The sequence below is a fragment of the Apodemus sylvaticus genome, chromosome 5 (assembly GCF_947179515.1).
Source record: "Apodemus sylvaticus chromosome 5, mApoSyl1.1, whole genome shotgun sequence".
Classification (NCBI taxonomy): Eukaryota; Metazoa; Chordata; class Mammalia; order Rodentia; family Muridae; genus Apodemus; species Apodemus sylvaticus.
The window spans coordinates 74474680-74617680 of record NC_067476.1 but is presented as its reverse complement, the minus strand read 5'-3'; the positions used below and the strand labels follow the sequence as shown (position 1 = coordinate 74617680).

At 50.8% G+C, this 143001-nt stretch overlaps 1 protein-coding gene and 1 long non-coding RNA gene across 6 annotated transcripts; one reads left to right on the top strand and one right to left on the bottom strand.

Moving 5' to 3' along the window:
* The first annotated feature begins 65256 nt into the window (after positions 1-65256).
* Positions 65257-140129, top strand: Prdm11 (PR/SET domain 11). Of its 5 annotated transcripts, none has more exons than XM_052183041.1 (8): positions 65257-65713; positions 95478-95602; positions 95947-96050; positions 96500-96762; positions 112532-112599; positions 124900-125087; positions 129752-130363; positions 131414-140129. In XM_052183041.1, exons 1-8 carry the CDS (start codon positions 65525-65527, stop codon positions 133576-133578), a joined length of 3714 nt encoding a protein of 1237 aa, XP_052039001.1. In that variant the 5' UTR covers positions 65257-65524; the 3' UTR covers positions 133579-140129. The 5 variants fall into 5 exon arrangements, with proteins under 5 accessions (XP_052039001.1, XP_052039004.1, XP_052039005.1 ...); XM_052183042.1 differs by lacking the exon at positions 65257-65713 and adding an exon at positions 94338-94474; XM_052183043.1 differs by lacking the exon at positions 65257-65713 and adding an exon at positions 94527-94894.
* LOC127685644 (uncharacterized) lies at positions 75946-79384 on the bottom strand. Its single transcript, XR_007977898.1, has 2 exons — positions 78775-79384; positions 75946-76669 (listed from the first exon to the last, which is right to left on the bottom strand). It is a non-coding gene; the product is annotated as an uncharacterized LOC127685644 (long non-coding RNA).
* Positions 140130-143001: the final 2872 nt, after the last annotated feature.

Here is a 143001-nt window from a genome sequence, read left to right as displayed (position 1 = left end):
ATTTACTCTCTCCTCCTGCCTCTATGTGTATCTCCTTTATTTGTTTGTGTTTTTCACGAGTGTGCCTTATATGTGCATGGGGCGGGGGCACGGAGGTCAGTGTCTATTGTCCTCCCTGGTCACACTCTAACTTCTCACTGAACCTGGAACGCTACCTTCCGCTCAAGAGTGGGAGCTCAACTGAGCTTGACCCAGGTCCAGAACCGTGTGTTGAAGATGGGGCTGAGGCTGAGGGGACAGGGACAGAAGCAGCTTCCAAGCAGAGGCCTGGGAAGCCAGAAGAGGCAGTTATTCCAGGCTCCACCCACCAGCGAGGTTTCCTCCTGGGCAGAAACTCTTCACACATTCCTGGGTCATAACTGTGACTGGAGGTAGCCAGGCAGGTGTTGGGCAAGGCAGATTGTTGCTGTGTGAATACAGTCCAAATTCTTGTGGAAAATGGAAAAGGTAGTCAGTCCACTGGGAGTCACCCTGGCTGGGGCTGGGGCTGAAGCTGAGGCTGAGGCTGGGGCTGGGGCTGGGGCTGGGGCTGGGGCTGGGGCTGGGGCTGGGGCTGGGGCTGGGGCTGGGGCTGGGCCCAGGGGCTGGGGCTGGGGCTTGGGCTGAGGCTGAGGCTGGAGGGTGCCCTAGCAGGTGAGAACAACCTGGCTTAGCATCCTCTTGGTTTACCTCCTGCCAGCATTGAGATGATCCTCTTAACCTGAAATCAAATCCTTCCCTCTGCAATTTAATTCCTATCTGTGATTTTCCTGTCATACCCAAAGTCTTCCTCACAATGTTCAAGGCACCAAACGTCCCTATCATTTCCTGATTCTGCTGGTCAACCCTCTCTCTCAAATTGGTCTCTTCTCTGGCACAGCAGCCTCGCCAGCACCTCAGGGCCTTTGCATGTGCTAGCTAGCTGTTCTGGGAGTAGTCTTTCCTCACATTCCTCCCAGGAACACATCTTGACATACACCCTTGCTGGGCTTCTTTCCAAACAGCATCCTGCCTCTCTCCGGCCCCCAGCCCCTTCCTGTCTCCAGTGACCTGCTGCTACCTGTTGGCCTCCAGCAACGCTGTCCTGATAGGCTTTGTGACCACAATCACGAGCCTCCTACAGCCACTGAGCCCTTGAAATGTGGCCAGTGTGACACCGAACCTGGCTTTTAGCTTATCCTTCGTCGTATAGGTTTGACATATGAACCTCTATATGTAGCTGCAGTTTCTTATGGGGATAATGCAGGAGTCATAGTTTCTTCCCCAAAGGATGCCACTGTTGCTAGGAATTGCTAGAGAAAAGATTCCACTGTGTACGTGGCTATACCACACAGCTGACAGAGTTTTCTGGCACACACACACAGTAAGCCCTAAAAAAAGACTCATGATGAGGGAACTATTACCACACAATTATAGCCATATCACCCTTCATCTTTCTCAGCAAGTTCCTGTTGAAGCTCCCTCGGGCCCACTGGCACTCTGCTTCCTGGTGCCCAGCAGCAGGGACTTGGGCTGGGGAACCTGGCCCTGTGACATGAGCAGAAGAGGTGACAGAGGAGCCAAAGCTGCAGCCTTGATGGGGACAACAGGATCCCAGGGCCCTTGAGCCCCAGGCTGAGCATCCCAGAGTGTTCTGTGGTGATAAATGGAGCAAAGATAAGGAAAATCCAGGAGCCTGCAGGCCACTAGGGTTTAAACAAGAATGTTTCCTGGTTCCGTGAGCTTGCCTTGGGAAAATGAGGTGCAAGGAAGTTCAACAGGAGGCTTGGTGGGAAGCAGTAACTGCTTCCTGGTGCTGGTCAGAGACAGTGAGCAGGAGGCCATCGGCAGGTTCCTTATCTCGAAAGGCAGAAGGTAAGAAGAGGCCTCGAGGCAGCCGCTTCAGCAAACAGCAAACAGAGCAAACCAGGATGCCAGGTCAAAGATGAATTCCAAGTGGGCTGTAGTTTCTCAGCTAGTGTACCGAGGCCAGGACACACCTATTTTTTAAGTGGCTAGTGGAGCTGATAGGGGTGAGAATGGAATATTTGCCTGGCATACACAGACCCTGGCTTTAATCCTTAGCACTCTGTGAGCTGGAGACCCTGGCACGAGACTATAATTACAGCTCTTGAGATAGAGGCAGGGGAATCCAGAGCTGAAGGGCGTCCTTAGCTACACTGGGAATCTGAGGTCAGCCGGGGTTACATGAGATGTTCTCTCAAAACAAACAAATCAGCAAAATGTGACCATTGTGTCTGAAACATAAAGATGTCTAGCCAGTGGGTTCACAGTGTCAATCAGACTCAAGCAGCCATGACAACTCCGGTCAGGCCAGTCGCCATCCAGAATCTCTCACATTAGGTCCTTTACTTCTTGATGGAGTTCAAGCCGCCTTCCACATTTCCCAGAATCCTGCTGCTCCAGCGGTCACCCAGACTCTGGCTTCCATACCTCCACCCTAACCATGCCTCAGGCTGGAGCACATCTCCTTAACGGCAGCCTCGGCAGCAAGCTCAGTCTCCTGAGAGGCAGTTCCTTTACACTGTCAGGACTTCCCCATCATATACAGACTTCATCAAAGTCTGTGTTGTCATCATTATGCAGAGTCCAGCCCCACCCTGGCAGGTGTTGTGCAAGCTGTATGAATGATCGAGAGTTATCCCGGAAGAGGCCATGCTGGAAGCACCCTGCAGTCACCCTGCAGCCTGTTGGTCTGCCCGTGGACAGCCTGAGCTTGCGGGCAGGACAGGAGCCCACTGGCATGGCGCAGAGGCCTGGAGGCTAGCAGCAGGATCCTAGGGTGACCCCAGCAGCTCGCTTTGGGCAATGCCCTCCTGTTCACCTAACACCTTAGTGTCTCTTCCTTCCTGACCCCCACCCTACCCAGCAGACTGCTGCTGTGTGTAACCATGGCAGCCATGCTACCTCAGATGGCCTAGGATGGGGCAGGCAGGAGGTGAAAGCAAGAGACAAGCAGTCACCAAGGGCAAGCAGCACCCGGCCAAACAGTTCCCGCTAACTCCTACAGCATAGCGCAGCAGCTGGGGAAGGGTGGGGGTGTCAGCTGGCAGGTGTAGCGCCACCAGAATGTGTCTCTGGCACCTAAGCAGGACCAGATTTCACCCAGCATCCTGGGCGGTTGGCAACACATGTGAAGAGGAACCAGGAGGTGGGATTTTAGTGCATCTTGTGGAACAGGATGGAGACTGAGGAGGGAAGGGAAGGAGGCAGGCCGGGAGCAGCGGTGATCTGGGGAAGAGCTCTCTATGGCCCTTCCCCTGGTCACCTGGTGCTCCCACTTCCCAGAAATCCATTCTTCCACCGCCATGCGCCACCGAGAGCGAGCACCAGCCTGGACTCCTTTAGCGGCTATTTGACTCCACTCTCAAGTTCCCAGTCACAGCCTGGACCACTCTCTGACTGCAGAGCCTGCCAAGCAGTCACCCAGAGTCCTGAGCCTTTGATTGGGATCCCTGAGAAAGAGAGGGGCCCTCCCAACGTGGGAAAGAAAGCCTGGTGAACAGATTCTGTTTTAAGAAAAGACCAGAGCCAGGACCGAGCTGAGTGGGGTGACTCACATCCGGAATACTGGCACTTGGGAGGCTAAGGCAGGAGTGTGGTTACAAGTTCAAGCCCAGCCTGGGCTACTTAATGAACTCCATACTTGCTGGGTTTGTCTATCTCAAACTAGAACAAGGAGGTGGGGGGAGGGGGGAGAAGGAGGAGGAGAGGAGATAGACAACAACGGAAAGACCAGAACAGACTAAAGAAAGCAGAACTGGGTGTGTGCACCCATCTGGTAGTCCCAGCACTCAAGAGGCAGAAGCAGGTGGGGTCCCGGAGTTCAAGGCCAGCCTCACCTATTATATAGTGAGTTTGAGGGCAGAATGGGCTATGAGACCTTGTTTCAAATCAAAACAAAAGGGGGAAGAAGGCAGGACAAGAAAGATGGCGAAGAAAAGAATGGGCCCAAGTGATGTGGGCTGAGTTTCTGGACCCACAGCACCTAGAGCTGGGATGCTGGATAACATGAACTAAGACACAAAGAACTGATCAATCCCCTTTAGTCCCACTCAGTCGTACAAGCCTGGTGCAAGCCCTCAGGCCGTATGACGTGTCCCACTATAGGCTGCTAAGGCAGCATCTTTATTCAAGAAAGATACCCCCACCCCCAGACTGCCATTCACCTCTCCCTCTACCCTGTGATTAGAACTGATGCTTCAGAACACCTCAGAATGGAGCAGACCGGCTCCCTCTGCTACCCACTGTAGCTACTAGATTTTGTATGTATTTAACCTCCATTTTTGTATGTATTTAACCTCTCTTTGGTTTACCTGCACCCAGGACAGGCTGGAAGGCCTTCCCCTATGATGTCAGGATCATTTCTACCCCAATCCACCAGGTGCCAGCGCCAGGTGGAGTGTGCTTCCGGTCCAGAGGAATTTCCAGCTGCTGAGCAGCTGGCAGCTTTGCTAACCTACAGTGAGCTTTCTCCACCTTTCTCTGCGGTGGCTCATGGGGAACTAGGAAGGATAAAGTAGGTTCATCCCTTAGTCATCCCTGTGGCTTCCATTTCAGCCCCCTCCTTTCCCTCAGGAAACTGTTACCTTCAGGCAAATTGCCTGTCTGAGCTCTTCTACGCTGTGATAAAGCCACTCACTGTGAAATCTGCCACTTTAAGCTTCCGTGAGTGTCCGGCTCCGTGGCAGTAAGTGCCCTCGCTTCGCTCTGCGGTACACAGCGCCATCCGTCTCCAGAGCGCTTGTCTTCTCACAAAGCACAAACTCAGTCCATTGACAATCCTCTCTTCTTCTCCCTTAGTGCCAGACCCTTCCGCCTTCCAGTCTCTGTCCCCACGCACTTGACTGCCCACGTTCCTCACAGAAGAGGAGCCCCTCCCACAGCGTTTCTCTCTGTGACTGGCTGATTTCACATAAAGTATCCTCAAGACCTCAGGTTTATTGGTATCATCCCACATATTGCAATTTCAAGGATGAGTAGTATTCCACTGCCTGCATTCTACTTTATCTTCCATGGAAAGGCTGGAGCTGACTGCCACAGCAACTTGAGCAACAAGTACCCGGGCCTGTGCAACCCAAGCCTGAGGTGTTTTACAGTGAGACGGAGGGTAAGTCCATATTAGCCCAGTATCTAAGTATTCTGCCCCATTCCCAAACAACTGCCCACCAGGGAAAAGAAAGGGAAGGACAGGGATGGGAAGATGGTTCAGTGGCTAAAGTGATTGCTGTATTGAGGACTGGAGTTTGCACTCCTAGGACCCGTACAAACACTGGGTAGGATGGAGGTCTGCGTGTGATTCCAGCCATCAAAGGTGAAAACAAGATCCCCAGAGTAAGCTGGCAAGGGAAATTAACCATACCACAGAGCTCCGAGTCCGACTGAGAGACCTGGTCTCCCTGAATCAGGTAGATGTGCCATCAAGGATGATTCCTGGCATTTACCTCAAGCCTCTGCATGCGCATGCGTCTGTTGGGGGGTTGGGTCTAATGCTTTGGCTCAGTTCTACTCCCAAAATCACACAGGAATCTATGTGCCCAGACCCTGAGGGTCTCTGTCCCCAGCTGGTTTTTGATTGGTCAATAAAGTTACTAACAGCCAATGGCTGGGCAGAGAGACAGAGCGAGACTTTTAGATTTCCTGGACAAGGAATGAAGGGAAGAAGAAGGAGCAGAATCGTCAGGATGGGAAAGCAGAGGAATGGGATTTAAGAGCTGCAGGAGAGAAAGCATCCAGCCATGTAAGAGTCAGGAAAGTTGGCCCCACTGGGGACACTTAGCAGAGATGAAATTCAGATTTAGCGAGTATTAACTCAGGGGAGTGTGTTAGCCACGTGGAGGTTCAGGAGTGGCCCAGCCATTGAGCTAGCTAAGGCATCAAAATATACAGTGTGTGTGTGTGTTTTCATTCTCAAATCCAGAGAACTCTGGCAGGTGTCCAGAAGCTCAATTACCCACTGGAAGCTCAGAGCAATTTAACCGATTACTGCTATATGCACCCACCCACAACATGCAAACATACATGTACAGTACCATAGGAACATGTGTGCCCCCTTGCACATACATATGCAGAAACATGCACACACATATGCAGAAATATGTCCACATATATGCACATATACACACACAGAAACATACAGAAACATACACAGAGAGAGAGAGAGAGAGAGAGAGAGAGAGAGAGAAGGCAATGGTAGGAGGGCAGGCCTAGCCTCTGTGCTGCTAAGTCCTGCTTGCTTCTCCATGGAGATCAGTCCACCACCTGCTGAAAGCTGATCTGGGAGCCCACACATAGGTCCCCAACTGTCCTCCTCACTGCCCTGCCCGAGTGATACTCACAGGGGGAATGACAAGGTGAGGACAGGCAGAAAGTGACCTAGGTGATAAGGGGAAATTGCACCTTCCGGGGATCTGCAGTGTCACCTCTGCAGGGAATGAAATTAAACACCTGCTTCATTTCTGGAAGCAGCTTCCTGGGCCTGAGGTTGCAGGGGATAGAGAGGTGGCTTGGGGATCCCTGTGTTCTATGTCCTGCCTCCTGGGACTCCAGGCTCTCTGGCAGGTATGGGAATGAAGGAACAGGCTGGGCACCGGACTGGGCACTGGGCTGGGCAAAGGGGGGGAGGGAGTTTTTCCACCACCAATCTCTTTGTTTGTGGGGAGAGCTTCTTAAATGGGCAGAGGTGAGCTCAGCAGGTGCAGACATCTGCAAGCTTCTGCAAACCCAAGGACCACCCCCAACACTCACGCCCTCCTCAGAAGCATTCTAAAGCACCCCACTCCTGGAACCCGGCTGGCTTGAGCGGCTGCTAGGACTGGGGGCTGTGAATATTTCTACCAACAGTGAGGGGCAGGAAAGACATGACTCAGCTCTCCCAGGCTATCCTCAGAGTTGAGCATCCTCCTGCTGCAGGAACTGGGCTGTGTCCACCTCCCCACAACTACCTCAGTCCACTGACCCAGTCTATACCTAAGTGACCTGCATAGACTGATGCTTCCCTTCCCCCACTTCCCATCCCTCAGCATCAGTTTCTCTCCCTAACAGGGAGAACAGGTCATTGTTTCTCTACCTAAACTGGAACCCACAGAAGCCCCACCCCAACTCCATCCCTGCACACCTGTGTCCTTTGCCACCCTTTACAGCGAAGGCCTTGGAGGACAGCCAGGCTGTGTGAGAGCAGCCCCGTTCTAACTCCACTCTCATCAAGTTTATCATTTTTACCCCACCCAAAGCACCTTGTAGGGGCCCCTCCTCCTTCCCATCCTCTTCCTCGTCTCCCTCCTCCTCCTCTCCCTTCCCCTCTTCATCCTCCTCCTCTCCCTCCTCCTTCCTCTCCTCCTACCCCTCATTCCTGTTTTCCTCCCAGCCTTCAATTGCCATCATGGGCTTCTAACACCTTCTATAGCAGCCTCAGGGCCCTGCAGTTCCTCTCTGTCTACTCCTTAACGCTTTTGACCATTGGCACACAGCAGCCTAGGCTGAGCTCTAGGTCATTGTTGAGCCCTGGTGTGCAGGTCCATCCACCCCTATATGGGCCTCTGCAGCCCCTCTCCTCTCACTATCCCAGTCCCCACCCCACTGTGTTCTCTCTCAGTACCTTCCTAATCTACCCACCTCTCCTTCCAGGGTCATCCTTGCATGCTTCCCTTTGCCCGAAAACACTATATACACCAGCTCAGGCACACGCCTTCTTATTTAGTTAGGGTTTTCATTGCTGTGCACAGACACTATGACCAAGAACTCTTCTTATAAAGACATTTAATTGGGGCTGGATTATAGGTTCAGAGGTTCAGTCTATTATCATCAAGTTGGGAGCACTGAAGCATCCAGGCAGGCATGATGCAGGCAGAGCTGAGAGTTCTTTATCTTCATCTAGAGGCTGCTGGGAAAATACTGGCTCCCAGGCAGCTAGGATGAGAGTCTTAAAGCCCACACCCACAGTGACACACCTGCTCCAACAGGGCCACACCTCCTAATAGAGCCACTCCCTGGGCCGAGCATATACAAACTATCACACCTAGGCTTGGGATCAATCTCTGTGCATTGTCATTGTCCCTTACCCAACTCTCTCTTATCCCCAGAAGGAGTGCCCTGCTTCCCACAAAAGCATCCTTGAGACTGTCTGTTTAGCTCTACTTTGGCCTCCTGACTTGAATACCAATCTCCTCCTGGTAAGAGGATACCCACACCCTCCACCTTCACCCCCAGGGCACAGCTTCTGGTTTGTGAGAGCTCTGGTCAGACATTGAATTGGAGCATGAAGCCCAGAGACTGGCGACTGAGGACTGCTGCCTCCACCACCTCCTCTGTCACCTGTGCACAGTGAGAGGAAGCAGACATCCAGGAGACCTGGCTGTGACCAACCACAGATCCACTCACTTGGACAGGCCCTGCTCTGTGACCAGTGGATGCCCCCTACGATAAGACCCCATACTGCAAAGAAAATCAGTGGCCAGGACAGAGCCATTGGGGCTCTAGTTAGTGATTCAAACTTTTTTCCTTTTGCTGCAAGGATCTGGGACAACTGTGAGCCGGTCAAAGGAAATTGCTTCACTGGGTTCTAGAAGGTTCTGTCGTTAGAACTCCAGCCCATGCCCTGTGGCTTTGCTGACGGCCACCTGAAGACCAGACATTCCTCTTGCTCTTTCCACCCCACAGAGATGAACCCAGAGAGGGCTCACTTCCCTGGGTGGCCATGAAGGACAGTTCCCACAGGGCCACTCACACCTTCATTGCCACCCAATCCACGTCCCGTGCCTCCACATGCCTCCTTCCACCCAGCCCACTTAATTGAAGCCAATTATTTTCTACAAAGGGACAGAGAGAGATACGTCTTTGTTCATGTCTTTGTCCCAGCTGAACAGGAACCGCCGTCTTTGTTTCCAGAGGTGCTCATTAGAGAGCAGCTGAGATGAGTCTGTGGTGTGAGACAGTGCAGGACTGTCACCATGGTGTGTCCAGAGTCAGCTTTTAGAGACTCTGTGTCATGACCTGGAGGTGAGCATAGAGCTTTTGACATGGGACAGAGTGCCTGGGACATTAGCAAGCTGTGAGGTATGTATGTGTGTGTGTATATGTATATGCATATGTATATGTATATGTATATGTTTAGTTTGTATTCTCTGTGGCCTGGTGGGGCAGGGGTTCACCCCAAACCAAGAGATTCTAGTGAGCCTTGGCCTCCAAAGCTGTGAGGCACACACACACACACACACACACACACACACACAAAGTAGGTAGCTGGCATCTTGGGAAAGCCACAGTGCCCTGGTTTATATGTCAGTGGCAAAAATGGGGTGTGTAGGTTGATATCTGAAGGATATTTGTAACACAGTATCTGTACTTGGTAAGTGCTAATAACTACTGTATTTCACTGTCAACATGAAAATACAGTGTTGTTCGCCCTGAGGACAGCAGATAAGGGTTTGAACCTGGCCTTGCCCTGTCCAGGCTGGGTTGCCTCTCGGAATCTCCTTCCTCACTATAGAGCAGTATCAGGCTGGGTTCAAAGGCTTGCTTGGGAGAGGAGCTGAAACAGGCCTATATGAGCTGTGCTGGAGGCAGCTAGGTAGGGACTGGACTAGGCAAGATCCCGCATCCATATTCATCTCCCAGAGAAGACTGCAGCCCTGCTTCCAAAGCAGGTAACTGGGCAATGCTCACATTCTTGGGGCTTCAGTCTCTGTTGTAGAAGCTGGTGCTTTGAGGACCCCCCCCCACTCCCTCCCCGACTCCATTTGTAGACCAGGCTGGCCTCAAACTCACAGAAATCCTTTGGGATTAAAGGAGTGCACTACCACACCTGGCCTAACAGCCACCATTTTTTATCATGCAGCTGTTCCTGCTTGCAAGAGACCATTACTAGCAGGCCTGTTGACTGCATGTTCCCTCAGAGAGGAAGGCTATTGGGAAGGGTCATTGGACCCTCTTCTGAGAGTCAGGCTCCCTCCTGTACCTCCAAGCCATGGGTATATAATTCTGTCCTAATGTCATGTGGTTTTAGGGCCTTCGGAAGGAGCTGGAAGGGTGGGAAGTTGATGGATAGGTAGAAAGAACCCCAACTATGTAACCATGGGGAAGCCATTGTCCATGTTGGGTGAAGATGTACCTACCATGCAGCTGTTTCGGGATCTTCCATGCTCCTACAAACAACCCATCACCCATAGTCTGTAAGCCCAACAAACCGACTGGGTCCCCAGGTTGAACTCTGAAGAAACTGTGATTTGGTTTGTCTTTGGAGTCTTATAAGGAGAGGGTGCAGTCACTTACATCTCTCCATGGAACAAATCCTCTAACTAGTCCTTCATCTGGAAGATGGGAACAGGGTTGAAATCCACAGTAAGAAAACATCCAGAGCTGGACCCAGACATGTTTATAAATGCTTGGTATGGTTTCCAGACTACCCACCCTGTGCTGACTTAGCAGACAAATGATAAGCCTTGAATCTTCTGGGTGCATTTCAGATACAGAGACATTGTGTTCCCCAGGAGGCACCAGAGCTTGTCCCGGGATAGTACAATGCAAAAGGTGCAGCTATAGGAGGCCAGCCTGCTTCCTCGTTCCAGGAGACAGGATCTGCTCAACCAGTGAGTCTTCTCCACACCATCACTGATCCAGTCAGCAGACCATTTCCGGCCTGGCCCATCAGAGAAAAAGAGTGTATCCACACTGAAATAAGAGGAAGAAATCAAGGCAGGCTTTCTGCAGGGAGCGGCATTAAGCCTTTAAAGATGGGCCCCCTCATAAGTAGAAAGGAACAGAGGGAAAGGGGAAGGCAGGGGACACGGTGCAAACAGCACAGGGGACCGGAGAGTGGAGCATGCTCACAGGTTAGTTTGCAGTCTCTGTGGCCTGGTAGGGTGAATTAACAGTGGGGCAGGGGTTCACCCCAAGCCAAGAGATTCTAGTGAGCCTTGGCCTCCAAAGCCTTAAATAGAATTGGCTTAGAAGGAACTTTTCCAGCCGCCTCCCTGCTCAGTGTCAGCTGTCACCAAGGGTCCCAGCGTGGGAGCTGGGCTGTTTCCTTATCAGGGCCTTCCCTATAGCCCAAGCCCCCATGGGACTCCAAGTAGCCTTCTCGGCTTCTCCTTACTAGATGCTAGGAGGACCCTTCCCCAGTCTTGACAGCTGATCATGTCCAGACATGTCCAAATGTCCATCTAGAATGCTAAAATCATCCCCAGAACAGAGCTGGCACCCTAGGGCTTCCTGGACTTAGAAAATAGTGTGCAGAATGGCTCCCTCACCTGCTCTGCCGCCTCCCCCTCTACTCTGCACAGCTCCACACAGAAGCAGCTGAGCTTGTACCCTGAGCGCTCTTCTGCTACAAATGGTCTGTAATTGCCTCACTGCAGTGCCCCCTGCTGAGACCGCCAAGCTCTCTCCCACCCCCACCCCCCAGCTTCCAAACATCCTCTTCCGAAGCTCTGTAGAACACACGCATTGTGGGACCTGTGGCACCAATTTTGATAATGATGATAAATATGGTGATTTTCCAAAGGGTCAGCAGGCCCTGGGCAGAGAGGCAACTTTAGCTGTTAAACTCTGATATGTCATTTCTGTCGCTGTGCCGGGGGAACAAAGCTTTCCTTCTTTTTCTGTCATAAAGGCAGCAAAATTACAAGAAATTTAGGAAGACAAGGGGTTGAGCGCCACCATGTCACTGGCTCTAATGCTTCAGCAAGAAACTTGATGTTTATTCATATGTCGTCCGGAGCCTCATCCTGCACAGCTCTGATTGCATTCCTGCATATTTGACTGGGCACAGACAGATTCTCCAGTAATTGCAGACACAAGGCATGCATATGTGGTATTCTGCCCAACATTTTTATTTAAGATTCATATAATAATACCTCTGTATGTCATTAGACAAGCCAGCGCTACAGTGTTGACACAAAGGGCATCCCAGGCTAACAGGATCATCAGGAGGTATGAGCCCCTTGCTAATCTGGGGCCTTAGAGACATAGGGTGGCGTCCCATACAAAAGCAAGTTTTCCATGAGATCAGATCCTTGGGTGGAGCTTGAAACTCTGCTATGCCCTACTGAGAGGATGTTGTTGCTCTAAAAGAAGGCTCCAGGGGCAGAAAAGGTATAATTTCCCTTGACCATGTCCTTTAGAAAGCTATGCAGGATATTTTAGGTGTGTGCTTCAGAATTTAAGAACATAAAGTTTTCTGAGAAGGAGTTGTGCTTTTCTGTTGTTTATATCTTTGTTTTCTTCAAGGCTGGGCCCCTGCTGCTGCACAGACCCGGGCTATCAGGGCATCCTGATGGGAGTCTGGCCTGGTGGTGCACACCTGTCCTCGCAGCTACACAGGAGGCTGAAGAAGGAGGATCAAAAGTTCAAAGCCATCCTGTACTGCAGAGTGAGTTCAGAGTAATCATGGGCTAGGACTCTAGCTCAGTGGCAGAGTGCTTGCCCAGCGTGAGCAAGGGCCCTAGTTCAATCTCTAGTCACACACACATGCAGGTGCACACACACTCACTCCTGATAAAAAAACACCCCTCTCCAGCCACGAGTAGGAACTGTAAAAGGGTGTGTGGACACACCACCCTGGAAGCAGGCAGAGCACCTGTGTAGGGGAGGCTCAGTGCTAGGTACAGACGGACGCCCTCTTCAGGCCGACTAAAATAGAGCAGATGGCTAATGCTCTTATTTTACTGGGGCATTCTCACCAGATCTCCTCCAACTCCTGCAGACCTCTCCTGCATACTCCTCCTCCAGACCTCTCCTCCTGTAGATTCCTCCTCCTGCAGACTCCTCCTCCTGTAGACTCCTCCTGTAGATCCCTCCTCCTACAGACTCCTCCTCCTGCAGACTCCTCCTCCTGCAGACTCCTCCTCCTGCAGACTCCTCCTCCTGCAGACTCCTCCTCCTGCAGACTCCTCCTCCTGCAGACTCCTCCTCCTACAGACTCCTCCTCCTACAGACTCCTCCTCCTACAGACTCCTCCTCCTACAGACTCCCTCGTCCTATAGACCCTCCTCCTACAAACTCCTCCTATAGACCCCTCCTCCAGCAGATTCCTCCTCCTGGAGACCCCTCCTCCTACAGACTCCTCCTTCTGGAGACTCCTCTACTTGAAGACTCCTCTTCCTCCTGCAGACTCCTCCTTTCAAGGGGTCAAAGAAGTCATTTTCAACATTCAGGCCACAGGCTGCACAAATCTGTCAGCCAGCCTGGACTGAATTTGTTTGGTGTCAGATGCTGAGACCACAGAGCCCACAGGTGAGAGAAGCCAACACCTTCAAGCCCTTGGAGAGGTCACCACCTAAGAAAAGTGCAGCTAAGTAAGCCATAAGGCATCCCACATGCACCACGATGTGCCCAGACCAGGAATGTGGCCTTCTTAGGACCCTGTCTCCCCACAGCAGGCCAGGGCACATACGCCTTCCTGTTTCCTGCTCTTTCTCTATAAGCATGCATCCTCTGCCAGGCATCCTTTCTGAAGGATATTTAGCGTCCTATTTTCTGCATGTTTCTGCTTCGGGCTGATGATTTCCCTGTGTAAAGTAGTCACTGAGTGTCCGGGCCAGGCTTACATTTTGGTGTTGCTGGCGACGAGTTCACTGTTAACAATGTGATTTCACAAAAGCGCTGCTATATGAAAGTGTTCACAAAACAGGCTACACACAGAGACAGGGAACAGTGAGCAGGGCTCACAGGCACCTATTGCACTGTAGCACCTGTAGGTCAGTATAGGACAAGTCATGTGTAACAGAGCTGAACGAATCTGGGCTAGATGTAAGGTGTGCTTTGGCCAGGACAATTCAGTAGACGAGAACTGTGCTGGGGCTGGGGAGTCGGTTCAGTGGACAGAGCGTTTGTCATGTAACCCAAGGATCGGAATTTGACTATCCATCGTTCGGGTGAAACCCAGGTGGCTATGTGGCCCACTTGTCATCTCAGGATTCAGAAGGCAGAGGCAGAGGATCCTAGGACAAGCTGGCCAGCAAGGCAAGCCAAACTGGAGAGCCCCAGGTTCAGTTGGAGACTGTCTCAGTAAACGAAGCAGAGAGAGATGGAGGAAGACACCAAATGTCAACATTGGGTCTCCTTGCCCACGTACAACAACACAGGTGTGAACACATACATACCACATACACATGCAACAAACATAAAAAAGAAGAAAGTTTGCCTCATCCGAGTTCCTGTTCTTTCTTTTGAGCTCTGCTAGCTATCATGTAGGTAGCTGGAGTTACCCATGTGAATAGCCAGAGCTAACCCAGTACAACATAAAAGACTATAAGGGGCATCTGGCAATCATAGCCAAGTCATCTCTGCCACACTAGAGAATATCACCTGTGAGTGGCCAGCCAGTCCACTGACTGCCCACCACTGAGCAAGCCCTGCAAAACTCAAGGTAAACTCCAAAGCAGCTGAACTGCCTGGCCAGACAACAGACTTACGAGTTGACATTCTTTGCTTTAGTGACTATGTTTGGGGATGCTTGTTATACAGCAGAAGCTAGCTGATACATTGAAATTTTATAGCTGTGAGTCGGGCCAATGTCTGCCAGGTTTGATTCCTAAATTGAGGCTCTTAGCAATTGTGTGCTCTCATTCCCTTCTTGACTACAGTGACACCCAGAGCTCTGAGCTGAGATGTGAAGAACTAGGCTTAATGATGAGGGAAACGTCACCTCCCCTGCCAGCAGTATGAATGGCTGTCCCATGCTGCGTACCTTCAAACGGACCACCATCTGAGCTGTCAGTGCCAGGATGAAACATTCATGATGGAGCTTGGCAGTGCCTTCCTCATTAGTGCTAATGGCCTTCTTGCGTCTGTCTGAGGTCCCTGGGAGGATCTGCATGGCTCCTTCTCACGAGGATCTTTCTCATTCCCCCGAGCCCCGCTCACCAGCAAGTCAGATATGCTACCTGTCCATCAACCAGATCATTAGATTTGCTCTGGGGATGATGCTGCGAGCCACCCCGATGACATCACCATGGGCACAGGCCCACCACCCTGATGACATCACTATGGGCACAGGCCCACCTCCCCGATGACATCACCATGGGCACATGCCCACCACCCTGATGACATCACCATGGGCACATGCCCACCTTGCACTCCGCAGTGTCTGCCCACAGCCCTCCCTGCATCCCTCTGAGCCAAGTGGGTGGGAGACACACCAGGCTGAGAAAGGCCAGCCATGGTGACTCTCACCTCTCCACAAATGAACCCCACTCAAAGAAGTTAGCTTGCCCACTGCCACCTAGAGATCTCACTGAGGACACAGGCCGACTCTCTTGTAGTTCTCCATGTGGCCGGGTCTGGTGTAGGCTCTGTGGGACACTTTTCTTCCCAGCTGTGACAGAATGCCTGACACAAACATCTTAAAAGAGGAAGGACTTCTTTTGGCTCACAGTTTCAAAGGGTTTGCCCACCATTCGCCTGGCCTCATGACCTAGAGCAGGACACCTTGGTAGTGGGAGTGTGGGGCTGTGATGGTTCTTCCTCGTTGTCAACCTGACTATTTCTGGCATAAACTACAATCTGGAAATGGAAGGCACACCTGTGCTCAAGGCCTTGAGCCTGAAAGACACAGGCTTTTGATCAGGGTCTGGAGGTACAGCGGCCATGAAGAGCTTAGGCCCAAGCAGAGGTGGTGCATACCTTTAATCCCAGGAGACAGAGGCAAGCAGATCTGAGTCTAAGGCCCCCTGAGACAGAGCAAATTCTAAGTAAAGAACAGCTTTACTTAGTGTGGTGGCCACACCGTTAGTCCGGGAAACACTTTCTACTGGAGGCCTACATAAGGACTATGGAAGAAGGAAGGCTTCCTTCTTCTCCACCCGCTTGCACTTACTTGCCAGCACATCTGTCGGAACCTGTTCCTCAGGATTCCAGCTTGTACAGAAGACCAGCTGAAACGCCCAGCCTTGTGCATGGACTGAGCAACTACTAGACTCTTGGATTTCCCACTTACAGCTGCCCATTGTTGGGTCATTTGAACTTCAGACTCTAAGTTACTCCAATAATTTCCCTTAATATATAGAGACATTCCAGAAGTCCTGTGACTCTAGAGAACCCCGACTGACACAGAAGTAGAGGTGACTTTACACTGCTTTGTAGAGAGAAGTAGAACAAACCAGGAAGGGGCCAGAGACAAAACATTCTCCGGGACCTGTCCCCAAAGACTCACATTCTCAAGCTAGGCCCTACCTCCCAGAGTCTGCACACTCTCCCCAGGAGTGCCACCAACTAGCACCACGCCTTCCACCTCTGACCCTGTGGAGGACATTCTGTGCACACACAGTCCTCACTAACCGTAGTCCTGCCAGTGGCCAGGCCTGTAGTCGTGAAGCTTGAGGCCATAGTTTCCTTGTTGACTGTTGGGGACACTTATAGTACCTTGAAGCAGCCTACCACATGACCATTTCCACATGCTGGTCACACAGCTTTGTGGCTTGTTCACCTACTTCTGCAGAATGAAAAGAAAGCTATCTTAAAAAAAAAACAAACAAACTTCTAAAAATCGCATTTGCCTACTGCATGTGGATAAGTGTATGTGTGTGCGTGCATGTATGTGAACATGTGCACACGTCTGTGTGTGTGTGTGTGTATGCATGTGTATGCCATAGAACATGCAGATGTCAGAGGACAACTCGCAGGAGTCAGTTTTCTTCCTTCTCTTCTCCTCACCCCCCCACATGTCCACACCCTTCACCCCTCCCATTCAGCAAAACGTTCGTTAGTGCAGGCAACAGAACACATGGAGTCCCAGGGAAACACAGAGTAGAGGCAGGAAGAAGAAAAGATGCTCTTTCAAGGTCCCGTGGAGAAGTAAGGAGGAGGGGCATGTTGTGCCAGAAGGAAGGGGGGTGAGCTCAGAGGGCATCACCTCATTGGCCTTAGCACCGTGTTCTTATGGATGGGCTGAGGTGGCTTTGGAAACCCCAGGGACATATCTGATGGAACATATCTGGTGGAACAATGGGTCTGATTCATATATGACCTCCACAATCCTGGGAGTGAGGGCAGGCAGGCTGGGGTGTCCCTACACCACCTCAGTCTTTCCTGCTTTGGGCCTTGCCATCTGGAAGGCCTATTTTCAAGACAGATAGGCTCCCGACTTACTCAATCTGTTGGCCAGAACTGTTTAACAGTGACTGGGAAACCCTGCTGCTTTTTCTGGCCCCTGCCAAACCCCCATGCCTACTCTCTGCTCAAGTATTTGACCAGATCAGGTGCAGATACAGATCTGTTGTGTCTACTTGAAGAAAAGCCCAGGTTGGACCTGATGAATTTACTGATGGAGGAGATGTAGGGATGAGTACACAGAAAGTTGAAGGTGGCATGTGATGCCCTAACGGGATACAGATAGCCCAGGCTGGACTCAGAAATAGCAAACTCTGAAGGCCTTTAGCTGTATCTTGTGAGGCTTAGAGTGGAGGGATTTGCGGGCAACCCAAAGTATCAGGAAAAAATAAGCAACAAACAAAACCATCAATGTAGTGTCCTACTGGAAGCCACGCTGCAGAAGTCAGGTGACAGACAAGTGGTGCCCTGAGTACAAGCCATTGTGCCTGGAGCACCCGGAGGGGACAGAACCAAGAGAGCTGAAAACAGGCAGCCCTCACTGGAGGAGGGAAAGGTACCATATGGGGAGGGTCAGAAGCTGATCAGCCTGCTACAGCCTGAGCAAGAAGGTCAGAGCAGGCAGGAAGGAAGACGGATCCCAGTCCCAGACGTAGAGAGGTTCTATGCCATGGGAGAGGGTGCAGAAGGGAGAAGGGACAGGAGGAGGGGAAAGGGGGCTGGATATATTCATCCTTTGAAGTCTAGCTCAAGCCTCTGCTGAAAAGTCCTTGGTAACTCCACCAGACAGACAGCACCTTCTCCTCCTGCTGTTCTCATTAACTAACCTTCATGGAATTGAATGTTCTGTCCTCTGGGGAAGGTTCCCGAGACTCAGGAAGTTAAGGAAACTTACTAGACTTGGGAAGATCAGAAAGTTAACAAGATTCACAAGGCCCCTCCTTAAGGTTCTAAATGAAGCAAGTGGGAAGGAAGGCCTCTGCATGGGAGCTGCCATGCATGCGTAGCAAGGTCTGGGGATGCAGCTTTTGTACTTCACGTGCAAGGCTGGACTCTTCCGTGATGCAGGGCTCGCATTTCCTGTAAGAAATCCTAGTGAACTCACTGCTTCACCAGGCTGGTCAGGAATGGATCTATTCTTTGGCCTGTGGTCAGTTCCCTATCTAGAGAGAACTGAAGACTCACACCATAGCTCCTGAAGCCCTTCAGTCAGTGTGTGTGTGGGGGGTGGGGGGCTCTGCCTGACAAGGAGAGTGACAGGGTGCCAGGCAGTGGCTCTGGGCTATTCTGGCCTCTGTTCTTTCTGCTGGCCAAGCTGGACCAGCTAGGCCCCTTTCTGTGTCCCTAGCCTGGGAACATCTCGCTCACTTTTGAGCGCACAGGTGCTCAGCTTAGGTCCCGGGAGAGCTCAGAGTGTGCTGCCCGGCTGGATGACAGGCCTGCGGACCTACAGTCCTAACTGTGCCTCATGAGCCTGGCTCACTGCCACGTATGAGAAGCTCAGAAAGCTCTCACCATCTACCCAAGACCAGAGCGGGGCTCCAGATCTGCCTGCCTGCCTCTCTTCTCCGGACTCTACCTCCCCGCCCCACCCCCCACCCCCAGCCATGCTGACCTGGCTGAAAGTAATCTCAGTTAGGAAGCCCAGCTCTCTGCCTAGCCAGGATGGGAGCAAGCTAGAACTTACAGCTCAGAACCAGTGTGGTCCAGTGGTGTGTGATTCCAGGTTGAGCTCTGATTTCCAAAGCACTTAGAGCAGAGGTGAGAGGATGCTGCCCAGGGTTTGAGCAGGAGGCTGTTGTCCCTATGTTTGTGGTGGGGCTGTGGAGAGCGGGCATCGGGGACAGCATGCAGTCAGCAGTCTGAGGCACGGAAAGACTAATAACACATAATCACAGCGACACCCCATCTGGGGCCAGAGGGTGATTACAGCCCAATTATGCACAGAACAACTAATGACAGCTTGGCTCATAGGATGACAGTCCCCAGTGGGATTCTCAACGCCCTAGGCCCCAGGCCCCAGGCTCAGGACCCTGCCAGTCAAGCTGTGCGCCCCACAGTGGGGCCAGGAGGCTCCATGGCCCGCTGTGCTCTGGGGCCAGAGCCTCTGCAGCTGTGGAAACACTGGGAGCTGATGGTTGGCAGAGACCCAAGCTGGGACCTCATCCACTGCCATGCTCCGCCAAGCAGCCGCTGCAGAGCCAGCCAGCCAGCCAGGCTCCCCGAGCCACAGGACCGCACCTCACACCTAGGCACAGGAGGGGAGGGGGAAAGGACCACCCTGTTTCAAGCACAAAAATACATTAGGAAATTTGTTTGGTCGGTCTCTGAACACGACAACCCTCAGAACAACTTGACCAGTCTCATTTAGAATAGGAGATAGGAGACAAGAGGTTACGTGACATGCCCAAAATCACACAGCTGACAGAGCCAGATTCAAACCCAAGCCTTTCTGAGACCAGTCCTAAATTCTCTTCAGGGTCCCAGATGATTGGTGTTTTTGAAGATTATGGAGTTCCCTGGGGACCTAGAGGGAAACAAGGTCAAAGCGAAGAGCCCAGCCCTTCCTGCAGGTCAGGTCTCAACCAGCTGTGGGGAGGCGTGGGTGCTGTGGCCAGAGCGGCCTCTGGCATCCACACAGGGTGAGAGGAAAGGTGTGGAGTTCTTCTGTTCTTTCCTCCAAGGGGCGGGCCAGACTCTCTGTGAGGAGGAGCAGGGCAGGCGTGGAGAGGCCTGCTCCATCTGTTAGGAGGATGGGCCTTGGGATATCACCTCCAGGACCCTTAGGACTCTGGCTGTTGACAGGTCCATTCTGTCCACCCCTCACCCACTCCAGCCATCTTCCCCACATTGTGAGGCTGGTGTGCTCTTAGGGTCCAGGTGGCTGGTTTGTCTGAGGTCTCAGAGGACATGAAAGATTATGAAGACTCTGGATTCTCCCTGTTGCTGGGGGCAGCTGAGCTGGAGAGAGGGAAGCCATATGCTGAATAGGATTGTCAAAGAACAGCCACCTTTGCTACAGTCTGGACCATTCTGGGAACCCCAAAGGAGCAATCTTCTGCAGGGCCCCAGGCTCAGCCATTCTGCCAGGGAGGAGAGGAGGGAAGAGAGACAAGAGAGGGAAGAGAGACAAGTCACGAAAGCTGAGGAAGGGTTCAGGGGACTGAGCTACTCACTGGGTATATGATTGGGTTGGGATGGAAAATGAAGAAGGTAGGAGGAAGAGAAGTGGGGGCTCTCTGGTTCGGGAAGAGGGCCTTCCTGTCTTCTTTCTTTCTTTCTCTCTTTTTTTATTTATTATTTCTTTTTTAATTCTTTCCTTCCTTCCTTCCTTCCTTCCTTCCTTCCTTCCTTCCTTCCTTCCTTCCTTCCTTTCTTCCTTCCCTCCTTCCTCCCTTCCTTTTTCTTTTGAAACAGAGTTTCCTCTGTGCAGTTCAAGCTGTCCTTCAACTCACTCTGTAGACCAAGCTGGCCTCAAACTCAGAATTCTGCTCGCCTCTGCCGCCTGAATGCTGGGATTAAAGGCATGCGCCACAATGCCTGGCCAGAAGAAGTCATTTTAAAAGGACCTCAAGAGGAGACCCACTCTTCACCAGTCACTGGATGCTGCTTAGATGCATGTCTGCCAGCAGCCAGGGCTACAGAACGCTGTTGGCACAGCGGGCAAAACAAACCGCCTTAGCATTAGGAGAAGGAGCGAAAAGAGCCACCACCACTCTCTAATAACAAGCCATCTCTCCCTGTTCCAAACATCCTACAACAGCCTGCCAGGTCCAACAAGCAATGGGAGTAGTCAGGGGTGTGTCCCAGGCCTGAGCAGGCAGATCATCACCAAGGGCCTGGGAGCTGGGACCCAAGACGCACTTTCCAGAGCTGAGCCAGTAAAATCGGCAATTTCTTCAGGCAAGGAGACCACTGCAGCCAGGCAGTGCTTGTGGTATCTCCAGCCAATAGCTACATTGTTTACACAACGGTGCACAATGTAAAAGCATCCTGTCTCCATTATGCAAATGACCAAATGCTGATTGGAGCAAAAACAGCCACAACCCTCCTAGTTTCCCCTGGGAAGCCTGGGATTATTAGTTTGAAAAGGCTCACCACTGGTGTCTGAAATGTGGGCTTCTTGGCCCCTAACTGGCTATTCTAGAGTGCTGATTCAAAGTAACACACAAGATGGCCTACGGCACCCTGCCTTGAGGTTTCACTCAGCCTTACCCATCAGCAGTTCCACTCTGTTCAAAGAAAAGAGCAAACTGGGTGTGGCAGAGCCAGAAGGATCACTGAAAGTTCAACACCAGCCTGGCCTATAGAGTGAAACTTTGTCTCCAATGCAAAAATTGAAAATGAAAAGGAGGGGGAGGAAGAAGAAAGAGAAAAGGAAGGGTGGAGGAAGGGAAGGAGGCAGGGAGAGGGAGTAGCTCAGTAGCTAAGCGATCGTTTTACGTAATTGTGAGGACTAGAGCTGAGTATCCATATAACAAGTAGGTCTATCCATATAACAAGCAGGTCGCTGAGAGCATGAAAGCCCTAGACTTAGGAAGGAAACCTGCCTCAAAGGAATGCGCAGAGGTGCATAGGGGATGATCAATGACACCTGGCGCCCTCTTCTGGCCTCCATAGGTGCAACACACACATGTGCACATACACTTCCACAGACACCCCACACCCAGACAGATACATTTAACACACCCACAAACAAATAAAGGGGGAAAAAAAGCAAAGGTTGGTAAAGCCTATGGCTTTGAACATGACTTTGGTGTAGGAAGACTCTATGAAGGGTCTTTTAAGAATCTCCTTTAGGACTTTGGATTTTGACTCTTAACCAGATTTGCATGTCCATTTCAGATTGTGGCCATTTTATTAGTGGTTGCCATGTCCCAAAAGATGATGCAAAAATTTGCTTTGAGTTTAAGCAATCAGTTTAAAACAAAAACAAACAAAAAGATGGGTTATCTTAGTTACTATTCTACTGTTGTAAAGAGACACCATGACCAACTTAGAAATGCAACTTAGAAAGCATTTGATTGGGACGTGCTTACAGTTTCAGAGGGCTGGTCCTTGTCAGTCAGGCAGCATGGCGGCACGCAGGCATGGCACTGGAGCAGATGCTGAGAGCTTACATCTGGTCCACACGTTGAAGACACAGAGAGATTGGGCCTGGCATGGGCTTTTGAAACTTCCAAGCCCATCCCTAGTGACCCACCTCCTCCAACAAGGCCACACCTAATCCTTCCTCAACTGTCCACCAAACATTCAGATATGTGAGCCATTTGTAGACAAACCACCACACAGAGTCTCGTGGAGTCCAGGCTGGTCTGCAGCTCAACACGTAGCCCCGGATAACCTTGAACTTCTGATTCTCCTGCCTCTGCCTCCAGAGTGTGTACCCCACTACCACATCTGGCTTATGTGATCCTGAGAGTAGAACTCAGTGCTTCACATCTGCTGGGCAGGAGTTCTACCAACGGAGCTATAGTCCAGGTTGCTGGAGTTCAAGTTATCAAGTAAAACTGCAGCCTTGGTTCTAACTCCAGTTTCAAGTTCACTTACAAATCTTTTTTTGTTTATAGTGAGCAGGTCCCGGGCAACCGCTTGGAGGAGGCCTTGGAAGGAAATGTAGTTCCAGCTACATAATGAATTAAACCTGCCTCCGACAAGGCAGCTGGAGTTCTTCAAGTCAGATGCTTTGAGGCAGGGGAGACTCAGGAGTAGTTTCCAGTTACTGGCATGGTTCTTGGGTTCTGCGGGTCATGACATATCTCTTGTAACCTCAGGACTTTTCTGGGCGTGCATCCAACCTTGGTATAAATGTAAAAGCCTTCTGATATGTCTTTTTGCCTCATTTTTTTAAAAATAAAATTTCCTTCTATGTAGTAAGCGAGCCATCCATGTACAGTAAAACTAACCTCCTCCCAGATACTTGGTTAGTAAGTGTGAGCCTTGTAGGATTTCAGCGGAAACTCACACATCTAAGTTAATTATCCAATTGCGTTTTAAATCAGAATAATTAGGTCTTCCCTGTAATAGGATAAACTATCTCTGCATTACCGGAGAGCACATAATGAAAAAGTTAGATCCTCTCATTTCAACTCCTACACACCCAACTGCACAGAGCTCAGAATTTTCCTAAAGTGAGGATGTGCGCACAGTCCCTAGGGAAACCTTGCACCTGGGAACTAAGGTCGACCAGCTGCCCAAGGAGAAACTGCAAGCTGAGGTGACGTGTTTCAGGCAGCTCAGAACAGTTTGGGTGTGCATTGGTGACCTGAGGAGGTGACCTAGACCCTCTTTAATGGTTTTGACTCTTAAGCTCACAAAGAAAGCATCTCCCCGCAGCAGGCACAGTCCCCCGATGCTGGAGAAGAGCGGGAACCTCCATTCCTTCATGCACCTACCCTGCCCCAGGAACTCTGAGCACTGGAGCCTGTGCTTGCTTTGGTTTTATGTCCCTGGGGATCAACCCCCTATGCTTATACAGTTTAAACCAGAACTCTACGAATGAACTATACGCCCCCAGCCTGAGTTTTCACCTCTTAGTGATTTTTATGTTTTTGAAAGTAGGTCTTTCTATAATGCCTTGGCTGGTCTGGAACTCATGAATGCAAGTGATTTTCCTCTCAGTCCCTCATGTACCAGCTGGTCCTAAGTCTAACTACACAAGGGCTTTGGATGTGAATGGAATCCTGCACTCTCAGGAACCTGCAACTCTTGCAGGCTTTTAGGATCTGCTCTAAGTTCACAAGGCGGCATTTGCTATGGCCAGATGGAGTCAGTGAACTGGAAGGCTCCGTGGAGAAGCAGAAGGCTCTATTAACAAGGAGGCATGGAAGACCATGGACTCCCCTTTCCACCCACCTAGCTTTGCTCTGGTCTGAAAGGGGTCTTTCATATGATTTTTCAAGCAAAGTTTTGTGGGCTCTCAGACAGTTGGGCATCTCAGCTCTTCAGTGTTTTTTAAATTGCCAGGAGTTGGGTATGGTACCACATATCTGTTAACCCAGCCCTTGAGAGGTAGAGTCAGGAAGATCTTGAGTTTGAGGCTAGCTTGAACTACATAGAGAAATCTGGTATAGCCTGGGCTACAAAGAGAGACACTGTCTCAAAAATAAATCGAGACTCAACAATAAAAATGAGGAGGAGGGGGGAAGAGGAGGAGTGGGACCTCAGGTGATGTGGAACTGGAAAGTATTCAGGAAGAAGGACATTTGAATTCCCAGCTAACTTCAGCGGAAAGTAAATCTGTGAATCCTTAAACAATGGTGATTGAGAACAAGTAGAGACTTCTAGAACTGTGTCTGGGGGCAGGGGTACTGTGGTTAGATTGCATTTTCTCCAGTTCAGCCAGGGCAGAGAGGAATCTAAACCTTTCAAGGCCTGGACTTGTTTCCTCTGTTCACCTCCGTGCAGGCCAGTGTCTGCCTGGAGTGGTCTGTGATGGAGACCGGCTCCTTCCAAGGACGATTCCCTGCTGATCCCCACTCCCCTTGTCACCCCACACCCATGCCCAGCTTGTTCATTGCAACAGGCTCGTGAAGCCTCAGATACACACACACACACACACACACACACACACACACACACACACACACACACACAGAAGATGGCTCAGCCAGCCTAGGCCAGTGGCCAAGTCCGTGACAACCTGTGGGCCCAGCACAGCTGAGCACACCCAGGCACGCTCTCCCTGGCAGCCTTCTCCCTCGCCCTTCCACTGCAGGCAAGCCATGTCTGTTTGGAAGGCACGCTCCCAAGGCTCCTCATCATTTGCTCCCACGGTTTCCAGAGAGACTGGCCCATGAGGCTGGCGGCCCTGCCAAGGCAGGGAGACAGAAGGCAGGGGGACTTCCAGCCGGCCTGGTTTTCACTTAAACAGCAGCAGTATGCTTACTCGCTCGCTGAGCGCTCACCGTGGGCTCAGAGTTTCCCAGGCATTTGCTCATTTCATCCCGAGTGGAGCCCTGGGAAAGGAAAGGAACCCTTTCTAAAGAGGAGGAAGCTGAAGCGACAGAGGGGTGAGGTGGCTTGCAAGATCACACAGCCAGCGAGGAGAGCAGTGTGCGGAGGTTGGTGCACAGGAGTCTAGATGCTGTCTTCTTAACTCTCTGGTCCCAACTGGCATCCCCCACACCACCAGTTTGCAGCTCGGCACAGTACAGTTGTGCAGGAGGAGCCCAGGAGCTAAGTGGAATTGAAAAGCTTCAAGCTCCAGGCTCACTTTCATTTATCCTGCCAAGCCTTCCTTTTAATTGAAAAGGATAAAACCAGAAAGAGAACCGATGCTGCCACCTTATAAACAAGGACTTAACATCTCATGAGCACCAGGAACCCAGACTCCTCTCCCCAGGGCCTTCCCTGCCAACCTGCTGCTTCCTGTGTCGGGCTCAGCCAGCGCCATGCCTCCTCACGGTGGGCTGTGGAGCCAACGCATCTGCACGATCTCCTCGGCAGCACGGCCTTGTGCCTGGGATCCCCCCATGGAGTGGAAGGGTCTGGGTGGGCCTGCCCAAACTGCCCGAGGACTCTCACCAGAGGTAGAGGTTCTTCCTTCCCTAGAAGGTTCTCTTCTGCCAGGGACCTTGTTGGAGAAGGTGGCAAAAGCTATGGGGTTGGAGGACAGTAAAAAAAAAAAAAAGGGTGTTTAAGCAGCAGGCTAAGCCACATCTGGACTGCCCTGCATGGAGCTTTGAGGGATTCGAGGTGACTGCCACAGGCTTCACCAGCAAAGAGCCTATCTCGGTCATCAGGTAGCATGGGCAGATGGGGGATAGGCTCAAGAACGGAGCTGGAGCCCAACGGTGGGCGCGCTGTGGGGTGTGGAGTCTCCCCGCCGGAATATCTCGAGCTCCCGCTCTTTGCACTTGGCATTTGATAATCCCAAGTTGTGCCTTTTCTTTCTTCTCCTCCTACTTCATTTTCCAACCTAGCACGGCACAACACTACTCCCCCACATACTCACACACACAGACAGAACACCCACGGGTACCATGAACACCCAGACAATGCATGCTCTCAGACCACACCAGCCTCCAGGCATACAATACTGACTTCCAGTGGCGCTGTGCCCCCCACCCCCTCAGCACACAACCCACTTGCACACACAGACACGGAACTCACATGTCCTGCACCTGCATGGTGCAACCTCTTGAGCATTACTCATAAACCCATGCTTACGGACATACAGGCATCCCGAAGAAGGCGACGGGCAAACCTCTTGCTAATCTCGCTCACCTTGTCCTGAAGGCTGTTTCTTCCCTTCCCTTGTTCTTTACAACCAGTGATGGAACAACTTTTGTATACCTGTAAATTTTTCATTTCCTTTTTTGGAATGAGATCTCATGTAGCCCAAGCCAGACTTGAACCTGATATGTTATCAAAGACGACCTTGAACATCTGATCTTCCAGCTCCACGTGCTAGGAGTTGAGATTACAAGTACGCACCACCACACCTGTTTTATGTAGTGTTGGAATAGAACCTAGGGTTTTATGCATGCCACGCAAACACTGAGCCATATCCCCAGGTCCCCACCTAAGCATGTTGAACAAGTCTCCTGGGCTCCGCTCCACTTATCAAGATGAAGAGGCTGCAGACCTGACAGCACAGGCTCTTAATCTATTAGTGGAACCACAGAAAGTGACGGGCAGTGTCCAGTACTCACAGAACTCACAAACCGTGTCCAGCACCAGTGCTGATGCGCCTAGGGACACAGAGCTTAGTAAAGGTTAGTCTCTCTGGCGTCTAGGAACTTTCAGACATCAGTGGAAAGAGATAGGTGAAGGTGTAAGTATCACCGTTACAAAATGTCAACAGAACAGCGGGGTGTCCTAATGACGGGCCTGAGACAAATTGGGCTGTGCCTGGGAGGGATGGATGTGTCCTTCAGAAAAATAGGGAGCTGGCCAGACAAAACAGCTGGCCAGGCTTGTCCCTGAGCAGGTTCTAGTGTGAGCCCCATGGTCCCCACCTCACCTTTATTTCCCAGGAGAAGGCTGCATACAGGTTGTTATAATGGTGTGCGTTGATAAGGTCTGAGGGAGGAAACAAGCTGAAAAGAAAGTTTGGGGGAAACCGAGGCTCAGAAATAAAAGTCACTGTCTATGACCCCTGCTGACCAGCCCCAGCCTCTAGGGGATGGCAACACATTCCAAGGAATTTCTCGGATAGGGCCAGGCTGCTGCCTCCCAACTAAGAAGGTGTGAGACCCATGGGCAGGAGAAACAGTGTCGTGGCATCATGGCGGTACTTTGAAGTCTAGCTCGGCAGGGCCTCTCCTTCAGGGCTCAGCCAAGGGAATCTGAGCCTTCCCACCCTGCAGCTGCCTGGCAGGCCTTCCCTGGCAAATCCTGGCCTTGCTTGGATTCCACAGGCCCCACCCCAGATCCTTCCCAGGCTACCCCTCCCTCTACCATCAATTAGCTGTCCTCCAGCAAGGAGTGGTGGCTCCCAGTCTCCAAGCTTTTCCTCAATCTGAGTTATTTTCCTAAAAGGAACACCCTCATCCGAAGCAGCAGTGTGAACTTGGTCTCACTACTCACCACTCTGAGCCTCAGTTTCCCTAATGTTCCCAGGAAGATGGGTTCACAGGCCTGTGTGGGTTGAATTATTCTCTCCTGTGCCTCCCTTTCTTTCCCTGAGAAATGGACTACAGGTTGAGACCACGGGGCTCGCACCAGGGGTTGTGGGGATAGACCTGTTCAACTGTACTGTTTGACCAACATCCTGTTTTCTGAAGGGCGTGCCCCTTCCAGTCACATCCCAGTTTGTCTCACACCCCACTGCCCTTGCTGTCTATCCCCAGCTCCCTTAGACGGCATCTGAAGCATTTAAGTCCTAGAGCCCTGACCAACTGAGTGAAAAGCTTCTTCAAAGTCTCTCACCAGGGCTCTGTGGCTGAGGACAACGGGACAGGCCAGGGAGGTATCAGGGATAACACATGCGAACCGCTGACCCAGGGTCTCGCTTCCCAGCTGGTTGCCTTTCCTCAGTCACTGGCGCAGCCTGCAGAGATGCTCTCTGAAGCCCTGGGTTGGGTGGGGCTGAGCTCTTCCTGGCATTGAGGACAGCCCAGAGGCCAGGACCCGAGCTGGGGCAGCAGCCCTGACCTTGTCACTGTTCACCCTCAGAGACCAGAGAGGAGTCTGCTCAGGGTGGCTGGTAGAGGCTTCTTGTAGAAATAAACAGCAAGCAGGTGTGTTAAGCACTACTTTCTCATGGGAACTCTCAGCCTACATTCAGAGTCAGGAGGAGGGGGTCTCAGTAAACCTAGCCTCACAAGGACTGCAACTCCTATTCGCCAGTCTTGTTGCTGACAAAATTACCAAAAATCCTAGCCCACAACTCCCATGACCAGCCTGTAAATATTCATCTCCACACTTGAGCATTAGTATGCACTCATGTGCACACACATGTTCACATATACACATGCTCACACACACATGCTCACATATACACAGACTCACATACACAAATGATCACACTCACACACATATGCTCACATATACACATGCTCACACACATGCTCACACACATGCTCACATATACACACACTCACATATACAAATGATCACATTCACACACATATACTCACATATACACATGCTCACATATGCAAATGATCACACTCACACACATATGCTCACATATACACATGCTCACACACACATGCTTGCATATACACACACTCACATATACCAATGATCACACTCACTCACATATGCTTACATATACACATGATCACACACACATGCTCACATAAATACACACATAATGATCATACACACATGCTCACATATACACATGCTCACATATACACACACATAATGATCAGACACACATAGGCTCACATATACACATGCTCACACACACATGCTCACATATATACACACACACACACACTCACATATACACATGCTCACACACACATGCTCACAATATACACACACTCACATATACAAATGATCACACTACTCTCACACACTCATGCTCACATATACATATGCTCACACACATGCTCACATATATACATGCTCACACACATATGCTCACATATACACATGCTTACACACACTCACACATACGTGCTCTCATATACACATACTTACACAAACATGCTTATACACACATAGAAACACATACACTCACTCATGTACACAGAAGCACACCCACTCACACACATGCTCTCATACATACACACATGCATACAACACACACACACACACACACACACACACACACACTTACTTTGACAATGAAAGTCCAGATAAGCAGAGATCTCAGGAGCTCAGCCTCCCCCAAGACCCCAGCTCCTCTGCCCTGTGGCTGTGGGCCACCTCCCTCCCTGTGGGGTACATCTCTGCTTCCCTCGTGTTACCCAAGAGGAGTGAGCTGTCTGTCTGCGTCTCTGACTCCCTTTGCTTTCCTCTGCCCATCTTCTATTCTCTATCCTTTCTTCTGCTCAGGTCTCCATCCACTTCCCCTGCCCTCAGACTTTGTGCCCCAGCCGAAGAAAAAAACCTTCTTTATAGCAGCAACAAAACAAAACAAAACAAAACAAAACAAAAAAACAAAAAAACAAAAAAACAAAAAACCCAACCAACCAATCAACCAACCAACCAAACAAACAAACAAAAACCCCTGGGCCGACTAAAGCCATAAGGCTGCTCAAGCAACTGAACAAGAAGAAAGTAAAAGTAGCTGCAGGGGAGGCTCCCAGGGGAGAGGAAAAGGCAGGACAGCCAGGCATCCCAGAATGCAGAGGTCAAAGCTGCAGCTTCCTGGCCGAGTGTCTGCCAGGCACAGCCCTCTGGGTTGGCACAGTGACCTGCTTTCTCCTCTAAGCCACTGGAGCCAGTCTCGTGGAGCAGACCCGCCAGGAGCCCTGGAAGTCCGGAGCTCCGGGGGAGCTGTCAAGTACACAGGAGTCTCCCCACGGCAGAGCATAGGGTAAGCGCACCCCACTTCACTAAGGTCGCTGTCACCCACCCTTCGATCTCACCTGAGCTGGGGACACAAAGGTAACATCATGGTAAGCTGTGCAGACGACACGCTGGCGAGCTCACAGCCCTGAGTGATCTACAGAACGGGAGACAACAACCTGAGTCCTTTAAAGAGGACACGTAACAGAGCTTGTGGGTGCTGGCTAGTTTTATGTCAGTTTGACACAAACTTAAGTCATTTTAGATGAAGGAATGTAAACTGAGAAAATGCCCCCCTCCAGACTGATCTGCAGGCAAGATTGTGATGATTTTTCTTGGTTGACAATTGATGTGAGAGAGGGCCCAGTTCACTGTGGGTGGTGCCACCCCAGGGCTGGTTGTTGGTCCCGGATGCTCTGTTAAAAAAGGTGGAGCGATCCTTGAGGAACTAGCCGATAAACAGCATTTCTCCATGGCCTCTGCAACAGCTCCTGCCTTCAGGTTCCTGTCATGACTTCCCTGGGTGAGGGACTACAAGCTGTAAGATGAGATAAAGTCTTTCCTTCCCAAGTTGCTTCTGATTATGGTTTTTATCACAGAAAAGAAACCCAAGTAAGACACTGGGGATCCCAGAAAGTGTCACCAGGAGCTAAAATTCATTCTCAGTTGGAAGTATTTAGGGTGAGTCTGCTTAGAATTGAGCAGAAAAAAAAATATCTCAGGAAACTTTAAGGACTTGGAAGACCTGACCAGTGAGGCTTTGGGAGAAAATATCTATAACTGAGGATCAGAAGCTTAGAGTCTTTACCCAGAGCTGTGGGGAGCCATGGTTGGTGTTATGCAAAAGAAGGGCACCCTTCTGGCGATTTCACTGCCCTTTGGGAGAGTAGGGAAGCTGAGGACAGGGGTAGGAGAGCAGGTTGAGTGCTACTGTGACCTCTAGGGAAAAGGACATGGGCTCAAGGTGGAAGAAGCAGCCGTGGGGACCAAGGAAACCCTGTATAGGGAGATTATTTGGGTTACGGAACCCAACCCAGGCAACCAGGTCCCTCCTCAGCCCAAAGCCCTGGACTGACTCTTGCACAGAAGTGATGGTGGCCTTCTGCCCTCTGATGACAGACAGTGTCTCCCTCCACCAGCACCCTGTCTATAGCTGGGAACCTGCTCTTTGCTGAGTGACTAAACGCTGCCCCCCCCCCCCCCGGTCTTGTTCACCCCCTCCATTCCTTCTGCCTCCTCTGGCCTGCAGCTGGACTCACCTGAGTTCACACCGTCCTGTGTCTTTTATTCTTTGATGACTTCCTTCTAGAATGTTCTCTCCTCATGCTACATATCCAAACCCCACCCAGCCATCAAGTTCAAACGTCCCCTCCTCCCTATTGTCTGCCTGCTTCTCTCTCAGGAAGTCAGAGCACATTGTCAGAGCCTCTCTACTGAAATTCCTGTTTACCTTCTGGATTGTTCTCTTTGCCAGTCCCAGAGCCCTATAAGCAAGTAGGGTCTGTAGAGCAGATATACTAGGGAGAGGCCTGGGCCTGGGGGAGGGTCATGAGAAGACTCCATAGAAGACCAGTGTTGGGGGAGGGGGAGTGAGAGGAGACACCGTGGGCTGCAGCTTGAAGGGGAGGCTCAAAATGCCTCAGCTCCTGCTGATGAGTCATCTCCACCCTCAGCTCCACTCCCTGCCTCAGTGCCCACACATGGCTCTGACTTTGGAGATTGATCTATCCCCTCACATCAAATCTGACATTCACACCAGAAATCCTGCCTTCCTTCTTTCTTCCTAAAACTGTGAGCAACTGCAAGCTCAATCTCACTGTTTCATCCATGCTGAAGAACTGGATGGACAGATGGACACACATGTACGCATGATGCTTGGAGGATGGATGAATAGATGAGTGGGTGGGGAGATGTGTGGGAGGATGGGTAGATAAGTGAATTGATGGATGGGGTAGGCAAGTGAATGGGGATGTCCAGGTGGGTACATGTGTGGATGTGTGGGTGATAGATGGAGAAATAGGTGGACTGATGGAGAGATGAATGAAAGGACTGGTGGATGGGTGGATGGATGAATGGATGGATGGATGGATGGATTGATTGGTGGGTGCATTGATTGATGGGTGCAAGGATGGATAGATGGATAGATGGATGGATGGATATGCAGATTGAGGGTGAACAGGTGGAGAGATGGATTGAAATGGATGACTGTATAGATGGATGGATGGATGGATGGATGGATGGATGGATGGATGGATGGATGGATATGCAGATTGTTGGTGAACAGGCAGAGAGATGAACTGAGATGTCTGGATGACTGAACTGGCAAATTGGTGGGTAGATCAATTGGTGACAGGTGGATGAATGAATAAACAGGTATATAGGTGAATAGATGGGTGGATAGGTAGGTAATAGATGGGAAGTGGGTGGGTGAGTGGATAGATGGATAGATGGATGGGTGGGTGGGTGAGTGGATAGATGGATGGATGGGTGGGTGAGTGGATATATGGATGGATGGGTGGGTGGGTGAGTGGATAGATGGATGGATGGGTGGGTGAGTGGATAGATGGATGGATGGGTGGGTGAGTGGATGGATGGATGGATGGGTGGGTGAGTGGATAGATGGATGGGTGGATGAGTGAGTGGATAGATGGATGGATGGGTGGGTGAGTGGATATATGGATGGATGGGTGGGTGGGTGAGTGGATAGATGGATGGATGGGTGGGTGAGTGGATAGATGGATGGATGGGTGGGTGAGTGGATAGATGGATGGGTCGGTAGGTGAGTGGATAGATGGATGGATGAGTAGGTGAATGGATAGATGGACGGATGGGTGGGTGAGTGGATAGATGGATGGGTGGGTGAGTGAGTGGATAGATGGATGGATGGGTGGGTGAGTGGATGGATGGACGGATGGGTGAGTGGATAGATGGATGGGTGGGTGGGTGAGTGGGTAGATGGATGGATGGGTGGGTGAGTGGATGGATGGATGGATGGGTGGGTGAATGGATGGATGGACGGATGGGTGAGTGGATAGATGGATGGGTGGGTGGGTGAGTGGATAGATGGATGGACGGATGGGTGAGTGGATAGATGGATGGGTGGGTGGGTGAGTGGATAGATGGATGGATGGGTGGGTGAGTGGATGGATGGACGGATGGGTGGGTGAGTGGATGGATGGATGGGTGGGTGAGTGGATGGATGGACGGATGGGTGAGTGTATAGACGGATGGATGGGTGGGTGAGTGGATAGATGGATGGATGGGTGGGTGAGTGGGTAGATGGACGGATGGGTGGGTGGGTGAGTGGATGGATGGATGGATGGGTGGGTGAGTGGATGGATGGACGGATGGGTGAGTGGATAGATGAATGGATGGGTAGGTGAGTGGATAGATGGATGGATGGGTGGGTGAGTGGATGGATGGATGGATGGATGGATGGATGGGTGGGTGGGTGGGTGAGTGAATGGAGGGAAGAATGAAGAAGCAGATGGATAAGATGATGGATGGACAGCTAGGTGGGTAAGTTGATGGATAGATAACTGTAAGCATATGGTGTGACTGACCAAGATAATGACTAAGAGTAACATGTGTTAGAAGCAGCAGTGACAGACCATGAATGACAGAAATCAGGTCCCCAACTTCCAACCACCAAATATTCTGATAGACAAAGATGGTGAGAAGCTTCCAAGCAAGATGGAGCTTGGCTCCTCCTTCAGGAGCACAAGGGAAGGTTTTCTGGAGAAAGTTATCACAACTGCAAGTCAATAGAGATGCGGAACAAGCCTAGTACAGATACAGTTGGGAGGGGAAGTGATTGATAGCTTCAGATGGGAAACAGGAGCCACTGATGGCCCTGGAGCTCCCAACATAAGAGTAGGCAGCAGACAGGCTGGACAGGGGGCAGAGGCTTGGCACTGGAAGACTTGGGCTCCTGCCTCTTCCAAGGTCCAGGCTTGGCTTCAGGGCCAAGAACTTTGAGCAGAGAGAGGATGGGTTCCAATCTCAGGGGACCTTTTAACTGAGTAACAGCTGTGCAAATTTCCTCTGGGAATACAGAAAGATTTTTTTCCCTGACATCTTGTAAATAATGCCTTGCTAAATCCATATGTCACCACAGACATTAAAAGGAATGAGGGGGGGATGGGAGTCTTGAGCCACTTTCCTCAGTTTTAGCAGCACTAAGAAAGTGGCCAGCATGGTAAATTCTTACCTCGACCTGCGTGTTCAGAGTGGTCAAGCTGAGATGCTTCACCTTCCATGCCGTCCAAAAGCCACTCCAGTTTTATTTATAAGCCCAAAGGTTACAGGGCAAGAAATCAAAGCTCATGACTGTCAAACTATTCCCAAGCTTCAGTGAGGGAAAGCAAGCTCAGACTCCTGGGTAAATAGTACATTCTCTAGAAAAGTTCTCAAGTGCTCAAGGGTTTGCTGTGAACCTGAGAAGGGACGGGTGGTTCACATGCTGTATAAATGACAGTGGCGAGCTGCAGCTTAGTAGTCAGGGCTGCATTTTCTGATGTAGCCATAAAAGGAAACAGAGAGAAGGAATCTCTCCACAGAAGGATGATGGTGTGTCTCAGAGTGTGTGCCATGCTGCTGCTCTGAAGGTGACCTGCGCAGCAAGCAGGCATGCACACTGTGCGTGCATTCCTTACGCCAAGGTTAAGGAAAGCCTGGCTTGGAAGATAGGGTTTAATCTAGGAGAATACAGGCTTCTGGTCACCAGAGGAACAAAGACGGGTGTTCCTGCCAGACATGGTAGTACATGCCTGTAATCCCAGTGCTTACGAGGTAGAATCAGGAAGTCTTCTATGAGTTTGAGGCCAGTCTGGTCTACACAGCAAGTGCCAGACCAGGCAGAGCTACATAATGAAACCATGTCTCAAACAAAACAACAATGTCCACAGTGTCTGGCTCGCTCTGGGAATGCTGTCTTGTCACAGAACTCTTTGTGTTCTGTCTCTGTTCACACTGCAACATGCACAGAGTAGAGAGATCCCAGGCTATCAGAGGTCTGGCCTTCCCAGCTCCTCCTGGCCAGCCTGCCCACTTGCAGCTGCTGGCTCTGGATGCTGGGAACCCGAGGGTAGCCCAAGGCAAATATGTTTTATAAAGCCAGCCATTTAAGGAGATTTTGTCCCTAAACAAGTATTCAAAGCCACTGCGTTTGTCCCCAGGGATGGGAGCACTGAGCTAGGGTCAGAGGCACCCAAAAGGAGAGATGGGTAGGGTGTCTATCCAGATCATGGACTCTCAAAGGCCTCATCCCCAGACCCCAAGTCCCACTCACCCAGGCCATCAGGCCTAGGGTTGTTCCTTGTCTTCCTGCCAAGTTATGCAGGAAGAGGGCCAAAGTGGCACCTTGACTGGTCGGCAGGAATGTGACTTCTATTTTTCCTCTCGGGCTTCACTTTGCTATTTTTACTTTTTATTAGGAAAGGAACATACAGAAGAATGCGCCAACACAGGCACATTTTAAAGAATATGTTGATTCCTGAAATAACAGATGAAGGCTTGCACCCTTCCACGCAGCATGAGAAACATCACAAGCACCTTCTAAACCCCTGTGACCTGCCCCAGTCAGTCACAGATCCAGTAATGGAAACAGCCACTCCTGTGGGAAAAGGAAGCTGACAGCACCAGTGTATGGCTGCTACTAGGAGGCGCTGGAGTCCCAGGAGGGCTTATGAACACAGGCTGGAGCTGGATTTTCCAGGCTCAGGCAACCCAAAAAGCCTGTTTTCTACATGCTGTCCTGAGTGGGTGCTCCAGGTTGTTCTGCTGTGGCAGTGAGGATCAGTGTCTTCTGGGAAAGGTCATTCAGTCAGGGGTGGGGGGCTGCAGAATGGCAGGTCTCTGTCTAGTTGGAGGCTGTTTTTCCAGTTGGTCTCATCTTGCTCAGTGTTAGTGGTGTTATTTCTTACAGCTTGCCTGTGATGTCTATGTCAGCTGTGTCTACACTGTGGGACAATATGTTGGGAATCACCACCACCGCCACCACCACATCCCCAGGGCTGTGTCCAGACCATATCTCTGCCATCTCCACCGCCTCTACTCCACAACAACACGGTTGTCCGTGTCTCCACTCCCCCACAGCCTTGTGGGAGGTCACGTGTGCTCTGGGTGCTCCATTGTGGGCGAGCATCTGTGGGTGCAGGGCTGTGGTTGGGGAGCAACAGGAGGCTATTTAAAGAGCGGAGGCCTAGCAGCCCAAGAGCTGAGACGCTGCAGAGTTGAGTTTCAGGGGAGCGGGCTGAGGCCTGCCTGCTAAGCCCTGCAGGAAGTTTTAGCCTGAGCCACCTAGCAGGTGGGGTGACCAGAGACCAAGGGTCTGGGAGCTCAGAGCCAGAGTAGGTCAAGGACAGACAGGAAGACAGCCAGAGGCTGGTCCTCCCGACCATCTCTCCCAGTCAATTTCAGACAATTCTGACAAGGTAATAAACAGTAGATGGTGCTGCACAGGGAGAAGACTCAGTCCATATAAAGACGGGTGGCCGTGAACAAATGGAGCTTGGAAGCCTCAGATCCTTCTCCTCATCTGGGGAGTGCTGGAGTCACAGCTTAGCAGGTGCAGGTGGCAAGAGGTAGATGCTCATCACCCAAAAGGTGTGCCGTGACCTCACCTGACTCCTAACGCTGGACATGAAGTCAGAGAGGCCAAGACCCAGGTGACCTGCAAGCTGTCCTCCATTCAGGGTTCCCAGAGAGTAAGGTCTGGGCTGTGGGGACACTAGAGGATTGCGGGGGTGAGTTGTTCAGGGAAGGAAAGGGAAAGGGCAAAGGAACAAATAATGTTCAGGAAGGGGAGAGGAAGAGGAAGGACCAGGAGGAAGGAGGAGAGGTCAGGGAAGACAGGCCATTTGAAGGATTTGAAAGGCTGGGACAGAGGGACAGAGGGACAGAGGGACAGAGGGACAGAGGGAGGCGTGGAGGGGAGATGAGGAAGAGGGATGAGACGAGGACTGTCCTGCTCAGTGCCGTTTAGGAGACAGTGACCAAGTCGGACCCACCGGAAACCCTGTCCGCGTCTAGCTGACAGTGCGGAGATGGAGGAAATGGAGTGCCAAGGGATGGACACTGGGCAGGGCTCTCCAGACACTGGCATCCCCTGCCCTCACCCTTTGCCACAGTGGGATCACATCAGTGTGCCAGTCTTTCCTCTGGGAACAATAGGGGGTCAACCAAAGCTGGGTCACTGTCTCCTGCCCCAGGAGGAAGCAGCAGTGATGTGCCCCTGACCCAGGCTCTGGGCCAGGATGCTCCTCAACCACCTCCTCTCTCTGTCCCCTCTAGTCCTCCACACTTTCAGGCCCTCTCCCCAGAGCCATCCACATTGGTTCTTTCTGCTCCCTGCCACACACTGATCACACTGGGGGCAGACAGACGGACTGGACAGTGAAAAGACACTAAGGTGTCAGCCCATCTCAGGGTGGGCATGGCTATCTGTCCCTTCTTGCCTCTTCTCTCCTTCCTGATGACTGCCACTCCTGATTTTGGTTAAGTACATGGCTTCTCGGATTAAAAACTACATTTCCCAGCCTCCTTTGCAGCTAAGTATAACCACATGACTAAATACAGCCAACACAGTATAATTACAACTCATGGAGCATATCTCTTCCCATAGGACAGGCTTGATAGCTGCAGCTGGGGCAGCCACCTTGGGTCATGAGGTTGATAGTAAGCAAATTAGAAGGAACTGGGGTCCCCAATGATGGCGGTACTGTCCCACTGCCCCAGGATGACAGCCTTCGGTGCTTTCCATCACTTGGAGACAGTCATGATCTTAAATGGCAGCATTTTGAGCTTGCAGTTTGAAAGATTATGATTTTGTCCTTCTCAGTTTTTGTCTCTAGACTCCAGTTGACCTCTCAACAGAGGATATTTCTCACCTCTGAGAGCCCTGCCTATTCGGATGTTTTAAGGTTGGTGGACTCCAAGCTGACTTCACAGATGAACAAGACAATGGAAAGGCCTTAAACAAATGCACCTCACAGGGGCCCAGAAGGTTCACCCTGAGGGGGCCTGATCCCTTCTGCCACCCATGCAGTTCCCTCCTTATTCCAGCCTCTCTGGCCTCTTTCCCAGGGTACCAGTCTCCTGACCGGCACAGGATTCCACACCCACTTTCCCCAGCTAGAATGCTCCTCCCTAACCGTGCCCAGGCCTCTGCTCCTTAGGAAGGTCCCCCAATTCTCCTTGAGGCTTGACTCTTGACTCCTCTTCCCTTCCCAACCAAAAAGCTGGGAGTTGTTTTGCAACGGCGTCTTGTGTTTCAGACTGGTCTCAAACTCACTTGTGAGGTAGGGATGGTGTGGAACCTCAGATCCTCTTGTCTCCACCAATCAAGTTCTGGGATTACAGATATGTATCATTATGCTTAGATTTCTGCATTGCTGGAGATCGAACCTGGGGTTTTGTGGGTGGTCAGCAAGTACACTATCCACTGAGATACATCCCCAACCCTAGAAATTTGCTTTTGCTTTTGTTTTATACCACTTGCTGATAACTAAATTTCCCCATGCCTATTCATTGGTTCTCCTTTTCTGACTCTCCCCAGTAAAATGAGTCTGGGTACGATGACTTTCCACCTAGCATTAAGAACTTGGTGCACACCAAGTCCACAGACAAAGACTTGGCCAGTAGATACAGGTAGACCAGAAGGACTAGATAGGTCCACAAGCTGATTAAGCAATTCAGCGCTGACACTGAAGGAGACTCATCCAAGCTCTGTCAGACAGTGCTCTCAGTTCTCAGATGCAGAGTCCTGAGGTCAGATCACCACCACCCCCATCACCAAGCAGTGGGGCTGAGACCTGAATTCAAGGGCCCTGGATGGAATCCACAGGGCCTCAATGGTCTAGCCAGACCTGAATATGCTTTCCAATAGCCCAGTGCCCCTCAGATCCCTAGTACTCAGCCTTTTCTCTTCCCACTACATCCCTAAAACCTCACACCCCTGCATCTTTCTTGTCTCCCCTCACACCCTATGGTCCTGCTTTCCTCCTCACACCCCACATCTTAGATCTCCCATAGGCCTTTCTCCCCACCCTACCCCACCCCACCCCCGTGCACCTTCCCACTGGCCTGAAGTCCCATTCACCTCTTAAGCAACCAGTTTTCTGGTTTTGATGTTCAGCATCTCTCATCTTTTCTCTCAGAGATGGTCCTTGAAGCCTGTCAGAATCAGAGGGGCCGTGGGGGACTGGCTTCTTCAAGACAGGTAAAGGGATGCTGCCACTTCCCAGCATGCCCTTGATGGGCAGGTTCCTGAGCTATCTTCTCCTTTCTCATGGATCTTCCAAGCCTACAGGGAGACACTAGGGACCATGCACCAAGCTCTACGGTCTTTTGAGCCTCAATTTCTCATACAGAAAGTGAAGTATTGGGGATAGCAACTTAGCAAGGTGGTTGAGAGAGGATCAGGAGGAGAAGAGATGGGAACTTTTGGGGGGTTCTAATCAAGGGTATGTCTCTCAACAAAATGGAAAGAATTGTGTCTTCCATGCTGTGGGCAGCCCCGTGATCCAACCACATCAGATATCTTAAACTAGCAGTATCTTCTTGGTTTTGACACCCCTCTCTCTATCCACGCATGGGTTATGTGACAGCAAGCAGGTGCCTTCTGCTAGGTGGCCTCAGTTTCCCTGAACACAAACTGGGATGTGTACACTGAACTCTCTCAATGTTTGAAGTTCTTTAGTTTTTATTTTTGGCAAAGGAAAATCAATGGTTCTTTACTGGAATTTTGTCCTGACCCAGACAGGCACAGGCACTCCAACATCAATGCCATGAGGACTTTGCCATTAATTCCATTTACCAGATGAGAAAACTGAGGTTCAGATGGGAAAAGTCACACAAAGTCACACAGGGATGATGGGACTGAGTTCAGGAAGAGCTTGAGCCGGTTAACTCCTATGAATGCAGAAGGTCACAGTTTCTATTCTCCCCATTCTGTGTTGGCCTGAGATGGAGCCATGAGGAGGCTTCCAGGGCCGCTTACAGAGACTGTGGAAAGGGCTAGCAGGCAGCAGAATCCTGGCCAGTGATATGGTCTGTTCCATCCACGGCTCTGGGGGAAACGTTCCTAAGTTGGGGGATGCCTGCTGATGTGGAGGGGTGGGGGACAGCAGAATGGTTGTCCAGGGGATTGGACAGGCAGGGGAAAGAGCTGGGCAACCAACGTCACATCACCGGCAGAGGGCCAGGTAAATGACAGAACGAAATGTGCTGGCTGAGGCCGAAAATGAAAATTCATTCCTGGCTGCCCCAAGCAAATCTTTTCACTTCCCAGCGGCCAGCTCAGGCAGAGGGATTAGTCACCGAGAATGCTCTTCAGAACCGCGGACAGCGCCCACGTCCCTTCCCAAGACTCGGAGCTTCTGCCTCTGCAGCCACCTCAACAAACACAAGGCAGAGCTGTGCTCCCTCACCCCACCCGACTCAGCCTCTGGTTTAACCGGTCGAAGAACCTCACTCGGGTGTAAGAGTTGTTCTAGACAGCATAGAATTTGACACACATTCATTCCCTGGGGTGACTGAGGTGACCACTGTGTGTCTTCTTAGCCTAGACACCACAGAAGGAAGGGTGCAGACACAACAAGGTCTGTTTTGAAAAGCTCTAGTTAATGTTGCAGGCTGGAAAGCAAAGGTTAACAAATAGCTTCTACTCGCTGCTTAGCAGATGCCAGGTACTAGAAGCTCGACCCAGGACAGGGAGATGGTAGCTACTCCTCTACTCCTTTTGAGTCTCAGTTTCTTTACCTGCCAGTTAACAGGGTCTGTGATCTGTCCATGGTCCTGAATCCAAGACTCAGCGTAGTCGGGCTCTGTGTCTTGTAGCAGGAGTCAGCATTCCGGAATGTAACCACTACTAAGATAAGGAGAGAGAGAGAGAGAGAGAGAGAGAGAGAGAGAGAGAGAGAGAGAGAGAGAGAGAGAGAGAGAGAGAGAGAGAGAGAGAGAGAGAGAGAGAGAGAGAGAGAGAGAGAGAGAGAGAGAGAGAGAGAGAGAGAGAGAGAGGGAGAGAGAGAGAGAGATGGAGAGAGAGAGACAGAGACAGAGACAGAGACAGAAGACAGTCAGAGCCCTGAGCCCACTTCGGTTCTGTGAAGTGAAAAAGCAAGGGAATTGGAAAGAACAGAGAAGAACTGAAGTCTAAGGAACTTGGTGCCTCATGGTAGGTGTGGGAGAGGGTTATAGGGAGGGTGCTAAGGACTAAGTTGGCAAAGATGAGGCCAGGAGTCTGGGAAAGTGGTCCCTTGGGGATGTTGCAGGAAACTAGGGATTTTGATCTTGAATCTGCTGCTCCACAGAGGAGCCCTGAAGTGCGTGTGGAGTGACACTTAAGGCTCTGTGTTGAGAGGTGGATGACTGGAAGGGACCGGGAGGGTGGTGAGTCCAGCAGGGGTCCAGTGGAGGAAGACCTGTAATAGGATGGCGTGGTGGTGTGTAAGGGGTGGCCACAGCACTCAAGAAGACTGTGTCCCAGAGTCAGGGACATAATGTCCCTGTCTCACAACATAGTGAAAAGCCAGGCTCCGTGTGTGTGCATATATGTGTGTGCATGTGTGTGTGCATGTGTGTGCATGTGTATGCATTGTGCATGTGTGTGCATATGTGCATGTGTGTGCGCGTGTGCATGTGTGTGCGCGTGTGCATGTGTGCATGTATGTGTGTGCATGTGCGTGTGCGTGTGTGTGTACGTGTGCATGTGCATGGGTGTGTGTGTATGTGTGTGTGTGTGTGTGTGTGTTACCCTTACTTTACATATGGCCCCCACAAACAAGCCCTGGCAGGCAGAGGCAGCAGCTGCACAGCAGTGCAGATTTGCTATTAGGAGCTGTGAGGAAAGGAGCTGACACTGAGAGACCAGGACCTTCTTTAAATGAGAAAACCCAATGAAATGGCCTCGGCTGAAAGATTTTGAAAGTATCAACTCAGCTTACAGAGCTAGCGCACACAAAAGAGCCAGGGAATTGGTCATCTTTAAAAGTTATTTCTATCTGAAGTTCAAATGAAAAAGATGGGTGGTCACTAAAACGCTGGCCTCACAAGCACAAGGACGTCAGTTTGGGTCACTAGGAACCATGTAAAAAGCCAGGCATGGCAGTGTGCACCTGTCCGCAGAGCGGTGTGGACGTGAGGGGAGACAGGCTGGTGACTGAAAGCCTGTGAGTCAGTGAGCTTGGCCTTCGTGGCTCCAGGGCACTAAGAGACCCCAGACCCGCTGATGGTCCTTGAGATCCAGCTTGGCTGATGGGACCCAACGTACTTACTCCATGGGAGAAAGTTGGGGAGAACTTCCTGACAAGAAGGAGTGAAGGCAGGCTGCACAGCAGAGGCTTGCAACCCTCGAGACTCTGAAGGGTTTCCTGTGGGGACTTCAGGAGCCCCGGGCTGGGCCATAGGCTGGGATGAGGGTCACCCTGGTCTGTCTGTCTGTGACCCAGGGTCACAAGGGTCTCATCCTAGCTCTGTGCTAGTGGTGGTAGAAGCTGCAAGCTGGCGCACATGGGAGAATTCCCCAGCTCTGTCTTGCTGCACTTTCAATGGGCTGACACAGGGTGAAGCACAAGAGTTGGGGTCCATCCAGCCGCTCCCTGAAGCCCCACTGACTGTCAAGCAGGCTCCCCTCTGAGTCAGGCCATCCTCTCCTGGTCTTGTTAATCCGTTCCATACACACGGAATCTGCTGGGAGCCTCAGCAGATTCCCAAAGTGCAATATGGACTTTTCCCATAAGAAGCTGGTACCTGATCCAGAGGAGAGCCTAGGAAACAGTCTGAGCTCAGACAGTCAGGGAAGGTTTCCTGGTGATGACTGTGCTCGGTGTGTCACTGGGGCTAACAGGAAGGTGACTCTAGAGAGTGTGGCAGGGTTAATGTCTAGCACACATCTCTTCTTCCCCAGCTCAGGATCCATCAGGATCTGGGTCATAGCCTGTGCGTCCATCTCTATTTCCCACGTGGACAGATCTTGAGACATGGTAACCAGCTATATCTGCTGGGTCAGACCCAGAATGACCGCCCCCTGACAGCTATCTCCTGCCTGGCACCCCCAAAAGCCCAGAAGTTGGGCCCAATGTGGACTCCAGGGCCTTTAAGCCACACTTGGCCCTTTGCCACCATCTGGTGGTTAGTCTCTGAAATGACAACTGGCCCATAAAGGGAGTTTGTGAATGAGGAAAAGAAAGAGAGAGCAAAAATAAAACAAAACAAAAAACTGTTAGGCTGATTCTGTGGTTTGTTTTTTGCTGTGAGAGAGGTAAAGTGTCTTGGTCCAGGCCTTAGCAGACATAGGACCTTGTGGCCACCACCACTTCTGAGCTGAACAGAGGATAAATAAATTTCATCAAGCATCAGCTCTAGGAGTAGCTGGGGACAGTTTTGTCCATATCAAACATGTACGGACCTTTTGTTCTCAATATCCACACCACACCACAGCACAGTGGAACAATTATTTTCAAAACACAGTGTTTTTGTTATTTTTGTTATTTGTTTTTATTTAGGGGCGGGCTGTATGTGAGCATGCACACATGCCTGCTTGTGTGTGTGTGTGTGTGTGTGTGTGTGTGTGTGTGTGTGTGTGTGTGTGTGTCTGAGAGATGCTCTCATGTACCCTAGGCTGGCCCAGAACCTCCTGGATATTAGCGGAAGACAGCTAACTCATCATCCTTGCCTCCAGGCATTTGCTGCCATGCCCAGCTTGGTGTGTTGACACAATCTCAGTGTGTAGCCCAGGCTTTTCTGGAACTCACTATGAGTCCCAGGCTGGCTTGGAAAGGCAGCACCTCTACCTTAGCTTCATGAGTTCCGACAATCACACGGCCCAACCTGGCTTTGAACTTCTGATCCTCCTTCCCCACCTCCTGTGTGCTGACTCTATAGCCATCTGACACAAAATCAGCTTGGCATTTTGAGACAGAATTTCACTTGGTAGCTCAGGTGGACCTGGGGCTCATGATGTAGCCCAGGATGGACTTGAACCCTCAGCATTCCTCCTGCCTCCACAGCCTGAGTCCCTGGATCACAGGAGTGCCACGCTGCCAGCTCATATTAGTTATTACAAATAATCTTAAAATTCTTCAAAAGGATTTTCTAGAAAACACTGAGCAGGTACAGACTTTAGCATCTCAGAGGGATTCCTACAGACCCCTCCATCCAGTCACCTACTGAGGATTATAAGCAACTCGGAAAAGTAGCCCATGACCACGTGCCGTGGCAGGTTCCCATGACCACGTGCCGTGGCAGGTTCCCATGACCACGTGCCGTGGCAGGTTCCCATGACCACGTGCCGTGGCAGGTTCCCATGACCATGTGCCGTGGCAGGTTTGGGGAGCTGTGAGATCTGCAAGGAAGGGTTTTAGCTCAGAACCTGGTATAAAACCATGACAGAGGGAGGGCCATGGTTACCCCGAGGTTGCCCAGCACATTCAAATACAACCACAGAGTCTGTACGCTGGCTGGGTTTTACAGCAGAGGGGCTGAGACTCAGTGAGACCGTGCCCCTCTTGTCCCATCCAAAACCAAGAATGGTCCACCTGGGCCTGCCTTGCTGTCTGGGTTCTAGACTCAGCCAGATCCACGAGCCAGGCTAATGGAGGACAGCGTAGGAGGGGATGGGAGGGAAGCCACAGACAGCTGGGTTTAGGCTCCTCTGTGTGACCTGGGTCAAGTGCTTCTCAAGTGTGCATCAGTCACACGGGGCAAAACTTGTTCCCCCTGCCATTCAGGGTCTCCTTAGAGATGAGCAGGGTATGAGGCGAGGACCTTCCATCTGTCTTCTGACCTTTCAAGGGGGCAGGAGCCTCTCCACTTTACAAGCAAGTAAACTGAGTCTTAGATAACACAGACTAGCTCCAATTTATCTCCAGCCCAAGACCTCAGCCCAGAGAAAGAATAAACATAGTCCAGAAAAGAAGGGACACTGATAAGTAGGGATCCTGCAGCCAGACCAGAAACCTAGGGACACAGAGCAAACAAGACAGTGGGTGTGGTCGAACACACTCATGGGTCATTGTTCCAGCCCTGAGGCTGACTCGGATCAGGTTCTGGGTTGGGTCCTTGGGACAGGGACAACTAAGCCTCTCTCTAAGCAATCCTCCTGCTGTGGGAGCCTCAGGCCTGCCCGCCCCCTCCATACTCTCATCCTTCATGGCCCTGAGCCCCATGTCCTGGTTTGTGCAGGTGCACAAAGCGGGCTCAAAGCGAGGCTTACATTGAGCACTTATTTCCCATCACTCTGGAGAATACAAGGCCAAGGTCCAGGCAATGGGTTGATGTCTGAACAGACCCACTACCTTGCTCTCTCGTGGGGCTGTCTTGCAATGTCCCCAGGAGTTATGATGGGGAACGACTCTCTGGGTATGTTTCAGATTACCAAACTTTAACTTCAGGCCTCGATTCTCACCATAGAACTCACCCCTGAAGGCTACACTGCTTGACCCCATCACATCACGGAACAGGATCCAATGTATTAGTCAGACCACAGCATTCCATGGCTTCCTGAGGCCACCCAGCCACTACATACTACAATCACTTCAGGGCCCAATTAGTAATTAATACACACCTTTTTTTTTCCAGAGAAGGAGAGAGGCTTCTTTGAGGCCACCCAGCATCACTTATCGGGACACCAGGCCTCAGGTGGACACTGTGGGTGCCTCTGACCCTTTCATCTGTCTTTCTAGCTACTCTGGGGCTGGAGAAAACTGGCTCTCCTGCTCCAGATTCCCTGAAGCATGGCCCTTTTGGACAACCAGACATGACCTAGCCCGCCATCTAGAGGCCATTCTGGGAATTGTCAGGGCAAAGCACCCCTCTCCGTGGGGCAGACAAACTTGGGGCGGAGTTGGGGGTGGGGGGAGATGAGGAGCTCAGGGCTTTCCCCAGAAGGCCTTTTATTATGGTTCACAGAGTCTCTGAACCCCACCCAAAGTGCCTGGCACTAAACCCACAGAGCTTAGGATGAACTTGATAGAGGCCTCCACTAGCCCAGGAGATTCCAGAGAGACAGATGCCGGGTCCTGGCTCAGAATTTCCCAGGCTTGGAGGTGGCCATCATCACCTCATCTTCACGACCGTGACCTTGAAGGTCAAGGTCATAACCATGACCTTGACAGGTGCCAGCCTGCACGCCAGTTTCTGCAATGGAGGATAGTTTTAGCTGAGGCAGTTCGTCTATATCAGATGTAAAGAAAAACTTGCTACAGACAAAACTGCTCTTTAAAATCCCATAGGGCGCCCCAATATGGAGAACCAAGGTTTATGGGACAGTGTGGGGGGGCCACAGCAGGCATCTGCCCTTTAGGACAAATCTACTTGCAGCTGATGGATGGAGAGGGTGGGATGCTGAATCTGTTGAGCTTACCAACTGACTGTCCAGGTCTGTTTAATGTCAGTACTCTATGATCGTAATAGAAGTCATGGATTGGGTGCAAGTTACCCTCATGTAGAGGCTCTGGGCAGTTTCCGGTTCCTAATAGCTTCTCAGAAAACACAAGCTAAGTTTGAGTTTGGATCTTGCTAGATTGGCTCGATATGTGGCTCATGTTCAGCTGGTGACACTCTTTTTGTCATTAAAATGTTAGAATGTGTCAGTTCTAGCTGTAGTTTCTGGTCTCCCAGGGTGCACCGCCTTGCTCCAGAATTCTGAATGTTTTTCACTTCCCTGGTATATTTAGAATGCCTCCTCACTGTCTCTATGTCCTGAAAATTCTCCCCACCACGCCATGCCCTGGGAGTGCTCCTCATTGCTCTCAAACACTGGGTGTTCCTCATCATGCTGTGAGTGTTCCCTACCACATCTGTGCCCCGAGAGTGTTCCCCACTGCCCTGGTACCTCTGACCTCTTATGTGGGACCCTCACATCTCTTACAATCCAGCACCCCGAGGGCACTCTGTTCCAGAAGTGTAACCAGCATTGTTTGTGCACACTGGGCTGGGATCTTTTCTTTTTTCTGTTGTTCTCAGGAGCATCTGGAATTCCATTTTCAACAGTCACTCTTGAGCACACACCCACCGCTCCACAAAAAGAAGACCGAGGAGCCAGTGTGTACCTCCTGTTCTTCTCAGCTCACATTTCCTGCAGGACCCTGGCCTGCCCCCTCAGTCAGCCTGGGCTTATGGCCTGGGACTGGAATCTGGGAAGATTTCATTCACCCTTGTTGTGGGTCCCCATCCAGGAGAGGACATGCATGTTTGCACAGGATGGAGGAGTCTGGATATAGCAGGTCCACCACAGCGGCTATCATTGGACACCCTAGGCCAGGGGCCTGCCTGTGGGGAATGGAGACTCTCCACACAATGCTTTCTCACTCTCTCCCAAAGCACTTGTTAGCACCAAGAGAAGACAAGCGTGCTCACCGCAGGCCACCGGCCTGGAGCGCAAGGTTCCTTTAAAGTTTTGATTCTGTCTCAAAAATAGACCCAGGTCCTACTTTCTATGCTGTCTATTCCAACATCTTGCTGCATTGTGCAAGCCTTAAAATAGTACCGTGAGACCCTGTTACCCACCACGCTGCTGCTCCAGAAACGTGGGGTCGTCGAAGGCTTCATCTACGGGGTGGGCTGGCAGCAGGGCCCACACGCAAGACAACAAAGGCTTTTCACCATGTTTTGAGAGGCAGCTTTAATTTGGTTTCCAAGAAAGATTAAGTTTCATGGAATCAGAGTGGAAATGCAGCAGTATTAGAGTTAAAACTGTGCCCACAGTCTTAGCAGAATAGACTTCACTAAGTCTGGATGCCAACTGAGACCCGAATGGGATTGCCTGGAAACTGGAAAGGAGGGAAGTGCGAGGACGTGGGCTTGGTATGTCCAGTTCTAGATAACCTGGAACCCTTTTTGTGAACTAGGCTGATCTTGCACTCATAGAGATCTACCTGCCTCTGCATCCCCAGGACCGGGCTTGAAGGCATGTGTCATCATGGTGGGACCTAGCATGGATGTTGAGGATTTTCTTCTACCCATCTTCAGAGAGACAGGGTTGTAAAAAGAGCCTAACACTCACACTCACACACACACACACACACACACACACATCACACACACATATCACACACACATATCACACACACATATCACACACACATATCACACACATCACACAAATACACCACACACACATCACACACATCACACATCACATACACACATCACACACCACACATATATCACATACACATAATACACACACACACAAAACACACCACACACACACATATCACACACATCACACACATCTCACACACACACATTACATACATACGTCACATGCCCAATCACACACATATCACATACACACATCACATACACACACCATATACACACATCATACACACACATACACATATACACACACATACATCACACACACCACACACATACATCACACACACATCATACATACACATCACACACACACCATACACACACATCACACACATCTCTCTCTCTCTCTCTCTCTCTCTCTCTCTCTCTCTCTCTCACACACACACACACACACACACACACACACACACACTGGGTCCCAGGCATCTGATTAGCTGTCCCCTGGCCTATTGTCCTGGAGGACAGACTACGCTGGCCTGGACACAGGCATAGCTTCCTCACCTGAAGGATTCACTGGGTATACTGGGTTTGGTGGCTGCTGTCCTCAATTGTAATAGTATTCCATTCTGCCCACAAAGCACCCAAACAAGTGGTTTGCATAGACATCTTTTATTCATTCATCCATTCACTCATTTGCATGTGTACGTGTGGGTGCATACAAGTGTGTCTCTGCATCTCTGTGTGTAGGCACACTACTGAATTTGTGTGGAGACGAGAAAACAATTTATAGGAATCAATTCTCTCTGCCACATAGAATCCAGGGATCAAACGCAGAGGCTTCATCCCAAGCACCTTTCCCTGTTGAGTTATCTTGCCAACCCAGTACTTTACATTTTGAGCTGGACTCTTACTAAGTCTCCCAGGGTTGCCTTGAACTCATTCTACAGCTCAGACAGGTCTTGGCCATGAGATCCTCCCTCTTCAGCATCCTGAGTAGCTGCTATCTGCAGTTCTCTGTCTGGCACCTGAGGAACTTTTTAAAATCACAGAGGTCAGTAAAGTAACGAACAGGCAGGGCAGGACGAGGATGCAGAGGACACGGCAGCTGGAGCGCTAGGACTTGGCTCCAGGTCCAGTAACAGCAAGTTGGTTTAACTGACCTAAACTTTTCTCTAGATAAATAACTGCACACTTTGAACAATCTACTGTGTGAAGACATCAGAGGGAAAAATGAAAAATATCCAAAGAATCAAAAATTGGAGTTGTGTTGAGCAGGACTAAGGGAGCGGAGCTGTTTTAAGAAGTGCACCACCATTGGTGTCTCCCCTGACACAGGTTCCTGGCCTGCGCTCGCACGGGGAGGGGGGCAGTGACCACTGAGGTAGAACGCTCAAGGAACCACTGTACAGAACACGAAGATCAAACAGACTGTGAGGGGAAATTCCAGAAGGGATGAAACCATGAAAATGGAATCTAAACTACAAAATCCACAGCTGACTTCAGAGAGGCCGAGGCAGCTAGCCAATGAGCGTCGAAAGCGAGAGAGGCAAAGATGGAGAAAGAAAGATTTCGGTGGCCACCCGTCAAGAGGAGACAGCTCAGGGCTGGAGTCAGGCTGAGCTCACTGATTGCTATAACAAATGTCAACACTTCATCAGAAGAGAAGATGCCAGAGAAAATAATGACAGCGTAACCAGGCTGAGTGATAAAGACCTTAGACTCGGCACCAAGCTTACAGAAGATATTGCGCATGCGCTCAAAGACTTACAGGAAAAGAGTTCACAATGAATGAGCAGATAAAAACAGTAGAAAAGTAAGAACCATAAAGAATAGCTTAAAAATTTTAGACAAGTACATCACCATATAAAACAAAACAAACAAAAAACCAACCAACCAAACAAACAAACAAAAAATTCACAGATGTAGACAACAGTGGACAGAATCTAACCAAAAGGTGAAACTTGGAACACGGGGCAGGAGTGGGGCGATCTGAAGGTGGGTGTCTTAGTCAGGGTTTCTATTCCTGCACAACATCATGACCAAGAAGCAAGTTGGGGAGGAAAGGGTTTATTGAGCTTACACTTCCACATTGCAGTTCATCACTAAAGGAAGTCAGGACTGGAACTCAAGCAGGTCAGGAAGCAGGAGCTGATGCAGAAGCCATGGAGGGATGTTTCTTACTGGCTTGCTTCCCCTGGCTTGCTCAGCCTGCTCTCTTATAGAACCCAAGAGCACTAGCCCAAAGGTGGTACCACCCACAAGGGGCCCTCCCCACTTGATCACTAATTGAGAAAATGCCCCACAGCTGGATCTCATGGAGGCACTTCCCCAACTGAAGCTCCTTTCTCTGTGATAACTACAGTCTGTGTCAAGTTGACACACAAAACCAGCCAGTACAGCGGGGAAATTGAAAAAACTGGAACAGCGCCTCAAACATCTGTGGGGCAGGATCAATTGGCCTAACATATGTATTAAAGTTGGAGAAAATCTAAACCCGCTTTAAAAATAATGTGTGGCCCAACACATTCCCTAAACGCTAAGATGTATTCTCCAAAGGATCAGCTGGGCTGAGCCCAATGCACACAGGAACACGATGGAGTAAGAAATCTTAAAAGCAGCCAGTGAGAGACAAGTGGGCAGCGGCAAGAGTGTCTCCAGCACATGTCACACAGGAGGATGACTCATAGAGACAGCTGGAGAATTCCCAGCAGAGATGACAAAGAACAGACTTCAAACGTGGAGAAACAAAGGCATTTCAAGTTACTGATAACTGAGGTGGTTCTTTGCCAGAAGACCTGTTGGCAGGGGTCAGGTGTGTGTGTGTGTGTGTGTGTGTGTGTGTGTGTGTGAAGGCCCTAGACAGATGACTCAGAGGTTAAGAGCACTGGGTGCTTTTCCAGGGGACCTGAGTTCATTTCCCAGCACCCACATGGCATTTCACAGGCGACTTCCAGAGAATCTGCTGACAGTTTTTGGCCTCCTTGGGCATGAGTCATGCATGTAGTGCATTAATATACATACAGGCAAAATACCCAAGCACAAAAGAGTAAATTGAAAAAATTAAATATAAAGCTTAAAAATTTTAAAGAAGAATAAAAAAGAAGTCCTTCTAATTTGAAGGGAAATTTAGATCAGAAATAAATTCAAATTACTGAAAGGAATGTAAAATACTAAAAATAGTAAACATGTAAGTGGCTATTAAAGAAACCCTATTTTTTTCTTTTTTTAACAGATAGAAGCATAAATTATAATCTAGTACTGTGGAGTTTATAAAGCATATGATTAAAGAAAGTGCAAAGGGTATGGAATTGTGGCAAAGTTTGACAAATGTCAGAATGATCAGCTGTGGGTATAAATAAGTATTCTTTCTTACAATTAATGCGCAGAGGTGACCCAAAATGTCAAAAGAGAAAACTTATTTTTTTTTTTTTTTAGTTTAACTCAGAAGAAGACAGGGAAGGAGTAATGGTGGAACAAGAGATGCATGAGATAAACAGGATGCAGATGGAGAAGCTGGCAGAAGCGCAGACACACCAGCAATTGCTTTAAATGTAAACAGATTTAGACACTCCAGTTAGAAAGCAGAGCTCCTCAGAGTGCGTGAAGGAGTAAGAAGTGACACCGTGCCGCCCACCAGGGCCACTGACGCCGTGCCACCCACCAGGGCCACTGACACCGTGCCGCCCACCAGGGCCACTCTTCAGTGTAATGACAAGTAGAAAACAAAAGGACATGGGGCAAGGAAGTCCATGTCACCAACATTAGAAAGCCAAACTGCCGATGAGAGCATCAGATTCGGTCATTTTAAACCAGGCAGTAGCTGCTGCTGAAGAGCCTTCTGTGAAGATGTGTTTCTCAAAAGGCACAATTATGAATGTGTATTTCTTTATATTTCAAAATAGCTTTGATTTACATGAAAATAAACTTGATAAATATAAAAATAAAAATCTACCGAATCCAGAATAATGCTGTATTTTCTTTCTTTCTCTTCTGTTGCTGTGATAAAATGGCCCAATAAAAGCAACTTAAAGGAGAGGAGGCTAGCCTTGGCTCACAGTTCACGGTGAATCACAGCAAGGGAATCAAGACGAGAGGCTTGGGCCAGCTGGTCACACAGCCTCTGAAGCCAGGGCACAGAGAGTGAGGAACAGGTGCTGCTGCAGGGTCCCTTCCTCCAGGGCCTCACCCAGGGGATGGTGCCGCCCACAGTGGGCGGGTCTTCCCAACCCAACCAATGTAATCAAGATTGTCCTTCACAGGGTTGCCCGGAAGTCCATCTTCCATGTGATTATAGATTCTTTTCAAGTTGACAATTAATGCTGATCATTACAACCACCTTCTCAGAAATGATAGAATGGATGAAAGAGGAACTACAATTCATACGATCTGAACTGCATTCCACAGTGTTCCTCCAGCTGTCATGCAGAGACTACTATACCGTATGGCTGCACTGGATTACTGTGCGTATGTGTTCATGTGTATAGAACACTTTTTTTTTTTCTGAGACAGGGTTTCTCTGGGTAGCCCTGGCTGTCCTGGTACTCACTCTGTAGACTACCTGCCCCTGACTCCCAAGTGCTGGAATCAAAAGCATGTTTCACCATCATATAGAACGTTCTTACTCTTATTTAGTAGCCTTAATTTTTTATTGAAATCTTACACACTGTTTTCTGTCAGTAATAATTTAAATGAAACTGCCTTATACTACTAATGAATAATCAGAAGCTTAAATTGTAAATATAACATTTATTAAAAAGAAAGACATAATAAATGCATGTAGAATGTTGAATTTTAGAATTGTTGAAAATTCTAACCATCATCTATTATTTTACATAAAATATATTCAATTATTTTATCTGGCTAACCATTTACCAAAGGTATTTTTAAATAGTCCACATGGATAGTTTGCTTATTGTGCCATAATTTATACTTAAAGAAGTATAATCTTGAAATTATTTAAAAAGTTTCTCACAAAACAAAATAATTAAGCCATACATCACTAACAATAAGAAATCTAGAAAATTCCACAGACATTTGGAAATTAAACAACATTCCTCTAAATGGTGTACCAGTCAAAGAAACAATCAGAGAGACGATTATAAAATCTTCGAGGCTGTACAATAAGGTCAGGACAATATTCAAAATGTGAGAGAAGCCACTGAAATGGAGCTCAGGGCTTTCAGCCTTGGGTTGTGAGGAGAGACACCCAGCCTGTTCTCCTGTGCAGTGGTAGCCCTACCATAGTTACAGATGATGATCTGACTCAGGATCTGCCGATATTAAAATGTTGCCAAAACAGCAGGCCTCAGTGGAGATCACACTTTGTCAGGAGTTTGGAACTTAACCTAGCTAGCCCTGTAAGAGGGAAAACATCCTTGGCAGTAGTGTGCTGCAGCTCCAGTCAGTCACATAATCATGATGGGGATCAACCCACACTGTGCAGCTGGCAATTTTGAATATTGGTAACCAGAAACTTATAGGTTATGCTCCAACTCTTTATTATAAAACAGACCGTGTCAAACAGTCTTGCCCAACTGGAGGTCAGTGTGTCCTAAGCATGAATAAGTAAGGTGAGCTTATTAGCAGACAGACAGATTAGATAGATAGATAGATGGTAGATAGAAAGAAAGAAAGAAAGAAAGAAAGAAAGAAAGAAAGAAGGAAGGAAGGAAGGAAGAAAGAAAAAAAGAAAGAAAGAAAGGAAGGAAGGAAGGAAGGAAGAAAGAAAGGCAGACAGAAAGAAAGAAAGAAAGAAAGAAAGAAAGAAAGAAAGAAAGAAAGAAAGGCAGACAGACAGACATAGAGAGAGGCTCATTATGTAATCCAGGTTGCCCTTGGATTTATTATGTAGCCCAGGCTGTCTTCAAACTCTGTCTTCCTACATCTACCTGTTATGTACTGGGACTATAAGTGAGTGCCACCATGGTAGGCCCTTGTGTGTGTGTGTGTGTGTGTGTGTGTGTGTGTGTGTGTGTGTGTGTATGTGTGAATACACATGTGTATGTTGAGGCCAGATGCCAAGTTCCTCCCTAAGTCTCTTTCTATACTTTTTCTTTTTTCTTTTCTTTTCTTTTCTTTTCTTTTCTTTTCTTTTCTTTTCTTTTCTTTTCTTTTCCTTTCCTTTCTTTTCCTTTCCTTTCCTTTCCTTTCCTTTCCTTTCCTTTCTTTTCTTTTCCTTTCCTTTCCCTTTCTTTCTTTCTTTCTTTCTTTCTTTCTTTCTTTCTTTCTTTCTTCTTTTTTTAGAGACAGGGTATCTCACAGAACCTGGTGCTTTCCAGTTTGGCTAGACTGGTGGAACCTGGTAACTTACACCATTTTCAATGTATGACAGGACAGGATTAACCAGTGGCATCTGTTCACTGTCATACTGAGTAACTCAGGGGGCTAGCAGCTTGTTCCATGACACAGATATAAAGCAGATTAGATTGGCAACTAGCATAGACCGTATTAGCACAGTAGCTAAAGAATGTTTCAAAGGCCTGGAATTCTCTGGAATATGCTTCCTCCCTGCAGTGCAATGAAATGGGAGACTTATAGAAAGGGCACAGCAAGATCACCAATGCTTGCAAATTAACCAGTGTACTGCTGTATAGTGTATGGGTTCAAGAAGAAACCACACCATTGGGAAATACTTTGAATGAGAAGATAGGGAGAATCACGAGATGTAAAAATAAAATTGGAAAGTTGGAGTCGTTAAGAGGACAAACCATCAACTATGCGGATTATCTAACACTGTGAGATCCCTGTCACTGTCATCAGCCTGTCATACTCCCAGGGCTCTGCTAGGACCTTTCTGCGGGCCATCTAGTTTTTAATCTGTAACCACTTAAGTTAAATAAACACATGCATTGAAAATTTAACTTGCCTACCGGGCAGTGTTGGCACATGCCTTTAATCCCAGCACTTAGGAGGCAGAGGCCAGCCTGGTCTATAGAGTGAGTTCTAGGACAGTCAGGGCTACACAGAGAATCCCTGTCTCAAAAAAACAAAAAGAAAGAGAGAGAGAGAGAGAGAGAGAGAGAGAGAGAGAGAGAGAGAGAGAGAGAGAGAGAGAGAGAGAAAGAAAGAAAGAAAGAAAGAAAGAAAGAAAGAAAGAAAGAAAGAAAGAAAGAAAGAAAGAAAGAAAGAAAATTTAACTTGCCACATGAAAGAAAGTTAAAGTGTGACAATGTAGAACTGGTGAAATGGCTCAGTGGTTAAGAGTACTAGCTGCCCTTCCAGAGGTCCTGAGTTCAATTCCCAGCAACCACATGGTGGCCACAACCATCTGTGATGAGATCTGATGCCCTCTTATGGCATGTGGATGTATATGCAAAACACTCACACATTAAACAAACAAACAAATAAAGTGACAGTGTGGTGTGAACTGCAAAATACAATCTGTATTTTAAATTAAAACCGCCCTGCGCAGAGATGATAGGGCTAACCAGTTTTATCTAGTTGGCACATGTCCTGAATAACTACAGAAGGGATATCTGCTTGTCTTTCCATAGTACATATATAAAACAGACCAGATTGTTTCAGGGCCAGATAGCTGTGCTGGGAATTTTCAGTGCTAATCTTGCACAAATTCTTTCAGAAAATAGAGAAAGAGGAAACAACTCCGAACTCGTTCTGCAAGGCCAGCTACTCCTTGTGACAAAATATGACATTTCATTATTATATTTTAAAGGAAAGGAAAATGACAGACCCATATCTCTCATAAAGATAAATGGAAAACTTGCATGTAAAATATTTCCAAATCAAATATAAAAAAAACAGGTTAACATGCCATGACCAAATGTCATCGATTAAAAAAATGTGTGTGTGTGTGTGTGTGTGTGTGTGTGTGCGCGCGAGCACGTGCATGTGTGTGCACTCGCACTTATCTGCATGTACACTATGTGCATGCAGGTGTCCAAGGCCATGAGAGGGCATCAGTGGCAAGCGACAGAGCTGCCCAGTGTGGGTACTGGGGGTACTGGGGGTACTGGGGGTACTGGGGGTACTGGGGGTACTGGGGGTACTGGGGGTACTGGGGGTACTGGGGGTACTGGGAACCTGACCTCCCAGTCCTCGGCAAGCACCATTAACCTACAGGGATCTGTTCAGCCCCATTGAGTTTTTTCCTAAGAATTGTTTTTAAACAATCTTCCAATGTAATCTACCACATTAACCCAAGAGGGGAGAAAAACACAAGATCAACTCAAGACACAGAAACATCGTGAGACAAAGAATTCAAGATGTTTTCATAGCATACAGGAACAGAAAGGAGCGTCCCCCATCTAGTCTCAAGTGTCTAGACAAATCCTTGGAGAACTTCGTATTTCAGTGTTCGAATAGTAAACGCGCTTTCCACCCCCACCCCACCCCTGTCTCTGGAATTAAGAAATAAAAAGCTACGGTCAGTGTTTCTGTTGCAGCATTGTGATGAGGACTGTAGCCAGTGCACTAGAGAAGAAAAAGCATATGATTTGAAAGAAAATCATCAGTGCACTATCATTTCACACACGGTAAGATGATGAAAGCAGGAAATCCTAAAGGATCCAACAACAAACCATTAGAATTTAAAAAAGCAAACCTTAAGGTGTTCTTTTAAAAAGGTTATGTGTTGTTTAAACACAGTGACTTCCAAATCAATTGTATTTCCATAAACAAGTAAAATAAGTCAGAAGGACTCTCATTTACAGTTGAACTATTAAAATCAAATGCTTACGAGTAAGTGGTACTGTATACACACTGGACACTATGAGTACCGCTGGGGAGAAGTAGAAGTCAAAATGACATGTTTATCAACTGGAGGACTTGATACTTTGTGAGCAAACCAAAGAGCTAATTCTAAATAAAAGACGCACAGGAATTCGGAGAAGGCAGAGTGCCAAGCCTCACCAGGTAGTAACGCTGAATTTAAAGCTACAGTGATGCGGTTCCTGCAGCTCTGGTTAGGAGAATGAACTCTTACTGTTTCTTTTGCTGGGATAAGACATGAGGACCAAAAGAAACTTAGGGAGAAAGTTTATTTCATCATACAGGTTCCAGGCCATCAACCCAGGGAAGTCAGGGCGGGAACCTAGAGGCAGGGACTGACACAGAGATCGAGAAGGAACACCACTTCCTGGCTTGCTCTACAGTGGCTTGCTCAACCTATTTCCTTTTATCACCCAGAATCACCGGTCCAGGGGTAGCACCACCCACAGAGAGCTGGCTGACTCCTTCTGTATCAGTCGTCAATCAAGAAAATGCGCCACAGACTTGCCTACAGGCCAATCACATGGAGGCATTTTCCCAATGGAAAGTCCCTCTTGCTGAATGACTCTAGCTTGTGTCAGGTTGACATAAAACTAGCCAGCCCAAATGGAGAAGGATACACTCCAAAGAGACTCACACATGGTTGGCTAATACGTGGTGGACTGACGATATGGGAGGGGAATGGCAGGCGTGTGTATGGAGGTCAGAGGACACGGTTCAGGACCTGGGTCTCCATTCCTACCGTCTTTTAAGATGAGGGTATTGCGGTGTGGCCCTGGCTGGGCTGGACACAGCGATCCTCTGCTTGGATTAAAGGTGTATTCTACCAACACATGCAGCTTTAACTTCCCTCTTGATGATGTGTGGGGGTGGGGGATCTCTGCTCTCTCTGTTGCTGCATTGCTGCAGCCTGGCAGGCCTGCGGGCTTCAGACTGATTCTCCTGCCTCTGTTCCCTCTAGTCATAGGAGTTCTGGGGTTATGGATGCCTTGGCATGTGGGCTCTGTGAATCAAAAAGTATTTTCACACACCGAGCCATCTCCCTTGATTGAGTTTTTGGCAGAAGAGAATTAATGAGGAAAGGAGAGCCTTTACATGTGTGTTTCCAAACTCATTTTTTTATGGGATCAATGGATACCAATTATTCTAGAAAGCTGTTTACAACTTTCAAAAATGAAATTAACCATACATCCACCCATCACTGAGTAATCTGAATCCTAAGCTACAATAGAAGGAAGCTAATATATACATGTTCATCAAACCCCATGTGCCAAAAGCTTATGGTGTCTGTTTAAAGGAGCCAGGAGTTAGTTACAAGCCAAATGTCTACACGCAGTAAAAGGGATCACCGTGTGTTTGTACAATGAAATATTATACAGCAACGAGAGGACCATGTCTGCTATTCTCAGTGTGGTGTCTGAATCACACACATGCGCAATGGGAAGAAGGCGCAAACCTCGAAGCCTATGGACTATATGACTCCCTATATGAAGTTCGAGACTGGCTGTAGCAAAGGCTGCCTCTGGGGTATTGGCTCTATAAAGTGCAAGTCCTGAGCCTGCAACTGCTTTGTTCCACAATTCAGTGTTGACTACATAGAGGTGTGCAGGTTTTGAGAGTGAGACTTTACTGTTGTAGTCACTATAGCCCAAACTCCTGAGAAGCACGAGGAGAGGAGAGGATGTGTGTGTTGGCTCACAGTTTGAGGGCATATGGCTGTTGTGGATGGGGAGGTTGGAAGCCAAGGGCTCGGGTCCTGTTTGCGGCAGTGGGAATGTGAAACTACTTGTTCACATCTCAATAGACCAGGAAGCAGAAGGAGCATCCTGCCTAGTTGCCACCTTTCTTTTCCTATTTTTATCCAGTCCAGGCCCCCAGCTCACTGGATTTGTCACCCCCATTCATTAATCCTCTCTGGAAACCCAAGGGTGTGCCCCTGAATGACCCTAAGAATTTCTTAGCCCAATCAAGGTCCCAAAGTTTGCCATTCCATGGGTACAGATAGTTTGCTCCCCAAGCCAGTTGGTGGCAGTAACAGGAGTATGTGTGTGCTCAGACTCTGTGACGTCGTTACAGATCAATGGAAAGTTCTGGAGAGAACTTAAAGGAGAAGCTTAACAAGATGTCTTGGTTTGCATATGCTTGGCCTAGGAAGTGGCACTATTTGGAGGGGTGGCCCTGTTGGAATAGGTGTGTTACTGTTGGTGTGGGATTTAAGATCATCACTCTAGCTACCTGGAAGTCAGTCTTCCACTAGCAGCCTTCAGGTGAAGATGTAGAACCCTCAGCTCTGCTGCACCATGCCTGCCTGGATGCTGCCATGCTCCTGCCTTGATGATAACGGACTGAACCTCTGGACTTGTAAGCCCGCCCCTTCGTCATGGTGTCTGTTCAGAGCAGTAAAACCCTAAAAGTAAAAGACACAAGGCACAGATGATTTCCGCAGTAATTTCATTCCTAGAAAATCTTCCCTCACACCAAATGAGGATATTATCATGCTATTATTTATAACGGAAGGAATTGGCAACACCCAAACATGTCACAACAGGCTGTGCTCAGTGAAGCCATTTAAAAATTATCTTAGAGCTAAAAAGTGCTTGTAAAAAAAGACTTGTAAAAAGGGCTTGAAAAGACGCTCATGGTGTGTTGTGAAATGAAGGGTGCGTTCAGAAGGATCCATATTACACTGTCTGCCTGCAGCCCTTAGAATGCTTCTAACAGCAATTCCCAGAAAGCAGATGGAAGTGACTCTCCAATCGCAGGGTCCTAAGAGAGGCCAGATCCCGCCCACTTCTCCAACCTGCTTCGGTAAGTTTACCCAGGGCTCGGGCAGCTCTTTCAAGCTATCATCAGGCCAGGCTGAGGGACCGAAAGAGACCTGTGAGCAGAGTAAATCCTTTCTCTCTTAAGCTGCTTTTGTCAGAGTAATTTAGCACAGCAACAGGAAAAGATACCAAGACAGAAATTGGTACTGGGAGCTGGGGCCATTGCTTGATAAGTCTGCTCACGCGTTTCTTAGGCCACCGGAACTGTTCTGTGGCTGGAACTTACAGAAGAATTGGAATTTTGGAAAATATTTCCCTGGGATCAGCACACAGGCCTCTATAGAGCTGTTGGCCCGAGGCGGGCAGGCAGGCTTGCGTCATCTCAAGGGGCAGCAGAACTCAGCAGCATCCATATAGTGCTGGCTTTGCAGGTATGGACCTGCGGGACTGAGGAGCTCATGGAGTCTTGCTGAATGTTTTCAGAGAGCTGCTAAGGCCAAGCAACATGTATGGGGTTCGAGTCCCTGCAAGGAGGCCATGAGAGGCTATTACAAATGTGAGGCAGGGACCACAAAATACTGGAGATGCCAGACCATGGGACACACATTGAGAGAGCTGTGAACACAGACTGGAGCGAGCCCAGGAGAAAACCTGTGTGTGTGAGGGCAGTGTAGCTGAATGGCCGGTTCTAGCCTGGTCTTTTGGAGCCCAACTGATTTTATCACAAGCTCCAGATGCCAGACATGGGACTTAGGATTTGACGTTTTCCTTGTTTGATTTTGGTTTTGCTTTTGTGTGTTTTTTCCTTGTTATGTCTTCTTTCTTCAGTTTTGGGATGGGATGTTTTATTCTATGCCATTATATGTTGCATGTATATCAATTTCAGAGTAGTACACAGTAAGAGATTTGAAATATGTATATTTAAACATATAGTGTGTGTGTGTGTGTGTGTGTGTGTGTGTGTGTGCATAAATATTTTCTGGCTTGGTGCTCACGAGGCCAGGAGAGGAGGATACCAGCAAGAACTCTTAACCCTCCACCCTCTCTCTCTCCAGCCCACGGACTCCAGGCCTTTTTTTTTTTTTTTTTAAGTTCTACAACTTTGACAGTCAACAATTTAGTTTTGACCTTTGGGTACTGTCTGTTGGTTTGTGAATGTGGAAACAGGCACATAAGTCACCAATGTGTAGAGTTTGGCGAGTCCTCATCCTTGCTACATTTTTTTTGTAAAAAGGTATGCAGATATGATATGGAATATTCTTTTCTTTATGTCTTTCCTTCCTTTCTTCCTTTCTTTCTTTCTTCCTTCCTTCCTTCCTTCCTTCCTTCCTTCCTTCCTTTCTTTCTTTCTTTCTTTCTTTCTTTCTTTCTTTCTTTCTTTCTTTCTTTCTTTCTTTCTTTCTTTCTTTTTCTTTCTTTCTTTGTTGTCGTTTTTTTGAGACAGGGTTTCTTTGTGTAGCCCTGACTGTCCTGGAACTCACTCTGTAGACTAGGCTAGCCTCAAACTCAGAAATCCACCTGTCCCTGCCTCCCATGTGCTGGGATTACAGGTGTGGCCACCACTGCCTGGCTGATATGGAACAGTCTTTATCCCCTTGGTCCAGATGTTTTTTATTGAGCCTGATATCGATGTGCACCTCTGGAGTCCCCATCCCCATGGCAGATCTCTGGATCTGAGTGCCCAGGGAGCACACCCCTTGAAGCATATTTCATGGGCGCACTTGTAGATTCTGGTAGTCTATCTTTGGGTCACCACCTCGTTGATGACAGAATGGCCCTTTTCCTTTTTGCCACCATTCTTTGTGGGAGCCATTCTGCCAAGTTCACGTTGGAAAAAAAGGGTGAGACTCTGAACTTTTAAAGTGTCGGAATTGTTAAAGACCACAGAGACTTTTAAAGTTTCACTGGGGAGGAGGTGCTAGAAAGATGGCTCTGTGCTTAAGAGCACTGACTATTCTTCCAGAGGACCTGGGTTCAAATCCTAGCACCCAGATGGCAGCTCAGAGCTATCTGCAACTCCAAGATCTGATACTCTTACATAGACACCAATGCTCATAAAGGTCAATAGTTTTTTTTTTTAAAAGATCTTTTAAAATTGGACTGGATGCATTTGGAAGTATAACAACATGAGACTTTGAAGCAAGGTGTAGAAGGTTATGGCATGGACACACGTTTGGGGATCAGGTTGATAAGGAGTGGAGCTACAATATGTTCACTGTCAACCTGACAGAATCTAGACTCATGTGGGATCAGGCATGCTTGTGGGGTATTTTCTTGCTTAGATTAATTGGTGTGGGAAACCCATCTTGCTTATGGCTGAGGCTGTTCCTGCCCAAAAGTTCTGGACTGTGTAAAAGCAATCTGGGCACATCCATCCCTCTCCTCCTCTGAGGATCTGGTGTGACCCACTCCTCCAAGCTCCCACCATTCTCCTTTCTAGCCACTGTGGATTGTAGCTTAAACCTCAAGCTACTGTAATCCCTTTCTCCCTGAAGTCACTTCTTGACAGAATATTTCCTCATGGCAACAGAAAAGGAGTCACACCCCCATGGCAGTGCAAGCTTGTGCAAACACGAACCAGAACCTGTGTCTTCCAGCTCTGAGGCTCAGTGGCTTCTGCTTTTCACGCAGATCACATGGGGATGGGGGTTGGGGAGGCTGGGCTTGGACCCCGCTGCTGCCTTCCCCATCTCTGCCTCTTCCTTTCATATTGTGTCCTCCTTCCTACCTCTTCATGGTGGCTGTGGACTCTGCCATTCTTTTCTTGGCAAGACTGACTTGTCCACCTAGCACATCCCCTACCCCTGAAGTGCCACTTCCTCAGAGAGGTTGTCCCTGTCTAAAGATACCTGCTAGTGCCTTGGCCGTCCCACCGTAGTCTCCCCTCTGAACCCTGTTGCCTCTCCTTGCTTGGCACACAATAGAAACCCATAGCAGTGGCTCCTCCAGGGAGAAGGGGCTGTCTTCTGCCATGGCTCAGCCGGATGGATCCTTAGGGAACACTTGGGGTGTCATTGGGACTGTGGTTTGTGTTCCGGGGAGCTAGCAGGAGAGAGGCGAGCTGCCTGCCAGTAGCTCACAGAGGAGCATGAGGACCTGACCCTTTGATCTTAGCCTTTGCAGCAGCTGTGTGAGCAATCCTTTGGTCTTAAGCCAGCCCCTCTTTCCTTCCAAGAGAGCGATCCCTCAGCTGTTGGGCAAGTGGGCAAGACCAGAATGGATGGAACCGTGCCTGGCCAGGAACACGGCCCAAGGGATCCAGGTCACTTCAGCAACTCTTCCAAATGCGGACTCATCTGAAAGATTTATGTCTTGCCATTAACAACGGGAGACGTTTCTAATGAAAGGCAGAGAAAACAAGGCTCGCTTGGCCAGTAGGATTAGACATGGGGAAACAGAAATGAGCGGGAAGCAACTGCCAGTGCTGCTGGGAATGAGGATGGAATTTGGCTCTGAGCTTCCTGGCAGGCCAAGTGAAAGGGAAGCCTGATCAGTTACAGAGCTCCTCTTATTAGCAAGGAAGACGCCTGCTGGTTCCTCGGGAGAGATGTCATTTGTTCCAGTTTTAGTTTTTCCAGGCAATAAATCCTGAGTCAAATTTCTCCCTTGAGGTTGCAAGAGATATCATCAATTGATGGGATAAATAACATGCTTGTCTTATAGTATTGAAAAGACTCCCCAGAGACCCAGGGGCACCCACCATGCTGCTCAATGGGTATGGGTTTTGTTTGGGTATTCTTATTTTTAAAAATTATTAGCATCTACCTATCTATCTATCTATCTATCTATCTATCTATCTATCTATCTATCTGTCTGTCTATCTGTCTATCTATTTCAAGGCAGGGTCTCTCTCTGTAGCACTGGCTGGCCTGCATGGTATCCTCACTATTAATGAATCTCACACAGACTTTTCCTTCTGAAGAGCTAAGACTAAGTCACATCTGGATGACTTTATGGGGTCAATTTTGCAAGGAGAGGCTAGGGAGGAACCTGGCTTCCTCTCGCAGCATACTGGTGAACTCTGTGAGTGTGGCGTTTGTGGAAGAAAGCAAATGACATCCTTAGTTGCTTCGTGGGAAAAAGCAGCTAACTCGAAGTGGCAGAGAAGACGCTGTCTGATGGAACGAGGCAGCCCAGCTTGATTCTCTCCCTGCTTCTAGGTAGCCGTGTGTTGCCTCTGTTAAAAAAAAAAAAAAAGATACTTGCTTTGGAAAACTGAGAGGGCAAAGGGTCAGTGGCAAAGCACCAGATGTGTGTGAGTGTATGCCACGTACCCTACGGTGGTCCTCAGGGAATTCCAGGGAGCACCCTCCCACCCACATTTCTTGGATTCCAGCCTAACGTAGCCAGAGGCAAGCTTGAGACACACTGACCTTGCCTTGGCCACGTTTCTCTGGGGCGTCCCACAAGCCCCATCAAATGGTTCAGACCAGAGAAAACCAGTCTCCAAGGTCTGCGCATCCATCTGGCCATGGCCACACCCCTTCTCTTCCTGCACCTCTTTCTGGTCTATCTCAGGTTCTTTGCCCCACCCACTCACTGCAGGCCGTGTGTCAACCCCTGGGCACATCGATACCTCCAGGCCTTCACTGTTTGCCTACCTGTGGATTCCTGGCCCACCTTTGATGTATGGTCTCTTCCCTCAGAAGGGACAAGTGGCTAATTCTTCAGCATCTCTTTGTGGGCCTGACCTCTCCCACGTGTTAGTTAGAACTTGAGGGAGACTTACAGACTTCTGACTGGGCTGGAGCCACACTGGGATACCCAGATCTAGGTCTTCACGTCTACATTCCCCACAATACCCGGTGCTTCCGAAAGCTACAGTTGTGGACATACAGCACCTAGCCGTTTCCATAGTATCACAGCTGCTTCTGGGCTCTACACACACACCCTCAGGGCTTACCCTAGAACTGGCAGCTGGACCGTACAGCTTTGCAAGACCAGGAAGCAGGGTCATAGCTACAGACACTCAAGGTCATACTGCAAGTGACAGACAAGGGATCTGAAGAAGCGTTTGTGTTACCAAGGTCAAGAGAAATAAATAAACCTCCAAGTTGCCTCCTGTCCCAGCCCCCATCAGGTCTCCTAGAGCTACAGTATCCTCAGGAGCGCCTGACCTTGGAAAGCCCTCTGGGATCATCCTGGTGGAAGCTCCTTTCCCTTGGTAATCGGCTCCCTGAGGACACCTTACTATCTGGACCTTTCTGGACTACCTGGAACGGGGCAGGCCTCCCAAGATCTCTTACTAAGGTAGAATCCTTACTGGCAACTTCCAGCCTAAGGTGAGGCCCTCCTACGGCCAGGAAACCCAACCTGCAGTAGTCTCCCCTTGGGGTCATTACAAAGAAGGGGGTATGCTTGGGGTATGGCTGTTCTGGTTCCCATCTGACCGGTCACTCACACTTCCTTTAAACACTCTAGCGTCACCACATCCCTTCAATATCTTTCTTGCTGAGTGCCATTTCACAGATGGATACAATGAGGCACCAGGCAAGGAAAGTTAGAGAGCAGTTCGTTCTGGTTTTGTATTCTGATTTGGTACTGTACTTTGATCTGAGCAAGTGATACTCACCCTTTAAGCCCCACATAACTAGTTAATTTTTCTCACAGGCCCCAGGGCCCTTCCCCCTTGGTGTTCTATGGGACGCAGGTTACCCAACTTCAGTTGATACTTCCAAACTGCCGAGCACTCAAAGGGTTAAAGGGGCCCGGAAGAGGACCCTGTAAGGGTTAAAATTATAAACGCACTTATCGCCCTGACTATTTATTGGGTTGTAGACCGACAGCGTCGAAGCCCAGGGGGCACGCTCGGATGGGCTTGCGCAAACGCCACAACTTTCCAGCACGACCCCCGAAAGTATCCCGGGCGCAAAGTTGGCGCAGTCCGCTCCTCCTCCGCAGCGTTGCCCTCCCCGTGGGGCGCGCGGCGGGGACGCGCGAGCTCCCGCGCGGGGCCGGCTCGGGGGACGCGGGGCTCAGCGAGGCCCGGCTCCGGCCCCCTGAATTGGGGGGTCCGCGTCTGCCCCAAACGCCGCTTTCTTCCGTTTTCCATGTCATTTCCTGTACTAATAAGATGGTGGTCAAAGCAGGGGAGGAGAGCAGCAGCGAGTCGCCGCCGCGCTGCCGCTGGCGCTGAAACTTTGCCCGGCCGGGGACCTCGCGCGCGGCTGCCCCGTCCCGCCGCGTCCCGCCGCCCCGGCCCCGGCCCGGCCCGCCGCCCCGCGTGGGAGCCCGCGAAGGTGAGTGGGCCCGGTGGCCACCGTGGCCATGAACGTGAACATGGCTTCGGAAGACGCTGGGCGGCTCGCCAACCGGCGTGGGGGCCGCGGCGACGAGCGCGCGGGGACACTGGGGAGCGGGGCCGCAGGCGGGCGACGGGGCTCGGGCCGGAGCACTGGGAGCGGGGCGGGTCCCAAGGTGGCCCTGGCCCGCAGGTCGTCGCCACCGCCCGATGCGGGCCTCGGGCGGCCCAGCCTCCGCCTCCTTCCTCCGCGCACTCGCCCGCCTTGTTCCACTGTAGCCTTTTCCTCGGCTCCGCCGCGCGCTGACGGACGCGGCCGCCGGCCAATGGGAGCGGCTGCTGGGGCCCGGCGTTCGCAGAGAGAACGCGTAGACAGGGGGCAGGGCGGGGCGAGGGCGGGATGAAGCCGCTGGCCTAGTTGCAGGGACCCGGTCGCCCGGTGCTTCGGGCCGGCTGCGGGGCTTAGGGACCGCATGCCTCTCAATGACCTGCCATGGGTCTGGGGCGGTGTAGGGAGGGCGTGACTTTTATCTATTTTAAGTCTTGGTTGCTGCGTGGACTCTTCGGGAATTTGCCCCTGAGTGTCGTCTCCACCCCCCACCCCCACACCTCCTCATTCCTGGTCCCCAAGGTACTATGTGATGCAGAAACTGCAGAAACTTGGTGGCCAATGACCTTCCTCAGTCAAGGCCAGCGTGCCCTAGGCAAGTCACTGCAGGGACTACTGAGCAGCCTTGGGCTAATATGGCAAAAAGTTGATGGTGTCTTGAGCCCATCGGAGTAGGAGCTCGGACCCTCAGCATCAGCTGGTGTCCTAGAGGAGGAAAATCTGTCTTTTGTTTTTTGACCATGGCTTCGTGTGGAGGACAGCCGTGCTCTATGATTTAGAGTGATCCAGAAGCACGCCCATTCCTTTGTGCGTGGGGACTTCGAGCAGAGAAGGGAGCCTCCTTTTCATCTTAGGACCCCTATAAACTTTAGGAGTTTTGTCTATCTGAAGCAGAATAATTTTCCGTGAAGTGTAATGCCCGTGGCACCCCAGCTTGCCTTGTCCCCTGCAGAGGAAGGCAGGGACTTTCCTAGGTCTTGGTTGATTGTGTAGGGTGTGTGGGTCAGAAGTCCCATATTCCCCTCGTGCCTAGGCATGGTCTCTGCTGGGAACCTTCTGGGCACACTGCCCAGGTCCCTTGGTTTATTTAGTTTCATGGAAAGGGTATCTTCAGGATCCTTCCCACAGGGCTTTGGATTTTGCAGGGCTGTAGTTGATCTCTTCAAGGGTGTTCTCCTTCCCTGCAGTGGCTTATGTCACCTCTTCCAGGAAGCCTTTCTGAACTAGGCTAAACTTGGGTTACAGGTGTTTCTGGTCTCATCCCCGTCTCCTTGGATTTATGTTGTTACTTGATGATGATTTTACATTGTCATCAGACCATAGGTCCTGATTCAGATAAGCGGCTTGTGTATGAGAGCTGCTAGGCAGATGCCCTCTGTGAGTACTTGGCCCTGACTGGGAATCACCGAGGGCAGAGGCCGAGGACAGGCAGTGTGCCCCAAGCCTCCCTGAGCTACAGCCCCAGCAGGAAGGTTTCAGACGCAGCAGCAGTAACTTGTAGAGGGCAGATGCGAAGCTCTTGGTCCTTGCAGGGGTCTGGATTCAGCCATGCTGAGCTCCAGAGAACTATGATAGGCAATTCCAGGAGAGAGAGAGGGAGAGGGAGAGGGAGGATGAAATCGTAGACCCCGAGATCTCTGCTGACTTAAGGGGTGATTCAGTGCAGGGGGTGGGGGCGGTGGTGGCAGGAAAAGGATGGTGGTTGTCTTAGTCAGGATTTCTATTCCTGCACAAACATCATGACCAAGAAGCAAGTTGGGGAGGAAAGGGTTTATTGAGCTTACACTTCTGCATTGCTGTTCATCACAAAAGGAAGTCAGGACTGGAACTCAAGCAGGGTTGGAAGCAGGAGCTGATGCAGAGGCCAGGGAGAGATGTTCCTTACTGGCTCGCTTCCCCTGGCTTGCTCATCCTGCTCTCTTATAGAACCCAAGAGCACCAGCCCAAAGGTGGTACCACCCACAAGGGGCCCTCCCCACTTGATCACTAATTGAGAAAATGCCCCACAACTGGATCTCATGGAGGCACTTCCCCAACTGAAGCTCCTTTCTCTGTGATAACTCCAGCCTGTGTCAAGTTGACACACAAAACTAGCCAGTACAGTGGTGACTGGTGGTGATGTCAGCTAGTGTTCTCCAAGGGCTTATACCTGTCAGGTTCTAAGCAGCTCTGTCCTGAATAGGTCAGTTTCTCAGAATGGTGAAACACCCAAGGCTGTATACTGTCTGAGGCTAGAACATTCATTTAGCTAACAGTTTTGGAATCTGAAGATCCCAACAGCATGGACCCAGCTCCAGGGAGATGTCTTGGAGTGTCTCAGTGTGCCATGAAAGGGGCACGTGACAGGGGAGATCACATGGTAAGATAGGGAGTCTGGAAGGAGCCTCATCAAGGATACACACACACACACACACACACACACACAGTAACCCGGGGACCTCCTAGTAGGCCCCATGTCTTCAATTGCTACTACCTTTTTGAACATGTGAACCACTATCACTAGGGCACCCTCAAGTGCTAGCCACTCCATACCACATCCCTGTTCTGGAGATACCCACAAGTGTTTCACAGATGGGGAAACTGAGGCTCTAAGAGGTGGGTTGAGAGGTATAGAGCTCATGGCATGATCAGGATTAGAAAGTGGGATGTCACCTGGAAGCAGCCTTAGAGCAAAGGCAGGGGACCCTGGGAGCTCCCTGGATAGGATAGGCAGGGTGTGTGTGTGTGTGTGTGTGTGTGTGTGTGTGTGTGTGAGAGAGAGAGAGAGAGAGAGAGAGAGAGAGAGAGAGAGAGAGAGAGAGAAGGGGGGGTAAGGGTAGGCCGGTGGCTGGTGAGTGTGAGTGTGTGAGAGGGTAGAAAGGGTATATAATAGAGGAAGCTCTGTGAAACTGTCGTGTGGGGTCAATGACCCTTCTGGACACCCCTCTAATATAGACACTTGAGCAGAGGAGTGTCTGGCCCAGAACACTGGGGCTTGAGAGAGTGAAGCTGGCTGGTATTCTCCACCTCTGACTGGAGCCTGCACGTCCTCAGAGGCCCCAGAGCCCCATGTTCTCAGAGTGGGGCCAGGGAGGGGCTTCTCGGCAGCTGGCCCGCCGTGAGGAAAGAAAAAAGTCAGAGAAAGAAAACTGTGTTGTTATTTTTAAAAAGCCTATTTCCTATTGCAGATTTGTATCTGCTGGTCCTGAGAGGGCTGGTGTTCACACAGTGTACCTACACTAGTGATAGCCCCCAGCCCAGCACCCCAAATAAAGATTGCAGGAGGGGAAGCCTAAGTCTGGGTGTCTTCCTGCCCTTTGTCCCTACGTGAAGCGTATGTATTCTTGCTGGGCCAGGCTTAGGGCCACCCAGTCCTTGCCTCACACAGCTCACAAGCCTGCACACAGCTAGGCATTAGGGAAGGGGGGGTCATAGGTTACCGTTGGTGGGAAAGGGAAGAGCTGTTGATCCCAGTCAAGGCACAGTCTCCTCAGTGGAGGAGCCTCGGGATGGACAGGACATAGAGGAAGAGAGAGAGAGAGAAGAGAGCATCAGAGTGCCTCAGGGCTGGTGGGCAGCCTTGGAAAGATGGGCTGTGGCTGGCTGTGTTGGTGCAGGAGGGTAGGGTGGATCTCAGAGAACAGCGCCCTGGTCCTGTCCTCAGACAGGAGCTCCAGTTCCCCGGAGTACTGCTCCCCAGTTAGCTCTGCCCGGGCTCCGTCTTCAGCACCAAGACTGCCAAAACTACAGCCTTCTGGGGCATTTTCCTGTTTAGAATTGCAGCCCGCACAACTCCCTGTCTCGGCTTCCTGCTTTCTCTCTTGATAACATATCTTACACCTTACTTACCTGTTTGTTTGTTTCTCCCTCTCTGTTCTGGAGTCTCTGGCTCTTGGTTCACCCCTGTGAACAGTGTGGATCTAGTGATTGTGGCCTGGAAGCTGTGTGACATTGTGAACGAATGGAGTGCTCACTCCTCACAGTCCCCTCGTCTGTGTTCCCCTGTCCATGGTTTGAGACACCAAGACTCACAAAGGGAGAGGGCTTCACTGTTGGTAAGCTGTGCCGCTGGGATTTGAAGCTGGGTCACACTGCTTCTGCCTAACCCCGACCCCAGTTCCCAGCTAGGTTGGAGTAGTTGTGCTGGCCAAGAAGGAGTTTGCACACGGGTGGGCTGCAGGGAGCCTCCAAGGGATTTTCCAAGACACGGTGACCAGATCCTTGGTCTAGAGTGCACAGGCTACATAGAAGCGGTTGCAGAGGTGATAGAAGAGGAGGAGGCCAGCAGAAGGTGATGTCCAGAGTGGACAGTGAAAGCTCTGCTCAGGTGGGCAGAGAGTCCTAATGCTCATCGTTTGGTTTGGGAGTGCTTGGATCTGGGACCCAGCAGGGAGAGGGAAGCAGTTGCATTGTGCCCTGCAGAGGACCTGCACCTCAGGTCAGGCTCCTTGCCTTGCTGCTTGGCAGTAGGGGTGTCCTAATAGGAGGAGGCCACTCCCCTGACTGGCTGTTCCCTGCCTGTGGAGTGGGAATGATAACCACCCAGCCTGGGTGGGTGTACAGACAGCTCCCAGCAAGCACTGGGCAACCAGGGACTGGTGTGTCAGGTCAACTTGGAGCCACCTTCCTGGACGTAGAGTCACTGTGCACCAGGGAAGCATGGACATCTTGTATTCCTTAGAAGGACAACGTACCTGAAAAGAGATGGACAGAGGTCTCAGTGCTTGCCCTTGACCCGGCCACGTCCTCGGCCACTCATTCCACACACTGGTGCTGCCCCAGGCCATTGAGCCTGTCTGACTCCAGTTTCCTTCTCTGGCCACAGAGATGAGGGTGTCAGTGCCGCCTCACATTCTGTGGAAGAAAATCTCCCTCTACGTTGTCAGTACCGCATTGAAGTCAGTGCTCCCCAGGAGGGGCCGGCTGCTGGAAGGAACGTGGGTTGAGTACCGTAGGCCTTGACAGCAGTTGCTTTTCACATCCATGTATGGAAGGGGAACCTGGGCTCAGAGAGGTCGCTTGACCAGCTGAAGAACACAGTCACCCTATGAAAGCTATAGCACCAAGGAAGCCTTAGGGGCTACTTTATGTCTTATCTAATACTGCCCAGCAGGCTTCTCTGGCGCTTTAAAATGGATTTGATTGGTAGGGTCTTGGCACAGCTGTTTTCAGGACCCTTTTCTACCTCAGAGAGAACCTCAGAGTCAGACCATGGAGTCACATTTGGCTAGACCAAGAGTCTCAGAGGACATGCTGATGAGGGAGGGGGGCAGACGTGGGCGGCTGGCCCCCTGCCTCCTGATATCAGAGTAGCTCTGGAGGCCTGGGCTCTATCTTTTCAAGGAGACACACTTGAACGTCTGGAGCTTTCTGTGGCCTGTGGAATTTTCTCTCCCCTCCAACACAGAAGGAAACCCAGCATTCTCTTCCTGGTTCTGCCTGTTTCCAAAACCTTCATCCAAAGTCCTAAGGCAGGCAGGCTACCTCACAGGACACCCCATCATGCCATTGAGGAAACTGAGTGTCTTAGTCAGGGTTTCTATTCCTGCATAAACATTATGACCAAGAAGCAAGTTGGGGAGAAAGGGTTTATTCAGCTTACACTTCCACATTGCAGTTCACCACCAAAGGAAGTCAAGACTAGAACTCAAGCAGGTCAGGAAGCAGGAGCTGGTGCAGAGGCCATGGAGGGATGTTTCTTACTGGCTTGCTTCCCCTGGCTTGCTCAGCTTGCTTTCTTATAGAACCCAGAACTACCAGCCCAGGGATGGCCCCACCCGCAATGGGCCCTCTTGCCTTGATCACTAATTGAGAAAATGCGTTACAGCTGGATCTCATGGAAGCATTTCCTCAAGGGAGGCGCCTTTCTCTGTGATAACTCCAGCGTGTGTCATTGACACACAAAACCAGCCAGTACACTGAGGCTCAGAGATCAGAAGTGACTGTATAGGAACCATTTGCTTTTGAGAGGCCAGACTCCAAATCCAGTCTTCCTCTGTGCCCAAGGTCCTCACTCCTGGGAACAAGGTCCAACTCAGGGAAGGGTTGTTAGTGAGCGCAGGAGAGCCAGCTACAGGTCCGAGTGGGGCTTGGGATATGGTGTGACTTAACCTTGAGTTGAACTGGTGTGAACATATGTGAGAAGGTAGATATGGAGTTCCCCCCAACCCCAATCCCAGAGCTCCCAGACTGTTAGCTCCTGCTTTCTAGAACTTTCCTGGAGGGAAAGTGTGAGGGCCAATAAAGGGTCCTGCTGCCAGTTTCCCTGCGTGATGGAGTGCTTGGTTTGGGATACAAAAGAGGCTGAGTAGACCCTCAATTCCTGCAGGGAGGAGGCCTGTTATGAGAGAACTTGTTATGTGACACCGCTTGGGGACCCAACTACAGTAGACCCAACATTGTCCTGGCTTGAGGCAGGGTGTGATCTGGAAGATGGGGACCTGCTGATGGGACCTGGCTCAGACCTCACAGCCCAAGCAGAGTCAGGGTGACTTGTCTTGTATGTGTCCCTGTGTATCTGTGTGCCTGTAAAGCCCTTGTGCAGACTAGCAGGGTTCCAGGAAGCAAGTCAGAGTGGCCAGAGAGGTTGGTGTTTGCCAAGGATTCCGTGTCCAGGAGGTGTGGTGAAGAGAGAGAAGCCCCTTACCTCAGGAAGGGGAAGAGGAGGTGTACCAAAGAGACTTGTGGCTTAGTGGATGGTGGAACAGGATTATCCCTCCCAAGAAATACTGAGCTTCCCGCGGGTTTCTTCAAAGCCCCAGTACCAGCATGCCTGCAGGAGGCACATGTGTGCACTGTCTTGCTAGCCTCAGCTGCCCACTGTGTTGATGCTATCCGATCTGGTTCGTAAAGGTGAAACCGAGGGTCCAAAGAAGTAGAGTGACTTCCACAGACAGTAAAGCACACTGCTGGATGGCTCTCCTTAGAATGCTAGGCTGACAGCAGCCTGGCCTGTGCCGCGCAGGGAATGCTGGGTAGGCCTCTGCCCTAGGTGAGCAGCTGTGAGTTACTGTTCTGCTATAGATCCGTCAAGGGTGTGTCACAGGTCTGTAGGGAGAACAGTATAGACTTGGAGAACAAACCCGGGAAACTCTTACTGCACCACGAGGTCCCCATGCCATTTTCACTGTGGTTTGCAAACACAACCCAGGGCCACTGTGTGGAAGCTGAAACAAGGTGGTTTTTATCACGGGGAGTTAGAGCAGCTCTGACTCCCATCCTGACTAGAAGGCAGAGGGTGTGAGGATTGGCCTTGGCGATGGAGGAAAGTGCAGGTTCATTCACTTCCCAGAGGCAAGGGAGCAGCTGAGCACCCCTCAAAAAAAAAAAAAAAAGCAGAAGTGTGTCTGTAGAGAGAACGGAAGGGCATTTGGGCATTAAGAACAGGTATGTGAAGGTAAGCTCAGGAAGCCCGCAACCCATTGAATGACCAGTGGTCTTGGCGTTTGGGAGAGGGGAGGAGATGGCCCTAGAGATTGGAAGGACTTGCGTGGAACTGCTCAGGAGATCGTGATCGTTCCTTAGCAGGGGTGAGATCCAGCCAGCTTTTAGGTTGAGAACTTCCGTCCTTGTAGCAGGAGGCTTGGGATGGTCATGGTTATTTCATAGGAGGGACAAGACGACCCTGGAGTGCAATCCTTCCTTTTCACTTGTCAGAGAGGCTGCCCTTGGGCTCAGTGGAGGGAGTTTGCCAGGGAGGAGCTACCTGCCCATTCTATAGGCAGTCCTGGCTGGTGAGCCAGCAGGCCCCTAGGGTGAGGCCACAGCCTTCCTATGCTGCTCTGGTCGTGAGCTTGTGGTTGCTGGCTGCGGGCGAAGCTTCATTCCCCGTTCCTCTAACACTAGAGCTGCAGGGCCTGACCTAGAGAGCAGCCAGTCGAGTGGCCAGGTTCTTTGGGGCCTGTGCAAGGAGGAGGGAAGCTGGGGCATGTCGTAGAGGCTGGGGTTACCCAGGTTTGTGGCCTAGCATCTGGAGAGCTGGAGTCAGAAGGGACAGTGGCCTGCAGTTGTTCCTATGTTGATTTCCTAGTGGCCAGGTCTGAGGCCAGCATTTCTGCCACACCTGGAAGCAGGGCCCAGCCTGCGCCTCTCCTAGGGAGCACGGCATAGTGTGAAGAAGTTACTCCCTCAGCTCTCTCCCAGGCTCTCTTCTGCGCTTGAGGGACCCACCTTGTCCCTGGTTTCTGGGAAGAACCCAAGGTGTGCCTGGGCCTGCATGTGGCCACAAGCCCGAGGAGGGGGGCTGCCCAGGAGAGAGCCGTGGGAGCACCCCTCCCACTCGCACCAGCCTCTCCCTTCTCCTTGGGGCCCTGTTAAGGGAGCCCCTGGCTCACTCTCTCTGTGAGGCTCCCAGACCAGCTGGGTCCTGCAGCAGCCGCAGGCTGGGCAGCTGCTGTTCAGGGGAGTCTGTACGCCTGCGCCTGCAGAATGGGGTGGGGCAGGGCAGGCCTTCTTCACCTGACCCAACTTGGGCTTCAGGCCAACCAGCCTGGAGTCACTGAGGTGCCTTGGTTTTGATGTGGCTCTGGTCACACCGGAATAGTGTCGCTCTGTGCGGGGAGCAGATCCTAGGTCGGTGGTCTCAGGTTTCTCCCTGCTGCCTGCCCTCCCTGAAGCTGGCAGCTTCCCTGGTTAATGTCATGTAGTACTACCTCATGTCCCTGTTTCTCAAAGAACAGCCAAAGCCTGCTTGGCAGAGTCCTCCAGTGTAATCCTCTACGGTCGCACCCAGGAGTCAGGGCTCAGTTGGGAGCTTGGTCTGTCTCAGGCATCATTTAGTGTCCCCCAATAACAACTCCCCGCGCCTCACTTCTCTGCCTGTGCTTTGATTGTTTGTTTTGACATAGAGTCCAACTATGTAGTCCTGCCTGGTCTGAAACTCTGTAGATGAGGGTGGCCTCAAGTTCACAGGGATCTGCCTACCTCTGTCTCCTAAGTGCTAGACTGAAAGGCACGTGCCACCACACCCAGCAAGCATAACTGTCTTGGAGCCCAGACATTGCCCATTTATTTCCTTGGTGCCTTGGGTCTCCCTAGCGTGTGGCCGTGACCACTGTTTTTCACAAAGAGGTGAGCTGATATTAAATTACTCAGTCAGCTTAGGAGAGGTGCCATTGGCCCAGTTGGCAGGTAAACTAACTGGGGCTCCCAAGAGTTCAGTGAAGATGGTAGGGTCTCGTGTGGATGCTTGAGGGCAGAGCTGAGGCTCAGGTCCATTCCTTCTGGCTCTTCTGTCCACACTGGAGTTGGCTTGAAGTCGTGATGTCATCAGTCTTTGACTACTACATGGTCCTGACCTGGGGTTTACTGCGGCTGTGCCAGGTTCAGTCTGTTTGGCGTTAGGGTTCCCTAAACAGTTGGGGCCCTGGCCTGGGTACAGTGTCACCGTCAGGTACTTAGCCCCGTGAACACGTGCTATGTTTGCCTGCTTTCCCATCTTTCCTTTTGGAGCTTTACCTCTGAATCATTCCTCTCAGATGTACCCTCTATCCTCAAGCACCCCAGAAGCTGGGCAGCTTTTGGGAGGGAGGGTGGGGTCGCTGCAGAAGCTGGGTGGTGTAGGGAAGGGCAGGCTGCTCTCAGTAGCAGGCTCTTGGCCTCTGACTGCCTAAGCCACTTCTTAATTCACAATGGGACCACCTTGTCCAGCCTCCCCCTCCCCAGGGTCTAACTGAATACAGTGCTTCTCTAAAATGACTCCCCATGTGGGTAGGCAGGCCTTCCCTAGCCAGGCTTGGCCGGGACACCCGGTCCACCTGTCCATGGGCATTAGAATGTTCTCTGATGTTTCCGGCACTATTGTAGGCGATTGTGTTGCCGTGGGGTAAGGTGGATCACTGTCCCAAGGCAGATCTTTGTGTCTTTCAAATTTTGTTGTGCTGAGTTTTAATCCTGTAAAGAACATACAGCTATATATTTGCTGTAAAAGTAGAATGTTGACAAATAAGGCTTTCCTTGGCAGGCTCCACATTCCCGGCTCTTCCATGAGGCTAGCGTCACAGTTGCCGTAGCCCAGCAGAGTTCTTTCTGCATGTGGTCTCACAGTATGTAGCACATAGACAGCGGCAGTTGCCTATAATATTGATTATTGGGTACATTAACTTTTGACATTCTACCTAGAAAAGTCTCTGTGAGTGTGTGTGTGTTTGTGTGTGTGTGTGTGTGTGTGTGTGTGTGTGTGTGTGTGTGCCAGCCAGAGTCTCTTGCCTAGCCTGGAGCTTGCTGATTTGGCTGGATCGCAAACCCCAGGTCACTTTCTGCCTCCTGGGACTTGAAGAACACAGTGGTGCTCCTGGCTTTTTTACAGTCCTAGGGTTTGAACTCAGGTCCTTATGCACAGCAAGCACTCTCCTGCCTGGACTGTCTTCCTGTTCTCCCCCACCAGCCCCTCTTCGCTATGTAGCCCAGACTGGCTTCCAGCTTGTTGGTCCTCCTGCCTCAGTGTTCTGAATACTGAGATTATGGGCTTGAGCCATCAAAGCCAGTCTGGTTAGGTCTTCACACGGAGACCTACCATCTTTCTAAAGACACTAATACATAGTACTTGGAAGTCATTGTTATTTAGCCATTTCCCTACTGATGGGCATTTGGGTTAGCTATGATTTTATTCCAGAGCTTCCTTGGGCCTCTCTGGAGTTGCTCTTGCTAGGCTATAGGAACCCTGCTGTGTTAAAAAAAAAAGTATCATCCGATATTTGAAATGTGTCCATTAGCGTTTGTGAAGAACCAAACACCTCCAGTGGATGCCAGTTATCCCAGGCTCTCTTCTTCTGAGCTGGATGGAAAATCTGTGTCGCTGGCCCCGGCGGGTCCTCTCCTTCACAGTCTCCTTTGCTGTCCTTGTTCTAGAGGTGCAGTTCTGGTGAGCTGGAAGCAGAGAGGCATGGTGGAATCAGAATGCCCAGGTTGAAATCCTGACCCGTCTCCTCCAGAGCCACCATTTCTAGAACTGTGGCACCTCTGTGGCTTGGCCACATCCACTGTGAACCAGAAATAACAGCACTCACATCACTGAGCAGCCTTGAGTGCAAAGGGCTGGCCAGGCAAGGGTAGGCGCCCAGCGGTGCCCCTGTCACGGGGTCCTGCCTCTGCCTCCACCCCACATCCCTGGTGAGCAGGCTGGGTTGGCTCTCGCCTTTGTGATTCCTCCATTGCCCGGCCAGTGGGTGTCCCAGAGGACACTGCTGCCCGGGAATGCAGGGGACGATCAGATTTCTACCCCGCTTGGCCCTGAAGGTTCTGGCCTGGGGCCTGCAGAGAGGGAAAGTGGCTGTCCTGGTCATTTGCTCTGAGGAGGTGGCCAGGAGCATAGTACCTAATGTAACCCCACACCTTGGACACATTTACTGGTTGTCAATGGGGCCGTTGTGGCTGCGGATTTGATCTCTATTGGCCTGCAGGGCGGGCAAGAGAAGAAAGCAGCTTGAGGCCAGACTTTCCCCTGGGAGCTGGGTGTCTTAGCGCTGTGTTGGCCCAGGTGAGGGGTTGTCCTCCGCCTCTGGAGCTCATCATTCTGGTGCCATGTAGAGAGAATGGCTTCTGAGTCTTCCTCACAGCCCTCGCGAGCAGTGGAGTATGCCCTGCCTGCCCTGCCTGCCCAGCTTGCCTTGTGAATCAGGTGCCCTGGCTGTGGCCGTTGCCTAGGAGGAGAAACCAAGGTTACAGATCCCTAAATGACACCTCAAAGCCACCCACATGGTTGACCACTGGCAGGGCTGGGAGTGGTAGCCAGGCCATCTGGCCGTCTATCCACTCCTTTCTTACAAAGCCACCCAATGTGATCATTTTGGCAGAGGGTGGCCAGCCGGGCAGCCGGCTTAGCCTTGCCTCTCTGGGCAGTGGCGTGTGGTCAGCGAGTGCAGACAGCTGGGATTACATTTTAAAAGCAGAGGAGTGTGTGGCTGGCCCCATCCCAGCCCTCCCCAGCACCAAGCCACACATCCTCCTGGTAGTTGAAATGGCCAGCTGGAGTCGCTGCTCCAAGGTCCTCTGCCCTGTTAGAGGGAGGACACTGGGGACTCCCAGGGAAGCACCACTGGGACAGTTTTCAACTGGGAAAAGTAAGTCTCTGAAAGACTAATAGGCTAGAGGGTACTGGTGGGTGGCAGGGCACCTGCCTGCCCCTCTGTTCTAGCCACTGGCTCTGCTGGTCTGCTGCCACCTCGTTCTGAAGGTACTGACCTGGCGCTGCTTGGAGTGAAGGTCGTGAGTATAGCGTCAGAGGGATTTGTACAGGGCGTCTGGTCTCACACCTCGCTCTGTACCGAGCACTTACCTGGCCTAGGTGATGGCCAGTGCCTTGGGATGAGCCAAGCACTCCTCAGAATAACCCATGGTGCCCGCTGTTGTTAGTTCCCGTGTGTAGCTGGGAACCTCACCACATAGCCCAGATTGGCCTCAAATTCATAGGGCTTCTCAGCCTCAGCCTCCCGCAGGCTGGAGTTCCAGGTGTGCTTGGCTAGCCCCATCCCTGTCTTATTTCTAGCACAGGCTGTGTGAGCAAGGGACCCATCAGACGGTGGAATAAGGGCTTTTCTGGGAGGCACCAGTGACTGGGGGTCTTGCGAAGTTACTTGGACTCTTTGCACACCAGCTTTGATGGGAAGAGGCCCAGCAGTGCAGTTTGCAAGCGCTGTACCCAGGGCCCTGGCCACAACAGCTGTGCTCACTCTGGGAGACCTGCAGCAGAGCTGATTGGAACGACCTCTGGAGGAGGCGCTGCTTCTCCCAGCTGGCCACAGAGACGCTCAGTTGCCGCCCCTGGAGTGGAAGTGCATTCTCCCTGCAAGGGTGGCTGTGGCTATTACTGGTGCTCTGGGGCCAGAGGGGCTGAGGGGGACAGTGTGCCCACCTTCATTCAGGGCACTGGGGTTGCCCCTGAACTCTTTCAGCCTACAGTCCTCACCTCCACCCCCACCCAAGCCTCCCCTGAGCCTGTCTCTAACAAGGCTCAGGAAGGTGAGGTAACTTACCTCACTCACTTGCTTTCAGATGAACTCCTCCTCCAGTGGCTCCTGTGTTCCTCGTGGACCCCACGGATAGATACAGCTGCCTAGATGAGACCTAGACCCAGGGTCTCTATTGGGCCTTGTCAGTCCCATGAGTGACAGAGCCACACAGGCCCCTGTCTTCAGGGAGTCCTTCTCTCCCTCACCCACATGGACTCTGCACAAACAGCCCCATAGCAGGATCTCTGCACACTTGCCTGCCCTGTGGCCTTTTGTGAGCCCCACTCCCTAAGTTAGTAAGGGATCTCCCTCCACCTTGCCAGTGGATAGAACATGTCCAGCTCGGTGTCCAGAGCCTGAGACTGGAGAACACATAGTAGGTATGGGGCCTGCCAGTGTCCCTTGTCACACCTACCTGATGACTGGAGATCAGGCCAAGCATGGGAAAGCATACCACCTGGTGGAAAGCAGGGATCTGGGTTCAGATCCTGCTCGGTTGGTTCTCTGTAGCTACCCAAGCATCCTTTCTGAGCCGAATCTCCCTCACCTGTGAACTCTGAGGGCAGTGGGATGGGCAGCTAGCAGGAACCCAGGCATGTCTGTTTGCTGGAGATCGGCTGCCAGGGTGGGGACAAGGAGGGACTAAGGAAAGCTCTAGAGCCTGTGCCAGCAGCCCAGGAAGCTGAGGCCAGAAATAGAAGAGCCCGGAGACAGGGGCTCCAGATGGCCAGGCTGCCCTCTGCCAAGGCCAGAGGCCAGCCCAAGCCTGTGTACAATCCTCCCTCCAGGGGCTGGTCACAGCATAAATTACTCCTTGGCAGGGTAGACTAATTTTACCTTCTTGGTTTTCATGATTCATTTCCCATTTGGGAACCTGTGAGAGAAATGCAAAGGGCTCTGCTGGTGGGGTGCTGGGTGCCGGCTGCAGCGGCACGCCGTGTCTGTGTGGATGCCACTGGGCGGTCATGATTTGGTGTCAATGGGCTGCAGTGGACCCCAGGGCTGGAATCCAGCAGTTTTTACCATAACTTATGCCGACTTCTGTGGTGGAGTAAGGTGGTTGATGGGAAGGTGTTTGTACCTTGCTGGCCCAGTGCTGGGAGTTTGTGGAAGGCCCTGCATTGTGGTCACAGAAAGCCAGAGCAGGCAGGTGCTAAAGGAAATGAAGCCAATTGCTTCATTGTACAGACAGAGTGGGGCTCAGCGCCTAAGTGGAAGAGGTCACCGGTTCACAGCAGCCCAGTCTGACTCGTTTCATTTTATAAAGGGACAAAGGGGGGCTTTCCTAGTTCTGATCACAGCCGGGCATCTCCCCCTGGCACTTGCCTTCCCCATTCTACTTGAGCTGCTCCTTGTAGGGCCCATCTGTGGTGCTCTCATTTCCGGCCTCCTGTACCCCTGGGGGCACAGGATCTCATCCGCTCCAGCTCAGAGTCTGTGAGGTTCAAGGTAGGGGAGCAGTCCAGAGGAAGTCGAGCTGGCAGGATGGATGCTTTCCAAGTCATCATCTGGGACTTGTCCTCAGTCTACCACGCAGGTCACCAGCTCAGAAGCCTGCCCAGGAGGCCCAGGAGGCTGACTGCGGAGCTGGGGGCCAGGCTGGCTCATCTGAGCAGGACTCCCACCTGCCTCCAGGACAATGCCACCGCCGCCGCCGCCGCCGTCGGGTGGAGTCACCTGTGCAGTGTGACCAGCCCTTCTGCCCAGGCTTTGCTGTTTCTTTAAAGCTGGCAGAAAGAAAGGTCCAGATAGTGCCAGTTTGCCACCTGCACTTCCTTCCTTCCTGTTGCCTCAGGGTGGAGCAGCCTGTACAGTGATTGTCTCCTGGGATCCTCTTAGGAAGGCCTGTCCTGTGCAAGACCCTTGTCTCTCAGTTGCAGTTCACCGCCTGTCCTACAGGCGTGCCACCAGGCAACAGTAGCGGGAGGGTAGGCTTTGTGCTGCTTAGGTGCCATATGGCTGCTGTGCAGCCTTCCACAAGTCACTTAACCCCTCTGAACTTCCGTCTGAAAAGCAAAGGAAAACTGTTTGCAGGGTTGTAGACTTTATGGAATTATGACCTGCCAGAAACTCAGCTGCTGTGCGAAAATGGACTGCATATGGCTCAGCTCAAGATCCAAGAGAATCCCGAGAGCTTCGGGCAGCCTTGGATCCGGGGCTCACACAGGGTTTCAGGACTCTGTCTGTCCAGCCTCTCTGCTTGCTTCTGCACTGGCTCCACTCACAGACAGCCACCAGGGTGGGGCACAAGCCTGGCAGCAGGCACAGCCAGCTGTCCTGCATCCTTTGCCTTCCTAGTGGCTTCCTGTGACCCTCCATCTCTTCATCCACTGGCTGGGTCTCCTGTCCACCCTGAGGTGATAGGAAGGTGATAGGTGATACAGTATGCTGATCCAGGCTCTGATTGGTTGGTCTTCACAGTCACACACCTAACTGTTCCCAAGACATCAGGCAGTCGGTGCCAAAAAAAAGAAAGGTCAGGGTAAGGCATGCCCACGGGTGTATCTGCTGACCCATGAGAACAGGAACCATGTTCTCTGGGTTCCCAGCAGGTGGGACAGTGCTGGTGTTCAGTGCTGTACTGCAGGAGGACAGGTACTGTACCTAACGAGGGAGGGAATGGGTGTCCTCCACAGGGTTTAGAAGACACCTCACCCACCAGGGCATTGACACATTCGAGTCTCCCCTCCCACCTCCTTCTTGGAGGCCTGTGAGGAAGGTCACCTTCCTGGCAGTGTTCCCACTCTGCAGAGCCTCTTCCTTCTGAACTTGTCAGCTCCCCCAGAGCAGTCCCACCACCCCAGTCTGTCCCACAGGTGTGACAAGCAGACCTTACAAGCGTTAGTGCCCGTGTCACTGTATATATGCAGGTGTATTAGCTGATGTCACCCCCTTCCTTGGTCTCTTTCATCTGTAAGCATCAGTAGTTCCTCACACTGCTTGTCCTTCTGAAGCAGAGCTCCTGTCCTGTCACCGTAGGAAGGGCACAGTGGGGAGTGAGATCATGCATATAGTAGGTGCTTGTGAGAGGCAGGGCCTGTCTGCATCCCTCCAAACCAGGATCTCTGCCAACGCATGGGTCTATACGTGAACCTTCCACCTTCATGGAAAAAATGCTTACTCTGGTGTTTATGCATGACTGCCTCAGGCGCACGCACACACACACACACACACACACACACACACACAGAGAGAGAGAGAGAGAGAGAGAGAGAGAGAGAGAGAGTCATAGAAAAATCCCAGGCTCATAGTGTCAGTACTAAAGTACAAAGAATCAGAACAACTTTATCACCAGCAGCTCAGCGCACAGTAGAAGCCCCTGCATGGCAGAGAACTGCATAGGTAGGACAGGTAGATCACCCTGCCCTCAAATCACTGGGCAGGGTGTGATGAGGATACAGTGGGTCGCTGTGTAGAAGAGCCCAGGGTTAAGGGCTTCGCACCTTTCATAGCAAACCAACGCCTGTCTTCAGGAAGCCATCAGGTACATGCTCAAAGTCCCCTCGACCTCCTTTATTACTATGTGGCCCACAACAGAAATGGTTTGGGGGCCAGAGGACAGGAAGCCCTTATAGCCAGAGATGCTCTGTGGAGACATTGCAAGGATGCCCAGAACTCAGGCGGGCAGCCCTCCCCCATCCTGAGCATGCATTTGGACAATCCCCTAAACAAGGCACGTTAGGCAGACTCTGGCTCAAGAAGTCGGAGTGGAGCCTAGGGTTCTGTTTTACCAGCGAGCTCACCTCTCATCTCACCTCATCAGCTGCCCAGAGCCGCCCAGTACATCTAAGTACCAGAGTCACACTGTGTGTGCTACCAATGGTACTGTGTATTTGAAAATAGATTTGTCTATCTGTGTGTACACGTGTGTGGGTGCACACGTGCCATGGTGTATGTGTGGAGGACAAGACTCATTGAGTTCCACATACATTTCACACAACCACCTTACCAAGTAAATGCTGCCTGTATCCACAGGTCCAGAGAGGTTCAGGCGCTCCCCCAGTCGCACTACAATAACCTGAAGCATCACAGCGTACACCTCTCATCAGCCATTCCGTTTCAGGCCCTGCTGTCACCACAGAGGAGGCCATGCATCCAAGAGCCTGTTGTGTGTCCACTTTGCACCAGTCCCTGTTCTGGCTGCAGGGGACACAGCATGGGACAGAATAGATAAGCATCTTCACTTCCTGGAGTCTACATTCTAGCTGGAGAGAGACCGGGGCCAATCTTATAAATAAAGTGGGTGCACGTCAGATGACGGCGTGGTCGGCAGAAAGTGCAGCAAGGCAGGAGAGAACGAGCCAGGGGTACTAGTTAATGTAAGATGCCCAGAGATTTGACATCAGTCAAAGCCTGGGGGGCGGGGCAAGCCATGTGCATCTGCTGGAAAGAGCATGCCTTACAGAGGAAATAGCCACTGCAAAGTCATGCGGGAGGCGGGGCAGGCTCCTGGGGCTACGCTAGGGGTAGTGGGAGAAAGAACCCTGAGTGACGAGGTTGCAGGAAATGGGACAGTGTTCTGTATTTATCTGCTCTGCATGAGATGGTCACTGTGCAGGGTTTGAAGCAAGGGGCCCCTTATGACAGATTCGCCTTGACCGTGGATGGCCAGTAGAGCGCCACTCGGAGAAGCTGCTGTGTGCTAGTAGCTGAGACCAGGAAGCGTCCCTGGGGAGGAGTAGTTTCCTTCTTTAGTACATCTGCCTGATGCGTCCATGTGTTGTGGAGCTCACAAACCCTAGGGAGGCTCAGAGAAAGGGAGAGAAATGGTGGGATTGAAGGCCGCATGTAACTTTCACCTGTTTTCATGGTGTGAGATCAGATCTCACTATGTAGCGGGGGCTGCCCTTGAATTCAGGGTCCAGGTTCTAGGTGCGAGGTATCACATCCAGGTTCTGCATATCTTGAAGAAGCCCCCAGTACCAGGTCCCTCCTCATAGTGCGCCCAGTGCTAGCTCCCAACCCAGGGAGCATGCATCTGAGATGTTTCCGAGGCTCAGGTGGAGAGTTGGAGCCACCAGGAACACGCCTGTCTGGAAGAGGCCCCATACCTGCAGTGGGGCAGGGTGCAAGGGTGGGTGACAGCTGCTCAGAGCAGACACCCTGTCTGCAGAGGCTCGAGAGAGCAAAGCCGGCTCCCGGGCAGTGAAGCGGTGGGCTGGCTTTCCCACCTGCTGACCAGCACTCCAGCCAAGTCCATTGAACTCCCCCCTTCCGGCGTGTCCAGTACCAACCGGTTCTCAGATCCTCCAGCCTCACCTGTCCACACTGGCTTCCCAGGCCCAGCACAGACCCCAGAGGACTAGGGCTCAGTCCCACGGGATGTCCGCTTCAGACTATTCTTTCAGATCCTAAGTATCTTGGCTTCTGATCTCTGTAGATCCGAGGCTCTGAGCCTTCCTCAGTCTCCGTCATCTGCTGGGGTGACTTACAGAATGAAGGAAACTGTTTCTCACCATTCCTGGCTTACAGAAAAGGCCCAGACACTGCCAGGTGGAAGAGCTGTATAGGGAATGGTGTGTGTGTGTGTGTGTGTGTGTGTGTGTGTGTGTGTGTGTGTGTTACATAGCTCAGGCACCTGCACTCTGGAACACACACATGAAGACGGGGTTGATCTCTTCCTCTCTTACTGTCCACCTTCGTTTTTGAGACAGGGTTTCTCACTAAACCTACAGCTCGCTGTTTCAGCAGACTGGGTAGCATGCAAGTCCCTAAGTCCCATCTGTCCCCTCCCCCACATGACTGCATACTTGGATTGCGTGTGGGTGCTGGGAACTGAACCCAGTTTCTCGGACGAGCACAGCAGTGTCCTCACTGAGCATTTCCCCAATCTCACATTTAAAAAAAAAATAAATCTTATTTTTTTAGTTTTCTGGTTCTGGTCATTGGCTCAAGTGCCCTGTGCATACCAGACAAGCACTCTCCCTCAGAGTCACACCCCAGCCCTGTTGGAGTAGGGCTTAATCTCCAGCCCCTATTCCCGAGTTTCAGAGCTCAGTGGGTGAGGCTGAAAGCTCTAGCATTCTGTTGAGGCTGGCCCCACCCTGAAGCTCTCTAGAGTCCGCAGAAGTAAACGCAGGTGCTGGCCAAAGGGCTTCTTACAAATAACAAGAGAGCTTGCCAGAAACCAAGGACAAGGTCAGCTATGTTTCTTATTGTGGCCATGTCCTTCCGCTCTGTTGGCTGGCTTCATGGATGTACCCTGCAAAGCCTTCTGCAGGGCTTGGCTGCCTTGGCTGTGGGCTTTCTCACTGAAGTCACAAAATAAACACCTTTCATTTACTTTGACGGCCCCAAAGTGGGTCAGCTGTCTGCTGCAGAGGAGAGAAATCAGGCGTGGTGATGTTCCTTAGAGGCCAGGCTCTCACTAGTAGTGATGGTGCATGCCTTTAATCCCAGCACTCGGGAGGCAGAGGCTGCCAGATCTCTGTGAGTTCAAGGCCAGCCTGGTCTACAGAAAGAGTTTTAGGATAGCTGGGACTACACAAAGAAACTCTTTTCTCAAAAACCAAACCAGAGAGCAGGCTAGAGAGCTGGCTCAGGGATTAAGCTCACTGGCTGCTCTTCCAGAGGACCCGGGTTCAATTCCCAGCACCCACATGGCGGGTCACAACTCCAGCTCCAGAGGATCCAACACCTTCACTCACGAATGCAGGCAAAACATCAATTCACATAAAATAAAAACAAGTTTAAAACAATCATAAAAAAGAAAAGAAACAAAACAAAAAGACCAGGCTCCATGTCCTGTTGCTGGGGAAACCATGGAGGTACTGGGGAAACCGTGGAGGTACTGGGGAAACCGTGGAGGTACTGGGGAAACCGTGGAGGTACTGGGGAAACCGTGGAGGTACGCCACTGATTGACACGGGCGGCTCCTGCTTCTGGGGCTGAGAGTGGCCCAGCTGCTGCTGAAGGAAACTGTGACACCCGAGTATGTCAAACACAGTGGGACACAAGCCCATAAAAAACAGTGCCACCCTGGAACGCGTTTCTCCAGGGCTTGTTCTGACTTCTGCCTCTCCAACTCCTCCCAACAGCAGAGGGCATGTGGTACAGTTCATTAGTGCTGCAGGAGGAGCACAGTGTTCTACAGACCCAGACAGCGGGGTCCACAGAGGAAGCCCCGAGCCCATTGAAGATCATTTCCACAGCTGCCTATGGTGTTTCCTGCCTTTGGGTTCCCTGAAGATATCTTGCCTTTGCATGCTAGTTCATACAAGAACACACACACACACACACACACACACACACACACACACACCTTACAAAAGCATGACCAGAGATATTTCCACAAACCTACCCATGGAGCCAGCACCCAGGCTGAGAAATCAAGCTGATCTTATCACCCTAGGACTCTTGTTTTCTACCTATTCTGGTTGGTTCTAAGAATAACTCTGAACTTGACCTGTATTTTAATTCCTCTCGTAGAAGTGACTACATACCTGACAGAAACAATCTGAGGGAAGAAGGCTGTCCTTTGGCTCGTGGTCCAGGGGAAGGATTAGGCCATCGTGGTGGGAAGGTGTGGTGTCTGGGGCTTCATCTGTGACAGATGGAGTGAGGCTTGCTCACCTCTCAGTGACAGACCGACCATGTGGCAGAGAGACCTCAGTGGGAACTGGTAAGGCCGGCTTTTGGTTCTCCTCTGCCTGCTGGAACTCAGTGCAGAAGGTTCCACACCTTCCCCAAACAGTGTCACCAGCCGGGGACTAATTCTTCAAACTCTGAGCCTGTGAGGGAACTGGGCTGGGGCATTGTGAGTTAAACTACAACAGTTTCACACCAAGCTGCCCTTGGTTATTTTGTTTCTTTATATAAATCAAATCCCAGGGAGAATTCTCTCCGGAGTCTAGCTTCTGTTCTCAGGGTTCCGGTTCAGCTAGAGTATACATAAATATGGCTGTGGTTAGATTACTCCCCTTCCCACATAGTGTTCTATCCAACAACGGATTTTATTTTAAAACACGAAGCTGGTATATATTGTCACCTCTGCTCAAGAGGCTGAGGCAGGAGGATCAAGAACTCAAGGCTAGCCTTGGCTGTATAGGCAGACTATATCTCAAAAACAACAACAAAACAGTCAAAACAAGGAAGCTTACTGAGTAATGTGTCCCTTGGGAAGAGGCAGGGCTGAGTGGTGTGAAGAGGCAGGGCTGTGTGGTGTGAAGAGGCAGGGCTGTGTGGTGTGAAGAGGCAGGGCTGTGTGGTGTGAAGAGGCAGGGCTGTGCGGTGTGAAGGGAGGGAGGGATGCAGCAGGCAGGCAGGGCCTTCAGAACAGGACCATAAGACCAAACCAAGGATGCTTCACGGTGGAAATACCTTACTCCGTTGGTGGCCACGCCCCTCACCCATCAAGTATGTGCCCAGTGCCTGCTTTGTGCTCAGTTTGTAACCTGGATCCTCCCTCTGCTGCCCCGGGGTCCCATCCAAGAGTCTACGGACAGATGGGAAGCAGCGGTTCTCAACCTGTGGATTGCAATCCCTTCGAGGGTCGAACGACCCTTTCACAGGGGTCGCTTAAGATCATCCTACATCTCAGATGTTTACGGGGCAATTACAGTTATGAAACAACAAAGAAAATAGTTTTATGGTCGACGGTCACACAACGTGAGGAACTGTATTAAAGTGTCACGGCATCAGGAAGCTGAGAAGCACTGCTTTAAGCACTTCATTCTCTTAGGCCTTCCCGCTTTTCCTCCCTTTCCTCCTCCTTCCCTTCCTCTCCTTCCTCCTCCTCCCTTTCCTTTCTCCCCTTCCTCCCTTTCCTCTTCCTCCTCCCCCTTCTCCTCCTCCCCTTCCCCTTCCTTCCCTACCTCCCCCCACCCCCGCCATGCTGAGGTCAGACCTCACCTGGGTTTACCCAGATCCTCAAATGGGATCACTCCATCTCCTCGTGCCACTCCTGCTCTCACTCCCCACTGCACAGCTGTTTTAGAGTCACCCCAAAACAGAGTTCCGTGTCCCTGCCTCCCACTCACCCACCTCAAGGGCATGCATGTTTCAGTTAGTGACTTTACAGTGAGGTCATTGTCAAGGTCCACAGCGGCATGATGGTCCCTCTTGGTATTGGTGTTCTCTGGTTCCAAACAAATGGGTGACTGTATGTTGGTATGTATCTGCTATCGGAGTGTCTGATGCTGTCACTTCATGACCAGTCTAGTGTTCTACTTCTTCCCGAGTCCCCCCATTACTGTCCCCACAGGTTTCCTTCCTCAGAACGTCACACATGGCAGTCGCACAATACGTACATTTCCTCAGTGACTGTTTCCACTTAGTAATAATGTCCACTTTCCTTTCATGACAGTCACCCAGCAGATTGTAAATTGCCGCCTGACCTTCCGTCCCATGCTGTGTCAGCTTCTCTCTGGGGTGGAAGTTTAAAGCACTTCTGTGCTTTAGTAAGCGCGGATCACATCGTAGCCGATAGCTCTGCACAGCCGTGTCTGCTCGAGCCATTGCCCGCATGATTGCTTCCTTACAGTGGAGTCCTAGGTGGGAGATTTCTCTTGCAGAGAACTGGTCTTTGGATTGCAGAATCACCCTCTGGAAACACTGCCCCACGGATGTCACACTTCAACCTGTAACCTTGGAGTAAATACTTATTATCAATCTTGGAAATCTTCAGGATCTTTACGATTTTAAGTTTTTGTCTGTTTACTAGTGGAAACATGACACTGAAAGGCACTGGGCACTGCCTAATACCAAGAAAGATCCTGATCAGGGGTCAAGTTCAACTCAAAAAAGGACGAGAGCTCTGATGAGTGACGTTTGCCATGCGTGCCACATGGGAGACTCTAGGAGACACCCAGAGCCCGCGCAGTAAGAAGACTTTACGCTGTGCCGCTGAGTGTTTTAATGTTTATAAGTTCTTTTATAAAATGTTCGTGATTTTTCTACTGAGCTGAACATCATTTTAGATGGATGAGAAGCATTTTCTATTGGTGTAATAACTGCTGTGAAGCTCTTCATCCAAGTGCTAAAGGTATGATTTAGGGCATCACTCATGGTTGGCAAACGGTCTACCTCTGACCTGTACTCTCAGCCCAACTCCAAAATTTCACCAACCTTCCTTTAATGTATGTATGTATATATATATATATATATATATATATATATATATATATATACATATATACATATATATATAATTTTATTTTATTTTGAGGAATGATCTTACTATGTTTCCATGGCTGGCCTTGAACTCGTGAACCTCCTATCAACCTCCTAAGCTGCAGGGCTTAGTTTATTATGCTTTTAAATAATACTAACATTTAAATAACAATAATAACTAATGTTAATAAAGTGATTGTTATGGACTAAACATTGTATGTACAAACCTGACCTGCAAAACAGAAATGTGTAGATACTCAGTCCCTCTAAACAAACAGGAAACCAAGACAAGTAGGTGGTCATTTGTCAAAGTTCCCCGAGCCTAGGTGTGGCCATGCTGGTATCGGTGACAGAATGTCTGTGGTATAACACTTCTGTAAGTTGAGCTGGTTTGTAGTGGCTCATGCCTTTGATCTCAGTACTTGGGAGGCAGAGACAGATCTGAGTTCAAAGCTAGCCTGATTTACATAGTGAATTTCAGGACAGGACTATGTAGAGGGATCTTGTCTCAAAAAGGGGAGGGGAGCTTCCACAGATTTATCTCACAGTGATCCTGGCACATGAGAGAGACAGGAGAATTGTGAGGTAGCCAGACTCTAACTTTGTTTGTTTGTTGAGACAAGCTCTCACTGTGGCTCTGACTGTCCTGGAACTCACTATGTAGACTAGACTGGCCTAGAACTTACAGAGGGTTTTACTTCTGCCTCCCCAATGCTGGGATTAGAGATGGGGTCCACCACTCTGGCTCAGATTCTTTAAAAAGTAGTTAAATGGGTTTTTAAAAAATGCTTTTTGCACACCCTAGGAGCAGCTGCCTGTATTTGTAGTTCTATCTTACATGTAAATTCAAGGAATATTGATCATTCTCCCCATAGATAGTGCTTGCTAGGCATCTAAACTTAACTATTCAGGGGCTGGAGAGATGGCTCAGGGGTTAAGAGCATTTGCTACTCTTACAGAGTATCTAGGTGTGGTTCCCAGGGTGACCCACACCTGTGACCCACACCTGTGACCTACCCAGCAGGGTGACCCACAGCTGCCTATAATTCCAGTTCCAGGGGATTTGATGCTCTCTTCTGGCCTCCATGAACACACTTACACATTTGCACATACCTAGATGTGTGTGTGTGTGTGTGTGTGTGTGTACACATATATATATATACACACACACACATGTGCATGCATACACAAATGAAATATAATTTTAAATTCACCCGTTCCTTCCAATAATTCCCAAATGTCCCCACTCTCGTTCCTGTGGTCTATTGATTAACACCATTCATTAATTGGTGGGGGTGTGGAGTGGGAGGTTGAAGCAGGAGGATTGCCACAAGTTTGAGGCCATTTTGGTTTACACAGCAAGCATCAGTTCAGCTAGACTACACAGTGAAATCCTGTCTTAAAAGAAAACAACTTTTCAAGAAGGGGAAACTGAGGCATAGAACATAGGTAGAAAATACCTCAAATTATGGCATAAACAAGGCTAAGCGTCCAAGACTAGGGATCCGCAGCCCAGGTCTACATCTGACTTTAAGTCTTCTAGGTATTCAAGGGGACAGGCAGGGTGGATACCAAACAGCACTGCAAACTCTAAGGGGGCCAGGCTTACAGGAAGCCAGGCGGGCACAGCCTCCCGATGTCCCAGTCCCCTGGCTGCCAGGCAATCTGGGGTCCTGGCTCGCTGCCAAGGGTGAAAATGAGCTGCAGGCCCCTGGCCACTCTCCACCCCTCCTCCTGGGTTTGCATCTCATTGCTGAAGGTTCCACCAGGCTTAATCTCTGTGAGTGCAGACTCCGAGGAGCCAGGCTGAAGGGAGCAGTGCCAGCAGTGCCATGGAGAGCTTCGTGAGGCTGCCCTCTGCCTGGGCAGGGAGGCCTTTAGAGCCTCACCTGGCCTGTGTCTTCCCATGCCTGCTGAGACTGAGATGGAGGACCCGGTGAAGGTCACCAGCCCCAAGCGGAAGTTCGCTTAGTCACATCCTATTCGGACGCATGTCCCTGTAAGCCTTCCATTGAGACAGGGTCTATTTCACAGTAAAGGTGCCTGTGACCCACTTCAGGCTTTAAATGCACAACTTTCAGACAGGTGAGGCTCAGCCATGGCCTCTAGGCAGCTGGGCTTTCTAAGGATGGAGAGGCCAGCGTAGATGTTAGGGACAGTGAGAGCAGGGCACCCTTTTTCGTTTTGTTTCCCGGGAAGCTCAGAATTGGTTGGATGTCCTGTCACTAACCATCTAACAACAGGTTATTATAATCTGTTGGATGCCACATGTTGGGTGCCACATGGAAGAGCAGAAAAGACACAGACAGGCTTGTCATTCCTAGCACTTGGTCTGTTTCCTAAGCATCCTACTTCGTACATGTTGATTAAATATTCCTAGTCTGAAAATCCCAAACTCTGACATGTTCAACAAATGATCAAGTTTGGGAGCTTTGGGATTTTGGTAATGAGTATGCCAGCATCCTACTGCTGGGACACTCCCAGGTCTGAAACACTTCTGGCCAAGCATCTTTGTTTGACGAGAGTCAAAACACCTGGGTGTGATCCTGTAAGAAAACATGAAGAACCACAGGCAAGCAAAAGCCACAGGCCTCTCTACTGGGAGGTGGAGGTGCTGTCTGCTGACCGCTTGTTTTGGACTGTCTATATATCGCGTTCCCTCCCCATCAAGTGCCCTGTCTCTGGGCAGCCAATGAAATACAGCCCTTATAAAGCGCTGGTACTCGGCTCGCCAAGTCCTCCCCTCACTCTGCACCCAATTCTCCCGTCCCCTGGCAGTTAGGATTATTTCTGGCTCACCCACGAAGACTCCTTAAAGCTTAGCAGGCATGCCCAAGCTTTTGACGTGGCTGCCAATGCTGTCATCTACAACGGTCATACCCCAGACCTTGAACAAGGTGGAGTCTGGAGAGATGGCACAGAGGGAGGCCTGTGTTGCCCCTTCATGGGACTCATGCTCACTTCCCAGCACCCACACCAGGTGACTCACAACCACCTGCAATTCCAGCTGCAAAGGATCTTACAACCTCTCCCGTCTCCTCTACGCACATGGACAGACAGACAGACAGACACACAATTTAAAATAAACTTAAATCAATAAAAAGCTTTAAAAACTATTCTAGATTTATCTTTATTTTATGTGTATGAGTGTTTTGCATGCATGTATGTCTGGGTCTGGGTACCATATGCATGCCTGATGCCCACAGAGGCCAGGAGAGGATGTTGGATTCTCTGGAACTGCAGTTACGGATGGTTGTGAACTGCCAAGTGCCAGAGATCAAACCGGGTTGTTTAGAAGAGTAACAAGTGCTCTTAACTGCTCGGCTATCTCTTCAGCCCCCGTTTAAAAAATAATTAAAAAGAAAAGAAAATCTCATGATGTCTTAAGTGAGTTTATGGTTTTGTGTTAGCCATTCTTGCCTGCATGTGAGCCTGTGAACCAAAGGTTGGCATTGCCAGGTAGAAAGACACAGTGTCTTGAAGTTGAGTACTTTGGGACATACTGTAGAATACGGCTCCCAGATTTGTGATCTGATCCAGCTGTGCCTGTCACTGCTCCAGCCTCTCAGTGCCAGCCTTGTCCCCTTTCTTACCACTCACTCACCTTGCCCAGCCACATGGGGAAGGAGAGGCAAACATAACTCACAGAGCTCTCTCCTTCCGAAGTCTCTTGTGGAGCTGAGTGTCTGTGGGGCCACTGGGACACAGGAGACACGGTGCGTTTTGACCTGGGACATTTGATCATCAGTCCATTTGGCAGCTGTGAGTTCTGCTGGGGCAGGATGGGCCTGAGACCGGGGTGAGACACAGCAGATGCTCAGAGTGCAGAACTGAAGGAAGTCCACTCCCATGCCTCAGAGGTCCCGGGAAATGGAGGCCCTTCGAGTCCATGTTCTGGTCCTTGCATGCTTTCCCAGCCTCGGAGTTTCCTGGTGCCTGTTACAGGTGCTGGGATGTCAGCGTAAGCCTGGGAGCCTGGGAAAGCCATTTGTCCTGCCCTGGGGGAGCTTACAGTTGCAAGCTAGCTAAAGGCCTTTATACATCAAGCAGGTCTGAAACATTGTGACCTAGACTAGTAGAGGCATTGTGTGTGTTGGGGAGGGGAGGGTCCGTAAGATGAGTGGGAACACATCTACTTCCCAGGCATTGTGGCTGGTGGAGTAGACAGGGGCCAGAGAAGGGGAGCACTACAAAATGGCCCTAGCTGTGTGCTCCCAGAAAGCCAGAGTTTTTTTGGTGATTGATTAAAACCGAGAAATCCAATCCAGTGTAGATCATTCCAAGCTTCCCTTGTTGGTGCAACCTGGCTGTGTTCCTGGTCAGCTTTCTTTTTCTTTGTTTATGTTTTAAAATTTTTATTTATTTCCCTTTATCTATCTATCTGTCTGTCTGTCTGTCTGTCTGTCTATCTAATCATCTTTTTTTGAGTCAGGGTCTCACTTTGTAATTCTGGCTGTCCTGGAACTCACTATGTACACCAGGCTGGCTTTGAACTCAGAGATCTGCCTGCCTCTGCCTCCTGAGCCCTGGGATTAAGGGTGTGCACCACTGTGGGCAGCTCCGGATCAGCTTTCTATCCTGGGGTTGTAGCCTCTTCTTCCACATGTATTTGTCCCTGTCACCCACCACGTGATGGAATCTATCATTAGCCACATTTCGTTGGAAGGAGAGTAGACTCCTGCAAGTTGTCTTCTGACCTCCGAACACGTTCATGACCGCCCCCCCACACACACATTACATAGATTTAATGAGAGAAATGAAAATGCAGAGAAGTCAAAGAACCTTTATCAGTCAGCTTGCCGTGGCTAAGTACCACAGATAGGCCATAGGGCTTTAGCCTCCCAGTTCTGAAGGTTAAGAGGTCAAAGGTCAAGGTGCCCTCAGTCAGATAAGGGCTCTCTACATCGAAGATGGCACTTTTCTACCGTATCCTCACAGGCAGAGAGAGGTTTTGTGTGTGTGTGTGAGAGAGAGAGAGACCTTTTCTTATGAGGTTACCTGACTCTGAACACTGTACCCAGTCTTTACCTCCTCTCCAAATAGTCTCATTGGGATTTAGGACTTGAATGTAGGGGAGCATCAAAGGGTTCGGCCCAACACATGCTCCGTGCCTGCACAGCTTGTCATTGAACTCTCAGAGTGCAAACTGTTCCTAGACGCAGTTGTCGGACTCCTGCCCTTGCAATTGCATCCCAGTTAGCCTGCGTGACCTTGGGCCAGTCCCTTCTCAGCCTTCAGCCTTCAGTACCCCCTTTTCTCCGCGGGTGGCTGGGGAGCCATCGCTCCGGCCGGGAGGTGGAGCAAAACGCGGCTCGCCACCGGGGCGGTGCAGGTGGCTCTGGGCGCGGGCTGCGGTGGCCGAGGTGGGTGTCGGCGGCGGCGCTGCGGAGGCGGCTGCGGGCCGCGCGCGACCGTCCGCGCGTGAACCCGAGGCTGTCCCCTCGGCGGCCGCCCCCCCACCCCCGCCGCTCGTGTCCTGCGAGCCCCGCGCCCCTCCCGGCCGCCAGCCAACTGCGTGCCCCCGGGGCCGGCAAGAAGCCACATGCCCCCGCAAGGAATGCCGGGCTGCCGAGCGGGCGGGGGGCGGGCCGGGCCGCGGTGCCCCGCCGCGAAGGTGGGTGACGGCAGGGGTGCCGCCCCCCCTCCGTGCACACTTTCCCCGCGGGCCACACACGCGGTCGAACGGCGGCCGCGGGGCTGGGGGCAGGGCGCCCTGTCCCCTGCCGTCCCCTGTGCGCGCCCCCCGCGTCCGGGCTCGCAGGAGGGGCAAGCCGTGCCGCTCCCCCACCCCTCCTGCCTCCGCGGGCTTTGGGGCCCCCGGTGGGGAGCAGGGGGCTGGTGAGCCGAGGAGCAGGGGTGTGGCCAGCGGGGGCCCCGGGGAGTGAGTCACACACACACACTCTGCTTGCCCAGTCCCGGGGCCCAGCACGGTCCCAAGGCCGAGCTACTGCACAGCCCTCTTGAAGAAGAGTGTCCCGGGGTCCGGCATGAGGACCGTGGGGAGGGGCTGCAGCCAGGTTCTGTGGTCAGGGCGGTAAGCATGCTCTGGGGACACTCCCCCCTGGAGAGAGGTGGGCTTGGAGTCACGGCAGGGCTAGCCCTGGCTGGCACACCACCAGCTCCCCAGCCCCGCCTGTACCTGCTGTGAGCTGCCCAAGGGGCCTGGCTTCTTCTGGCAGCCCCTCGCTCGGGGCCTCACAGCCAGCCATGCAGAGCTCATTTCAGCGTTCCACTCCCTCGGGCCCAGTTGGATTTGTGGAATCCCCTTCCTGCCCACTTTGGCAGTTTGTCAGGTTCTTGGGGGTTCCTTGTGTCCTCTGGACTTCGTGTCCAGGCCATGATTCTCAGGCCTGCCTCCTGGCCTGAGCTGCCCCTGGGCCTTGACCCCTTGAGGCTGGTGGCTCCAGTCGTCCCCAGGACCAGCCCGGGATAGAAATGGCATTTCCTCTTGGCCAGGCTACAGCTGTTTTTGTTGTCTGAGTTCTCAAGGCTTCCTCTGGGGATGGCAGGGAGGGTAACCAGACTCCTAGGGACCCCTGCTCTCTCTCCCAGCCACTCACCCCTCTTCCCCTGTCTCTTTCATCTTCTTCCTGTGCTGGTCCCTTGCCTATCCCCAGGACAGAATGACTGAGAACACGAAGGAGTGTTTGGCCCACACCAAGGCGGCTGTAGGGGACATGGTGACAGTAGTGAAGACAGAGGTCTGCTCACCACTCCGGGACCAGGAGTATGGCCAGCCCTGGTGAGGCCCCTGGGTGGTGACTTGAGGAGGGTGGTGGGCGGCTGTTCTGGGTTGGTTGGGGACCCAGGGGATGTTCTTACTCCATGCCAGCCTTCCTTGCTGGACAGCTTCTGGGGTCAGAGGTGAGCAGGCACTAGATGGGACAGTTTCCCAGGCCCAACTCTCAGGAATTCCCGCGCTCCACTGTTCCTCCAGTGAACGGTCAGCTTGTTGGAGTTCTTTGCCCATCTGCAACTCTGTCTTCCTGGACAGGTGTCCAGTCTGTCTCCCCCTTGGGTTGTCTCTGATGGCTTCATTGCTTTTTTTTTTTTTTTTTTTTTTTGGTGGGCCCTTGACCTGACCAGCTCTCGAAGACTGGAACCATCTTCCATGGAAGTTGAACCCAAGAAACTGAAGGGAAAGCGTGACCTCATCGTGACCAAAAGCTTCCAGCAAGTGGACTTCTGGTGTAAGTGGAGCGGAGGCATTGGGTGACTCCTCCCTTCACCTCATATCCCATCTGCCCCTGGGTTATGGTGACAGAGCTGCAGTAAGAGGCAATCACCTGGGGCACACCAGGACTCGGCAGCCTGCCATGGGTCTTAGAGTCCACTCACGACAGATGACCTCAAACCCATTTAAAAAAACAAAAACAAAACAAAACAAAAACAAAAAGCTTGAGACAGAAGCCTTGACATTAGTAGCATGTTCTTCAGTCCTCCAGGGAGTATTATGGGATATTGCTTCTGATCGACCTGGGACTGCAGCTGGCCGGACAGACCCAGGGTTGTCAGGCTTGAGCCGCTTGCAGTGTGTTTTCTACTGATCCTCAGTGGCCCCAGTGTCTCCCTAGCCAGTGAGGGGCGGTTCTTATATCCCACCTCTCCTGAACGTTCCGTCTTCTTCACATTCTTCCAGTCTGTGAGTCCTGCCAAGAATACTTCGTGGATGAATGCCCGAACCACGGTCCCCCCGTGTTTGTGTCTGACACGCCAGTGCCTGTGGGCATCCCAGATCGGGCAGCCCTCACCGTTCCGCAGGGCATGGAGGTGATAAAGGAAGCTGGCGGGGAGAGCGACGTGCGGTGTATAAACGAGCTCGTCCCCAAGGGCCACATCTTTGGCCCCTATGAGGGGCAGATCTCTACCCAGGACAAGTCAGCTGGCTTCTTCTCATGGCTGGTGAGTGTCCCCCGTACCATTCATTCCCTGGGAGAGGATGACATGGGACTTGGAGGGAAACAGTCAGGTGACAATTTATGCATGCACAAGTGCTTTTCTGTGGCTACCTGTGACAGGTAGATGGTGGGTTTTGCTTGCTACCCTCTTGTCCAGCCATGTGACTTTTGTCCTTTGGTGTCCAAAGGCCATGCTAAGGGACCCCACCTCAGCCGCAAGCGGGTGATTCATCACCAGGTAATCCTTAGGGCTGATTTTCCCAAGTATCCTCCTGTGCGCCTGTGTATATTAGTGTGTATGCATGTGACTGTCTATTCAGTAGTATTTACAAAGACCTCAGCCAACACAGCTTCCAAAATGGAAGGCCTGTAGCTCGGGGCTGCAGGGCCGTAGCACATAATATTCAGCTCAGAAAATGGGCATGCTGGAAAGAAGGACTTCCGCAAGACAGGCACAGGTCCCATTGCTGGGAGCAAATGGTTTCTTGGGAAGGCAAACATCAAACAAGCGTGTACGTGTGATTGTTGCCACTAGGGGGAGCACAGCATACTTTGGGACGTTTGTGTCCCGGGGCCTACAGTGGGAATGTCTGCAAGCTTTACTGTGTATAGTCTAGTGGCCTGAATGTATCGCTTTCCTCTCTGGGCCTGTTTTGTGACACGGGCTAATGAGAGCTGCTGCTGACGATGACTCCAGGTGGCCTTGTACCGTACTTGGGAATGTGATTTCTAAGTCACTAAAGCCTTCATCATTGCTTGATATTACTGCTGTTGGCCTGGTTGAAGGCTGGGTTCCTTCAGAACAAGAATTGGAGCCTGAGGTGCCGCAGGTCGTGGAAGGGGATATGTGTGCCTCTGCGGAGGACAGAGGTCTCCAGTGTCCAGTGTCTTCCTTAATTATTCTCTATTTTTGAGACAGGGTCTCTCTCTAAATCTGGAGCTCACCAATTCAACTAGACTGGATGACCAATAAATCTCCAGGGATCCTCCTACCTCCCCATCACCGGGATAACAGGAGCACGCCACAGCGTTAGGTTTTTACCAGTGTCCTGGGGATTAGCTTCGTTCTTCATGATTACACAGCAAACACTAGCCACCGAGTCATGTCCCCAACCCCACATTAATCTTTCAAAAGGACAACATTAGCTGTGACCTACAGAACTGACTGGAGCAGAGATGTGGCAGTAGTTAGGAAGCAGGTGGAGAGTCAACGTAATTTCAAACCTTCAGTGGAGGTGGTGTTGGTGGAGGCAGGGACAGAGACATGGAGACTGAAGGATCGATTTGAGGACTAGATGGGGGATGATGGCCAGTCAGGATGGGGTGGCTTCCGTAAAGGGGCCAAGTATCAGGGCCAGCCTAGGTCCTCCCTGCCTCCCACTGAGCACTTCTGACGTGAAGGCTGCCAGATGGAGAGAAGGTTGGGAATGACTGGGGTTCTGGTGTTGGTCTTATTGAATGGTGATGTTGGCAGGCAGCTGGCTGTACCGTCCCAGCACATGCAGGGAGGGTAGAGATGTGACTTATGTTCATAGGTGGCTAATGGAAGTGCATGGGGCCCAGCCTCAGTGTCAAGGGACTTCAACAGTTAACAGTCCAGAAGGCAGCATGGGCGAGAGCTGCACTGGAGGACAACAGGAGCGTGACCTGCCCACATAGCAAGAAGAGAGACGTACAAAGGCTGCAGGCCAGTGGTCTCGTGCTGCTGGAAGCCCATGGTGATAGGGCACAGAAGTGTCTGTTGCTCTTGTGCCCACAAAAGCATTGTGACATTAGAGGAGCAGTAAGCCTCAACCTGGGATCTTGGACCTGTATGGTCTTTGGCCATAGCGAGAGCTCAGGGTGGGGGCATACTACCGGTACCTCAAGGCAGAGGCTGGGTCAGCACTGAGTGGTTGCACTGCCTAGGACTGCGACCCACAACAAAGGCTTATCGGTAGCCCTGCTGCAGGAGAGTGCTGGAGCTGGGCACCTGATTAGCATAGAGGTGGCCGGTAGAAGGACTTCTCAGAAATTTGGCTAGAGCTCAGAAGTGAAAAAGAGAGATAAGAGAGGTGGATGGTGATTGGAGGGTCAGGGGAGCTGTTAGAAAGAAAGCATTCTTAGGGCCAGCAGGAGGAGGCTTTGGAAAGAAACGGGAGGATGAGGTGAGAGAGCACTAACCACACATGCATCTGTAGCACCTCTGGAAGGTTCTTCAGAAGCCATGAGTGTGGAAAGGGGGAGGTAAACACATTTTCCATCACCTAAGGGACAGGCCAGGACAGGAGGGTGTGGTAGACTAATTAATGGGTCTCTGTAGATTAGTGTTCATTGCCAAGTTGGCAAGATCTGGAGTCACCTAGGAGACAAGCTTATTGAGCCTGTGGGGAGATTGTCTTGATAGGTTGATCAATGTGGGAGGAGCCATCTTGGGTGGCGGCATTCCCTAGGCAGGGATTCTGGATAGTGTAAAATGGAGTGCATTGAGCCTAGGTGCTCATCCCGCTGCCCTTCTGGATTGCAGGTGCAATGCAACCAGCCTCCGAGTTGCTAGTCAACCTGCCTTGTCAGCCTGCCGTGTGACTCCCCCATTATGAAAGGCTCTGGGATTGTGAACCAAATGACCCTTCCTTTCTTATGTTGGGTTTGTCAGTATTTTATGACAGGAATGAGATTAAGATAGGCCCCATAGTGTCCTCATTCTCGTCCTCAGAACTGGTGCCTGTCTTTCGGTGGCAGAAGGTTCTAGCATCTGTGGTTGCAATGAACATCTTTAGTCAGGGAGATGATCTTAGGTTTTCTGGCTGGGTTCAAGGTAATTATATAATTCTTCCATGAAGGAAGACAAGAGTGTCAGAGTCAAATCGAATGTGGGAAAAATGGTTTCTGTTTGACCTCCCAGAAATGGAAAGGACTGGCAAGTGTTAGGTCTCAAACCTGGGACAAACAGCTGAACAAAGTGCTTATTAACATGTCAGAGTGGACTCTGACTGCCAGTCTCCCTCAGTCTCTGCCTGACTGGCATACCTCCCCCGCCCCATCCCTCACCCCTAAACTCTCCAGCCCAGGCCTGAGCTGAGCCTCCTTTCCTGTGACTCAGCCACTTTAGCTAAGTGATCCTTTCGGTCTCTTGGTCTCTCAGTTCCATCTTGGCCTCTGGTTACTCTCTCTTCCTCTCTGGCTCTCTCCCCCACCCTTTCTCATGACCTGCATAGTCTGGACCCTTCTAGATGCGTCTGCCTGTGCTCTCCCTTATATGTATAACGAAAACCTCAGCCCCTTGGGAGCAGCCATGTCCTCTTTGGTTTTCTCATCCAGGAAGCAGGGATGCTGGCTCCCTGCAGATGTGACAAGACAAGGTTCCTGACTGGAAGAATTCCGACCTGTAGAATTGTAAAAGAATACATTGGCTTTGTATTGGCTTTGGAGAGAGAGAGAGAGAGAGAGAGAGAGAGAGAGAGAGAGAGAGAGAGAGAGAGTGAGTCAGGGACATCTGCTAAAATGTGGAAGGTGGCAGAGGAAGGAGGCTAGGCTACCTAGTGGGCCTGTGACCTTCAGAATATCAAGAAGTGAGCGATACCGGAAGCCTGAAGAGAATGGGTGGTCAGAATGGCTCAAGCTAGCAATAGTAGTAGCAGGAATATTTTCTCTCTCTCTCTCTCTCTCTCTCTCTCTCTCTCTCTCTCTCTCTCTCTCTCTTTCACACACACACAGACACACACACTCTCAGTGTGTGTATCTGTATACATGTGTATGTCTGTATGTGTATCTGTGTGTGTTTGTATATCTGTATGTATGTGTGTCTCTCTGTGTGTATGTGTGTATGTCTATGTATATGTGTGTGTCTCCACATATGTCAAGGACAGCTGTTTAGACCTCACTGGGGAGCAGCTTGGCCTACTCAGATGATAAATGAGAAAGGAAAGAAAAAACCTGGATCACGATGCTGCTTTGGGACCAACAAACCCTGCATCATAAGTGAACAATGGCACTTACTGGTCAAATCCCATTCCCAAGCTTTCCCGGCTACTATCTTTTCCTTATCCTTATTTCCTGGTTTCAGAAGCCCTGGCGCCATCCAAGAAGACATGTTTGAAATTACAGAGATGGCTCTGTCACTAAATGTTTGCTGTACAGGCATGAGGACCTGAGTTTGAGATCTAGTACTCACGTCGACAGAAAGCATGCGGTGGCGGCTAGCTCTTACCACCCCAGCGGCGGGGAGGTGGAGGCCTGTGAGTCCCTGGATCTCTCTGGATCTCCCTGGATCTCCCTGGCCAGCCACTCTAGCCAACCGCGTGAGCTCTGTGCCAGAGAGGAACCCTGTTTCAAAAGAAAAAAGTGAAGTAGTCTTGGGGAAAGACACCTGTCGTAGGCCCCTCTGGCTTTCACACACGCATGCACGCACACACTACTTTTTGTGTACAACAGTTCAATGATATGTGCACATGGTACTCCAGTGGGAATGGGGCCTAGCATAGTAAACACAACCCTTAGTGTTTGTTGAGCCACGTAACATGTGGTCAGGAGTGGACCCACCGCTAACAGCAGTGCTCCTCCTGTAACACGATGTGTTGTCATCCTTCTGGGGAGAAGTGGGCCATTGCATAGAAAGCTAAGCATCTGGGCGGAGCTGCACTAGGCCTGCTGCCATCTGGCTGCTAAACTTGCCTCTTCTCACCTCTCATCCCACCCCCCTTCCTTCCGTGCCTTGTCCTTCCTGCTTGCTTCCCCGATGGGATCTTTTCTCTTTCTTCCTGCCCAGCATCAATTCCCTCTCTGATTCTATTCAAGCTGGAGGAGAGCTGGCCCACTGTGTGCTGACTGAGGGCCTGGGTTCACAGGCACAGAAGGCCTGGCCGCCCCAGCATGAGTTGTGCACGCGGTTCTGGCTGCTTAGACCAGATACGCCCTTTTCTCTGCTCTCTCAGTCCAATGGAATTTATCATGCTGTAAATCATGGATCAAAGTCTCTCAGCGCCCCCCTACCCCCACCTCCCCACCAGATGCTGCGGGCTAGGACAACACCACAGGCACAAGGTGCTCAGAGCCACTGTGTAACCCTGTGGTTTGGAAAAGAGGCAGAAGAAAGAGGTGCCAGCAGAGATTTCTATATTAAGTTTTTCATGCAGCCCATGTTTTGTTCCAGAGGGGATTTGGGGCAGCCTAGCAAGGTGTGTAAAGCAGACCTCGGCGGGGTATTACAACTGAGGGAGAAGAAAGAAAAGCAAGCAGAGCCTCTGACAGCGCCAGGAGTTGGCAGCCTAGGTAGCCTAGGTCTGCTGTCTCGGGAGGCTCAGGGAAGCAGAACCTCAGGCTTGTCCATCGAGTGAGGGGACATTTGAGAGATTGGAGTGTGTATGGGTCTATACAGGAGAACAAGTGCTTTGCATGCGATTGTGTATGTGTGAGTGTCTGTGTGTGCACTTTTGTGTGTGCCTGTGGAGGCCAGAGATTGACTTTGCCTTGGTCTTTCTCCACCTTATGTTCTGAAACAGTGTTTTCTCTTCTTGATAAACCCAGGGTTCACTGGTTGGCAGGAATGGCTCATCAGCGGCCCCGGGACCCTCCTGGTTCCTCACATTACCATGCACAGCAATTCTGTGGGTTCTGGGGATTCAAACCGAGCTCCGCAGGCTCATGTGACCATCTGAGTCTCCTTGTCCTGAACAAGTGCTTTTTGTGTGTGCTTTTTATTTAATTTCTACTAATTCTTAACTATGACAGTTTCAAAGAGCCTAGCATGGTGGTGCATACCTATAATCTGAACACCCAGGAGGCCAAGGGAAGAAAATAGCCAGAGTCCAAAGCTTGGGTTACATACTGCGATCCTGTCTGATAAAAACCCCAACCCAAACCTCAAACCACACTGAAAACCCACACTCGCTCTTGGGATCACCAGTTGCTACATCTTATAACATTTAGGCTTATATTTATAGTCATGTGTGTATATGTGAGTGTAGGTACAGTCCAAGCCTTCCATGAAGTAGTTTAGGGGGTTGGAGAGATGGTTTGGCAGTTAGGAGCATTTGCTGCTCTTCCAGAAGACCCAGATTCAGTTCCCAGCACTGTGTCTAGCAGCAGTCCATCACTCCAGCTCCCTGGGCTCCAGAGCCTTCTGGCCTTTCAGACAACCTCATACACATGCCCATACCCATATTAAAATCAGTCTCTACTTTTACATTAGAAGGTGTGAAGCGCCCAGTCTCTGTCTCTGCTCCTGCACTCTTTCCACTCTTGTGCAAAAGCAGCCCTAGATGACCTGGGGATGAGAGTGCAAAGTGTGTTCCAATAAAGTTTTATTTAGGGTCTAAAAGTCTGAATTGTATGCGATTTCAAATGAAATTTGAATTTCATATAAATGTAGAAAATCATAGACGTAAAGTTACACGAAGAAAAACATTTTTAAAAACATTCAAACCCATTTACATTTTAAAGGTTCCAGAGCCATTCTTAGTTCACAGGGGTGTGAATGGAGCAAGGGCGGGCATGCGGGATGTGCCGTTCGTGTCCGGCTGGCCTCTCCGATGCCTCTCCGGGCTATTACCCCAGGCATGTCTCTCCTGTTCACTGCTGTCTTGTCAGCGGCTGTCATAGGAGCGTATTGCCCTTATGAAGGCCTCCCTGGAGCCATTCAAGGGCACACTGGTGGTCCCTTCTGAGCCTCCTCTTTCTCCTTCCTGATAGTGATGCTTACTAGAGCGTGCAAGCCGATAGAATGCGCACAGGATGCTCCACAGTTTCCACTGATCTCATGCCTCACTTCCTACCAGCTCAGATCATGCATTTTCTGACAGTAGTGCCATGTCTTTCTTGTTATGGAGTATGGGGAGGGAAAGGCGGTGGCAAAAATGAGTTCACCAATGGAGAGACTAGAGTGAGTCTGCCATGCACAGCTGAGACCAACAAAATCATTTGAACATGACACGCCATAGCTTCACAGGCAGTGTTAGGATCTCTAGGGGTGCATGCGTGCTTGTGTGCGTGCACCTGTGTGTGTAATGTGCATGTGTGTTTGAGCACATATGTGTGCATGCCCATGGAGGCCGGAAGCAGACATTCGGTGTCTTCATTCCCTCTCCACTATATTTATCGAGGCAGGGTCTTTTGCTGAATCTGTAGCCTGCTTTTGCCTGGAATTCCCCAGCCCAGCTTTCTGAGTACTGCCACGCCTGCCCAGTTTTTACACGGAGTCTGGGGATATGAACTCCACCTGTGCAGCAAGCACTGTATCCACCATGCCAATTCCCCAGTAGTCTGTTTATTTTCCCCGTGTTTATCCCTGGCTTTGATTACCATTACCGCCACAGGGAGCTTTGCCAGAAGGAAGATTTTATTTACTTAGACAGTGTGTATCTGTCCTTTGGCCACTGTCTAGTGACAAGTAGTAATAACTGATATTGCATAATCAACTCTTATGTGACACTAGCTACCTCAGTGTCAGGAAAAACAGCCAATCGGCATTTTTCTGTAATACGCCAGATGGGAAACTATCCCGTTTTGTGGATCACGGTGTCTCTTGCAAGGACAGATGTCCTTAGGATGGTGCTATGTCCCTACCATGGTGCTAAACCCAGAATGTACTCAGGTTACCCCCTCTCCCCAGCATCCCGGCTTTGTGACACAGTGCTCTGTGCGGGATCAGTTGTCCCCTGTGACTGCAGGGTGCCAGGATGTGACTCAGTGCTGCTGGAAACCCCTCTAAACTTCGGTATGCTGCTTCACAGTCCTTGTTTGCTTCCCCCCCTGGCCATTCCGGTGTGCACTTGTGGTGCCTGTAGGGCAGGCAGTTTCTTCTAGGTTTGCTCAAGGCTCTTCCTGCTCCAAGCCATCCTTCTCATCCCCCCCCTCTCCCCCCCCCCCGCCATATACTTCTACCATAGGACCTGAAGATGCCCTTCGCTTCCCTGGGAGAGCCTACTCCTCACCCTGAGGAAAGGGTGGGTGGGTGGTATTGATACTGGTTCCGTGGAATCAGGTGCCCTTCCCAGGCAGAACCATGGGACTCTTAAGGGGGAGCACTGTCTGACGACGTGGCCAAAGAGCTCTGGACAGTTCAGATCCTGGTCCTTCAACTGGCTGGAAGTAGGACTTTGAGTTTGTCATCTGTTCTCTCAGTAGTCTAGCTTCGACGTTTGACACAAGCTCACAGCCTCTGGAAGACACCCAGGAGCAGGAATTATTGATGTTCAGTGGGCTGGTACCTGTGGTGAAGGGCAGATGACAGGCTGCTTTGACTGTCTTTGCCAACTTTATATGGCTTCAGGAAGAGATAGATAGAGAAGGTGAAATGTGTAAGACTGGATATAAGAACTGAGTTTGTGTGAATAGGCCTCATTTAACACATCTCCAGGGTCACACACACACACACACACACACACACACAGAGTATTTTATGTGTGTGTGTTTATGGCAATGAATCCACTCTACAGAAGTTCAACAGTTCTAGGAAGAATCAGAAATCACCAAACTCTGAGAGACGGAGACAGAAAGTCTGGCAGTTGCCAAATGCCAGGGCACAGGGAGGTAGAGCACCAAGTGTCTGTCATGTGAAACGACAGGTCCTTTTATTATTATTATTGTTATTGTTGTTGTTATTTCTATTATTATTTTATTAGGTATATTCTTTATTTACACTTCAAATGTTGTCCCCTTTCCTAGTTCCCCCGCCCCCAAAATCCTGTAAGCCATCTCCCCTTCCCCAATCAACCCACCCTCGCTTCCCTATCCTGATATTCCTCTACACTATGGTATCAAGTCTTTCCAGGACCAAGGGCCTCTCCCCCATTTAGTGTCCAACAAGATCATCCCCTGCTGCCAATGTGTCTGGGGCCATGGGTAACTCCATGTGTACTCTTTGGTTGATTCTTTTGTCCCTGGGAGCTCTGGGAGTACTTGGAGACTCATATTGTTCTTCCTATGGTGCTACAAACCCCTTCAGCTCCTTTGGTCCTTTCTCTATCTCATCCATTGGGGACCCTGTGCTCAGTTCAATGGCTGGCTGAGAGTGTCCCCTCTGTATTTGTCATGCACTAGCAGAGCCTCCCAGATGACAGCTATATCCGGCTCCTGTCAGCAAGCACTTGTGGGCATCCACAATAGTGTCTGGACTTTGTAATTGTATATGGGATGGATTCCTAAGTGAGGTAGTATCTGGATGGTCTTTCCTTCAGACTCTGTTCCACGTTTTGTCTAAATGCTTGTAACCCAAAACATCCAGGGAGTCCAGGACACAATGAGAAGACCAAACCTAAGGATTATAGGTATAGAAGAGACTGAAGATTTACAATTTAAAGGGCCAGTAAATATCTTCAACAAAATTATAGAAGAAAACTTCCCTAACCTAAAAAGAGAGATGCCCATGAACGTACGAGAAGCCTACAGAACTCTAGTAAGACGACAGGTCCTTGAAGCTGCTATAGAGCTCAGGGCCTGGAAAGCACAGTGTTATGTCAAGGTGTGTACTTCTTCTCAGACTCAAAAAGGGCTGACTGTTACACATGCACACCAGTGGGTGTGACAATCAGACCCTAGTAAGGTGGTTTTACAAATAGAAAATTTATCAACAGCAGTCTTGGAACAGTAAAAGGAAGTCCCCATAGCTTCATTGGAATAATGGTTATGGACTAAACCTCTGAAACTGTAGCAGGCCTCAATTAAATGTTTTCTTTCATAAGAATTGCCTTGGTCATGGTGTCTCTTTACAACAATAGAACAGAAACTTAGACAGTAGTTGGTACTGGGGTCTAGGGTATCGGTGTGACAGGCATGACCGTACTGTTTGCTGGAGGGATATGGAAGACTTTGGGACTTTGGGCTAGGAAAGTGCTTGGATGCTTTAAGTGGGGCTTACTGGGCCACCCTAGTAGGATCATGGAAGACAGTGCTGGGGGCAATTTGAACTGTGAGGACCTAGATCAAGAAGTTTTACAGGGAAAGAATATTAGTAAGTATCCTAGAAACCTTTCCGGTAAGATGTTGTCTGCTTTTACCATTGTCCTGAAAGTCTGCCTGAGGCAAAGTTGAAGAGTTTTGGATTAATGGCACTGGCAGAGGAGATTTCAAGTCTTCACTGTACGCGTAGTTATTAGTAATCACTCTGGCAAACCTATAATGAGAAGGAGCAAACTGTACAACCAGAAATACAAACTATACAGTTTGAGGAGAGAAGGGGGCACCAGGAAATGTGGTGCTGGAGCCAGGATCTGTGTCCAGGGAGAAAAGAAAAACTGTGTACAGAAAAGTCTGATGCTAACAGTAATAAAGGGCTTGGTGACCTCAGGATAGGACCCCGCCCAGCTAAGGTTCTAACGAATGAAAAGGAATCAAGCAACAGCAAGCTTTAGCAGTGAAGGAAGCGTCCACAAAGAGTTGATGCACGTGTCATTCAGAGCGGGCCGAGTTCTTGCCCCAGCAAGCAGCCACATAGTTCTGGCTTTAGAGTAAAGGATACAAGACAGGGGTTGTGGAATCTCCTTTCACTGCTAAGGAAAGTTGCTGAGGCCAGTTGTACTTGAGGGGTGTCCCTACGTGGAGGCCTAGAGGGGCCATTGTGTGTAGCTGGGAAGGTGAAGCCTGGATTTGTCTTCGAGGTCCCAAGGTGTTGAATATGTCAGAGTCCTGAGAGACCTGTGGAGGAGAGCTGCTAACCTTAGGTCAGGACCCAGCCTAAGAGAAGTCAACAAAGCTGAAAGGAGTTGGAGCTCTGAAGACCATTTTGGCCTCAGACATGGAGATGCAGAATTTGGAGTTCATCCTGCTGGGGTTTGTTCTGCTTTTGGCCATGTCTTCCCTCACGCTGCTCCCTTTGCTCCTTTTGGAATGGTGATGTATGTTATATGCCAGTGTATGTTGGAAGTGTGTGATCTGCTTTTGATTTTGATTTTACAGAGGGTTACAGTTAAGAGATTGCATGAATCTCAGAAGAGACTTTGAACTTTTAAAGAGTGTTAAGACTGTGATATAATATGGGGATTTTTGAAGTTGGACTGAGTGCATTTTTGTATTAAGACATGGCTATAAGCCTACGGGGCCCAGAGGGTGGAATGTGGTGGTTTGAGGAAGAGTGGCCCTGGAGGCGTACATTTGAATGCATAGTCACCAGGAAGTGGCACCGTTTGAAAGGACCGGAGTGATTAGGAAGTGTGACTTGTTGAGAAAGGGGGTGGGCTTTGACAAAAACCCATGCCAAGCCCAGCTTGCCCTCTCTGTCTCCCTATGGACTAGGATGTAGCTCTCAACTACAGCTTCAACACCTGCCACCATGCTCCCCACCATGATGATAATGGGTTAAGCCTCTTAAACCATAATCCCCCAGTTAAATGCTTTCTTTCACAAGGGTTGCCTTGATCATGGTGTCTCTTCAAAGCAGTAGAACAGTGACTAAGAGTTCTAAGTCTTCACCATTTTGTCCCTCTTGCTGTCACTCTAGCTGCTCCTCTGATGGCATGTACTGAATGAGCTCGAATTAAGAAAATCCTGAGCGGTAGTAAAGCTAAGCTACGAACTTCCCCCAGAAACCCGTTAGGCCTGAACCAGCCACAGTTAGACTGAGCTGGATCATGAGGGACAGTGGGGGGAGAGGAACCAGGTACAGCAGCCAAGAGGTCCCAAAAAGGAGAGGCAACCAAAATGGCTGGGTTATATAGGGAAGGGCAACCCAGCCTCATGAGCTGGAGAATTCACAGTAGAGGATGGGGCATGCTAGCCATACCCTGTACTAGGTGGGGAGTGAAGGATGCTGGGAGAACCTGACTGCCAGATTAGCTTTGGTATGGTAAGCAAGCACTTCAGCCGCTTGTCCAAGGGTTTGAGACTTAACAGAACTCAGGTCTTCACTCTTGAATGGCAAACATGATACCAATGGGGTCATCCTCCAGCACGCTGATACTGAGATTTCTAAAGCACAAAGGCAGATCGGGCTCATACAAACAAGGAGCACCCCACTTCTCTCTCCTCCTCAGCAATAAAGCAGAGTTGAATGTTTGCCGAGTGCTGCCCTGGTCCTCTGGTCCTATAAGCACGGCCACAGCTCTGTGCTGGTGTGTGACCACCTGATGGTAATAGTGGAGGACACAGGCTGGATTCCGGGGTGTCAGTGCTCTTGACGTGCCTTGCACACAGCTCTTCCACATGAATCCCCTGAATGCGGAATTGGGAAGAAATGCCTTGAGATGTGTGGCACTTTCCTGCATTTGTGATCTGGGGATTAAACTCAGTTTGCCAGGCCCGAGTCCTAGCACCTGGCACAGAGTATATGCAAATTTGTTTTGATCCCCCCAGCAGAGTCTGTGTGAGTGGGTCCAGGGAATGGAACCCACTCTCATGTGTATTAGCCACAATCTCCACCGCAGTGTTGCATTCCCACTGCCTGTAGCTGTGACCGAATATGTGAGCCAGTCAAGTTAAGACCTGGGCTCACAGTTTCAGTGGTTTCAATCCCTGACTATCTGACTGCTTTGCTTTGGGCCCTGCCTGCTGTGAGGCAATACATTATACTGGGGAGCACCAGGAAGCAAGTTGCTACACCATGTGGTCCCTACAAAGAGACTGGCCTTCCATAAGCACCTCGAAGGGCATATCGCCCTGACCCAAGCCCTCCCACTAGGCCCTACTCATAAAGGTTCCACCACTTTCCAGTCATGCTGAGCTGAGGACCAAGTTACCAACTCAGGGTCTTCGGGGGAACAATCCAGCTCTACGCTGTGGCCACACAGATGTAATGCACGCTGCACAGCCATTACAGCAGGTGGTCACACATGAGTACACACCACACAGCAGTGTTATGGGACCAGAGGACCTGGGCGGCACTCTGTAAAGTAGTAAAGCAGCTGGGAAGTGCTAAGTTCTGAGGGATTTGCTTTTGCTTTTGGTTTTTTTGTTTGGTTTTGGTTTTGGGTGTTTTGTTGTTGTTGTTGTTGGGTTTGGTTTTTTCAAGACAGGGTTTCTCTGTGTAACAGCAATGGCTATCTCAAAACTCACTCTATAGACCAGGCTAGCTTTGAACTCACAGAGATAGTCTGCTTCTGCCTCCAGAACCCTCATGCCTGGCTCTGAGTGGTACCTCTTTAAAATATGAAATGTGTTGCCTTGTAAGTTTGGATGATGGTTTTATCTCACAGATGGCTTACGGAAGTCTAGCAAGTGAATAGTTGGCCCCAGTTGGTACAGGCTGGCCCAGTGTGTCCACTCATTGCTTCTTTACTAACCTATCAACACTGTCAGGTTGTTCGTGGGGTTTCACCCTTGCTTTTTACTTGAAAGACTCTTTGTTCCATCATCCTCCAATCAACCAGGATTCTCCCTTGTATATACACTAAGTAAGACAGGGGGGTGCTACTGGGGATGGCAGAGCTCTGTGTCTTGTCTCCACTTCTTTGAACCTGGTGAGGGAGCCTCTCGTCAGACTCACAGCTCACAGACATTCCATCAACAGAAATGTTCTTTATCACGAGGGTCTTGAGAAAAGTAATGGGATGCCATGACATTAATGCTGGGGTACGCCAGGGCCGTGGCAGGAGAGAGCTAGCTCAAACCGGCAAGGCCTGCAGAGGTGACATAGTCTCAGACCCACAGATTAGAAGGGAATGAGTCCCCGCAGCTCGGCGAAGAAACATTTTAGCAGGATGTGGTCACTTGGAGACCATTTCAGTGAACTCTTAACATTACTATTACTATTGCATGTCTATAATTAAGTTCCCAGTAGAATAGAGGAGAGGAAGAAATGCTTATTTTAGCTCAGGGTTTCAGAGGGATTTCAGACTATCATAGTAAGGAAGTGCTGACAGAGTGTATGGTGGTGAAGGCGCCTCACATCTAAAGTTCAGGGGAAGGGCAGGAACCAGAGCCTGCCCCCTGGGCCCCTAAAGTCCTCAGATATAGTGGCACCAGCAGGGGACCGACTGCATTGTCAAAACACAAGCCTGCAAGGAACATCCAAGGCTAGAGTATAACATTTTCTAGATTTTTACAAAACAGTATTGCATATTGTTCTTAGAAGAGAAAAATGTATGTGTCAAAAATGGGATGTTCTCCTAAAATAAGCACCATCATCCAGAAAACCATGTGCTCAACACAGGAGCCCAGTGTGCACAGTTCATGTTCAAACCATAACAGGCCAAAGTCAGTCAGACAGGTGGACAGGGCTCAGGTGTACAGACCTGACCATAAGTGTGAATGTCACCAGAAGCTCAATGGACAAATCCTTGAGGTGACACGAGTCACCCGGTCTTATTACAGTTGACAACTGTTTGTTCTGCCTCTGTTGAGGAGAATGGTGGAATGTTAGCACCGGTGTAAAGGGGCTCCTGATTGCTCTGCCCCACCAAGTTCTCCGGGAACCAGCCTGGTCTAAACACTTTCCACAATCAGAAAATCTATGTTTTATGTGATTTATACCTCAACTAAGCTGTGGAAACAGGACGATCACATCACTGTGGAACCCAAAGAGACAAGTGAAAAAAAAAAACATGTCTTCAAAAAGATTCAATAACACTGAAAGTGAAAAATATTAATTGGACAGAAGATACTCATTCCAAAGGAAGCAAAGCCTAGAACAAAGTGCTGAGAGCCTGTAATTCTGGGGCCCAGGAGCGTGAATGGGAGGATTGAAAGTTCAAGGCCAGCCATACATAGTAGAGGTCTGCCTCAAACATTTTACAAACCGAAATGAAAACAAAACATCAAAAAAGCAAGAGAAGAAAGGAAAACCCTAATGGATGGAAGGAACTGGAGTAGGCAGAGAAACCACTGGTGGACTGAAAGAGAGCAGAGAAATGTTCCCTGACACTGCTCCGAAGGACAGAGTAAACTATGGAGAGGTAGTTAAAGGACATGAGGCGCTGAATGAGCTATTCTGTGTTTAGTTAACAGAACTTTACCATAAGAGGGTGGAGTAAATGAGAGGTTGTATTGAAAAACATAAAAAGCTGAGGATTTTCCAGAACTAAAATGTGGAAGTGCTCATTAAGTAGTGAAGAGAACTTTATAATCTTTGCTTCACCAACAATGCAAAATGATGTCAAGTACACAAATGGAAAGACTATAGACTGATCCTCTACAAAAAAATCCATAGTAGACTATGAGTCGATTGCTTATAACTTGGGTGAAGAAAGAACCAGAGATGCCCATTGGAGAAGCCGACATCCATGCTCTCTGGTGTGTCTTCCTTTCTCAGTGTATCTCTCTTTCTGCCTTAGCCTTCAAGCTTAAAGTCTGTGTCTGAAATGCCTTTTAAGGACTCCTGCCCTCCACAAAGAAAGTAAGGGACAACCTAGAATTCCATGGATCTTGATACTCAGAACGATTGTGGAGTATAGACGTTTGGACACAACCCCACCCCAAACCCTACGGGTCTTGAGTATTTGAAAATTCAGCAGAGGAGGAGCCCTTTCAGATCACAAGTGCCTGGGCCCCAGTGATAATCTTCATTTCCCACACACACAGCAGAGAGAGAGGCTGCCTTCAGCTTTTGTCGCACAGCCTGGTACCTGTGTGGAGTGGGGACCCTGAGCCATGTTACCCAGGATTCCGATTCTGTCAGCCCAGATGAGAGTGGTGACCCCTCTCAGGCCATCTCCAGGGTCTCTAAGAGAATGGGAGTGGGTGGAGAGGAGACAGCAAAGATTCCTTACCGCAGCTGAGGCTGTGGTGGGGACAGTGCGGGAGGATAGAGGGAGGAGGGAAGAGGGAAGAAGGAGGAGGGAGCTGGTTCCTGGGCCTCAGGGAAGGAGTCCAGGCACGTGAGAGCCCTTCTCTAATGGCCCACTGTAGACAGTGTCTCTGTTTTCCAGATTGTGGACAAGAACAACCGCTACAAGTCCGTAGATGGGTCAGATGAGACCAAGGCCAACTGGATGAGGTGAGTCCCATCCCTGCCAGCTCCAGTGAGCCTCGCCAGCCTCTGGGCTGGGCCCAAAGAGTATCTGGGGCCTCCAGGATCTCAGAGCTCTCCAGGCTGCACCAGAACTGTAGCTGACAGGGTCTGAGAGAAGTGTCCTGTACTCCAGGTTTCCATCTGAGGCTCTAGAGAGCCTGTGGCCAGACCCTCGGGCTGCCTGCCATGGCTCCTGGTAGAACTCCTGCAAAGAGGAAAACGTCCCCAACCTAGGATCGACCACTAACATTTATCCCAGGGCAGATTCTTGCTGCTGGGGTGACATCATTCCAGGGAAGACCCAGAAGTCATCCTGTGGTTTCATGGGAGTGAAGGCTCCTGACATCTCCAGCTCCCTTTTCCACGGCGCTCACACTAAGCTTGACTGCTGACCAGCATTGTTCTACCCTGGCCCAGGCTGTGGCCCAGGACCGTGTGTCGGAAGCATCCTTACAGTCTGGTCAGAGAGAGCAGAGAATTAAACAAGGGTCACTTCCCAGGTGGCCACACTAGGTAGGACCCATGCTCTGAGCTGGCCTGTGTGGTGTATGTGGGTCCTCCCAGTGGAAAAGGGTCAGTCTGACCCCAATACCACTTGGTTCACATCTGGGATCCAGAGGCAGTTGTGGGGCATTTAGATTTGTTTAGAGGAAAAGAAGGCCTCTGAGGACCCAGCCATGTCAGGAATCTGAGGCCCTCTCACGTACAGTTCTGTGTGTCTCAGATAGCAAATGGGTGACCTTAGGTGACTAATGGGAAGGTGAGAGATGGGGGCAGCAAGGGATGCCTCAGGCAGTCTGAGCACATGAAGAGGAGCTGGTTGGAAGTGGAAAGTCATGAGGCGGTCCCCTGTGTCCCTCTGTGGCCTCACCGCCACCTGTATGTCCTCAGGGCTACAGCTGGTTTGCAGGCCAGTTGGGAACATCCTCTTATGGAGAGCGCAGCTGTTTCCACTGCCCCAGACAGGTGCAGAATCAGCACCCACATATGGCCTCCTCCGCAAGATGGTCAGCCGCCCTCAAAGTGGCACCAGAGGTTGTCCTTGGTACTCCTAGCTACCGCCTTCTCTCTCTGCCCAAAGGCCCAGGTCAGCCTGACAGTGTCGCATCCCTTACGCTGAGCACCGTATCACCTCAGATACACAGAAACACTTGAGAGTAGGCCAATTCAGGCCTGCCCTCCTCTGCCCTCTGCACCCCTGCAGCACCCCTGCCGCTGCATAAATGCCAGAGAGGCACAGATGTGTGCTGTGTGGGGGTCCCGTGGACTAGGGTGGAGCCTTTGCTATGTGCCTTCAGAGGGTCCAGGGCTTTGTTGAGGACAGCTGGAGCAAGTGGGCATGGGCCTTACAGCAAGGCTGCTGATGGACAGCATGGCCCTGGGCCGGGCCTTTGCATGCGTTACCGCAGTCAGGTCCAGGCCAGCTGAAAGAGCGAGTCTGATGCATCCTGTGACACTGTTACTTGCAGAGCTCCAGAAACTGTGGCTGAGAGAGCTCACCTGTCCCATGTGTCTTACCATCTCTGAGCTTTTGTTTGGGCAAAGGGTTTTCCCACTGCCCTTTAGAAGACAGAGCCTCATCTCAACCATCTCGGCCGTTGTTTAGCATGCCAGGGCTGCTGGTGTTAACATGGTTGGGGATAGGTCAGAGCATCACAATTTTGCAAGCTTTTTATAGTGACTCTGATGTGGCCACTCAGGCTGACAGCGGTTGCTCTGTGCTGGTGGTCATGCCGGTGATGAACTGAGACCCAGAGCAGGGCAGAGTCTTGCTCACGTTCATAACAACCATGGCAAACGAGGCCTGGGGCCCTGTGTCTCTAGACCTGCCAGCCACAGTTCTTTCTGAGCATGGCGCCTCAGGACTGTGGGCGGGTTCAGTGGGCTGGAGTCTGCCGCTCCCGTCTTTACTAACATGACTGACCTGCTACCTCTAGCCTGTCCTGATCCCCAGTGACTCCTGGGTGGTCTTGGCTGATGTGTTCTGAATTAAGAAGATTCCAGGATCTGGTGATCGTGTTTATGTGTGGCTTTGCTTTGGGAGCTCTTGGTAATTTATAGACTCTTCATTGTGCTGTCATAGGCCAGGGCCTTGGGGGTGATGTAATGGATCGACGACTTTATGAAATTAGTGGTGGGCCTGGTAAAGGGTAGGTACCAGGGTATTCATGTCTTGAGTGTTAACCTATGCAAGCTCTGCATTCGGTGCTCTGCATGCAGTAATTCTCAACCAGGGGCACATGAGACATGTTGTCTTTGGCATGCTTTCAGACATTCTAGATGAACATAGCTTCATGCTTGGGTTTTCCTGGTTTGCAGGGGTAAAAGGTAAGCGTATTATTGAATATTCCACACTGTACAGAATCTCCTCCTAACACAGACTTTGAGTTCCCATGGGGGGGGGTAATTAGGGCCCTACAGGCTTCACCCTAGTCTTACAGAGGCCCTGTGGTCCCCGGGGATAGTCTCAAGTCTGTCTGAGTGCAAGGCCTTTGTCCTGAGCTGGGTACCAAATCCTAGGACTTTCCTTTATCTCATTACACTCTGCTGGCTGGGAGGACTCAGAAGTAAGGTCGGAGGACCGAGTCCTGCCGGGGCTGCTGTGATTTTGGAAGCATCAGAGGTATGGGTTGGGATCCGAGTCGGCCTCAACACCCTGGTTCCTCCTGGGTGGAACTGTGGTTTCAAAGCTACAGTGAAAGGCAGGCAGAGCAAGGGCAGGTTGAAGAGCCTCAGCAAGGTAACGCGTCTCTTGGTGGGTGCGCACGGGCGCTCCACGTCTTAAATAGAGCAACACAGTAGCCCCGCCACGAGGAGCCTCTGGGGCTGCCCCTGGGGAGAAGAGCTTATTCTCCTCTGAACACACATGCTCAGAAGTAGGGACATGAGAGACACCGCAAGATGGGAAGCAAGTCACAGGTGACAGAATAAACTTTCTGTGGTTGCAACATGATGGACACCAGCAGCCAGTGCCACAGCCACTGCAGTCCACTGTAGGCTATGCTCTAAATTAACTTTGTGTGTGTGTGTGTATGTGTGTGTGTGTACTTGCACATGTGTGCAGATGCCCACAGAGGCTAAAGAGGGGCAACAGATCCATTGGAGTTTGAATGACAGGCATTTGCGAATTACCTGATGTGGTTTCTGAGATCCAAATTCTAATCCTCAACAGAGAGTTGTAGTAAATATCCTTAACCACTGAGCTGCTTTTCTACTCCCTTAAGTGGTTAAAGCTCTTGTACGTAGATGGAACCCTCAGAAACTGGTCTGCGCGGGGAGAACGAGGCAGCAGAGGTTGAGTGAACTCGAACTACCTGATGCTCAAGGGTGATGAGAGGTAGGGTAGCCTACCCTGCAGTCACTGGGCTCCTACCACCTCCTTCCTGCCTTCCCTCTGAGGAGGAGAGAGGGAAAAGCATCCCTGTAGGAGGAGGGTTTGCTTGGCTTCCCAGATGGGGCCTGTGATTAGGAAGGAGGAGGACCACCCTCATTAACGGTCATTTACCCAATTATGCTTTGTGGGATATTCAACCCAAGGAACGTGCTGCCCCTGGCCGAGCGTAAGAGGAAGCCTAAATTCTCCAAGGAGGAGCTGGACATTCTGGTCACAGAGGTGACCCGCCACGAAGCCATTCTCTTTGGAAGAGAGACCATGCGGCTGTCCCATGCCGACAGGGACAAGATTTGGGAAGGCATAGCTCGGAAAGTCACCTCCGTCAGCCAGGTCCCCCGCTCCATCAAGGACATTAAGCACAGGTGGGATGACATGAAGCGCAGGACCAAGGACAAGCTGGCCTGCATGCGGCAGTCACTGTCGGGCCCAGGGACCGGGGGCCACACCCATCCCTTCATGCTCGCTGCCCACGAGAGAGCGATTGAGTCGGCACTGCTCACCGCCAGGGCTGGGCACGGCTTCCCCAGGGCAGAGCTGCGCGGAACCAACAGCCCATCTACCAGCTGTGAGTATCGCTGCCTGATGCGGGGCTCGCTCCTCACGGGCACCTTGTCCTTGCTAGCTCTCGGCCCTGCCTGTCTCCCTGCCTCTCTCCATGGCCCCATCTTACTTCTGTCCTGCCCCCACTTCTTGCTCAGCCATTCTGTGCCAGAAGCCAGCTTGGAGCAGGAAGGACAGGGCTGCATCTACAGCCCACACAAGCAGGTGTAGGACCACACGAGCTCCAGAAGAGCCAACCTGTGGCCTAAGGGTTACCAGCACACAGCTGTGGACGTATAACCGAGTTTATGACCAGACCATAACCGAGTTTTATGAGTTTTTGTTTGTTTGGTACCTGGAGCAGAAATTTTGTAGTTGACCTTGTGTTACAGTGTCAAAAGGTTAGACATGCCTTCTTGAATTAGATCACTGCTCACCTTAGAGGGCCGATAAGGGCTCACCCAGTCCAGGACATCACAGATTTCCAGCCCTGGACTTGTGTGATCTCCGGGGCCCAACCTGGGTCTGCCGCCCTGCAGGCTGTGCTGGGTCTGCGCAGCAGATGAATAGAGTGCCCGCTGTAGAAGAGGCCAAGCCTGGCTGGGGAAGTCGTCTGAAGGCTGAGGAAGAGTTAACCAGGCCTGGTGCGAGGCGCAGAGGAGGGGAGGGGAGGGGAAGGCGAGCAGGCTGGGAACAGCATGTACAAGGCCCACACCAGGAAGGCGCTTGGCACGTTCCAGGAACTGCAGAAGCCAGGGAAGCCCCGTCTTAGGCGGCAGGGGGGGAGGGGCACCACCACAGCAGCCAAGCGGCAGGGCTGGGCCAGGGAGAGACCTTTCTCCGTGACTGCCTGGTCACTCTGTCTGCTTTGTCCTCTACTCTCCCATCTTCTGAGCTTAATGTGCTTCTCTTCGGTTCCTGCTTCTTGGTGCTCACCTGAGACTGGCTGGGCTCCTCCCCGTTCTCCTCTGGCTCCCCTGCACCCCCCCCCCCATTCTCTTTCCCTGTGTGTCCCACCTCCTTGCTTCCTGGGACTTTCGCTGTTCTAGCTGGTGTTCACCAGAAGGGGGAGCCATCGGAGTCCATCCCTAAAGAGCTGCCCCCTCCCCGCCACATCTTCACACACCCACACCCTTCCTCATCTGCTGTCCTGTGATTAGGGCAGGAGAATCCTAGGAGGCAGTGGGGCGCAGCACTCGGCCGGCGGGAAAGTGGTTCACCGAGTCCGACTTCCTCCCTGGCGCGTTGCCACGGGGATCTGCTTATTTCCTGTTTGGCTGAGGTCTCTGACAGGTGGCCACTCACAAAGTCAGCCTCGGGAGTAGAAAAGAGTGTTCGTGATGAGGCTGACTTCCTGGTTAGCCAGGGGAGGCAATCTTCCAGAAAATGGAGGTGGCCCTGAGACATCAGAAACAGACTTGAGCCTGGATCTGCCAGGGTTTGCCGCAGCCTCAGGGCACGCAGCATCCGGAAAAGCCTATTTCCTGAATCCTGCCTTGTTCACCCCTCTGTCTCCTAGATATCAAAGAAGGTGAGGTTAGCAGAGGTGACATGGGCTGCAGGAGCCCTCAAATCTACTAATAGTCACAAGTCTTAGCCTGGCTGGGGCCGCAGTGGCCTGAGGGCCTGGAGAAAGGGTAATGGCAGCTCCCAGTGCTCTTTCCCACCCTTTCTGGCCCCCAAGAGGATGGCTGTGGCTTCTGGAGCATGCTTAGGACGCAGTAGGCTCCCACCGTGCCAGCGTCAGGAGACCCATGGACCCATGTAGTCAAGCACTCATGGGTGGGCCTGACCTCACAGCCCACCTCGGGGACAACAGGGCTGGTAGCTTGCCCCACATAATCCTTCTGAGTCCTGCACCAGCCCTTCCCTCTCACCTCCAGCCATTCGGCATCCCCCTGTAGTGGTTTGTTAGAATCCCAGCAAGGCCACAAGGTGGCCCCAAGCAACTTTGAAAGTCCCTCCCTTGTGGAGATTGGTACTCAGGAGAGAGCGGCTCAGAGCCTCTCACTGGTAGCGCTTTCAACTCTGCAAAACACTGTAGGGGCTGGGGGCCCCACTAAGAGCCCGGCTAGGGCTCCAGGGCTCCAGCAGAGCAGTCATTATTGTAGGCTGAGGGGGTGAGCAGCAGGGAGTTTTCAGAGTTGGGCCTGGGACTGGGGCTGCCCTTTCTGCCCTTTTGTAATCACCTGTCCTTCTCTCCTTGTCTGATCCAAGATGATGAAGATGAGGAAGTTTCTGGGCCCTCACGGCACCCTCTTCGGATGCCCCTGCTACGTCCTCCAGAGGAAGAGGCCCCCCTGGCCAGGCCCACACTGCTCTGTTCATCTTCCTCAGACCAGTCCAAGATATTGGGCCCTAAGCCAGAGGTCCTGCCCCATCCTTCAGTCCAGGCCCAGGCCCACAGGACCCCAGAACCAAATCCCAGCTCACCTCCCATGGGCCTGGACTGGCATCTCCTGCATGCCCATGCCCATCAGACTGAAATGTTCCAGAAGTTCCTCCAGGAGCTGGTGACTGTGCACCAAGACATGGCCGACAGCATGCATGTCATAAGCCAGACTATGGCTGAGCTGAACAGCCGTGTTGGTCAGATGTGTGAGACGCTTATGGAGATCCGAGATGCAGTTCAGGCATCTCAGCGTGGGCCAGAAGGGGCAGCCCCTATTGACTACACTTTCCAGGCTCAGGCACCCCTGCCGGACCCTACACCAGCTCCCCCAGAACCAGCCCCAACACGGACTACCAGGTCTCGGAAGAGAAAGCACAATTTCTAGCCTGGCCAGTTTGCATAAGGAGAAGCCATGCTGGTGGTCTCTGGCCCTGAGTTGGGGGAGTCTCTTGTGTCCAGAAACAAGGCTGATGACCCTGGGCACAGTCGTCTCTTCACCTGGTGCTTTAACCCAGTGGGTATACAGGCCCACCACCCCCTTATCTCAGGAAGAAGCTCAAGACACAAGGAAAGCTGCCTGCTTGAATGCTTGCTTGGCCTAGAAGGCTGCTCTCCTCGTGGCCTGTATCCTCTGGAGCAGGCCTTGCTGGGGCAGGGGGCAGCATCCGACAGAATCTTGCTTCCAACTCAGGGCTGCAGCAGAGCTGACCTCCCAGGTCCTGATTCTGCCCTTTCCTAGATGGTGTGGCCTGTGGGTGGGCGGGGCTGGCTCAGCTGGGTGGGCGGAGCTGGCTCAGCTGGGTGGGTGGGGCCCAGCCTTGGCCCTGCGCTTGCCCTGCGTTGCTCAGCTGCTGTGCTTGCCTTTGGGAGGGGGGTTTGGGAGAATGGGGCGTGCCGTCGAGGGGAAAGAGATGATCTTGCATTCTTAGCATACTGTAAGCTTTTCCCCAAGCCTGCACATGGCAGGCCATCTCAGGGAGCTTTCTGAGCAGTGAGGAGGCAGCCAAGTCAGTCTTTACAATCACTGATCACTGGTCATTCCAGTCATCATCATGCATCTCAGGGTTCAGACATGACACAGCCATGCAGTGGGGACCTGGCCAGCTTTCTTCAAGAGGCCAGATCTGGAGTACTAATAGATGGGGGACCCTGCTCCTCACCTAAGCTCTGCCTCAGCTTCTCCAGTTAGAAGAGGGAACAAAAACAGCGTGGAGTCATGTCTGCCAGGCTGTGATGACCTTGAGTCTCACAGCCAGTGGAGGGAAGGTCCCGGGCCCAGGCCTCAGGAGCCAGCAGGCACACTGTCCACTCACTGGTTCCTAACACGGCCAATGAGACTGTGTCCGGTCCACCTCCCAGCATGCCTTGCCTCTGCTTGCTTGGGCTGTATATTCACTTAGCCATACATACTTGTAGCTTTGTGATTTGTTTAGGGGGCCTGGTCAGAGAGCTGGGTTCTTTGTGATATGGAGGAGAAACTAAGCCAAAGGCTTCCCTCTGACCTAGGTGCAGTGTTGACCCCACGCCCGGGGCCTGAGGCTGATCCCAGCAGACCTTTCACACCCTCCCCTTTCTCCCTAAGAAACTAAGTGGACCTGGAAGCCTACTGGCCCCGGTACCCACTGAGGCTGTTGCTAGAGCTGTTTATAAATACACACCATGCTTTTGTGCTATATGAGGTGATGGATGGATGGCACCTGCTGTGTCCCTGGGCCCTGAGCTCCATTGCCCCAATTTGTGGTTCTTTGGTGGTTCCTGCCCCATCAAACTGCATATTGTCTTGTCCAGTAATAGCCTGGTGTCTGGAATTGCCCTGTCCGTCCATGCTGGAACCCAATATGGCCTTCTCAAATATTTTTGTTAAGATGGCAATAAAATGAATCAGATGTCACACTTTGAACACAGCCAGGCTCCAGGATCTTTTTTTGGTGTCTATTCTTTCTCTTCATATCCCAAGGGAACCCCACGAGCCTCCAGAGCAGGGATTAGATGCCTAACGGGGGGCAGAGGGCTCTGTGGTCCTTGCATATCCTGGATTCCATAAACTCCCAATGGGCACGCCCAACCCCATGCTTGGCCCTCCAAAGGAAAGGCAGTGGCTTGTGGGTCGAAGGCAGCAGGGCATCCATAGCTGCTAGGTCAACTTTTTTTTCCTGCACATCCAAAGTGAATTTAACCTTATGCTCCCCAAAAGTGTTGCAGTTTCCAGGGAGCGAAATGGTTTCTGGCTGGAGGCTTGAAAGGCTCCTGGCTGTCCGGTAGGGACCATCCTGTGACACACCTCTGTAGTGGCTGCATCTCCACTGACTTTGGTAGCTGCCTGTGAAGGGCAAGGCCCTGTCTGCCATGACTCCTCAGAGGAACCAGAGTGGTTTCCTCTTGTATTCACTGAAGTGTGCCCGACCACAGAGCTGTCTTCTGACCTGTAAGCCTGGCTTACCTCCAGTCATGGAGAGAGCTTCCTTGAGGCAGGAACCCCCAAATTGTAGCCTGTAATGTCCTTTCTGAATAGTTCTCAGCTACCTTTGGCCTTGGAATCCCGACCATTCTCTTTAAGTTCCTGACCAAAATGCATAACCATGGACATTAAGATTGCAGTTTGCAGGGGATACAGAGACCCCATGCCGCTGGCCTGGATCTCCTCTGATGCCCAGGATCTGTGAGACTGGTTGGCCTCTATTTCTGGTGGTGAGGAAGAAGAGGACATATTGAAGGCTGTATACCAGAAACAAGGTCAGAGTCCAGGGACAGTGGTCAGTTTGAGATGAACTGATTTCCATTTTGGTGTCTTAGTGGCAGTGGGGACCAGGAAGCCAGAATATTCAATAGAAAGAAGAAATGAATGGGGGGCCTGTCTCAGTTTCCCAAAAGGAAGCCTTGAAAGGAAGCCCATAGCATATGTGGATGATGTTTTACAGAGGCTGGGCAACTGCCTGGATGCCAGAGATCTAACCCGGCGACATCCCCAGAGCCCAGCTCTTCTTGTCCAGTCTTCCCATTTCTGTCTTCCCAGGCAACTTCCTTTCTGGTGGAAAACTGTGTTGGCCAAGACAGGCTTGTGTCGGTTCCATTAAACAAAGTGGACGACTCCCTGGGCCATTTTCTTTCTTGAGTCGGAACCCATAGTCATTTCCTGACCCAGCTAGAAAATATGGTACACTTGATAAGAGCAGTGGGCGAGGCCTGAGAATTGTCTCCCAGTGCTTATCTGCCCAGTACCCAAGGCCAGTGAGGAGACAGGACTCAAAACAATGTGTTATCTTCTGGAAAGATTCCGTCCAGGACCCCTGCCCTCCCCACCCCTGTCAGTCACCTTTCAATTACTTCTAGGGTGCCTGATTCTGAACTCGGTCTCTACTGGTCTCTACAGGATAGCCTGGGCCCAAGCATTTCCCACTTTGCTGTTTTCTCAACAAGGAACTCAGACCCCCTTGTAGACAACTAATCTTGACCACAAGGAGGAGACAGTTCTTGGAAACTATGGGGTCCTTGGCCATGTGACACAGGACAGTATTTCATAAGAATGAGCACAACAGAATTCCGAGAATGTGCCAAGCCGTTGAGTGTTACCGCTGTAAAGGGAGGGGCCTAATTAGAGGTGATGAATCCTGAGCCTTAGCTGGTTGCAGTAAACTTTCTCTTCTGTCACATTAGCATGTCTTGTCGGTTGTGATTCACCCACAGTTGCCATATGTATCTCATTTCAAAAGCCAAGTTTTTAAACAACCAAGTGCAAGATGCTCAACACATTTTGGTCCTGATGCTGGAAATACTTTGTGATCTGTATCAAGACTGAGGGTGCTCTTCTAAATGCTGCCTCTTGTTAGGTAGAACCACATTGCAGGGGAGCTGTGGGGAGGGGCGAAGGGAAAAGGATACAAATCGTTTGAAATGTTTAGACCCATTCCAGACATTGCTGTTTTGAATCAACAAACCTTGATAGTGACTCGTTCCTCATTTACCTTCCTCTCTGGCATTAAGTATTTGATGGCTGGCCAGAAACCGAAAGGGGAAAGGGAGAAGGTACTCTTATGTGTTCTGTGAACTAGTGATTCTCGAGAGAACACAGGAATGGGATTTCTGCCTTCCAGATGGGTCTCGAACAGAAAACCTTGCAGCTACATTCATTCTGTGCCCTCCTGACCACTAAGCTGATTGGTTTTGGACATCCATCCTAGACTCTTGTTAAATTGGAAACTTGGAATTATTCTGTACAGGCAAAAAAGTATCAGGGATGGAGTTGAGGCTGGTCCTTTGAGTGGAACAATGAGGCTGGGCGTGATTTCTGCAGTCTTGGGATCTGTCTTTTGCCTTTGCTAACCATGTTGTGGCTAGGTGCACAGAGATCCTCATGAGATTTTCACAGCTCATGGGGTGGGGGGCTCTCTGATGCTCATGTACCAGTGGGGACACAAGTGTGCTGAGGCTAAGGTCCTGGGCAGGACGGCTGACCCAGGGCTGTAAGCACCACTGATCTTGTCCGGATCAGAAGAGCTTGGTATTTGTTCTCCCACTGCTTGGGTCTTCATCCCTCAGCCTATGATACCTTCTGTCGCCAGAACGGATTGTTTCCTGGGCTTCAGGGGATGTGTTTGTAAGGTGCCAGCCTCCTCCAGGGCAGTCGTGCTGATTCTGCAGGACCTGACGAGATAAGAACAGGAGGGCTATGAAGTCTGCAGGCACTGCCCTAGGGGTGGAGCCATCTCCAGCGTAAGTTCTTGGAGCTGCTGGTCCCCATTGTCACCTTGCAAAGGATCTGACATCTGTGTGAATGTTTTCTCTTTGCCTTTTGGGTGAGAGAAAAGCAGCACAGACTTTATTGAGGAAACCTAGAAGGTACAGAGGATCCCAGAGACGATCCACCCAAAGTGATGGTTTTCATGGTTAAAACACGGGTGTGTTTACTTCAAGTTGTTCTGCTGGGAGAGCACTGTTAGGAGCACAGTGTGCCTGGCTGTGGCTCCAACCTGCCTGTCTCACTTTGCACCACAGCAGCACTGTTTTGGAGTTGGGAAAGGTGATTCCAGGATGTTGGAAGTGTCATTTGAAGGAAACTGGGTGAGGGGTGTGGACTCACTGGTGTCTTGGGCATTGCCGAGTCCGTGCGTTCCACGTCCACAGGGAAGCCAGGAGCTGTATCTCAGGGAAGGATAGGCCACACACCTGCATCGTTAGCTGTGTCTTTAGACAGGTTCCTCAGCCTCTCTGAGCCTTTCCGTCGTTGCCAGTCTTCTGCTGTCGCTCCCTTACCTTCCCCTTTTGTCCTCATCAGACCAACTGTACAGGCGCTGCTCTAACACTGGGCTATCCTATCATGAGTCACCCTTGGAGGATGGGTTATTTCTGCTTAGCCTAGCGAAATATGGAAACAGCCCAATGCTCCCCCTGCCCCAATTGCCATCAAAGGCTTGAGGTCAATGTCAGTGAAAGTGGAGCTGGCATGCGTGACTCAGTGCTTAAGAGTACGACTGCTCTTTCATAGGACCCAGGTTCGATTCCCAGCACTCACATAGCAGCTCACAACCATCTGAAATTCCTCTTCCAGGAATCTAATGCCCTCTTCTGGCCTCTGGGAAGGCTCTATTCATTTGGTATGCAGACATAAATGCAGGCAAAACACCCCTACACACAAAATATTAAAATAAAATAAAGTTTTTTTTTTTTTTAAAGTCAATGAAGAGGAGAAGGGATAGCCACCTGCTATTGAGTCTGGTGTTGATTGTGACCCTCAAGGATGGCAGGACAGAGATCATTTCCAGTCTCAGATTAAACAGATCCTTAAGGTCCAGAGAATGTGTTAACATGATGCAAGTAGCTAGGAGGACCAGCTCTAGTTAGCTGTCTCTAGGTGAGACAGCAGCTCTCCTTATGTGCCCGCATACCTTAACCTCTTGTGCCCTGCCCTGGAGGCACTCAACCAGGTGTGGCCCATGGTTCTCACCTGTCCCCTCCCTACCAGGTACGTGGTCATTTCCCGGGAGGAGAGGGAGCAGAACCTCCTGGCATTCCAGCACAGCGAGCGCATCTACTTCCGGGCATGCCGAGACATCCGGCCAGGAGAGCGGTTGCGAGTCTGGTACAGCGAGGACTACATGAAGCGCCTGCATAGCATGTCCCAGGAAACAATCCACCGCAACCTGGCCCGGGGTGAGTATGGGCATGGGAAGGGGCAAGCGTGCCCTTCTACAAGGCTAGATCAGTACTGATTGTGAAGGGCCACGCCCACTAAGCTAGGGCCACGCCTACAGGCACAAGACCACGCCCACAGAGCTAAGGTCCCTGTCCAGCAGCAAAGGTCAAACCCACTCTGAACCCCAAAAGCCTAGAAAGCACCTCTGGGAACCTTCCAAGCAAACCAATGAGGAATGCAGTACCCAGCAGTGCAAAGAGCCAGGACAGGCAAGACTTCAGCACAGTAAGGGAATTTTCTTCTCTAGGAGAAAGTTCTGAGAGATCATCAAATCCCAGCCAAATAAGTCAGTTGAATGAACTCCAATCCTGTTGCTCCAACTCTAACTGGTGAAAAGACACTTCTCACTCAACACCTCAGTAGCTAACTTCCTGTGTGCTAGCTGGGTTTCCTGCACTTTGCCATGGGATCAAGGTGATGAGTCCTAACCTGCCAAGATGCTCCGGAGAGCCCATGGAGCAACGCACGTAGCACCGCTGATGCAATCTCTACCTTGGCCATCACTAAGTCCTTGGTTGTAAAATTCTAGTTCAGTGATTTTTATGACATCAGCTCCATCATTGTACAAATGTCCAAGGCGAGTATTACAGAAACGCAGTGGCTTACCCAGGGTCACATGAGGCCAGAGCTAACTTTCCAACTTGAGGCATCTGAAGCGAGGAGCTAAGTTGTATCCAATAATGGCCACCACAAAGCCAGCCTTGGTATTGCTTGTTCTTGGCAGCCCAAAAGATACACAGCATGAAGGAATGGTTTCTACCAGAGGAAGGCTAGTGGACAGGAGAAGATGGACTTAGGCTGGGAGACCTTAGTGGGTTAGCTGTCTGTCCATACGCCACTGCAATGGCTCATTTGAAAGGAGCTTGGCTCACTCCCTGCCTCTGGCTCTCCAGCTGTAGATGCCATCCTCAATCTGGCCAGGGTACCCAGGTGCACATCCACACACCCAGGGCACATTTGGTCCTCGGAGGCAGAGCCATGCCTAAAGTCTCTACACGGTCTTCTTAACTAACCTCTTCACTGGAGATAGCCTTGTTTAGAAGATGATTGGAGGAGATGGGAGCAGGTGACTCACTGGGGTAAAGATGACTTGGAAGTTAAAACAGAACAGGCCTTAGGGTGCCCAGAAGCTGTCTGGCTTAGTCCAAAGCCCCTAGCAATTGCTGAGAGACCTGTGGGTAAACTCATCTCCTGACTCTGTTGGAGTTGAGCTTGGGCCATGCTGGTTTCACTGGGACCAGTGATGCTTCTGGGATGAAGGGTGGCTACTGTTTGGCCTCTTCCTGAAACTCCAGAAGGGTTCCGTGGATCTCAGAACCTCCAGATGTTTGGTGGGCCTCGGTTGCCTTGATAAAAGCAGAAGTGAATGAAAGCAACCAGGGGTTTTAGAAGAATCACACTACCCAACGAAAAGAAAACCAAGAAAGGTCACAGCTGCTGTGGCACCAAGTCTGTCTCTTGCCCACCATCTTGGATTCTTCTGGAACATGTCTTCCTGTGCCTTCTCCAAAGTACCTCAACCTGCATCATTCTCACGAAGACCTGACACCCAGGGACAGCTCAGAGAAAGGAGAGAGTTTGGGGATGTGAAGACTCATGGGAGACTTGCAAAAAGATAGAGCAAGCCTTGGGAGATACAGGAGGAAGGCATCTATCTGTCCATGACCAGGCTGGATTGTAGGCTGCAAGAGGAAACGAACAACCACAGTGGACCTGACCGGAGCTGTGATGAATGTGCTCCTTGAGAGTGACCGTGGGGCTTGGCAGCTGATGGATGCATGTTAGATGTTAGGTACAGAGTCCCGGGACTTTAAATGTGCCTTGGATGGCCCATCAGCCCTGCTCAGGAAGGTCCCCATCGCCCCGTCACTTAAGGTATTACAGCTAAATTAGCTGTATGTATGTTTGTGTGTGTCTGTGTGTACATGTGTGTATATGTGTATGCATATGTGTGTGCACATGTGTATGTACATGTGCTTGCATGTATGTATATGTGTATACATGTGTGTATGTGTATGTATGTGTGTACACGTGCATATGTATGTATGTGTGTGTGTGTTCATATGCAGGTGCATGCGTGTATGAATCAACCTCAAGTGTCATTTCTCAGGAGTCACTTTGCTTTTGAGACAACTTTCACTGACCTGGAACTGCCAAATGTGCTGGGCTGGATGGACAGTGCCCCTCAGGGCTCCTCCTGTCTCCCCTGCCCAGCGCTGGAATTACAAGTGCCTGCAACTACACATAGGTTTGTTTGTTTGTTTGTTTGTTTGTTTGTTTAACATGAATTCTGGAGATTGAAACTCAAGTCCTCATACTTGAAAAGCAAATGCTTTACCAGCTGAGCTATCTCCCAGTCCCCACCCCTCTTTGTGAGACACAGTCTCACATATCCCGGGCCAGCCTTGAATTCCGTATGAGGCTGAGGCTGGCTTTGCACTCCAGAGCTTCCTGCCTCTGCCTCCCAAGCACTGGGACCATTGATGGGACCACTGCATCTTGCCTTTAGAGCGCAGGGCATCTTCATGATCAGAGGCTGCTTAACCAGATCATTCTTACTGTTGTTTTTTATGGAAGAGTGTTGTTTGGAGCCCCTGGAGAGAATGTCATTTATTCCTTTGTGGTTAGCTGTGAAGGATAGGAGTCAACACACTTAGGTGATCTGTGTGGGGATTTAAAGTTTTTTTCTTTGATTTTATCCATGAATGTCATGGATTTGGAATAGAATTCATGGTGACCTTTATTAAAGGTCATCTGTGGACCAGAGATTTTACATGGAAGCCACATGTTCAGAAGGTTTCCTGCTCATCCTAGAAAACACAGATGACTTTATCTTCATCTCCAGAGACAATGAGGGTCTTCTGTGACTAACACCCAGACCTCCCAGCATCCTCAGCTGTCTGATGTCTGAGGAGTCCACAAGAAGGTGAAAGGGCACCCTTGATTTTCAGAGATTCAACTTGGCTGCGACACAAATACATTGCATTACATTATTGATGTATTTTGTGTAATGGCTGTTTTGTCTTCATGTGTGTCTGTGTGCCATGTGTATGCTTGCTGCCTTTGAGGTGTCTTCTGGGTACCCTAGGACTAGAGTCTGTCACAGTGAGGTGTCTTCTGGGTACCCTAGGATTAGAGTCTGTCACAGTGAGGTGTCTTCTGGGTACCCTAGGACTAGAGTCTGTCACAGTGAGGTGTCTTCTGGGTACCCTAGGACTAGAGTCTGTCACAGTGAGGTGTCTTCTGGGTACCCTAGGACTAGAGTCTGTCACAGAGTGTTGTGAACTGTGGGTGCTGGGAATTGATCTCAGGTCTTTTGGAAGAGCAGCCAGTGCTTCTCATCTCTGAGGCATCTCTCCAGCTCACAAAATACATTTTAAAAGGTTCCAACGCATCACTGAGCTCTCTGTGGTTCTGCTGATACAGATACAGGGGCTTCTGGAAGCCACCTGCGTGCCAGGAAGCAGTGCCTGTGAGGACAGAATAGGGACCTGAGTGGCTTAACCCGTGCTGTGCTGTCTTCTGTGGGGCCTGGAGACATGAGGGAAGCAGCCGGGGGAGGTCAAGCATGGAGCCTCCTGACCTTCAGCCAGGGCCTAGGAAATCCTTCCTCAGAAGCCTGGACACTGAACAGAGGCCCAAGGTTGCAGCACTGGGAAGGAGCCCGACCCTGGCCAATTCAGGAGGCCTTTGAGATTGCCCCACCCCACAGGTTCTGCCAGCAGAACCTTCTGAAAGCTGAGAGACAACTCTCTTCAGTGTGTCTCCCCTGGAGCACACCAGCACTTCTACAGCAGTCTGTGCTACTCTGCTGGCCTCATTAAAGAATCTAAAATAGCTTACTATTGGTGATCTCACCAACATTTCAAGGTAATTAAAAATGAAGGAAAGAGAGGCATCTTTTGTCGGGTGGGGAAACAGCTATATCTGAGAATACTTTGGGTCTTGAAGCCACCTTGCCCTTATCCTGAGGGAGACTGATACTTTGGTATGTTTAGGAATCTTTCCCAAGGCACCCCTACTTCTCTTTTCAACCTTAGCCATGACCGAGAGCCACAGGACTTGGGGCCACTCTTCTTTGTGCATTTCCTGTCTTTAGACTGCTGGGAGAATGGAGAGGCAGAGACTGTAGGGCGGTTGTTTCCTTCTGCTCTTCAGACCCTTGAGCACGGAGGAAGGGGGGCCTGTGCTTCCCATGCCTTCCACTGAGGCACTGCAACCATCCGGTAGTCTCTAGGTCTGGAGGACAGCTTGTCCCATGGTGGGCAGATAAGTTACTCAGCTCTGAAAGCTGTTGCATTAGTCAGACAGAGTGAGATGCTGTCTTCTGGGGTCATAGTACGGCAAGCCCCATCCCTGTGGGATGGTAACTCTGTTTTATTCTCACCTCGAGACATATCCTAACACAAGTGCAGCATTTACCCATGTGAGACCTTTTGGTAAAGGTCCTGTGACTCTAGTCGCTGTGATCTTCTCTCCATTTGGGTCTCACGTGACCCAGATGGTCAGAACCAGGGGGATGTGTCAGGCAATCCCCTAGCAGAAGGCCCATTCTGTTCCCTGTCGATTTCTCCATTTGGGGCTTTTCCCCACATCCTCACACCCTGGTTTTCCTTCCTAGGAGAGAAGAGGTTGCAGAGAGAGAAGGCTGAGCAAGCCCTGGATAACCCAGAAGACCTAAGGGGCCCCACTCAGTTCCCTGTGCTGAAGCAGGGCAGAAGTCCTTACAAGCGCAGCTTTGATGAGGGGGACATACACCCTCCAGCCAAGAAGAAGAAAATAGACCTCATCTTCAAGGATGTGCTAGAGGCCTCACTGGAGTCTGCTAACGTGGAAGCCCGCCAGCTGGCTCTGAGCACCTCCCTGGTCATCCGGAAAGTCCCCAAGTACCAGGACGATGACTATGGCAGGGCTACCCTGACACAAGGCATCTGCAGGACCCCAGGGGAAGGGGACTGGAAGGTCCCTCAGAGGGTGGCCAAGGAGCTGGGCCCGCTGGAAGATGAAGAGGAGGAGCCCACATCATTCAAAGCCGACAGTCCTGCTGAGGCCTCCCTGGCATCTGACCCCCATGAGCTGCCCACCACCTCCTTTTGCCCTAACTGCATTCGCCTGAAAAAGAAAGTGCGGGAGTTGCAGGCGGAGCTAGACATGCTTAAGTCTGGAAAGCTGCCTGAGGCCCCGCTTCTGCCACCGCAGGTACTGGAGCTCCCAGAGTTCTCAGACCCTGCAGGTAAGTTACCGAGGATGAGGTTGCTGTTAAAGGGAAGAGTGGGCAGTGCCGCGCTATGTGGAGGGTGGCCCAGAGCTCTCTGTCGCAGCCACCTGCCAGGAGACCAGAGGAATGCAAGGCAGAGGCAGCCACCTCTTGGGGTGGGAGCCCACTCCCTCAGGTGCCGAAGGCAGGCTGGCGGGAAGCTCTGGGGGGCATCGCATGTGCCGACCTGTATCCTTGTCAATAAAATCTGTCCCATCGCAGGAGGGCTGTGTGCTGTGTTCTTGACCTGTTGTTTTCTCCTGGGGTGGGGTCCCACTGATGTCTCCCCTGACCCAACTTCTCTCTCCCCCAGTCTTGAACAGGGTGTCTGCTGGGAGCTTTTACAGCTCCCCAAACTCAGGCCAGGAGCACAGCCTCGTCCACTTCTTCCAGACTCTGTCCTTCCCACATGGTGCTTGGTTCCCAGCCTGGAGTTCTAGAAGGATGAGGAACCAGAGAGCCTGGGGCCGACAGCTGTGTGACTGTCCTTTTTGGCTGGCTGCCTGGATCTCTTCAAGTTGTTGGACCAAGGAAGAACTGGGGGTCGAGTCTGTGCAGATCTGCAGCTAAGCCGGGCTGTTTCCCTCAGGCTGTCCTTCTCAGCTGTCCTCAGAATGGGTTGGGGCGGACATACAAACCGCACTTTGCCTCAGCATCCGGGCTGCCCTCAGTTAAGAGCCACATGCTTACCCTGACCATATCGGTGGACATTCCAGGACCAGGTCCTCCGGTGTAACCTGAATGTGTGACATCAAATATTCTGCCTCTTCTAGAACATTCCACCCCAGAAGCACCCACAAGTCAAGGCTGCGCAGGTGCAGGCAGCTTGGAGCATAATGAGTAGTGTCCATGACCACCATGAGCAGCTCACGGAGAGGGAACCCCAGTGTGGAGAGCAGGGTTACCCTTAAATCAACTCCAGGCTGGGCTTCCATCTCTGTGGGGCCTGCTCTCCCTCAGAGTCCCTTGCTGAGTCTGTGCTGTCAACAGCCCACGCGAATTTCTCCTTCCCCTCTTATTTTCCAGCCTCAGAAAGTATGGTCTCCGGCCCCGCCATCATGGAGGACGATGACCAGGAAGTGGATTCTGCAGATGAATCTGTCTCCAACGACGTGATGACGGCAACTGATGAGCCCTCCAAGATGTCCTCTGCCACCGGACGCCGCATCCGGCGCTTCAAGCAGGAGTGGCTGAAGAAATTCTGGTTCCTCCGGTACTCCCCGACCCTGAACGAGATGTGGTGTCATGTGTGCCGCCAGTACACAGTGCAGTCCTCACGCACTTCCGCCTTCATCATCGGCTCCAAGCAGTTTAAAATCCACACCATCAAGTTGCACAGCCAGAGCAACCTGCACAAGAAATGTCTGCAGCTGTATAAACTGCGCATGCACCCGGAGAAGACAGAGGAGATGTGCCGCAACATGACCCTGCTCTTCAACACCGCCTACCACTTGGCGCTGGAGGGGAGGCCCTACCTCGACTTCCGGCCCCTGGCAGAGCTGCTGCGGAAGTGCGAGCTCAAGGTGGTGGACCAGTACATGAATGAGGGGGATTGCCAAATCCTTATCCATCACATTGCCCGGGCACTGAGAGAAGACCTGGTGGAGCGCATCCGTCAGTCGCCCTGCCTCAGCATCATCCTGGATGGGCAGAGTGACGACCTTCTGGCTGACACGGTGGCTGTCTATGTGCAGTATACCAGCAGCGATGGACCGCCAGCCACAGAATTCCTATCCCTGCAGGAGCTGGGCTTCTCCAGCACGGAAAGCTATCTCCAGGCGCTTGACCGGGCCTTTGCTGCTCTGGGCATCCGCTTACAGGATGAGAAGCCAACTGTGGGCCTGGGAGTGGACGGGGCCAACATCACCGCCAGCTTGCGTGCCAGCATGTTCATGAGCATCCGCAAGACGCTTCCGTGGCTGCTGTGCTTGCCCTTCATGGTGCACCGGCCGCACCTGGAGATCCTGGATGCCATCAGTGGGAAGGAGCTGCCCTGCCTAGAGGAGCTGGAGAACAACTTGAAGCAGCTCCTCAGCTTCTACCGCTACTCCCCACGCCTCATGTGTGAGCTGCGCTCCACGGCCTCCACCCTGTGCGAGGAGACTGAATTCCTGGGGGACATCCGTGCCGTAAGGTGGATCATTGGTGAGCAGAATGTCCTGAACGCCCTTATCAAGGACTACCTGGAAGTGGTGGCCCACCTGAAAGATGTCAGCAGCCAGACGCAGCGGGCCGATGCTTCCGCCATAGCCCTGGCCCTGCTGCAGTTCCTAATGGACTACCAATCCATCAAGCTAATCTACTTCCTGCTGGACGTGATCGCCGTGCTGTCACGCCTGGCCTACATCTTCCAGGGCGAGTACCTCCTGGTGTCGCAGGTGGACGACAAGATCGAGGAGGCTATCCAGGAGATCAGCCGGCTTGCGGACTCCCCGGGAGAGTACCTTCAGGAATTCGAGGAGAATTTCCGAGAGAGCTTCAATGGGATCGCCGTGAAGAACCTCAGGGTGGCAGAGGCCAAGTTTCAGTCCATCAGGGAGAAGATCTGCCAGAAGACACAGGTCATTCTGGCCCAGAGGTTCGACTCCCGAAGCAGGGTCTTTGTGAAAGCCTGTCAAGTGTTCGACTTAGCGGCCTGGCCCAGGAACAGCGAGGAGCTCCTCAGCTTTGGCAAGGAGGACATGGTTCAGATCTTCGACCACCTGGAGGCCATTCCTGCCTTCTCCCGGGATGTGTGCCGTGAAGGGGTGGACCCCCGGGGGAGCCTGCTGATGGAGTGGAGAGACCTCAAGGCTGATTACTACACCAAAAATGGCTTCAAAGACCTCATCAGCCACATCTGCAAGTACAAGCAGAGGTTTCCACTCTTGAACAAGATCATTCAGGTCCTTAAAGTTCTCCCCACCTCCACCGCCTGCTGTGAGAAAGGCCGAAGTGCCCTCCAGCGGGTCCGCAAAAACCACCGCTCCCGCCTGACCCTGGAGCAGCTCAGTGACCTGTTGACAATTGCCGTGAACGGGCCACCCATCGCCAACTTTGATGCCAAGCGAGCCCTGGACAGCTGGTTTGAGGAGAAGTCTGGCAACAGCTACACACTGTCAGCCGAGGTCCTCAGCAGGATGTCTGCCTTGGAGCAGAAGCCCATGCTGCAGGTTGTGGACCACGGCTCTGAGTTCTACCCAGACATGTAGGGGGCCTGCGCTCCAGAGGCCAAAAAGCCGGTGAATATTTTTTTAATCTATACTCATAAGCTTTGATATATTATATAAATATATATTATATTATATATATATATATATAAACCCACACTGAAATTTTTTTAAAAACTAAGTTAATTATGTCCACCAGAAGCCACTCACAGCTTTCAGAAAGGAGCAATGTTGGCATCTGACTCTCGTCTCGCACTTGGCAGCTGCAGCCCTCGCGACAACTCATCCTCACTCACACAGCGTGTTCTGGGGCCACACGTGTTCCCACCAAACCGTCAAAGCGGCATACGCTACATGATTCTCCTGTCACCTTGAAGTGGCTTGTTCTGTTCTGTTCTCATGTGTTGGTCGAGGGCTGGGGCTGGCCTTGCCTTCTTTTTGAGGTGGTCTTATGGCTGGGGGCCTTGTGGTCACAGATCCATTACGTCAGGGCGTCCAGGGGGGTGAATTGGGTTTCTGGACTGGACTATCTGGTCTTTCTCCCCTTACCTGACTTCAGCTTGGGAGATCTTTCATTCTTCGTTTTCTGATTGATTCCTTCCCTTGTCCCTTGTCAAATGCACCAGTGTCCCTCAGCAGTGAGCCCGCTGTGCTCCCCAAGTCACCTCTCCCTGCCCTAGGTTGTCAGTTCCCTTCTTCAGGCCTCTGGAGTTTAAAGATATAGGCTGTTACACTGAACATATTGGTTTTTTTTTTTCACATTTGAGCTTGAAATCTCGGGAGCGGCAGGAGGGTAAGCTTCGTGCCTGTCCTTCCCAGCCCGGAGGATAAAGCATTATACTTCCATCCAGATCTTGGGCTGTTGGGGAGACAATGAGCCAAGAGATCTAAACTCCAACAGGACCACAGTTTTTTGGCTAAAACCAGGTAAAATGAAAAGTGTATATTCAACTTTCACATTTTTTTTTGTCTTTATAATTATGGAATGTATTGCGGGACTTTGTGTTTCTTTTCATAATCAAGGAGCAGCTGTTTTGTAGTTCAAGGGCAGCACTATCAATGCAAGTCATGCCCTGGGTTACACAGAACTCAGAGAGTGCCTAGAGAGGCTGTTCCTTTTGCAAAAGGCTGACGATGTGCTCCTCAGCCTTGCAGGAAGGTCACAGGACAGCAGGCAGTGTTTCCCTGCCTGGGAACTCTTCCTATTTTGAATAGAATTGAGATGTCCTATAGAAAAGAAGAAAACAGGAAGTGAGGCAGGATTCTCAAGGTACAAGCTTGTATACACACACACACACACACATACACACCACACGCGCACACACATACACACACTTTGCAACTACATATAAGCTTTAGAAATGCCTCTTGTCCCCCCCACTTAGGGGAGAAATCAGTGGTTTAAACTAGAGGAGTCTGACCAATGTTCATTTATCTACCAGTATACCTCGCAAAGAGTTTTCAGAAATGTGCATGAGCTGTTACAAACTTCTCTCCAGTTTCCACATCTGATCTGTGCAGTCTGTGCAGATCCCAGAATGTGGATACAGGGTTATGTTTGGGGAAGGGAGGGAGATCTGAAGGACCTGCCCGTGGTCAGTTCTGCAAAGAACTGTCCCTCTCCTTCAGTGGGGTATTGGGGATTCAGCCACAAGCAAAGCCCCCCATACCCTGAGCCTGCCCAGCTGGGCCTACAACTATGTGGTAGCTTCCTTCCTTCTGGGTTCGACTCACCTCTGAGGCCTCATGGAAATGTCATTAACACTGAACATGTTGCTACCCTTTCCTGGTTCCGCAGTCTGTCCGTCCTCCCTCAGATTCTCCCTTTGCCTCCATGGTCTTGGTGCTAAGATAACTTTAGAATCATTGCTGCTAGCCAATAGCTTCTCATGATATAAATATTATATATATATATTATATATTATTTTTGAAATGTTTTCGTTTTCAATAGTGATGTAGCATGTTAAAGCAAGAAACAAAACTGAACAAACAAAGAACTGGGTCTTTCCAACTGTCCCACTGCCAGGCCTCTTGTGCTGCCTTCGTCAACTAGTTGATACACCCCGCCTGGTGGCTTCTGCCCCTCATCTCACTCTGGTCCCCATCTTGACTCCTTGCCCTCTGAGCAGGGAGAGTTAGCCGGATCTAGGTAGGAAACCTCAAAGCCTCTTTCAGGGACCTGGGAACCCCCAGCCTCAGCCCCCTCGCTCATGCTGCGCTCGGGTCTCTCCAGCTGCCCCTCCTCCCCTGGGCCAAGCCTAGCAGGAGCCTCATGGGCTGTTGTGAAGCACAAGGTCTCCACCTGCCTGGTTACTGCCCCGGGACCTCGTCTCCTCACAGATGCAGACTTTGGTCTGGGACAATTTCCTTGAAGATTGAATGGGCCGAGTGGGTTCAGAGTAGGAATGGCTGGCAGGGCAGGTCACCCATGGGCAGCCCGCAGGCATAAACAGTGACCTGGGTCTTTCCTTCTTGCCAACAGTTGCCTTACACCTCTTCTCCCCAGGGTATGGGGCTTCCTTTCCCAGGAAGGGACCTCTCCCAGATGGCCCTAAGCCAGACATGTGAAACCAGGACCCACCTGTCCCCTCCCAAGGGGCTGTAGCTGAGTGAACTCAAGTCCTCAGCTATAGAGACACATTCTCCCAGGCCAAGCCGATGTTACCTGAGTCTCCTCAAGATACCCAGGATCAGTAGAAGCCTAGAAGAATGAGCTGTTCTGGCAACATCATGTGGCTGCAGAGTCACCCATTCCCTGGTCCTCTGTCTCCCCAAACCCCACCTCTGTCCTCTGCTACAATGGCCTCTGCCTCAGAGCCACTGAGAAACTGAGCTCTCCTAGTGTCTTACATTTGGTCTTTGAAACTCTGGGTGCCCAGCAGGGCTGTGACAGAGCCCTATGGGCCACTTCGCCTTGGGATAATGAATGGCTAAGGGAGGTTGAGGATAGACCCCATGCAGTCAGCTTAGATGCTTCCTGGGAAGGTCAGGGCTACTGCCCAGTGACTTCCGTTTGTGATGCCCTGTGACTACAGGCCTGTTCTCACACTCCTCTTGGAGAAGGGCTTGGGCCAGCCCACCCTTCATGACTGGCCAGAGAACCATATGTCCGACTCACCTCACATCTTGGCTGGGTTAACAGACTATGGGAAGGTAGGCCTTAGAGTGTAAATGTAGTCATTTCTGCTGGAACAGGGACTGTAACTCAGTCTCTGGAGTAGAACTGGTAGTCATGGGCGTAGAATGAAATGTATCTGTGAGGCTGAGACTTAGTCTCCCTGGGCTAATAGTGACTCACATTGGCTCAAGTTGGCGAGGGTAGAAAGTGAGGCAGTGTTGAAGACTGAGGCTTGTGGCCATTGTGCCAAACGGGTACCTTGCCGAACCATATGGTTACAATGTGCCCCTGAGCAAAGGAAAACAATGACCACCGAGACAGTGGACTACTCAGCTCTGTGGGCAGCTCCTGCCTAGTTTGAATCCCTCCAGAGACTCCAGAGTGCAGGCATCAGAAGTACCAGAGCTTTCGTTTTGTAATGTCTGCTGTGGTCTCCAGCTGACTCACCGCAGCCTCACTGGGGAACGAGAGCGAGCGCACTGAGCTCCAGGACCCTGTGTGGGCAAGTTCTGCCAGGAGCCCCGACTCTGAGGTCCCCAGAGCTTCTGCCCTCTGCTCTGGCTGTGTGTTCCCAGCCTGAGCTGTTTTGCTCAAGTTTCTGTTTGGCTTGCTCACACAAGGTCTTTGATTTGGGGCAAGGACCTTGGAGTGACTTGAAGCACCTTTTAAGTGTATTTCATTTGTTTGGAGGTGGGGAGGGAATGGGGGAAGGTGTGGAGAGGGTGGACATGGCCGTAGAGAGGGAGAAATGGACTTAAGATGTTACCCAGCCTGACCTTGAGGACTGGCAGCCATTGCTGGCCACCTGAAAGGCGAGGTGGGCTAGTAGAGGCCAGATGGGTTGAAGCCTGATTTCTGTCTTCTAGAACATTCTTTGTTTTCATCTCTGCCTCCTTGGAAGGCATCCCAACCTATTTTCAGTGTATAGTCTGGGTTCTAACCCAGATGTGTGCTTTTCTTTTTCTTTTTGTGGTCCATGCACTCCTTTTGGGCATAGACCCAGGGTCACTGGAGCTTATGTGTACCCTGGATGTCTTCTAAGAAGCAGCCCAGCCAGACTGGGCTAGCGACTGAGGCAGGGAGAGTGGGCCTCGGAGTGAGGAAAGGGGGCACAGCCGGCAGTTAAGGTGGGACCGCACCTTCACACACTGCCCTGATTCCGATCTGACTGTTCCTCCAATCCTTGAGGGGAGAAAGTGCGCTAGGTGTGCATGGTCCTTCTGTTCAGAGGAATGCTCTTTTCTGGTCCTCTGTTAGTCAGGGTCACTCTAAGAGTCTTTGAGGTAATCTTTGCATGTTAATGAGAGGGAGAAAAAGTGCCCTTTGGAGAGGAAAATAGTATGGCCCTCCTCTTCCATCTAGCGCTCTCTCCCCTTCCCCCATCCCTTCAGATGGTATCACCCTAGAAATACCTATGCAATCCAGTCTCCCCGGGAGGCTGTGCATGGAGGCAGGGGTACGTGCAGTGTATCATACTGATGCTAAGGCATATCAATTGTAAATACAGACATATGCAGTATGTATACATGCAGAGTAAGAGAGTAAATCACGTCTATATATCTATAAATAATATCCTATATATTTATACATTTTTATGTTTTAAATAGATATAAAAATAGTCTATAGAGCTGGAAGGGTGGTGGGGAAGCCTGGTGCTGGGTCAGGCTGGGGGAGGGGACAGGGCTCTGGAGAGGAGGTGGGACTGCTCATCAGAATGGGTTGCTAGCCACTGAGGGGGCATTTGGGGTGTTGGAGAGGAGGGTGGCTGGGTCCAGGCGCTCTCCATGCACTTTCTGTCCTTTCCTGCCAGCCAAGGCTGAGGCTGGAAGGAGATACCCCGAGAGCTCCAACTGCAGCACCCCTACCTCCCACCACCAGCAGCCTGCCCTTAGCTGGTCATCGCTGCTTAGCAGTAGAGGCTTGGACTTGGCCCCTGACCCCTAGTGGAGGGGCCTCTGCACAAACTCCCCAATACCCATCCCTATCTGGAGTGACCAGCATTGATGGTGGTAGGGAAGGGGCACCTGGGACGAATAGTTGTCAGCCCCATTTCCCAGATGCCTTTGCCTAACCCCAGAGGCCAAGCCTCTGACATACAGCCGTCCTGGGCTCCTTCACCCATTCAACCACTGTCTCTAGAGCACTGGGAGCTGAGGAAGGCAGTGTGAGCTTCAGGGAGCGCTGCCTTTCCCCATCCAAAGGCCCCACCCAGTGGAAGAGATAGATCTGCACACTGACATTTTCAATGGCAACTAAGGTTCAGGGGCAGGGCCTTGTCCCACACGACTCCACACAGCTGCAGCAGCTGCTGGCTGTACTCAGGACAATGTTGTCCCCTCTTCCCAAACCAACCAAGCAGCCCAGCCCAGCCCACCTCCTCTGTGACAGCAGGTTTAGGTTTAGTTCACAAACACTGTTCTCATTCTGTGACCAGATGCCCAAGCCCACCTTTTCTCGGGAGGGTATCCTCTTCAGCTAGGCCCCAGGCAACACCCCGTCCTCAAGCTGAGCGGGGATGTCCAGGGTCCCTGGGAGTCCAGTCAGCTATCAGCATGACAGCGAGCTGGTGCAGCCCAGATGGGAGTCAGAAGCCTATTGCTCCCAGCATCCTCTATTTCCTTCTCTCTCTTGGAAGCAGAAGGGGTCTGATGATAGAGGCCCTCCCTGCTCTCAAAAGCAGCCTGCCTTTGGGCTCCACAAACACACTCATTTCCCATACCGAGCCTTCGCAGGTCTCCCCCTGCTCTTCCTCATCATCCTACCAACGGACCTCAGTCTCCAGCAGACCAGTCCTGTACCACAGTTGCGACCAGGTCTGCTCTGCCAATGCCCGCCTCCTCGAGCCACAGCTAGCTGCCAACTGGGCTGAACACCTTCTAGTGCCTGGCTCAGTGAGTTCAGGACCAATGGCCCAAGCCTTCCTCCCACTACAGTGGGTCAGAGCTTGGCCAGGGGATAGGCATTCCCAGTAGCAATCCCACAATGCACTGTACCTCAGAGAGAGAGAGAACATGCCACAGGGCATCTAGTGGACCAGCCTCCATGCAGAGGGGGGCAGCGGCTCACAATACTGCTCACGAGAAGACAAGGGCCAGGCTGTCCTAGGACATCCCTCAGTCTACCCTTTGGCCTCTCTGGAAGAACAAGCAGTCTTTTTCAGCCCTGATCTCTCTCCTCCTCTCCACCCCCAAGCTGCTGAACCATTTTTCATGTCAATCACAAAGAAAAAAAAGTGGGGGTGGGGGGGAACTCCTAGGAGCCTATTACCACATACATATTAATATGTTAATACTTTCTTTATTAAAGACAATTCTCAATGTTATTATTTGGCAGACTGTGCTTTATAGTACCTGTGTGTTGGGGCTAGAACACTGGATACCAATAGAGCTATGCTGGTTTATAATCTGTATGCTGCGGCTTTCCTTTTGTCACATTATCCTCGTAATGTAAGGAGATTATTAATAAAAGCATTTAAATTGACACACCAAGCTTGGCTCCTTGCTTCTGTGACAGGCTTCAGTAAGTCGTGAGTCAAAGGGCGCACGTGCCTGAGTCAAAGGGCTCGGGCGTGAGGTTGGTAGGCACACAAGTCCTCTGTAGCTGGTCTCCGCCTCCCCCCCTCTGTGGCCTCACTTCCCATTGCATCCACTTCTGGCAGGAAGCCCCTGAGTGTGTCAGTCAGGCCAAAGAAGGTATGACGAAAACTGTGTAAAACACCTACCCCATGAACACTGGCCCCACAAGAATCGCTGTGGGGAAGCATCCAGAGCCTCTGCAGATCCAATGGCTCCAGCTCCCTGCCTTTGGTGGCTCGCCATGATCCCCACTTAGAAAAGTCTTAGAACTTTGTTGATAGCACCAGGGTCAGCAGGTGATGAGCAATATTTCTCCCACATTTTTTTTGTGGAAGGAATTAGAAATATAATCAGTATTGACAATGTAGTCAATACCTCTAAGCTCAGGCTTTTCCTCTTGAGATGCTGATGCCCTACGCCCCTAACTTCCTCACAGTGGTCTTCCCTCTTCCTGTCTCCTTACGAATGCCTTCTTAGCATTAGACATTTTTCTTTCAGCCAAGAAGCATCATCACCTTGACACCGGTCACCAAGCGGCTGTTGTGTGACACTATTTCTGGGGAAGTGTGAACCAAAGTTTCCCAATCCAGATATAGAACCAATAGCAGGCCAAAGTAAGGAGGCTACCAAAGTCCACTGGTGAACCAATGAGCTGACTGGGGTTCCTTGGAGAGATATGGGTGAGGGCTTACTTACAACATGGATGACTCAAAGGCTGCTACCTTACCAAAAGCCCATTCCAAGGTGAGTGAGTTCATGAAAACTGGAACCCTGATCATCTCTTGGCAGCATGCATCAACTCAACAGGTAGGAGAGCCTGCCCTTACTAATGATATAACACTGGAGAGGGAGGGGCCTTAGAACTCTGATTAGGTTTCAGGGACTTCCTGAGATTTATGAGTTTGTTTATTTCTAGAGTCTTAAGAAGCCTCTCTTTAGAACCTCTCAAGTCCTAATGAGGCTCCATTCAGGATGCATTGTTTCAATTCAGAGGAAATTGCTACATAGCCTCTGCCCCTTTATGAGTCTTTGTAGCCTACCATCGCTTGTAAAGGAAACATTCTTTTATGACCAATTACAGGTGACAACCGTGCTTTATGGCTGGCCCTAGGCACAAATGCTTAGAGAGAAGTTTGACAGAGCCATATCACATCCATGTAACAAAACACAACAGCAGTTGTTTCCCTACAGGGACCTGGGACATTCATAGCCACAGGATTATGTTTGTTAGTTTGTTTGTTTTTGTTTGTTATGGAGACAGAGTTTCTCTGTGTAGCCCTGGCTGTCCTGGAACTCTCTCTCTGTAAATAAGGCTGGCCTCAAACTCAGAGATCTGTCTGCCTCTGCCTCCTGAGTCATCAGGATGGGATTAAAGGTGTATCCCACTATCACCGACTCAGTCACAGGTTTTTGTCCTAGATTACAGAATCAGACGTGAATTCCTTCTTATGGGGTGGGCCTTAAATCCAATCAGAAAGTTGTTGGTTGAACCCTAAACAGTGCATACCACTATTGTTCCTATAATCACATCTTTCTTAACATTATGATAGTGTAGCATAGCCAAATAAGACTGTTGGTGACAACTGTCCCCTAACAGGTTATACTGTACCTTGCTGCAACATTAAAAAAAAAAAAAAAAAAAAAAAAAAAAAAAAAAAAAAAAAAAAAAAAAAAAAAAAAAAAAAAACCAGAAGGGTTCAGTTCCAGCCTTATTTCTCTATGTCTTATAATCATGCACTGTCTTCATCCACAGGCTTGGATTATCCAGTTCTGGTGTGCAACTAACAACAGTAGCAGTGATATCATTGTTTTGGGGCCTCTGGGGCCTCCTTGGCCAATGATTTCCCACTCTGAGCTTTTTACTCAATGATCCTTTGACTTCCGTGAGTGCTCATTCCTGTTAGATGACATGTCTGTGTCTTTGTTAAAATCAACAGTTGTCTCTACTTCTCTTTTACAAATCCATGAGACACTAGAGGTTTGGCATTAGCAACAAAGACATTTTTACAGAGAGTTGCAGGATCTCTAAAAGCCCACTACCATCATCTAAACCTAGAAAAAAAATCCTAGTTGGCTTTTGGTCAGCTAAACCAAACTAAAAGGATGGTTAAAAAAATAAAGGTTAGCAAGGCCCAATATAGTATAAGAAGATTTCATAACTTTTTACCAATTCTCTGGTCAAAAGAATTGGGTACAGTTGCCACATTTAGATATTCCCCTTGACCCTCTGCCTCCCCATCTGCCTCCTCCTCCTGGCATGATGATGCTGTCATGATGACTCTGTGCACCTCCCGATCCCTAATGGTCCAGGGGGAATAAGGTGGACCCCATTCATGGAGGAGACATCATTCCATAGCAAGCAGAAGAAGATGGCTGCACTAGGATTTCCTTTCAAAACACTCCAGTCATAGATAAATTCAGCCTTGTTGCCTATCCTGTTGAACATCTAGTGACTGTGTATGCATCAGTGCATTAAGGAGGCACAGCATTCCATTCCCTGTGGGGGGAAGGGCCTCACGTTGAGGACCTCCCTCTCAGGCATTCTGCTGTCACATTCACCACCTCAATTGTATGTCTCAGCATCTACTGCAGGAGCCACGAAGTCACCACCATTGCCCCCAGCTCTCCAGCTCATCTTTGGTTTTTGTCAGTGTTAGGCTTCTGTCTAAGCTCCATCCTACAATTACCTGGCAACAGCCAGGTATGCCCCTCCCCACCATTACCTGGCAACAGTCAGGTATGCCCCTCCCCACCATTACCTGGCAACAGCCA

Coding starts and splice junctions, on each gene's coding strand:
- Prdm11 (XM_052183041.1), top strand. CDS start 65,525: ATGTCATTTCCTGTACTAATAAGATGGTGGTCAAAGCAGGGGAGGAGA. Junction 95,603..95,946: donor CAGGAGTATGGCCAGCCCTG/GTGAGGCCCCTG, acceptor TGACCTGACCAG/CTCTCGAAGACTGGAACCAT. Junction 130,364..131,413: donor AGAGTTCTCAGACCCTGCAG/GTAAGTTACCGA, acceptor CTTATTTTCCAG/CCTCAGAAAGTATGGTCTCC.